Here is a 106,124-nt window from a genome sequence, read left to right as displayed (position 1 = left end):
ATGGTTTGGCGCGAGCCTCAGGCAACCACAAACTAACGTCCAAGCTTTCAAAGCTGTGCAGAGAAGTGGTAAAGGAAGACCTCAAAGAGAGAAGAGCAGCAGTGTTGGCCGATGTAGCAGAAGCCGGGAAAAGTATTCGCAATGCTCGCCTGTCCTTCACCAACTACAAGACCAAGATGACTGCCCTCTGACGTCCTGATGGATATATCACATCTTCCAGAAGGGCAATGGAGAGGATTATTCATGACTTCTACTCAGATCTCTTTGACATCTACCTGCCCACATACCAAATTCTGCAGGATGGATATGTCATTCCCAACATCCTCCCTCCCGAAATCCGACAAGCCATTTCGTCAGTAAAGATGCATACAGCACCCCATCCAGACAAGGTCAGACCCGAACACCTGAAGAATCTGCTGCCAGTACTCATCAATACACTGGCTCAGCTCTTCACACGCTACCTGTCTGAATGCAAGGTTCTGTCCCGGTGGAAAACCAGCAAGACCATCCTGTTGTACAAGAAGGGACACATCCACGACATCGGTAACTATCATTCAATCTGCCTGCTGTCTGTCGTCTACAAGTTGTTCACTCATGTCATCCTGAATAGAATAGGCAGAACACTAGACAAAGGACAACCATGCGAGCAAGCTGGGTTCCGAAAAGGATTCAGCACCATCAACCATATCAACAAAGTGACCAAAGTCATTGAAGTTTCGAGAGAGTTCAAGATGCCGCTCTGTCTAACGTTCATCGATTTAAAGAAGGCCTTTGATTCTGTTGATACTGAAGCGGTCATTGAAGCCCTAGCCAAATAGGGTGTTCAAACTCAGTACATCAAGATCTTCTGCAAGCTGTATTACGGATTCACCACCAGGATCTCACCATTCTACAAGGAAGAATTTACATTGATGTAAAGAGAGGGGTTCAGCAGGGTGATACCATTTCACCGAAACTCTTCAGTGCCACCCTCGAGAAAGTCATTCGACGACTGGAATGGGAAGGAATGGGAGTGAGGGTAGATGGTCGGCAACTACACCACCTCCGCTTCACTGATGACATCATTCTCATAACGCCAAACATTAGCCAAGCAGCACAAATGCTGGTCAATTTCGACCACGAGTGTGGAAACATCGGACTACAGCTGAACCTCAACAAGACGATGCTCATGAAAAATGAAATAGTCCCTGATGCTCCATTTGCTCTCGATGAAACAAACATCTCTGAATGCAGCAGCTATGTGTACCTGCATCAAGAACTCAACATAAGAAACGATTTGGCTACAGAACTGTGCAGGAGGAAGAGAGCAGCGCGGAACACCTTCAAGAGCATCGAAGAAGTGGTTAAGAGGACGAAGAACCTCCGATTCTGGGCACATCTTTTTGATTCCACTGTTCTTCCTGCACTAACGTATGCCTCAGAGACCTGGGCCCTACGCAAACAGGATGAAAACGCTATTTGAGTATCCCAAAGAGGAATCGAAAGAGCTATGGTAGGAGTATCACGTCTCACTCAAGTGAGAGAAGGAATCTGGAGTTCTGACCTCCATCGACGGTCAAGAATCAGGGACACTGTTTCATTTGCCAAGACATCAAAGATCAGATAGGCCGGACATGTAATGCGATTCAGAGACTACCGCTGGACTAGAGCTGTTACTGATTGGATTCCACAGGATGTCAAAAGACCGAGTGGCCGCCCACCAACGAGATGGTCAGACTTCTTCATCAAAATCCTGAAGGAACGGTTTGAGACTCTTCCTGTTCCTGGAGATATCATTGGGCTATACTAGCATGCGACAGGGACAAATGGAGATGTTACTGGCGCCTGCTCAAGCAAATCAAAGATCAACGGGAAAACAAGTGATATAAGTGACAAGTGATCCTTTAACTGTCTTAATGTAGGTCCACATATAACATTTAAAGCAAACTTATTTAAGTGGCTTATTAATTTTTTGTTTTGGAGAGACAGTGGTGTTCAGGGTTCATTCCCAGCAGTTTTGAGGAATCAAATGGTGGTTGTATTGAATCAGGGTCTCACATCTGCAAAAACTGTGCCCCAGCCCTCTTGAGCTATCTCCATAACCCTAAAATTACATTTTAAAATTTAACTTTTATTTAGACTGTGATTCACAAAGTCATTTATAATAGAGTTTAAGGCTCCATGTTCCCACCTCCTCACTGACCCATAACCCCATCCCTCCTTGTTTGTATTGGGGCCACAACTGAAGTTCCTCAGGGATTATTCCTGCTTCTGTGCTCAGGGATCCCTCCTGGAGGCACCATATGGGGTGCTAGGGATCTAACCTAGGTCAGCCACCTGCAAGGCAAATACCCTACTCGCTCTACTATCGCTCTGGCCTACATCTCTCCACTTATGACCCCAGGTTTCCTCCTACCCCCTCAACTGAATTATTCACAGAGGCATTGTTTTTGTTTTATTTTTATTTTGTTTTTGTTTGGGGGATATGTGTGTGTGTATATATATATATATATATATATATATATATATATCTGGCTAAACTCAGATATATTCCTGGTTCTGTGCTCAGGGGTCATTACTGGCTGTGCTTGGAAAACTACATGGGGTCCTGGCAAGCCTTATCTGCTGTACTATTTTTCTGGGTCCTAACAGATACATTTTTAAAAATTGAATCACTGTGCATTACAGAGTTACAAAGGTAAGTGCAGGAGTGATAGTACAGTACTTGTTAAGGTGTTGGCCTTGCACACGGCCAACCCAGGTCAATCCCTGACATCCCCTACTCAAGCACCATCAGGAGTCACTCCTGAGTGCAGAGCCAGGAGTAACTTCTGAGCAAAGCTGGGTGTGACCTCCCCCCGAAAATACTTATAAAATAAATAAGAAAAAAATATTTATGATTGAGTTTCAGGCCTACAATGCCTGAACACCCATTCCTTCACCAGTGTCCTCTTCCCTTCACCAATGAGGTCCCCAGTTTCCCTCGACCCCCTAGCCTGTCTCTGTGGCAGGCACATTTCCCTCCCCCCCTTTACCCACTGACGTTTGTAATACTGTTACTAAAAGGTTATCATGCAGATACATTAAAAAATAAATAAATTAGGAGCCTACCCAGTGGTGCCAGGGGCCTCTAGACCCCCTAGCTGGTGGTTGGTGGTGCCAGGGAAGCCACGTGGAACACAGGGATCAAGTCCAGGGCCCTGCGAATGCCAGACATGTGCCCCAGTCCCCAGCAGGGTAAGCTTTAACTTTTTAAAAAAGAATTAACTTTTGGATAAAACTGAGCAAGAAATACTGGTTAAATATTTCCCTGAGAGAAAACAGCAAGGGTTTATAAAGAATGGGCAATGATCCCTGTCAGAGTTCCCAGAATCCGACAGGTTTCTGCCGGTGCACTCACCTGACAGGCTGGCTAGGCGAGCTCTCACACAGAGCTGTGTCATACCCACATGGGCCGGGGCTAAGCTACAGTTCAGCCTCACTGGGCTGCCAAGCTGGGAGCACAAAGGAGAAGTTTTTTGTTGTTGTCATTTTGTTTTTTTTGCTCCTAGGTCACACTTGGAGATACTCAGGGGTTACTCTGGGCTCTGTGCTCAGGGATCACTCCTGGTGGGGTGCTTGGGGATTGAACCAGGGTCTACCAGGTGCAAGGCAAGCCCCCTCTCTGTTGTATTATTCCTCTGGCCTTGCTGCCTAAGTTTCCTTAGATTTCCTTAGAGGGCTTGGATTCTGCAGGAAGCAGCCTCTGCTGTGGATGCAAGTTTCCCTCGGCCCCTCAGAGAGGTCCTGTGAAGGTCAGAGCCTGCTTGTTGCCACCTGGTGGCCATTCCAAGCCTGGGCCAGCAGGAGCCTCCTTTCCTGTCTGCCATGAGTCTGGGGCAGGGCTCCTGGGAAAGTCCCCAAGGTCCAGGGAGCAGGAGGGGCTTCTGCCCCTTCTTCTCGTGAGTCCTGTTGAAGGACCCCTGACATACTGTTAGCTTTTATCTCCCAAGAGCTCAAATCCAGACTTGTCATGTGAAAAACAAAACTCCAAATCCCTGGGGCTTGGATGTGGGGGAACACAGACCTTGCCTGCCGGTGTGGAGCTCTGGTATCTGGCCCAGCACCGCAACAATAAGCACCAAGTTCCTACAGGCCGCAGGATCAACAGAGAGCCAAGGAGAGGGCTGAGTCTCTGCCATCCCGGCCTCGTCTGTCCCAGTCAGTGACTGTCCCCTTGTAGATGAATGTATGAATCTGTAGATCCCCGAATGTCCCCTGCAGTCTCATCATGTACCCCCAGAGCCAGGGAAAATGTAAGCACAACTTTGCTCACTCAGTTGCTTAATTTTCTTCGCAGCCAAATATCTGCTCCTCCATGTCCATGGAGCACTTTTTGTTTTGTTTTTAGGTCACCCCCAACGATGTTCAGAGGTTACTCCTGGCTATCCACTCAGGAGTCACTCCTGGCGGTGCTTGGGGGACCATATGGAATGGTCAAACCCGGGTTGGTCACGTGTAAGGCAGATGTCCTACTGGCTGTACTATATCCGATTATAGCACCAGCCCCTCTGGAGCACTTCTATCACACATCACAGGATCCGCACAATCACAGATGAAAACATCTCTATAATGGCTGTGAAGCCCCGGAGAGAAAGGAAAGTACATGCATACAAACACAGTAGATTACTACTCAACTTAAACAATGACTAGGCTCTCTACCCTTCACTCAATTAAGAAAAGCTTACCACGAATTTACTTTGTGCAAAGAGCAAACTCACACACGTGACCATCTAACTGCTTACTTATGGCAAGGACATTGAAGATGTCGAGAAGAGAATGCACTGGCCCCACCCCCACCCAGAGGGCTAGCCACAGACAAGGCCTAACAGGAAGAATCTCTTCAACCATCCTGAGTCTCCACTACAGAAAGGGGATCCCACTTGCTCTCTGAAATTTTCTTCTTTCCTTTTCTTCTTTTGACCATACCTGGTGATGCTCAGAGATCACTCTACTCCTGGTGAAGGCTCAGGGTACCATATAGGGTGCCAGGGTTGACTGTGTACAAGGCAAATATGTTACTCACTCTACTATGTTCTTAATTCAGAAATATAGTAGAGAGGGCTGGAGCAGTAGTACAGTGGGTAGGGCATTTGCCTTGCATGCGGCCGACCAGGGTTTGATTCCCAGCATCCCATATGGTTCCCTGAGCACTGCCAGGAGTAATTCCTGAGTGCATGAGCCAGGAGTAACCCCTGTGCATTGCCGGGTGTGACCCAAAAAAGCAAAAAAAAAGAAAGAAAAAAAGAAATATAGTAGAGAATATAATACTATATTCCTTTAGCATTTTTGAATTTTAGGCCACAACAAACTGTACTGGGGGGAGGGGAAGTAGCAGAGGACCTTAGGGTGCCAGGAATCAAACATGCAAGACAAATGCTTGACCACTAAGCCACACCCCTGTCTCCTTCATGTCTTTTTTTTTCTTTCTTTTTAGTTTTTGGGGCCACATCTGGTGGTGATCAGGACTTAGTCCTGGCTCTGTGTGCTCGGGACCACTCCTGGAGGGACTCAGGGGGCTATACGTGGTGCCGGGGATCAAACCCAGGTAGGTTGTGTTTAAGGCAATTGCTCTACCTGCTGTACTATTTCTCTGGCCACTCCTACATGATTTTGCTTGTAACCTAATCTTTATATAACAGTGGTTAAAGTGTGATAAAATGTTTATCTGGGCCAAAGATACAGTACAGGGGTCAAGGTACTTGCCTTACATCTGGTCAGCCTGGGTTCAATCCCCGGCATGGTATATAGTCCCTCTAGTCCTGTCAAGAGTGATCCCTGAGCACTGCCAGGTATGGCCAACACCCCTGACAACAAAAAATGATGCTTAATTTTCCTTTTTTTTTTTTTTTTTTTGGTTTTTGGGTCACACCCGACGATGCACAGGGGTTACTCCTGGCTCATGCACTCAGGAATTACTCCTGGCGGTTCTCGGGGGACCATATGGGATGCTGGGATTCGAACCCGGGTCGGCCAAGTGCAAGGCAAACGCCCTACCCACTGTGCTATTGCTCCAGCCCCGATGCTTAATTTTTCTAACCTGCATTTTTAGAACCTTTTCTTTTTTGTCTATTTGTTTTGTTTTGGGGTCATACCCGGACCTGCTGGTCAGGGTCTGCTGCTGACTACACCTAGGAATCACTCGTGGCAGGGCTCAGGGGACCAATATGGGGTACCAGGGATTGAACTGGGGTCAGCCATGTGCAAAACAAGCACCCTACCCTCTGTACTATCACTCTGGCTCCAGGACCTTCTGTTTTTCCACAGTAAAAGAGCAGGATAAGGAAACACAGGCGAGAAAGGAACAAAAATATTTCCCTTCATGGAAGAAAAATATATCCACCTCTAATCAAAAGTTGCCCAATATTATAAACCTCTGCCACATGTGTTCTGTGATGGCAGACAGAGTGTGGACAGAGGGTGACTAGGGAGGGCCAACTCCAGTTAGGCTAGGCGCGAGCCATTGAAACAGTCAAGGCAAGAACTTGATAATTTGGAACCAAATAAAGCATAGAACTCACACACCCAGACATTACAAACCCTCAGTGAGATCACGATCCATGATCATGCGGTGTGTGACCAATAGGCCAGGCCTGTTTGCTCTAGCTCCCTTCCTGCTTCCCCTCCTTGGCCACAGCTCCCTCACAGCGGGTGGGGGAGTGGCTTAGTTCAGCGGGTTTGATTTCTGCTGAGTGGCTTAGGCCTCCACTTCTCCCTGGGCCCAGGGCAACTCCTGGGCTGAATCACAGTTTTTCTGCTCTAATCATCTGGTCACTCCCACAAAAAGATGTTTAATTTTTCTAAAATGTATTTCTAGAGCCTCTTCCTTATTGTATCCTTGTTTTGTTTGGGGTCTACACCTGGTGGTGCTCAAGGCTTATGTCTGACTCTGCATCACTCCTGAGGGTGCTCAGGGGACCATATGGGGTGCTAGGAATCAAACCCAGGTCGGCCACATGCAAAGCAAGTACCCTACCTGCTATACTATCACTCCCCCAATTAAACTTTTTTAAATCAAATTTATTAAAAAGGTATTTTGGGGGAGGGCACATGGGAAGAGCTCAGGATTTTTTTTTCTGTCTCTGTGCTCAGGAAACCATTATTTTTTAAATTCATTATATTGGTCTGGGGGCCTCATCCAACAATGCTAAGGCTTACTTCTGGCTCTGTGCCCCGTGGTGGGGCTTGAACAAACCTATGTGGAGGTGTAGATCAAATTCCCCGGATGACCACAGGAAAGGAAGATGACTTAATTGCTGTACTCTCTCTGGCTCTAGAAAATGGTATGTGTAAAAGTAAAAAATAAATAAATAAATAAATAAAATAAAAAAGGGGCTGGAGTGATAGCACAGTGGGTAGGGCATTTGCCTTCCACATGACCGACCCGGGTTCGATTCCCAGCAACCCATATGGTCCCCTGAGCACCACCAGGGGTAATTCCTGAGTGCAGAGCCAGGAGTAACCCCTGTGTATCGCTGGGTATGACCCAAAAAACAAAATGCAAATGAACAAAAAAGAAAATGGTGTGTGTAAAAAAAAAAAAGGGTGTGTGTGTGCACTCGGGCATGCGTGCATGCGTGTGTGTGTGTGCGTGTGTGTGTGTGTGTGTGTGTGTGTGTGTGTTTAGTGGGGCACGGGAAGTCATACTCAACTATGCTCAGAGCTTACTCCTGGCTCTACACTCAGGGATCAGTCCTGGCAGGGTTTAGGGGACTGAGGTTCACTGCATGCAAGATAAGGCCTTAACCTCTGTACCCAATTTAAAATGTGACCCATGGCCCCAATTAAAAACTTTTTCTTGGGTTCGGACAATAGTACAGTGGATAGGGTGCTTGCCTTGCATGAGGTTGACTGGGCATTGATCCTTGACACCCCATAAGGTCCCTGGAATCCTAGCAAGAGTCATCCCTGAGTGCAGAGCCAGGAATAAATCCTGAGCACTGCCAGGTGTGGCCCAAAAAACAAGTCTGAAAACAGGAGCTGGTGAGGTAGTACAGAGGGTAGGGCGCTTTCCTTTCATGTAGCCTATTCAGGTTTGATCCCCAGAATCCCATATAGCCTCCTTAGCCATGCCAGGAGTGATTCCTGAGCACAGAGCCAGCAATAAACCCTGAACACTGCCAGGTTTGGCCTAAAAAAACAATATTATATAACACCACACACACACACATACACACACACACATAGGAGTTGGGGTATAGTAGAGCAGGTAGGGCATTTGTCTTGCATGCATCTGATTCAGTTTGTCCCTTAAAACCTGCCAGTAGCGATCCTGAACACTGCTCGATGTGCCCAAAATATAAAATATATATAAAATAAAGTATTGATTTTTTTTAAAGGAGGGGATGGAGTGGGAAAAATTAAGATTGGAGTGTCCACTTGCACAGGGGAGCCCTTGATTTGACCCCTGACACTGCAGTTTTCTGAGCAACCCTGGGAGTACCTCTAAGCACTGCTGGGTGTGGCCATCCTGCCCTCCCCCCCAAATTGTGAGAGGCTAGGGAAATTGTTCAAAGGGCTGGAGCGCAACTCTGGCATATGGAAGCCCTGAATTCAATCCCTTGCACTTTATTGTCCCTGAGCACTGTCAAGGGGGACAGCTTAGGATGCTGGTCTTGAGTGGTCTTGAGTTGGGTCCCACTAGTTATCCATGCACAGAGAGGAATCTGGAACTTGTCTATGATCTTGTGCACCATGAGCTATTTCTGGAAGCAACATAGCTAGGTATTTAAGCCAACACAAAAAGGAATCAAGTGCCAGTGGACACCACTAAAAGAGATGTGCCAAGGAGAAGGGAGGGGGGTGGAGAGAGAGAGAGAGAGAGAGAGGGAGGAAGGAGAGAGAGAGAGAGATGGGGCTGGAGCGATAGCATAGCGGGTAGGGCATTTGCCTTGCACGTGGCTGACCTGGGTTCGATTCCCAGCATCCCATATGGTCCCCTGAACACCACCAGGAGTAATTCCTAAATTCAGAGCCAGGAGGAACCTCTGAGCATCGCCAGATATGACCCAAGAAGCAAAAAAAAAAAAAAAAAAACTACCTTCTTCCTGTGATTGGGGTAGGCTTGGGTGATTGTGGAGAAAATTTGAAATATTGGCGGCAGGAAGATGTCATGGTGATGGGACTGGTGTTGAAATATTGTCATAAAGGATTGTGAAAAACTTTATAAAAATGAGAGAGAGAGAGAGAGAGAGAGAGGCCATTGGCCAGGAAGGTAACTTCCAGTGAGCAGCGTGTGGACCACAGTGCTATCCTCAACAAGTGGTGCGACAGGGAGTATGGAAAGACCCTACACTGGTGGGCTGAACTTAGCAAGCACCACAACTAACATGCAAGTAGTATGGCCAACTATGAGTGAGCTATTATCACAGCAACAACAAATGGGAAGAGAAGGGGGGAAGAAGTGCCATGTGCCAGTGTATTCTACCTCTGGGGTTACACGCCAGGCACCTAAAAAAAATTAATTTAGTCACCATAAAATTAGAGTCATTCATGATTTGGTTTCAGGCATACAATGTTTCAACACTGAACCCTTCAACTGTCAACTTCCTTCCACCAATCGGGGTTCCCCATTGGCTTCTCCCCCATCAGCCTATCTCTGTGAGATGCACTTTTTGAAATAAGTTTTTGCAATGCAGTTTACGGTACTGTTGCTGGGTTTCATGCATAACACTTTATCCCTTTCCGTACCCCCTCCTCCACCTGGTTGAACATCTCTCTCCTGGGTAGTTGTAGCCCCCTCCCTGCCCTCCCCCCACACCCTCCACCCCCACTCCTGACACTTTGTAATCTTAATATAAAAATTTCAGGAACTATACATGATTAGGACTATTTTTTTAATTGAACCACTGTAAGATACACAGTTACAAAGTTGCTCATGATTAGGTTTCAGTCATATACAGTGTTTCAACACCCAGTCCTCTGCTAGTGTACATTTCCCACCACCAATGTTCCCAGTTTCCCTCCCACTACCTCCCCACCCTCCCAGATTAGGGCTATTTTTACAGTGTTTTAATAGAACTGAAACAATCTGGTTTAAAAAGATTTTCTAAAGTTTTCCAGTTTATAATTAGGTTTTGGCCCCCTTTCTAGTGGTGCTGAGGACGTGTCCTACTTCCTTAAGACTCTGGTCCACACTATAAATGGTATAGGAGGAACTACTTAAAAATAAGAAGAGGGAAGCAGAACTTTAAATGTAGGTTCTGCAGTGGGTAATCCAACTTTTCCCCCATAAATAAGAGCACTTAAAGTAGTAGTTCTCATTTGATTACACTTGGGTGTGGGGTAGGCTTTGCTTTCCACTTACTCCTGGCTCTGTGCTGAGGGGTCACTCTTGGCAGTGCTGGGAGACCCTATTTGGTAGAGGGGACAAAATGAGGGTCACTATCAGGCAATCATCTTAACCCCTGTACTATTTTTTTTTTTTTGCTTTTTGGGTCACACCCTGCAATGCACAGGGGTTATTCCTGGCTCTGCACTCAGGAATTACCCCTGCGGTGCTCAGGGGATCATATGGGATGCTGGGACTCAAACCCGGGTCAGCCGAGTGCAAGGCAAATGCCCTACCCGCTGTGCTATCACTCCAGCCCCACCCCTGTACTATCTTCCTGGTCCCTTCATTACAATTTTTGTTTGTTTTGGTTTGGGGTCACAACCAGCAGTGGTCAGGCCTTACTCCTGGCTCTGTGCTCAGGAATCACTCCCAGCAGGCCTCAGAGGACTATGTGTAGTGCCAGGGATTGAATCCAGGCCACCTGCAAGCAAATCAAGCACCTGTACTCTCTCTCCAGTCCATTTTTTAAAACAATTTCAAAGAATTTTTGTAGAAGGGAAACCATAGAATTATCACTTGCTGGTAATTTTTCTGTAGAAGATTAATTACTATGTGGTTATTCAAAGCAATTTTCTTCCAAATTCACTTTGCCCTGCTATCTATCCACGGCCAAGAGGCCTCTGTTACCAGATGGTGTTAAATTGATGTCTGGGGGAGTATAATTAATTTCAATTAGCCAAAACCCAACCTAAAAAAAGAGTCAATCTGTTTAAATGACCTACCACACTTTCATCTGGCCTGCTCTCTTTCCTCCACCCAACAGTGAACATGGGTTCATCTGGTTTTTCCTTTACTCCCATGCAGCCACTCTCACTGGAACTTTCTTCACAGGCTTCTGGGCTGAACCACTACAGTGGCAGAGCACCCTTAGTCCTCGTCTCTGCTTCAAGCCTTCTTACACTATCTGCAGCCAGTTCAGGCAGGCATGTGGGCACACTGGCCTCCTTCCTTTTAATATTTTTCCTTCAGGTTTTTTTTTTTTTGTAATGTATGCCCGGCACTATCAGCCTAATCCTCACTTTTTTTCCCGTTTTTGGCCACTCTTTCAGGGCTATATCCTGACAGGCTCGAGGGACCATATGGGGTACCCGGTATCAAACCCAGATTGGCTGCATGCAAAGCAAATGCCCTCCCTACTGTACTATTGCACTGGGCCCCTCATTTTTTTTATTCTGTCCTTACTGTTCAGGGAATTCTCTATGACTCCTTTTGTAACACGCATCCTTATTTATATACTTTTTTCAGCACCGCTCTCAAGAGCTGGAGAGGTAGCTCAAGGGCTGAACCTTTGCATGAGGAGGCTTGGGCTCCAATTCCGGAAACATGTGGTCCCAGCGCTGAGCCTTGGAGTAGCTCCTGGGGCTGTGTGGCCCACCAAAGAGTCATCAAAAGCTGCTTGTCAATCTCTCCTGACAGCTCAGGTCTACTTCTTGCTTCACACCTTTTTTTTTTTTTTTTTGCTTTTTGGGTCACACCCGGCGATGCACAGGGGTTACTCCTGGTTCTACACTCAGGAATTACTCCTGGCAGTGCTCAGGGGACCATATGGGATGCTGGGATTCGAACCCGGGTTGGCCGAGTGCAAGGCAAACGCCCTACCCGCTGTGCTATCACTCCAGCCCCATTGCTTCACACCTCTAATGGCGCAGAGCACATTTCATTTGGTGCTGGGGTTATGTGTAGATCTCTCCTCTGTTGGATCGTAGAAGGGCAGGGGCTAGTCTCAGCGGGCTGACCTGCTAGACCAGTGAGCGGGGCTCAAGCGTTTTCCCTCGTATTGACTCTGGACTTACCTCTCCAGGAGGAGCCTGGCAGTACCTTTTGTGTGAGGGGTCGTGCGCAGAGGGAAAGTAAGTGTTCAAGACAATATCTCACTGCAGGAACAAGCTGAGCAGCAGGCAACTAATGTGAACACCCCAGCGGAGCCTCCTCCCCCGGTTGCTGTCGCCCCTGTCCGGCTGCTGGTGTCCCTGGCACCAGCGTGGAGGGTTTCTGGGACCGTGTGACAAGCGTCCACACAGGTGGACGCAAGTGACCCTGGGATCCTTCCACATCCCGCCGGGCCTAATGGGCAGGCACCTGGCTCTCCAGTCTGGAAGGCTTAAGGTCTCCCCTGAGGTCTCCAGCACTGGAAAATTCTAGTCCCAAGGCTTCTTGCATGTGGCCCAGCATTTGTTTCCCTCTCCAAGATACCCACAGGCCCGATGGGTGCGTGAGGGATCACTGAGCCTGCGAGTGCACGCCCAGAGGGGGCCGGGTTTGAGGAAGAAAGGGATGCAGGGGGGCGAGCGGGGGCTGCAACCGCAGGAACGGAAGCCCGGCGCCCGCCTCCTCTTCCGGCCCGCCGGCCCCTCCGCGCCCCCGCGGGCCAGGGGCGGTGCGCGGGGCGGGGCGCGCGCTCCGGCTCGGGCCGGCGCGCGCTCGCGCGTGTGCGCGTGTGCGTGTGTGCGTGCGTGGGCGCGGCCCGCAGCACGCTGTGCGTGAGGCGGATGTCCGGGCCGGCTGGGCCGGGGCCGCGGACGAGATGGCGGAAGGCGGAGGCTGCCGTGAGCGACCGGATGCGGAGACCCAGAAAACCGAGCTGGGGGCCCTGATGAGGACCACGCTCCAGCGAGGGGCGCAGTGGTGAGCGTCGGGCCGGGCTTTCGGCGGCCGCTGCTGACCCGGGGCTGGGGGCTCCGGGGCCCAGGCTGGGCCGCTCCTGACTGGCTTGGACACTGGCCGTGCGGAGGAGGCGATGTTGGTGACCCGCGGAGAGGGGCTTGCCCCTTGAGCGAGAAGCCTGGGAGGCGCTTCTCGGGACGTGCAGGTGTAGCCGAGGGTGGACCTTGCTCGTTCGCAGTCCCCGGGGGCAGGGCCGGCGGAGGACCAGTGCTGCGGGATGGATGGGGAGGAGGTTGCGCTCCCCGGGGACCTTCCCGGTGGGAAGAGCGCTTTACCTGCGAGCGCTCGCCGTGTGACCTTGGGCAAAGAAGCGCCCGCGACTCCCAGACCCGGTTAGTGACTGGTGGCATCGGCGCCTCCCCCGCCCCCTCTCGGTGGCTGGAGGCGAGATCCGAAGTAGATTCTTTGTAACTTGTAAGCTGCGGAACAGATGTCAAGGTCAGAAGCGAGAGAGAGCCTCCGGGTATTTGGCGGTAAATGTTGTAAATTATTGTGTCGGTAACATTGTTTCAGAGTCGAAGGGTAAGGAAGCCTGTAACCTAGCTGAAATGAAGATGGGTCTAGTATTCAGAGGACCGAGTCTGAGACGAGAGATTGTTTGTTGTTGTTTTTTTGCGATGCCAGGATATCGGGCCTCAGGGCCTCACACATGCGAGGCGAGTGCTTTACCATCGGGGCTACATCCCCGCCCCCTCAAAGACGAGAGGTTTCTTAGTGTGTGTGTGTGTGGGGGGGGGGTTGGGGGCTGGGTAAGAAGGGACAGTATTTATACTAGTGAAAAGATTCATGGGTAGAGTAGTGAGAGAGTTGAAAATTAGGGCTTGGCTTTGCTTTGAGTACGATTGAGTGACCCCTGCTTTTAGGAAGCCACGGTGGAGCCTGCAACAGCCTCGGCAGCAGCAGGCATAGATTATGGAGGCAGCTGGGATCCAATTTAGGTTCATGGAGCAGGGAAGGGAAACAGGGGGGTCAGGTGGAGATCAGGTACAGCTTTTCAGTGTTCCCAAGCTGTGAAAATGAGGGCAGTCAGATACCTGTGGAAGTTACCCTGTGAAGGTGTGATGGAAGAAAAATACTCTACAAGGGTATTTGAGAGCTGGATGGGTTGAGCCCCTGAGCACATGCTGAAGGCCCAGTTATGTTCTGAAGCCTCCTGGACCCCTGAGTACCTCTAGGAGTGGCCCCTGAGCTGCTCTTGGGGTTGCCCTAGAGATCAGAAAAAGTAGACTCAGCAAAAGCAGAGGAAAGTAGAGGGGAAAAAAAGCACTTTAGAGATTGAGATGTGTTTATTGATCGGGCAGTAGTTAACCAGGGCACGGGCTGCCCTATAAGGATCTTGCTTGCCATCAGTAGTAGCAGCTTTGGGTGCAGTTGGGGGAGGGGAGCACACTTAAGAGTTGTTTGACTTAAAAAGATTTTTCAGAGAGGTACTGATTAATTTCCTGAGTCGTAGGCCCAAAGGTTTGGGAACCTTGATACCAAGTATATTGGTTGGTGTGTTTTGGACCCCATCTAGCAGTGATTGGGGTTGCTTTGGGAACATTGCTGGAGGTCGCTCCAGGCAGTGCTTGGGGGACCATGCGGTACCCAGGATTGAACTTGGGTCTCCCACGTGCAAAGCTGAGGTATGCTAGTTATAATTTGTTTTGTATCCCCATAGAAGTTGTATCCTCACTCGAGTTCCTGAATAAGGATCTCTATAAAGATCATTATGAAATTATTCAGCTAGTCACTTGCAGTAACATTTTAGCCATAGAAATATTTAAGTATGCATTTAAATAAAATAATTTCCATTTATTGTCCTTTTTTTTTTTTTGAACAATCAGTGCACTTGGCAGATCGCTATCCTGGGCCAGGCTCTGTGCCCTGTTAAGCCTGGCTGGCCCTATTGCTCTTGAGGGTTTATTATTTGGTAATTGTTTGGTCCCCAATTGGAGAGGTCATTTAAACATTAAGGGGGCAGCTGCAGACACTCTCCTGGTATAGTTACTTTTTTTTTTGTCTGTCTCTAGGTATCTTATTGACAGTCGGTGGTTTAAGCAGTGGAAGAAATATGTGGGCTTCGACAGCTGGGATATGTACAATGTGGGTGAACACAACCTGTTTCCTGGCCCAATAGATAACTCTGGACTCTTTTCAGGTGCAGTATTCTGTCGGTTTTCTCTTCTCTTTTGGTGGGGGAGTGTGTGTGTGTGTTTGGGTCACACCCAACAGTACTAAGGACTTACTTCTGGCTCTGTTTCGGGGTCATTCCTAGCAATGCTAAGGGGACCAAGCATATGCGGGGCAAGTGTCTTTTTTGGGGTGTGGGGGTCATAGCCAGCAATGCTCAGGGATGGCTCCTGGCTCATAGGACACTGGGAATCCGGTCAGCCTGGCCAAAGGCAAGGCCCTACCTGCCCTACTGCCGCTCCAGCTCCAGGGCAAGTGTCTTAACCCCTTCACTATCCACTATCTCTCCAGCTCTTCTGTTCCTTTTCTTTCCTTCTATTTTTTAATTTTTTGAGTACCCATTGATACTCAGGGCTAACTCCTGGCTCTACACTGAGGAATCACTCCTGGGGGAGGGGTGGGAGGTGGAACTCAAGTTAGCCGCCCTACCTGTATCTCTCTAGCTTGTCCTGTTGCTTCTTCTCTCTCTCTCTCTCTCTCTCTCTCTCTCTCTCTCCCTCCCTCCTTCCCTTCCCTTCCTCCCTCCCCCTCCCTCATCCCTCCCTCTCATCTTTGCTTTTCTTTCCTTTTTTTTAGGGGTTACTGACAATCATGGGGGGACCAGATGATGTGCTGGGGATTGAACCCAGCTCACCTGTGTGCAAGGCAAATGACCTACCTACTGTAATATTGCTTCAGCCCTGCCTGTTCCTTTTCTTTCTTTTTTTTGCGGGGAGGCATGGCAGGGGTTCACACCCCGTGATGCTCAGGGCTTACTCTGGCTTTTTACTCAGGAATTACTCCTGGACATGCTTGGGAGACATGGGATGCCTGGGATCAAACTTGAGTTGGTTGTCCTGCTGACTGTACTATTGCTCTGACCCCTGATATTGCTTTATTTTTTTTTTCTTTTTGGGTCACACCCGGTGATGCACAGGGGTTATTACTCCTCGCTCTGCACTCAGGAATTACTCCTGGCAGTGCTTGGGGGACCATATGGGATGCTGGGGATTGAACCCAGGTCGTCTGCATGCAAGGCAAACGTCCTACCTGCTGTACTTTTTTTTTTTTTTTTTTTGCTTTTTGGGTCACACCCAGCGATGCTCAGGGGTTACTCCTGGCTCTGCACTCAGGAATTACTCCTGGCAGTGCTTGGGGGACCATATGGGATGCCGGGGATCGAACCCGGGTCGGCTGCGTGCAAGGCAAATGCCCTACCCGCTGTGCTATCGCTCCGGCCCCCTACCTGCTGTACTATTACTCCAGCCCCTGCCTGTTGCTTTTCTAATTGAAATAGTCACCTGGGCAGTGTCATTGTGTTTATTTGTAATATGAATATTGTGAACCTGACTTCTCCTGTGCAGAGAGATAATAGGCACGCTTGATTTGTATCTATAGCTGAAGTCTTTACACATTCTCATTTAAAAGATAGGTTGCTCTCCCCACCCTCCTTTTTTTTTTTTTTTTTGGGCCACACACAGCAGTGCTGTGGGCTTACTCCTGGCTCTGTGCTCACACCATTCTTGGCGGGACTCGGGGACCCTATCGAGTGTCAGGGATTGAATCCAGGTTGGCCTTGTGCAAGGCTCTACCCGCTGTACTATCTCCTCCCCAGCCACTGCTTTTTTTATTCTTAAATTAACTGCTTCTGACAAAAGAATGTCTGCCATTAAATTTTTGTTATTTTGTTTTGCTTTTGAGCTACTCCTGTCAGTGCTCACCATATAGTGCTGCTGATGGAACCCAGGCTTCCTGCATGCAAAGCATGTACTCAGCCCTTAAGTTCTATCTTGAGCTTAGTGGGGTTTGGGCCACACCCAGTGGTGTTCTATGGCTATTCTTGAGTCTGTGCTCAGGGGTCCCTCTCAGTGCTTAAGGTACCATATTCAGTCTGAGGTCAGCTCAGTGCAAGGCTAATGTCTTACCCCAGTTCCCTGTCTCTCGTACCCCCCTGAATTCTTTGTGTTACCTTGACAGTGGATTACAGACCCACTGACCATCGTCAGACATTCTTGTATAGTTGTAATGTGAGGAGAGGTGGGAGTAGACTTGTCACCATCTGCTGGAAGATCTGTTTGAAACATTGATGTGTGACACACTGGAGCTTGGCTTGCATCTGTGGATGCACAGACATGACAGTTGTTTTTTCTCAGATTTTGTTTTGCCCTTGCAAGCAGGAAAGAGGGCATCTATTGTCCTTAAAATTAGGGCAGCAAGAAGACATAGGCATGAGACTGGTCCCAGCTACCTAACCTAAGAGATTTTTTTAAAAGAGTAGACCTATAGTGGAGAGCTTGTTTTCAGGGAAGATCTAAATGACATAATAATGTCTTATACCTGTTTTCTGATGGCAGTCAGGTGGTAGTGTTACACCTCAAGTTGTTCCCAAGGATCACTCCGTTATGTTTTTACTATGTCTTCCCCATCCCCCCTTTTTGGGAAAAGAAATAATCTTGAGACTTTTAAATGTAATGATGATGAGAATCCTACTGCTGGAGGGTCCCTAAAAATAATTGCATGATTTTCAGCTAGAGGCAAGCATTTCTTCCATGGTTCCCCAATCCAGTAGCACCTGACTCTCTGGCTTGAAACATTTACTATACTCTTAGGAAGTGCGACTCACATTCCACTTAGACTCCTAGAATATTAGCAGTTTTGGAGTGATGTATCTTTGGTGAAAAAAAATTGTAAATTAGAAAAGTTTGCAATTTATTTTGGATCACACCTGCTGTTGCTCAAAGGGCTATTCCTGAGTCTGTGTTGAGTCACTCCCAAAGGTGTTCAGGGCACCCTTCATGTTGCCCAGGATCAAACCTTGGTCAGATTCGTGCAAGGCAAGCACCTTGCTCTACTTCTTCTCCAGCCCCTACCATTTCTTTTCTGGAGTATGGGAGAGAACCCAGGACCTCAGCTTTGGTGCGTTTGGGAACTATGTAGTGCTTAGGGATCACTCTTGGGGATGCTTGGGGACCATATAAGGTGCTAGGTATTGACTCAAGTTTTTTGCAAGCAAGACAGGTGCCTGCTTGCTATACTGGCTCTCTGGCCCTTGAATCCTTTTTGGTTTTTGGTTTGTTTTGGGGCCACACCTGTGGTATTTAGAGCTTACTCCTGGGTTTTGTGCAAGTCAATCGCCTTACCCCTATGCTACCTCTCTGGTTCCTAAATTCTTATTTTTGGAAAAAGACAGGACACTTGGGGTGGGGGAGGAGCAATATTACAGTGGGTAGGGTGTTTGCCTTGCATGCACCAGACCCAGCTTTGATCCCTGGCATCCCATATGGCCTCCTGAACAGTGCGAGGAGTAATTTCTGAGTCCAGAGCTAGGTGTAACAACCCCCCCTCCCCGTCCCCAGCATCACTGGACATGACCCAAAAACCAACAAAAACAAACAGAAAAAAAGGACATTGGTGCTGGTGGCAGCCTAAACTTTGTTAGCATAAACATTGACATTATTGTAGAGATATAAATGCGTATAAAAATAGAAAAAAGTAAAATAACATGTGAATTAATGGCTTTTTCTGGTTTCAGATCCAGAGAGTCAGACCCTGAAAGAACATTTAATTGATGAATTGGATTATGTATTGGTTCCAACTGAGGCCTGGAACAAGTTGTTAAACTGGTATGGTTGTGTTGAAGGGCAACAGCCCATTGTGAGAAAGGTGAGTACGTGAATTGTCACACTAGTTGGTTAGTGTCTGTGTGCTCCTTGGGGTGACACTGATGGTTTTGGTTTCCTGGGGTACTGAAATGTATGTAAAGTGTATCTAAGTGGTTGTTGAAGTTGAATGTTCCAGTGAGTGGCCTTCCAACATCAGATATGTTTCGTGGTACTCAGGGAACACACCTCGTGCTGTGGGGCTTCCTCCTGGCAGTGCTTAGGGGCCATGTGGTACTCAGAACCAAACCTAAGCCTCCTGTGTCCAAAGCATTGCCCAGCTGTTGGAATGTTCTCTCAGACCTCTAGAAGATGGAAAGTTTACCCTGGATTATATGGGGGTTATAGTAATATATTGCTTACCTGTAGCCTTTTTGTTTGTTTTGGGGGCAGTAACAATGATGCTTAGGGCTTACTCCTGGTTCTGAGCTCAGGAATTACTCCTGGCATTGCTCAGGGAATCATCCCAGGTGCCCAGGATTGAACCAGGGTTGGCTGCATGCAGGGCAAGTGCCTTATCTGCTGTACCATCTCTCTGCTTCTTAAGGGAAGGCACCACCTTTGAGATTGGAAGTCAGATTGTTCCATTTTGGGGGTGGGGTGGGGAGGGAGCTCCCAAATAGTTCTCAGAGAACCAGGGCCCCTTCCAGTATCACATCGTGACCCAGGCAGGATAGTTTGATGTGATGCTCGGGATCAGAGTGGGGTCCTGTATATTCTTTTTTTTTTTTTTTGCCACACACCTGGCGATGCACAGGGGTTATTCCTGGCAGTGCTCAGGGGACCATATGGGATGCTGGGAATTGAACTGGGTCAGCCGCGCGCAAGGCAAATGCTCTACCCGCTGCTTGTATATTCTTTAACCCCAGAACCGTGTCCCTAGCACAGAAACCCAGATTGTTAACCCCTCTGAGAGTCATGCGATCACCTCTGTGACCCCCACATTGTTGTCTTGTTCTATTGGAGGCAAACTCACGAGAGTTTAGGCATTGGGTGAATTTCTTACTTTTCTAGGTATCTAGGAAACGGTTGCAGTCCTAAAGCTTATGCTTCTAAGAGTTACCTCTTAGGGCCAGAACTATCTTTTTTTTCCCCCTTGGGTCAGGGTTCAGAGCTCCCCAGGTCTGCTTGCTGCTGTCAGGGCTATACTTTGTGTTCAAGAGTCCATGTGGTGCTGGCAACCATAATCAGGACCCTTGGACCTATCTCCTGGGTTCCCTGACCTACCATTTCCTTTTTTTCAGCTAGGAATCAGGTTAGTGGTCAGTGGTTAGTGTACTGCCAGCTTTCTATTAATATCTCATGCCCACAGTGCTGTCATGGTGTGAGCATTTTGCCACAGGTTAAACTCTGTCTTTGATTTGGCCAAACCCTGAAAGGAATGAAAAATTACACTTCATTATTGTTCAGTGTTACTAAGTCTGATTCCATCAAGATGCTCTTGATTGGGCCTGATGAGCTTAGTAAAAGTTATTTATTTATTTTTAATTAATTAATTTTTTGCTTTTTGGGTTATACCTGGCAATGCTCAGGGGTTACTCCCGGCTCTGCACTCAGGAATCACTCCTGGTGGTGCTTGGAGAACCATAGGGGATGCCGGGGCTCAAATCCAGGTCAGCCGTGTGCAAGGCAAATGCCTTACCCACTGTACTATTCCCTCCAGCCCCTCAGGAAAAGTTTTTAAACTTGCTGGTGGTGTTTTGAGGCTGCTCCTGGTTCTGTGCTCAGGAGACCATATGTGGACTTGAACCAGGGTTGGCCAAATGCCAGGCAGGCTCCTTAAACTCTGTACGAGCTTTCTGGTCCTGCTGTTTGTTTTGTTTTTATTATTATTACTTTGGTGTCACACATGACTGTGCTCAGGTTTCACTCCTGAGGCAACACTTGGGGGACTCGTATGTACTGTTGGGAATGAACCCAGATCAGCTTCTTGTACAAGCACCTTAACTCTGGTACTGTCTCTCAGCCCCTCCATTGTTTTGCCTGTTGGTGTTTTTAAGTATCTGTGCTCTAATCACTTTTAACTGGTCATCACGTGGATTCTGTCTTTTGCTACTGTTGAGACATACAGTTTTTAAGGTAATTCATTGTGGAATCATGCTTCTTTTGTTTGTATTTTTGAACTATGCCTGGCTCTGCATTTAGGAATTACCCCTGGAGGTGCTCAGGGGACCATATGGGATGTTCAGGGATTGAACCCAGGTCGGCTGCTTGCAAGGCAAATACTGTACTTGCTGTACTTTTGCTCCACTCCTGGAATCATGCTTCTTAATCCTTGCTGCTTATTTATAGGTTGTGGAGCATGGCCTGTTTGTCAAACACTGCAAAGTGGAAGTGTACTTGCTGGAACTGAAGCTCTGTGAGAATAGTGACCCCACCAATGTCTGAGTTGCCATTTCAGCAAGGCAGATACCATTGGTGAGTAGGTGGATCAGAGCTCCAGGTATTCAGTGCAAGGATACAGAGTACTTGGGAAGGAAGCTGAAATGCTGTCTCTCTTTTTTTGGGGGTGGGCTGGGCTGAGGTGGTGGGCAATATCCTGCAGTGTTCAGGGCTTACACCTACCTGGCTTTGTGCTCAGTTGTCCAGGCAACCATATGTTGTGTCAGGGATCAATCCTAGTTTGCCTTTGGCTATGTGCAGGTAAGTCCCATACTTAAAAGTCCTTCCTTCCTTCCTTCCTTCCTTCCTTCCTTCCTTCCTTCCTTCCTTCCTTCCTTCCTTCCTTCCTTCCTTCCTTCCTTCCTTCCTCCCTCCCTCCCTCCCTCCCTCCCTCCCTTCCCTTCCTTTCCTTCTTTCTTTTTCTTCCTCCCTTCCTTCCCTTCTTCCTTCCTTCCTTCCTTCCTTCCTTCCTTCCTTCCTTCCTTCCTTCCTTCCTTCCTTCCTCTTCTTCTTTCTTTTTCTTTCTTTCTTTCTTTCTTTCTTTCTTCTTCTTTCTTTCTTTCTTTCTCTTCTTTCTTTTCTTTCTTTCTTTCTTTCTTTTTCTTTTTTCTGTCTCCTTCTTCCTTCCTTCCTTCCTTCCTTCCTTCCTTCCTTCTTTCTTTCTTTCTTTCTTTCTTTCTTCTTTCTTTCTTCTTTCTTTCTTTCTTTCTTTCTTTCTTTCTTTCTTTCTTTCTTTCTTTCTTTCTTTCTGTCTTTCCTTTTTCTGTCTCCTTCTTCCTTCCTTCCTTTCTTCCTTCCTTCCTTTCTTTCTTTCTTTCTTTCTTTCTTTCTTTTTCTTTCTTTCTTTCTTTCTTTCTTTCTTTCTTTCTTTCTTTCTTTCTTCCTTCTTTCCTTCTTCTCTTCCTCTTTCTTTCTTTCTTTCTTTCTTTCTTTCTTTCTTTCTTTCTTTCTTTCTTTCTTTCTTTCTTTCTTTCCTTCTTTTTCTTCCTCTTTCTTTCTTTCTTTCTTTCTTTCTTTCTTTCTTTCTTTCTTTCTTTCTTTCTTTCTTTCTTTCTTCCTTTCCTTTCTTTTCTTCCTCCCTTCCTTCCCTCCCTCCTTTCTTTCCCTTCCTTCCTTCCTCCTTCCTTCTTCCTTCCTTCCTTCCTTCCTTCCTTCCTTCCTTCCTTCCCTTCTTTCTTTCCCTTCCTTCCTTCCTTCCTTCCTTCCTTCCTTCCTTCCTTCCTTCCTTCCTTCCTTCCTTCCTTCCTTCCTTCTTTCTTTCTTTCTTTCTTTCTTTCTTTCTTCTTTTCTTTCTTTCTTTCTTCTTTCTTTCTTTCTTTCTTTCTTGTTGCGGGGGACTCATCGTGCAGTGCTTGGGGGCTGCTCCAACCTCTCTGCTTGGGGGTTTCACTCTTGAGTGCGCAGGTGGGGATTGAACCTGAACTTTTTGCATACACAGCATGTGCTCAGCTGGTTGCGCTGTCTCTGGCATCCTCTTCAGAATTGTTATTCAGGTGATAATCTTGGAATCTGGTTACTAGTTTTTTGTTTTTTGTTTTGGGACCTCACCCAGCAGTACTGAAGGCTTCCTCTGGCTGTGTGCTCAGAGATAACTCCTGGCAGGAGTGGAGGTCCACATGGCGGGGAGGGGCTCCTGAGAGGAGAGGGTGCTGTTTTTTTGTGTTGGTCACACCCAGCTTATTCCTGGGGATCACTTAGGGAGTGCTGGGTTAGAACACAGTTCTGCCATGTGCAAGGCAAGCACCCTGCCCTCTGTGCTATTGTTTTGACCCCAATTTCCTTTTACTCTCTATTTTTTAATTGAATCATTATGCATAACAAAGTCACAAAGATATTTATGACTGAGTTTCAGGCAGTGTATTGTTTCAACACCAGTCCTTTTACTAGGGCTCACTACCCTCTACTAATGTTCCCAATTTTCCTCCCACACCCCAGACTCTCTGTGGCAAGCACTTTGTCCCCTCCCATGTCCTAGTGTTCCCATCTCTAACTTATCCTCACCCCTGTCCCAGTGTCGAGCTTCCTACTACTGAATGCCAGTTCCGCTGCTCTTCATTTCTGTTGCCATGGCCCCAGTTTTCTGTTTTGCTTTTGGGTCATGCCTGGCTGTCCTCAGGGCTTATACCTGACTTTGTGCTCAGGGGTCATTCCTGAGCAGTGGTCAGAGGACCATATGCAATGGCCAGGGATGGAATGTACAATGGCTAAATGCAAGGCAGCCGCTCACCCTCTATTCTTCACCCTTCACCCCCCAGCCCCCAATTCTTATGGAGAACTTAGCTTAGGAGTCAGGTTCTTCAGAACCCTGGGGAACAAATGGTCCCTTCCCATTTGATAACTTGGTATGAAAAAAGGCAAAAAAATTAAAGTAACTTTTTTTTTCTTCCATTGGATCATACCCAAGGATGCTCAGAGGTTACTACAGGTTCTGCTTGGGGGACCATATGGGATGCTGGATCAAATAGAGGTCGGCTGGGTGCAAGACAAACATGCCCTGCCCGCTGAACTGTTGCTCTGGCCCCAATTAAAGTAACTTATTAAAAATTCTCAGTGAGGAAGTATTTGGCAATGGATCCTTCTCAACTGCGAAGTTAAAATTTTGTTACTTTTTTTTGTGTGTGTCGGGGCACCACTCAGTGCTGCTCAGATCTGACTCCTGACTCTGCTCAGGGGTCACTTCCGGTGGAGCTCAGTGGATCTTATGTGGCACCTTGGATCAAATCTGGGCTGGCCATGTGCAGGGCAAACACCCTACTTTCTGTGTTGTTTCTATGTTATCTGTGGGAAATACATCCTCTTAGGAGAAACGGGGGAAATTTCTGGCTGTATGAATATAAGACACCTCCATATCCACGTGTTTGTGATTCCATAGGAATCACAGGAAGCTGAGGTCAATTGGAACTTGTTCTCAAAAGTACCCAGTGGACATTTGAAAGGGAAGGGGCATGAGTAGTAGTGCGTGTGTCTGTATTTAGCCTTACGTCTAGAAATAGTCCTGAGTTGGTGTGTTTTTTTCTGCCCCTCCCCAGCAACCATTGAGAAGGAGATGCGGAAACTGTTCAACATTCCTGCAGAACGTGAAACAAGACTGTGGAACAAATACATGAGCAATACCTATGAGCAGTTGAGCAAGCTCGATAACACTGTTCAGGATGCGGGGCTTTACCAGGGCCAGGTAGGACGCTGCAGCCTTGCTTCACAGGCAGTTCTCTTTAGGGAGTGTGGCAAAGCTTGGTGATGAGTTTGGCAGGAGTGTGGTGGTTCCAGGTTTGCTGCTTCTTCATTGATTGCCTCTTTCACTCAGGTGCTAGTAATTGAGCCTCAGAATGAAGATGGTACATGGCCGAGGCAGACCCTTCAGACAAAGTAAGTGGACTTCCAATGGCTGGTGGGTGGGCACACAGGAGTTAAGAGATTCTATCTAAAGTCAGTTACTTGTGTGAGAATTTTTTTTAGTTTGTTTTTGGGTTGCACTTAACCTTGGTTATTTAAGGGTCATTTCCAGAGGTGCTCAGGTGACCATGCAGTGCCAAGAATTGAACCAAGGGACACACAAATGATCTGCCACTTAGTCACATTCCTGGCCCAGAAAATTTTTCTGAGCAGGTAAAAAGGGAACATTTGGTGTCATATCCAGAGCCTATATCCTGGCTTTGTTATGTACTTAACCTGCTGGGAAAAGGATTTTTTTTTTGGGGGGGGAGGAGGGCCACACCTGGCAATGCTCAGGCATTAATCCTGGTGGTACTTGGGACAGTATGGGATGCTGGGGATCTAACACAGGTAGGCCGTGTGCAAGACAAGTGCCATACCTGCTGTACTATCACTTGGGCCCTTCATTTCTTTTTTTTCCCTATTTGTTTGAGGTTGTTTACATATGGCTTGGGCGCCATAGCCAGGGTTTACTACTGGTTCTGCACTCAGGGATCACTCTTGGTGGAACTTGACCATATGTGGTACCAGGGATTAGACTGGGGTCCAACTGTATGCAAACAAATGCCTTACCCACCTCTTTTTTGGGGGCAGTGGGGGCAAGGAGACACACCTGCCAGTGCTCAGGGATTACTCCTGGCTCTATTCAGGCATCACTCCTGGCAGGTTATTCAGCCTGCAGAACATCTCAGAGGCAAGAGGAGTGCAATGGAGTAGTGCTTATATTATGGGACTTTTAACAATGGATTCAGGACATGTACTGTTGAAATTGATGATCTGCCATGCCAAGGGCAAGAACTGTCTCACTAGAAAATTGGCAGAGACCAGTGGCTCACCGGAATGTCTCTAGTAGCAGAGTGAGTAGCTTTTGTTTTTAGAGTGTTGGTGGCATCAATTCAGTTATATTTAAGAGTGAGATCTTTACTCTCCTAGTTATTTGTTTCAGGATGTACGCTGAAACTTCCCCCCTCAAAAAAATATTGACAAGTCCCTGAACCCAAAATACCTGGCTTTTTTTTTTTTTTGGGTCACACCTGGTGATGCACAGGGGTCACTCCTGGCTCATGCACTCAGGAATCACCCCTGGCGGTGCTCAGGGGACCATATGGGATGCTGGGATTTGAACCTGGGTCGGCCATGTGCAAGGCAAACGCCTTACCCGCTGTGCTATCACTCCAGCCCCCGGCATTTTTTTTTTTAATTAATTTTTTTTTTTTTTTTTTTGCTTTTGGGGTCACACCCAGCGATGCACAGGGGTTACTCCTGGCTCATGCCTCAGGAGTTACTCCTGGCAGTGCTTGGGGGACCACATGAGATATGCTGGGAATCGAACCTGGGTCTGCTGCATGCAGAGCAAATGCCCTACCTGCTGTGCTATCACTCCAATTCCGAAACCCAACTTTTTGTATTTATTATTGGGTTTCTTTTTAGCCGAGTTTACTCTGAAAGCTAGTATAGCTTTTCCCTCCCGCCCGCCGTCCTTTTTGGGTCACACCTGGCGATGCGTAGGGGTTATTCCTGGCTCTGCACTCAAAAATTACTCCTGGCGGTGCTCGTGGGACAATATAGGATGCCTGGTACCAAACCCAAGTTGGCTGTGTGCAAGGTAAATGCCCTACCTGCTGTACATTGCTCCGGCTCTTATTCCTCTCTTTTTTTTTTTTTTGTGGAGGGAGGGTCAGCCAGAATATTTCTGTTTAAGGAGTTGGCAAATGTTGGATACATGGAATTGCTTGTGTAGGTGTTTGTATTTTTTTTGTGCTATGTCTCATAGTTTGTTTTGTTTTGTTTTTTGCTTTTTGGGTCACACCCAGTGATGCACAGGGGCTACTCCTGGCTCTGCACTCAGGAATTACTCCTGGCGGTGCTTGGGGGACCATATGGGATGCTGGGGATCGAACCCAGGTTGGCCGCATGCAAGGCAAACGCCCTACCCGCTGTGCTATTGTTTCAGCTGCATATGTCTCATAGTTTGAATTTCACTGTCTTACAATGCTTGTCTTGACTCTTGCAATACCTGAGTCCTTCTTTGCTTCTCATACCAGTCTTGGATTGCAGACTGTCCTCCCTCTGCAGGAGACTGGGGAGTGCCTGCATGGAGCTGATGGGCCTCAGATGTGGGCTAATATTATCAGTAGGGTGGGAGAGCAGGCTTTGATGGGCCGTACTATGAGGAGCTGCCGGCTGAATTTCTGCCCTCCCTTGAGGGTGATGCACTGAAGCAGCTGCTTTCCAGGGTCAGAGAAAGTACCTTTCCCAGGAGAAGATGAGAGACTATGGCATGCTTTTTGCCTCTCGCTCTGACCTCAAGGTTGTAGAGTCAGATCCAGTTGCCCACTCAGGCCCTTGGGTAGTTAGATGATTCCTGCCCACTGATGGCATGGGTACAGGGTCTTTCCTTCCCTTTGTTGCCATGTTTTGCTTTACCACAGGGATCCCTGGCTGAAGTCTTATTCTAGCTGGGCACTATGCTAGGACAGCACATCTTAATCATTTCTCTGTATTCTGAAAACAACTCACCTTTGTGTGTTTTGGGGCCACTTAGGCAATGCTTAATTACTCCTCTCTTTGCACTCTGGTGTTCTTGGTGGGCTCAGGACCATGTGAGATGCTGTGAATTGAACCCAGGTTGCCTGTGTGCAAGGCAAATGCCCTACCTGCTGTACTGTTTCTTTGACCCCAGATGTACATATTTGAAACAGTGTTGATTCATTTTTTCCCCATGTCTTTGTATAGGTTTAATTAGAAAATTACTGAGATTTGGGATGACTAGTTCTTGAATTAATTTGAAAGTAGGAGTAAGTCTAAAATAAATCTAAAATAAGATGCTGGGGCTGGAGTGATAGTATAGAGATGCTTGCCTTCCACGCAATTGACTTGGATTTAGTCCCTGCACCACATAAGGTTCAGCCTCCAGAAGTGATTCCCTGAGTGTAGAACTAGGAGTAAGACCTGTGCACTGTCGGGTGTGGCCACCCCTTACCCGCCCCCCCCCCATTTTTTTCTGTTGGTTTTTAACCCTTTTTACACCTAAAGCACCTGTCTGCACACTGATCCATGGACTGACTAGTGATTGAAAACCATTGCTATAAAAAAATATTAGAGCATGAGTTTGAGGGGGCCAGAGACGTGAGTGTAGGAGGTAAGGAGCCAGCCTGCATGCGGCAGCTCTGGTTCCATTTCCAGCATGTCTCCAGTCATTGAGCCCTGCTGACAGTTACTCCTGAGCACAGAGCCAGGAATAGCTCTGATAGCCCTGAGCATCACTGGCTGTGGCCCAGACAAGCCTCTGACCCCCCAAAATTAAAAAAAACAAACAAACAAACATGAGTTTGAAATTCAAAGGGTGCATTTGGCTAATTTGAGGAAATAAAGCAGCTCCTCTTAATGAGCCTAATGAAACTGATTGCCACTTTCCTCTTATAGTCTACTTGTAGCCATTTAATTTGGGTTCATTATTTTGGGGGAAATTCTTCTCTATAGTAGCTATCTTTTTTTTTTTTTTCTTTTTGGGTCATACCCGGCAATGCACAGGGGTTACTTCCTGGCTTTGCACTCAGTAGTTACTCCTGGCAGTGCTCAGGGGACCATATGGGATGCTGGGAATTGAACCCGGGTCGGCTGCGTGCAAGGCAAATGCCCTACCCACTGTGCTATTGCTCCAGCCCCTATCTTTGGTAGCTATTAAAAGTACATTTATGATTTGTAAATTAATGATTTATTTAAACCAGGATTTCCTGAAGAGCACCCTTAATGTCTTATTCTCCTGAGAGATTATGTATATGATCACGTAGATTAAGCAAACTCTGATTTAAGTAAAATATGTCTCTGACAGGACAGTAGGCCTTTTGTGGTTGAAGTAACATGATATGGAGAACATTAATTTTCTTGAGACTCAGCATTCTTAAGCAGGACTTGTTCTTTTCCAAAATATCAGTAGCATTGTTTTTGCTTCTCTCTCAGATCAAGCACTGCGCCTAGCAGAAATTTCACTACCTCTCCCAAATCGTCAGCGAGCCCCTACACCTCAGCGGCTGCCTCTCCCGTTGCAAATGGTGATAGCACTAACACTTCTGGGGTGCACAGTTCCAGTGTCAGCCGGGGGTAAGCGCAGGCTCTTCCACTCGGCTTCTCTTTCCTCAAAAATCCTGGCTGCTTCTGTACTAAACTTGTGGGATTTGCGTGCCCCCCTTCCCCGGAACGTGGTCCATGAGGGTTCTCACTGCATCTCATACCACAGCAAAGTGGGCCTCCTCATTGGAGCTTACCTCACGCTTCCCCTCCCGAGAGGAAGTGTTCTCCTTTCACAGCCTAAGTCACTGGTGACTGTAGTGAGTCACATTTGTCTGTGCAAGTCTGAGAGCAGAACAGCTATGGGGATTGTTCCCGGCCATGGGAGAGTCCTGCTTATTCCCTCCTGCGTGGCTTTAGTTCTTGCCCTAAGTGCTTGAGGAACACCTGGTGTGCATGTGCGTTAGACAGGTGGGAAGAGAGGGTGAGGAGAGAGAAAGTGCATGTGAGCATTTAGGTGTACACAAGACAGGGTGTGGACTGTGGTGGTGCTTAGCAGATTTAAGATCCTGGTTCTGGTAACCACCAAGTGCTTCCATGAAGTCTTCTAAAGGGATACAAAATAACCATTGCCCACTTCCAGAGATTGTGGAAATCATTTTTTCTTTCTCTTAAGTATATGTTTTCCACCTAATATCATGTCAGAATCAGAATAGAGGCAGTGCCAGGGGTGGGGACTGGCAGAGGGTACTGGAGAGGGAACTTATATTAGGGGGTTATTACCAGATAAAAATTCGAGATGCCCCAGAGAAGACTCAAAAAGTGTCCTGAGGACACATGTGCAAAACTCACTTTTATTGCTGATTTGGATTTTGTCTTTCAGTGGCTCTGGCTTCTCTGCTTCGTATAATTGTCAGGAGGCCTCGTCATCTCAAGTACAACCTGGGATCTGTGGACTCGGAAACCTGGGGAACACCTGCTTCATGAACTCGGCTTTGCAGGTAGAGGAGAGCGTTCGTCCAATTAACTTACGGTCTTCACAGTAGTAGAGACCTGCGTGGCAGCGACTGCTAAGATGCTGGGCTGGGTCAGCTTCCGGGTGTCTTCAGTGAGCAGCCAGCTGTCTGGTTGTTAGTAGTTCAGGGACTCTGCCAGGACACCTCCCCCTGCCTCTCAGCATACAAAGTGGCTTTATCATTGATTTGTGGTTCTCAGTTGTCTTTGTCAGTTCCAGATTTGGGTTTTGCAGTAAAAGTATTTATTTATTTATTTATTTATTTTTATTTGTTTTGTTTTTGGGCTACACACAGCTGTGCTAAGGGCTTACTTCTGGCTCTGCACTCAGGAATTGCTCTTGGCAGTGTTGGGACATATGGAATGTTGGAGATTGATCCTCTGTGGCTGTGTGCAAGACAAGAATCCTGCCCACTGGCCAAGGGACTATCTAAGTCCCCCACACACCCCCTCAGTTATTTTCTTAGAGCCTGAGAGAATACAGTGGGTAAGGTGCTTCTCTTGCTTGTGGCTGACCCAGGTTCAATCCCTGTCACCACACACTGGCCCCTGAGTACCACTAGTAGTGACCCCTGAGCACAGCTAGGATTAAGCCCTGAATATGAGGGCTTGACTCCCTAATACAGCCAGGTAGGACCCCAAAACCAAAAAATATTTAAAAAAAATTTTTTTTAGTTAGGAAGATAACTCAAAAGAACTTGAGCATGTGACTGGCATACAAAGAGATGCTTAGTTCTATTCCTGGCAATGTTTGAACCCCTGAGCATTGCTTGAGAAGTTACAGCCTCCCCTCTCCTCCTTTTTTTTCTTTATTGACCAGGAGACTATATACAGTGCGGGGATCAACTTGGGTTGGCTACATGTAAGGCAAGCCCCTTAACTGCCTCACCAACCCCAATCAACTCACCCCCCAAATTTTTTTCTCCCATTGACTAGAAAATTGCTACATGTCAGGCACTTGGGACATACAACTGTTGCTGTCAGCTAATTTGTTTCTGTGACAAGTCCCCTGGGCTCCTGAGGTATCATATTTCTGGAGATGCACTGTCCTTCAGGCTCTGGGGTGGCTGCGGCTTAGGCTTTCAGAGAATCTGCTGCCTGCTTCGTTTTTTGTTGGAATCCATCCATGTTGCTCCTTCAGAACTTGATTTGTCATGTATTCCTGCTTGCTCTCCAGAAGGGAGGTGACCCCCTTTGATGATGTTCTTTCAGTGCTTGAGCAACACCGCGCCACTGACGGACTACTTCCTTGACGATGAATATGAAGCGGAGATCAACAGAGACAACCCGCTGGGGATGAAAGGGGAAATCGCAGAGGCCTATGCAGAGCTCATTAAGCAGATGTGGTCTGGCAGGGATGCCCATGTGGCACCACGTATGTTCAAAGTAGGTTGATCAAGAGGCGTTTTTCTTTTTTGGGGGGAATGGGTTAGTGTTTTAATGAGACATTTATTTTCTCATATTTTGGAATTAAGACGGGACCTGAGAATTTAACCAACACAAAATCAGATTCTTTAGCACACGTCTATCTTAGATGTTCTCAGTCCCCGTTGCTGGGCTGGGGATGCTTCAAAAGCTTTTGTAAGCCCAGTTGTATTCTGCGGTAGTGTAGCCTTTCAGTGATTATCACCCTATGCCAGGCCATAAAACTTAAATATAGGAACTGGAGAGATAGGTGAGGTGCTTGCCTTATATGCAGTTGACCTAGTCTTGATTCCTGGGACCACATATGGTCACTTGAGCCCTGCCAAGAGTGATCCCTGAGTGCAGAGCCAGGAGTAAGCCCTGGGCACCATCAAGTGTGACCTTTCCAATATAATTTCCAGCGTCACTTGAAGGATTTTACCAGGTCCTCTGACTCTGGAATTCACAACCTGTGTGCTTTGAATTGAACCTTTTATTCTAATTTATTAAAAAAAAAATTAGTACTGAGTCATAGATACAGAGTTACAAAGTTATTCATGATTGGGTTTCGGTCATACGTTTCATCACCCTTCCCTTCACCAGTGTACATTTCCCACCACCAGTGTCCCCAGTATCCCTCACACCCCCCACCTCATTCTATGGCAGACACTTTACTTCTCTCTCCTTAACCCCCCTTTCCCCTCCCCTCTTGGGCATTATGGTGTGCAATACAGATACTAGGAAAGGTTATCATGTATATCCCTTTATCTATTTTCAACCTTCAGTTCTTGGAATTAGACCCTTTGTAATAAGTAAGACGTTTTTGAAAGATGATGTAAAGGACCCCAGGACAGTTGGGGGAAAGATGGGAAAAATGAATTATATGCACTTAGAGCAACCCGACTTTCTGTTGGTTTAAATAATTTCTTCTGCTGAGGGGGACATGTTTTTTGCTCTCATGGGTTGAAATCTGAGTAACTGAAGTTTGTGCCACTGGGATTCATGTAGCTTTCATGAAAGGCATTGTAGAAAGATTAACTCTTCTTAGGTTGAAGAGTCCAGTAGTTAAGGCATTTGCCTTGCAGGCGACTCCAGTTCTGTTCCTGGCACAGCATATGATCCTTCCTTGAAGCTCTATCCTTCCCTTCCCTCAAAAAGAGACAGAGGTCTTTTCTTTTCTTTTTTTTTCTTTTCTTTTCTTTTCTTTTCTTTTCTTTTCTCTTCTCTTCTCTCCTCTCCTCTCCTCTCCTCTCCTCTCCTCTCCTCTCCTCTCCTCTCCTCTCCTCTCCTCTCTTCTTTTCTTTTTCCTTTTCTTTCTTTCCCCTCCCTCCCTCCTTTCCTTTTGTGCCACCCAGGGTGATGCTTAGGGCTCATAGCTCATAGCTTTTTTTTTTTTGCTTTTTGGGTCACACCTGGCGATGCACAGGGGTTACTCCTGGCTCTGCACTCAGGAATTACCCCTGGCCGTGCTCAGGGGACCATATGGAATGCTGGGATTTGAACCCGGGTCGGCCGCGTGCAAGGCAAACGCCCTACCCGCTGTGCTATCTCTCCAGCCCATAGCTCATAGCTTTGCATTCATGGATCATTCCTGGCAGGGTTCGGGGGACCATATGGGGTACGGGGAATTGAACTGGGCCTATGAGGTGCAAGGTAAGAGCCTGACCTGCTGTACTACCACTCTGGGCAGATACGTTTTTCTGATTTGCAGAGAAAGAAACAGTTCCTTTCTTCAGCAAGGAGATGTAAATCTTAGACCATTGATTGAAATAGAAAATTACTTTCCTCTCCTTGTTCACATTAATCCCTGGGAAACATATGCAAACATTCACATACTAAGTCATAAACTAATAGTTGGTTACAATACTTTGTGCTCAAGCCAATACAAATAAAACTGTTCCAGGTAGTGTTTTGTGCTACGTAGTGCAGAATTTCAGCAGTGATGGGACATATTCTTTCTCTACGCTGTCCAGTATGGAGCTATCTGGAATGTGGTTGTGTGAACAAGGAGCTAAACTTTTATTTGTATTTAATTTTAATTAAGTGTTTTATTGTAGTTAGTGGCCAGTTTGAGAGAGCACAGATGTGGAACACTGGTGCTTCAGCCTTAGGCTGCATCAGACTCTTGGAGGGCTTGGTAGCAGAACACAGACAACTGTACCCATTTATAGAGTTCCTGAAGTTCTAGTTTTTCTGTTTTGTTTTTTCATTTGGCCACACCCAGCTCTTGGCTCAGGGATCATTCCTGGCAGTGTTTGGGGATCATATGTCGTGCTGGGAATCAAACCTGGGTTGGCTGTGTAGAAGGCAAGCACCCTACTTGCTATACTATCACTCCAACCCAGAGTTATGAAGTTCTGGGGTGGTAGCTGGGACTCTGCTTTTTTTTTTTTTTTTTTTCTTTTTGGGTCACTTATGGCAGTGCTCAGGGGACCATATGGGATGCTGGGGATCAAACCCGTGTTGACCCACGTTCAAGGCAAACACCCTACCTGCTGTACTATTACTCTAGCCTGGAATCTACATTTCTAGTAAATTCCTAGGTGATGTTGATTTCCCTAGTTAAGGATCACACACTGCTGTCACTGGTGTAGTTATTTACAGAGAGAGTTTCTCTGTACTAGCAGGATTCCTGCGATTGATAACATTTGTAAAATTCTTTTTTGGGGGGGAGGGGAGAGGGAGGTGTTTTGGGCCATACTTGGCTGTGTTCAGGGCTTACTCCTGGCTCTGTACTCAGGTCACTCCTGGTGGTGTTTGGGGGATCATATGTGGTTCCGGGAATCGAACCAGGGTCGACTGCATTCAAGGCAAGTGCCTTAACCCTTGTGCTATCTTTCCGGTACCTTATTTGTAAAGTTTTTTATTTAGATTCTGAATGAGGAAGGAGATTGGAAAGGGATTTATATCAGTACGTAGGAGGTGTGGCTATTTAGTGTGTCACTTTTCACTCCTCTTGTAGGATAGGAGTCCAGAGTCCAGACCTGTCATTTTTTTGAGGTTTCTTTTCTCACCTTTTTATGATGAGAACTGCCAGTCGCCTTTTTTATTTACTTTTTTTCTTTCGCCACACCTGGCAGTTCTCAGGGATCTCCTGGTGGGCTTGGGGGACCATATGTGATGTCAGGGGTCAAACCTGAGTTGGTCGCCTGCATGGCAAGCGCCCTACCTGCTGTCCTGTCGCTCCAGCCCCCCTGCCAGCCTCCTTTAGGCCTTTGAATTAATTAGGCTGTGCCTGCTGATTCTGCAGGGCTTTTTTTTTTTTTAATGACAGTGTCCTATCTCGTGTCATGTATCTATCTTATGTCATTGCTCTTAATTGTAGACACAAGTGGGACGTTTTGCCCCCCAGTTTTCTGGCTACCAGCAGCAAGACTCTCAGGAGCTGTTAGCCTTTCTTCTGGATGGATTGCATGAAGATCTGAACCGAGTGAAGAAGAAGCCCTACCTGGAGCTGAAGGACGCCAATGGGCGGCCAGATGCGGTACTACATGGGAGAGTTTGGAGCAGTAGTAGTCCAGGGAAGCTGTTCCCTGTTGCGAGTCTCTGGCACTGTTCTGGTTTTGGTGCTGTCTTGGTGCCAGGGCCTCGGTTGCCTTGTGCTGATGCAGACATAGGCTGTAGTAGAGAAGTAAATGCATTCTGGGCCCAAACAGGGGTAACTCAAGTTACTCCTAATGCTCGTGCTTGGTTAGCTTTTAACTTAGAGACCTTTTGTTTAGTTTAATTTTCATTGGGAAACTAGAGATGAGGCCATTCTGGAAATCATCGAGTGTGGGCCCTTGAAATTGTCACTGCTCTTATTAAACGGTGGTTATTGTTTAAATAGTTATTAATGTTATTAGGGAACTTCACACTTTGTGATATATTAAATGGGAATTTTTGTATTTAAGTTACCCTGTCATTGGGATATTCACAATGACTAAAGTAGCATTTAGGTATTAAAGGAAGCATGAGTCAACTGAACTCTGTAGAGTGAAAACTTCGAAGGGATGTGGGCATATTGAAAGCCCTATAGAAGGCACTCCTTGCCCTGCTCAGTTGTCTGTGCCCACATAACGTAAAGCATCTCCCTCATGGAGGATATACACATGGAGGTACCTTGCTCTCCCTGGTCCTGTGTCAGCACTGTTAGGTGTGGGAATGAGCATAGAGCTGTGAAACCAAGAGTCGTCAGGCTGTGCAGAATGCCTCACACTGTCCAGCTCTGATTGTGCTGCCGATGAATACAGCTAAAGAAGGGTGTTGACAGTGTGTTATTCATCTCATCTTCCAGGTGGTAGCAAAGGAAGCCTGGGAGAACCACAGGTTAAGGAATGATTCTGTGATTGTGGATACATTCCATGGCCTCTTCAAGTCTACTTTGGTTTGCCCTGAGTGTGCAAAGGTTTCAGTGACCTTTGACCCATTTTGCTATCTCACTCTCCCACTGCCCTTGAAGAAAGATCGAGTTATGGAGGTCTTCCTGGTTCCTGCTGACCCTCGCTGCAGACCTACTCAGGTGAGAGACGCCGCGCCCTTCTGGCACCCTTGCACACAGGCCCTCTGGTGGGAGGGATGGTTCCATTGGCGTCATTGGAGCCCTGCATTCAGCCCTGCACTCGGTGCTTGACTTGCCAGTCTTAACCCATCGCCTTCCAGATACCTTTGTGCAGTCTCAAATCACGCAAGACGTTGTGTGTGTCCTCATGCCCTGTTCATGGGACTAAAGTAACCTGCTTGGCTAAGGGTCTTGAGTTTGAGTGTTGGGGAACCAGAGTAGGGTGCTTTGATCAGGTTTTCTGCCAAAGCAGCGAGAACCTGGTACGAGCAGAAGGCCAGAGGAGAGCAGCGAGAGCTCTTTGTACCCAGTCCTGCCAGTGCTTGTAGCATGGCGGTACTGAGTAGCCTTCGCTCTTTAGTTTTTTTTTTTCCTGGAATATTTCCTGTGCTGGGCATCAACTCCAGGACTCTCATTTGTGTGAGACGGGCTCGCCTTAGTTTCCTTCTCTCTGAAGGAGGAGCACCTATGAGCTGTTGGCAGCTTGTATGATTTCAACATTTCATGAATGGAATCTGAAGGATCTCAAATATTTAAGCGTAAAATAAAGTGGTCTTTCAGAGGGCAGGAGATGGCCGAGGCAGAGCAGACAGGCATGTGCTCTTGTAGAAGACATGCTGGGGACTGGGGACTCGGCTGGACCCCGACCTCACCGGACCCTGTTTCTGGAAGGTCACCTCTGCCTCCCGTGCTTTCTCCAGCTGATCATCCTGTACCCTTTGCGGAACATGCTGCTCACCCTGCCAATTTTTCCTTTACAGTACCGCGTGATTGTGCCACTGATGGGGGCCGTGTCCGATCTCTGCGAGGCGCTCTCCAGGCTGTCTGGCATTGCTGCAGAAAATGTAAGCTAGTGGTCAGTGGCACTCAGCCTATGGGATAAGCTTCATAGTCCTTTGAAATTAATTTTCAAAGGTTTGCGGGATAGGGGGTTGGTGGGAGCGACAACTGTGCGGTGTTCAGCCATGCTTGATCTGTCTTGACTCTGTACTCAGGAGTGACTCCTGGTAGTACTTATAGGACCATGTGTGGTGCCAGAGGTTTGAACTGGAATTTGAACGATACAAGGCAAACTCCATCACCTCTATCTCTGACTCCTGGTGATGGTTCTTAATTAATTTAATTTTTATTTTTTTTAAACCAAGCCCGGCTGTGCTCAGGGCTTACTCCTGGCTCTGTGCTCAGGGATCACTCCTGCAGGACTCAGGGGACTTCATGTGTTTCTGGGATCAAACCCGGGTCAGCCACATGCATGACAAATGCCCTGCCCAGTATGCCTCCAGCCCCCTTTGGTGGCTCTTGAATTTGACCCTGGCTGGCTCTGCTGCAGGCCTCCTGATGCTCACTGAGCATATTGTGACTGAGACTGTTCCTCTCAGCCCCAGAAAATACTTTGTTTTCTCCACTGAGGTCTCATTAGCCTTGATCAGAGTGCCAGGAGTAAGTGTTCAGGGTCTGCTCTCAGCTCTGTTGCCGTCACCCACACCGCCTCTCGTGTTGCAATGGAGAAGCTGGGAGTTTCTTCCTGCCTAAAACCCAAGAGTCCATGGAGTGAGACTATGACAGAAATCTATTTTCGTGGCTGGAGCAATAGCACAGCGGGTAGGGCGTTTGCCTTGCACGCAGCCGACCCGGGTTCGATTCCCAGCATCCATATGGTCCCCCCAAGCATCACCGGGAGTGATTCCTAAGTGCAGAACCAGGAGTGACCCCTGTGCATTGCCGGGTGTGACCAAAAAATAGAAAAAAAAAAAAAAGAAATCTGTTTTCGAGGAATTGCCCATGCTGGGCTTCCTGCTAAGTCTGGATCTCTGTGGACATGAGGGCCTGTCTACACCGAGTCCGTTCCAACCTCTCCCCTGGTCAATGAGTGTCCTTGCTGGTCCCTGTTCTCCATTGAGCCCCAGCTAGTTTTAGGTGATCATGATTTTGGTCAGTTCTGTTACATGCGAAGGGTAATCTATGGGGCACCACAAAGGCTCTGGATGGCCACCATTCCTGGTCCTACCTCACTTCCTACCTTCTGTCACTGAAGGACAGACCCCATAAACTTCAGGCACACTACCAGCTTGTTCTTTTTTTTTTTTTTCTTTTTGGGTCACAGAGATGCACAGGGGTTACTCCTGGCTCATGCACTTAGGAATTACTCCTGGCGGTTCTCGGGGGACCATATGGGATGCTGGGAATCAAACCGGGGTTGACTGCGTGCAAGGCAAATGCTCTACCCTCTGTGCTATCGTTCCAGCCCCCACCAGCTTGTACTTGGCTGGTGGTGGCCATGCTGCTCCCCCTTGGTCCCTGAGCCCCGAGGGGTGGTCTCTTTAGAGGTGGCACTCCAGCAGTGCAGTCTCTCATTTGCTCCTGGGTTTTCAGTAGAAGACACTCTCATCTAGCCTAAAATCTCCATTATGGTTCATTCTTAGATGGTGGTCACTGATGTGTATAACCATCGATTCCACAAAATTTTCCAAATGGATGAAGGTTTAAACCACATCATGCCTCGGGATGACATCTTTGTGTGAGTATTTAGCAGCTTCTGTGCAGGGTCAAAGGAAACGTGATAAAGGCCCCACCCTACTAGGTGCTGGACAGGAGTTCTGGTAGTGTTTTGTTTGTTTGGGGGCCACACCTGGCCACAAGTAACTGCAGCTTCTTTCTCCTTGCTTGCTGAGGCCTGCTGCTGAGTGTGTTCTTTTGTGATCGATACAGGTATGAAGTCTGCAGCACCTCCACTGATGGTACAGAGTACATCACACTTCCAATCTACTTCAGGGAGAGGAAGTCCAGGCCTCCGAGTACATCCTCAGTAGCAGTGCTTTATGGACAGCCACTGCTGGTTTCCGTCCCCAAGCACAAACTAACCGTCGATTCTTTGTACCAGGCTGTCTGTGAGCGTATCAGGTCAGTCCCAGGAATGTGATTTGCTTATTACAAAAATCAAGACCAGGGACCAAAGATTTGACTCAAAGTGGTGACCCACTGTGCTTGAAGCCTGAGTTGATCCCTGGCACTGCTAGGGAATTGCCTTCCATTGCCCCCAGTCCCTCTGTATGTGACCCAGGTAGCCCTGAGCATGTGGCCCACACACCGAATCTTCATCAGGCCCAATACTTGTTGTGGGAGACCCTTCCACCCCCACAAGGGTTCTGGAGATTGAACTCAGGGCTTCAGATGTGCAAGGCCTCAAATGTGCTCAACCACTGAGATAATTCCTGCTTCTAATTTGACCTGGAATTTCTCCATGTTTTTTTGTTTCCCACCACTTTTATTTTGGTGGTTACCTGTTAATGCAAACTGGGGTCCTGTACAGCTGAGCCAAATAGTCTGATATCCCCTTTTGCAGCAAACAAACAAAAAACCAACCCCAAAACAAACAGACCCAAGAAGAGTAATGACTTCTCTTGCTGAGTGCCCTTGTTCATTCCTAGTCTGTAAACTAGGGATCTCTGTTAAATCCCTAGTTTCTCCTAGAAATGCAGTTGTTGTGGGCTAATTCAAAGGGACAGAATGTATACTTTACTTCTAAGAATTCCAGGTGTGCTTCCCTCCCAACCCTCCTCTCCAAAAAAAGAAAAACCAAGCAGTCATGTAATCATAAACACACTTCAGCCCCTGGGAGGACCATGACCAGTACTGTTAGGATGGGATAGTCTCATCTGGTAAGCACTATGACAATTTAACCCTTTCCTTCCATATCACATCTGTCACATCTGCTGATAAATAGTCTGCTTTAGATAGTCTAGTATTGGAGCTGGAGCAATAGTACAGTGGGTAGGGTGTTTGCCTTGCACACGGCTGTCCTGAGTTCGATTCCCAGCATCCCATATGGTCCTCTGAGCACCGGCAGGGGTGATTCCCGAGAATCTGAGTGCAGAGCCAGGAGTAACCCCTGTACATTGCCGAGTGTGACCCAAAAAGCAAAGAAAAAAAAAATAGTCTAGTACTTTGTGGCTTTGTTGATTGGTTCACACCCAGTGGTGCTTAGGGGCTACTCCTGGCTTACAGCTTTGGTTGTTCCTGGTGGCTCGCTAGTGACATTATATGGTGTTGGGGATTGAACCTGGGCCGCCTGCATGCAAAGTATGTGCTCAGATTCATTGAGCTACCTGGGGGATATGTTTTTCTAAATGATGGTGCCACATGCTAGACTTTTAAGAATCTTTAGTAGCTTTATAGATATCTTTTAGGTTCTGAACTTTCAGTTTCTTTTCTTTATTGGGGAGGTGTCTGGACCACATGCTCAATGGGCTTTTCAAGGTTTCCAAGTATGTGTTTACCTGAAACTGAGCTGGGATTTGCCACATGCCTTTTACCTCTTGTACTATCTCTTCAGCCTCTTTCACTTTCTAGAAATGTTGAGTCATCATATGAGTTTATAACACTTTGAGGTATAAAATTGCTTTGTGAGTCTGGTCATGTGATCTTATGGAATGTTTCTCCCTCTGAGTAGGGTCAATGTTACAACTAATGTTTTTTTCCCTCCTTGTTTTCAAGCCGCTATATAAAACAGCCTTTGCCTGATGAGTCTGGCAGCTCGCCCTTGGAGCCCGGGTCCTGCAATGGCTCCAGGGGCAGCTGTGAAGGTGAGCGCGCGCCACGCTGTGGGCTGTGAGTGACCAAATCCCTCCTGACCTCCCTCTTCTTCCAAAGGTGGTGTACAGGTGGGAGAGGGGGGCTCTGAGGCTGGGTGGGGGCTCTGCCCAGAGAGTTGACCTGGGAGCTCTGATGGCACCACTCCAGCAGTCCCCGTTGCCCAGCTTTCCCTCCCACCCTCCTTTGGTTTCTCTTAGAATATCCTTGGACGTGTAGGCTGAGTTCTACCTCAGATAGACAGACTTGAAGGATAGAACATGCCCAGGGTTGGGGGGAGAGTCACAACTTGATTCTGATCTGCTGGCATTGCACTGTGGCTGCTGATTCACTTCCTTCATGGTCTGGCTTCTGTTGGCTCAGCTGTTAGCTTGGCCCTTAACCTATCACAGGTGTCAGCCAGTCAGAGTGCAGAACTTTTCTCTGGGGACTTCATGTCTGTATACCCAGGAAATAGGTGATGTCTCCCTCTCTCCAGCTCCTGCTGTGGGAGAGAAGAGTCAGTCCAAAAAGTAGGAAGAAGGAGTTGGAGGGCTGGAGCGATAGCACAGCGGATAGGGCGTTTGCCTTGCATGCGGCTGACCCGGGTTCAATTCCCAGCATCCCATACGGTCTCCTGAGCACCGCCAGGAGTAATTCCTGAGTGCATGAGCCTAGAGTAACCCCTGTGCATCGCCGGGTGTGATCCAAAAAGCAAAAAAGAAGAAGGGGTAGGAGAGAGTACAGGGAGTAAGGTATGTGCCTTGTACGCAGCCTACCCGACTTGATCCTGGTTTCACATACCATAACTCAAGCACAGAGATCCAGGAAGAAGTTCTTGAGTGCTACTGGTTGTGGCCCTCAAACAAAAACAAAAGACTTCAGAGGGTTGGGGAGATGACTCAGAGAGGTAGTGGGCATGCTGGCATATGAGTGGCCTGTGTTAGATCCCAGCACTGCAAAGCCAGCGTCTGGGACAGCCCCCAAGCAGTGCTCCAGGAATTGTTCTTGAACCCCTCCTGATATGGTTCAAAAATCCAATTAAAAGAAAAAAGGGCAGGAAGGAGAGCTGGATCGATAGTACAGTAGAAAGGGAGCTTGCCTTGCAGATAGCTGACCTGGGTTCCATCTCCAGCACCCCACATGGTCTTCCCGAGCACCATCAGGAGTGATCTCTCCCCCTGACAAACACGGCAATGAGATAGGTTGTTGCAGGAAACCCAGAGCCCTTGTCTTTCTCGTTGATGAGGTTCACCCACCAGTCCCCTACCTGGTAGTTGTCTCTTAATTCTGTTATGTCTGTGACCCCTTTTTTGTTTGTATGTTTTGTGTTGGGGTGTGTTAATGCTTTACCCTCTGTCCTATCTATCCAGCCCCCTTCATGGATATTTTTGTAGCATCATTAGAAACCAGGTTTCTACAAACATTTGGGAACTTTGTCTTTTGACAGTGCCAGTATGGGGGGATGGGGACCCCAAATAGGGCCTCTCATGTGGTTCTTGGGGGACCTGATGGTTGCTCCTCAGGCTACTCTGCCGGCTGTGTTGGAGGGTCAGTGCCAGGGCTGGATATACATAGCGCTGCTGTATGGGGCTTCTAGGCCGCACCTGGTGGTGCTCCTAATGCCATGTGGTGCCCGGGATGAAACCTGGGTTGGGCACTTGCCCAGCCTAACCCTAATGTTATCTTTTTGGTCCCACCATGTTTCTAAACTGCCTCCCTGTGATCTCTGGGAGCTCAGCGATCTCAGATGGGAAGAAAGGAGGACACTGCTGTGTCCAGATGCAGCGTGGCGCATGCGCCTTTGGTGATGGCTTGCTAGAGGGACAAGCAGCCTGTTCTCATTCAGAAAGTTGACATTAATACATTATATTTAGAAACGAGTTTTGGGGTTGGATAGATAATACAGGGGTAAAGCACTGAAGTACATACGGCTGAACTTATGTACATGTGGAACTACCCATATGTAGTCCCTTGAGCCCCCAGGGGTGATCCCTGAGCACTGTTGGTTGTGGCCCCAAACTAAAAAACAAACAAAAAAAGACTTTCAAGAGTTTTTGTTTGTTTCTCTTATTGCGGGGGGGGGGGGGGGCATGTGTCGTGCACACCATTCTCTGCTCAGGGTTCACTCCTGGCAGTGCTCTGGGGACCGTATGGAATTGCTCAGAATTGAAGCTGGGTCGACAGGTGTCCTACCGCTGTAGTATCTCCAGTCCCTGAAGTACAGGTTTTAACATGGAGATCATGGCAAATCACATACATGTTATTCTTAACCTGTGTGCCAGGAGAAGATGAAGAAGAAATGGAGCATCAGGAAGAAGGTAAAGAGCAGCTGTCTGAGACGGAAGGCAGTGGCGAGGAGGAGCTGGGAAATGACCAGGGTGAGACTACCCAGAAGGTCCGAGACCAGCGCTGTCCCAGGAGGCTTTTTACCTTCAGCCTTGTGAACTCCTACGGAACAGCTGACATCAATTCACTGGCAACAGATGGAAAACTACTTAAACTCAACTGTAAGCACTTTCCCTGGCCCTTCCACCCCGGCTGTTAGGGATCTAATCCTCTTTTGCAATCCTTGCCCATAATAACCACTTCCTTAGATTTGGTCATCTCTGTGCTGCTCCAGAAACAAAGCGCATGTGATCCTTGGCTTCAGGTTCCTTAAGGATTCTGAGACCTGATCCCCCCAACTGCCATATACCCCACAGCCCTTGCATCCAGATTTTCTCTGCTGTCCTTGATGACGTCAGAGGAAAGCAAGCCCCCTATCCACTCCCTTCAGCATCCTTTGTTCAAAGTTAATGACAGTTCGGTGGCCCTGCTCATAAGGCGGCATTGCCCTAACTCATCTGGCTAATGGAAGTAAATGCATTTCTGTTGTGCGCAAACACACTCAGGTGGGGCTGGAGAGTGCCTTGAGTGCTGCTGACCTGGATTTGATCCCTAGCACCCCCTATATTCCCTTGAGCACAGCCAGGAATGGCCCAGAATAAATGCACAGCAAGAAATGTGCCTCTTAGTTGTGAATTTTGTTGGCTGCTTGTCTCATGGTTCCGTATACTGAGACTTTGCTGTGCAGGGTAGATGGGGGAGCCCCACAGGGTGCTGTGAATCAGGAGCAGGACTGAATAGTAACGGCAGTGGCACAGGCTGGAGAAATACCCCTAGTGTCTTTTTTTTTTGCTTTTTGGGTCACACCTGGCATTGCACAGGGGTTCCTCCTGGCTCTGCACTCAGGAATTACTCCTGGCGGTGCTCAGGGGACCCTATGGGATGCTGAGAATTGAACCCGGGTCAGCCGCATGCAAGGCAAACGCCCTCCCCGCTGTACTATCTCTCCAGCCCCACCCCTAGTGTCTTTTAGCTGAATCCATCCTTTATTGGAGAAGAATATCTCCTAAGGGGCCAGAGTGATAGCACAGCATAGCATTTGCCTTATACATGTTCAACCTGGGTTTGATCCCTGGTATTCCATATGGTCCCTTGAGCACCACCAGGAATAATTCCTGAGTGCAGAGCCAGGAGTAACCTTGGAGCATCACTGGGTGTGATCCAAAAAGCAAAAAAAGAAAAAGAAAAAAAAAGAATATCTGCTAAATTTCCTTGATCTACTTCACTTTCTTTCTTTCTTTCTTTTTTTTTTGGGAGGGGGGTCACACCCAGCAATGCACAGGGGTAATACTGCTGGCTCTGCACTCAGGAATGACTCCTAGTGGTGCTTGGGGACCATATGGGATGCTGAGAATCAAACCCACATCGGCTGCGTGCAAGGCAAACACCCTATTCATTGTGCTATTGTTCCAGCCCCTACTTCACTTTGTTTTGTTTTTACTTTTGACCCTTTCACAGAGATCACTCTTTTTTTTTTTTTTTTTTGCTTTTCGGGTCACACTGGTGTTGCACAGGGGTTACTCCTGGCTCATACACTCAGGAATTACTCCTGGCGGTGCTCAGGGGGACTATATGGGATGCTGGGAATTGAACCCAGGTTGGCCGTGTGCAAGGCAAACTCCCTACCCGTTGTGCTATAACCCAGCCCCAGAGATCACTCCTGACTGTGCTCAGGGAACCATATGGTAAACCGGGGTCAGCTGGGGCAGGAGAGATAGCACAGTATGTCAGGTACTTGCCTTGCATGAGACTGAGTTGAGTTCGATCCCTGGCATCCATATGCCCCCAACCCCAACCCCCTCCCACATATCCCACAACCCATCCCACCCCGAGTGTCACCGTGATTGATTCTTGAGTACATCACTGGGAGTGGCCTAAAAGCTAAAGTGTAAATAAACTGGGGTCAGTGCATGCAAGTCAAGGACCTTAACCTCTGTGCTATCTTTCTTTTTTTTTTTTTTGCTTTTTTGGGTCACACCCAGCAGTGCACAGGGGTCAATCCTGACTCTGCACTCAAGAATTACTCCTGGTGATGCTGGGGGACCATACGGGATGCTGGGAATCAAACCCGTGTCGGCCGCGTCCAAGGCAAACGCCCTACCCACTGTGGTATGGCTCTAGCCCCAACTTTATTGAGATTTAACAGTGTCCCCACCAGGTTCCCTGCAGCTCTGCCTGCAGTGCAGCTTTCTTCTCTAGTGCAGCGTCAGTGCTGAGCATTTGCGGGCATCTTCCCAGTACCTGCTCCACACCTGGGGCCTCCCTTCTCTCTCCGCCTGTCCCAGGCTGTGGCCTAGGAAATGCCTTCCAGGGCAACAGGGACAGTGGAGGCATCACTTTGTTTCATGTCAGTTGTCAGGTCGTCTTGCGTTTTAAGGCAGGAGCTAATTTTGTTCTTGACCTCTGCATGCAGTAGTTGTATGGTCAGTGTTGCCCTCCGGTGGAGAAAATCCTTGCCAGCAAGGCCTGGGGCTGGACATTGCTCTTGGCACTGCCTGTGCATGGGGACACAGGTGTTAGGGGCATCTGACTGTGCTCCTTTTCTTGTCACCTCTTTTGTTGCCATTAAGTGGTGAGTGATACTTGTCCTTCTCCACAGCTCGATCCACACTGGCCATTGATTGGGACAGTGAGACCCGAAGCATTTACTATGATGAGCAAGAGTCCGAGGTAGGTCACCTGAAAGTCTGTTTTTTGGGGGACCACACTTGGTGGTGCTCAGTGGTTACTCCTGGCTCTGCATTCAGGAATTATTCCTGGAAATCCTTAGGGAACCATATGGTCTGCTGGGGATTGAATCCAGGTCTGTCTCCATGCAAGGCCAGTGCCCTACCCACTGTACTATCACTCCAGCCCCACAATGGGATTCTTGGTCATTGGAGTGAGTGAGCGCACTTCTGCTCTGGCTGTTGTAAGGTCACGCTTGCTGTTGTAAGGAGAGTAGAGTGGGTAGGGCGCTTGCCTTGCACACAGGTGACCCATGTTCAATCCTTGGCATTCCATATGGTCCCCAGAGCCCGCCAGGAGTGCAACAGAGCCAGGAAGGAGTAAGCCCTGAGCACTGCTGGGGTGCGTCGTCCCTCCAATACCCTAAACAAAAGAATAAAAAATTGTTGAAGACGTTGTGGGTTTCTGTTGAGAGGCTCCAGTAAACCCAGTGTGTTCCAGGTGTGAGAGATGGTGAGGCTGTTCCTTGGCCTGGTGAGATCTTGCTTCCTCAGCAGAATTTTGTTCCTTTGTGCCTCACAGGCCTATGAGAAGCACGTGAGCATGTTGCAGCCGCAGAAGAAGAAGAAGATGGCCGTGGCGCTCAGAGATTGCATCGAGCTCTTCACCACGATGGAGACCCTTGGAGAACATGACCCCTGGTATACAACTCCCACTCGGCACAGTCTCCAGACCCAGACTCTTGGATCTGCCAGGGCCCTCTATGCACACTTGGATGGGGCACTTCCGTTATTTCCCAGCCCTACAGCACAGGTTTTTCTGTGTGAATTGTTTCTTCCAGCCTAGGACAGTCATTGCCCTGCTTTGGAAGGTGGCTCTACCCCAGCACTGTTGCCTCAACGGCCACAGCGGGGTTGTTTGCCTGTCCCAGGTTGTCCGGGCTCTTGCTTCCCCACTAAGTGAAACGTTCTCTTTGCAGGTACTGTCCCAACTGTAAGAAGCATCAGCAGGCCACAAAGAAGTTTGATCTGTGGTCCTTGCCCAAGATACTGGTGGTCCACCTCAAACGTTTCTCCTACAACAGATACTGGAGAGATAAACTTGACACTGTTGTGGAGTTCCCAGTCAGGTGCGCCCTTTTCAGTGTTATTCAGAAGATCAGAAAACAGGCTGCATATCTCGGCACTGACTGGCATGAGATTCACCCGCCAGGCTGTTCTATATTAGTATGTGTGTTGCTGGGCTCTGGAAGGCCCGGCCGTGGCTCACTTCACCTCCTCATCCTCTGCATCTGGAGGAAAGAGTCTCTAATAGGAGCACTTCCACCTCCGCTTCCCCTGTGCCATCTGCTGAACTGGGATTTCTGTTGTTAGCTTCTGGGAGCTGGAGCTAAGTGGAGCGGGACGGGAATAGAGCTGCCCCGCCCGCCTGGGGCAAGGCAGCCAGAGGCATCTTTGCGGTCCACGTGTACCTGGGTTTTATTCCTCAGATGGGACTGGAACTGGCTATTTTCACAGGTCCCAGTGTTCCAAGTGTCGCTCACACTCAGAAAGTCCACAGATTAGGGCTGCTCCACATAGTGTGGATTCTGAGCAGCTTCCGGGTGGAGGTTGGGTAGATGAAAAGATGCCTATCAGTGGAGGAGTTAGTGGGGGCATTTTGGGAAAATTCTTTTACTTTTCTGAAGCTTGAAAATTTTGAAACAGTGGGCTAAAGGGCAGAGGGGGCGCATGCCTGGCAGGTGGGAGGCCCTGAGTCTAATCACTGGCACCCGATGGCCCGCCCTTGCCTCTGAGAAATGCTGGGGTGGCCCTGGGGGCCACAAGCACTGAGGTGCCAGCTCAAGCTGGCTCTGCTAGTTGAGAACAGGTGGGAGGTCTCGTGCCCTAATTGTGGCCCCTGTTTCAAAGTTTTTTTGGCTTTTTGGGTCACACCCGGCGATTACTCCTGGTTCATGCATTCAGGAATTACTCCTGACGATGCTCGAGGGACCATATGGGAAGCTGGGAATTGAACCCGGATCGGCCTCATACAAGGCAAACACCCTACCTGATGTGCTATCGCTCCAGCCCCCGCTGTTGAAAAGTTTTATAAAAAGCAAGAAGCATTCTGGAACCTGTCCTGGTATTTAGCTTGTTTCCGTGGCAAGCTAAATTTGGTTTCTCTGTAGTTGATGCAGACCTCTTGTCTGTTCCCTGGGGCCTTTTTCACCATTTGATCTGCAGTTGGTGGCTTCTCTTTCCTCATCTCACCCCACCCGTCATGGTCCCTTCATTCCTTTTCCACGCTTTCATTCCTTCCCTGTTTAGCATGTCCATCAAGGGGTTGCTGACTTCTTTTCTGGCTTCTTTCTCTGAGTGTTAATGGATTTTTGTGTTTTGTGCTCAGAGGTCTGAACATGTCCGAGTTTGTCTGTGACCGATCAGCAAGACCATATGTGTATGACCTCATCGCCGTGTCCAATCATTATGGAGCCATGGGGGTTGGCCACTGTAAGTACTGGTGCCTGTGCCCCTCTTTTTGAGCAGGGAGGGGTCCTCCTAAGCTGCTGAGGAGTCCAGGGGGAGGGCCCCATCAGTATTTCCTGACCTGCCAGGCCAGCAATTCGCGCAAAGGTGAGAGAGTGTCTTGCCGCTGCCAGGCGCTGGGGATGGCTTCATGGGCCCTTTTCTCTGTTGCTGCTCCTCCATTCTTACTTAATTTTGATTTTCATATTCTTTCTCCAACAAGCCCACCTCTGGGAGTTAAAGCAAATTATATTAGGGTTAGGATATATCCCTTTGTTCATAACCCTGAGAAATTAGTCACAGCATTGATATCTCCTTGGTGGATGAGTACACAGCCATTACAGAAGAAAATGAATAGTATGTTCTTGATAGAGCCAGTGGAAACACTGCATGGCTGTCCTGTTACATGGGTGACATCATAACGGTGGCAACACATCCTTTGAATGCAAGAGATTCTGCTTCAGCCCCCAGCACTGCATGGTTCCCCTGGGTACAGAGCCAGAGTAACCCCCAAACAGACACAAAAAATGGAATAAATATTCATGGATCGGGAACTTGAAAAGAGATGTCAAAATATTATTTTACTTTTTAAAATGTTATTCTCTATTTCACTCACTTGTTAGGGGCAGCTTTATTTTTGTAATGAGAAGATCTAGTACCTTTTGGTAACCTGTTGATGGGAAAGTATTTGTGATAAGGTGAATGGCTTTCTGTTGTGTCTGCACTGTTACTGCACCCCATATTGGCAAGAGATGATGGTCTAATAGATACCTTCCACTTACAGGAGACTGCCCTTGGCCCCAGTCTTCTCTGTTTTGGTGAATTTTTTTCTGTGGGCCAGTAGCCCGCTCTCCCATCCTGTGTCCTGCCTCTGTGGAAGGCTGCTCGACCCTGCCTTCTCTGCAGTCAGTCATCACCAGAAGATGAAAATGGGATGAGCTTCCCTCTCAGTCAGACTGCTCACAGCCCCCCTCAATTTCTTATTGGTTGTAACTTTATCATGTGGTTACTTCTAATTGTAGAAAAAGTTGGGAAACAAAAATTGTGATAGAAAATTGAAGCTGTAGTGAAGTGGCAGTTTTATCACGTCATATCCTACAACACTTTTTGTAATCAAAAAGTTAATTTTGATACATGTTCATGAGTACTGGTCATGTGTATGTATTTTTACCCACTATTTAGCACCTAAACAGATCAACAAGTTCTTTAGCCTCTGATGCTTCAGTTTTCTCATCCATCATACCAGTCTGGTTTTGTAAGGGCCCGTCTTGGTTCCGTAGATGGAGCTTCAGGAGTGAAAGCCAAGATTGCTACTGCTGTTATGCCAAGTACAGAACGTAGGAACAGGCTCTGGATACCTCCAATATCTCTTCCTGTCTTCCACGCCACCACTTTATTCTAAAGGCACTGCGTTAGTGAGGAATGAATGGGAAACAATTGCCTAGTATCCCAGAACAGTTTGAGAGAAGAAGCCAATTGTCCCTTATAGTCTGGGTAGAGCAGAAAGTGAGCATGGCTAGCAATGCTGTTGTTGTAAGCAGTGTAAAGTCAAGACCAGAAATGCTGGCTGTGGGGAATGCTTGAACCATTGTAAGGAATTGTTCCTCAGCCACAAACTCAGAGTTGAGAAGAAGATAAATGTAAGACTTCTTATCTCTTAGCTCTGCATACTCAACTTTCCAAGAGTCCCTTGGTACCAAGATTACATGCATAGACTCCAGAAGCAGCAAAAGACAGGAGTAGCCATTCGCCTGGACCAAGTGGGAGAGTTTTACTTAGTGTGTTCCAGAGTGTTTTGCTTGAATCTTAAAATACCCTCTCCTTATGGAGCTACTCGCTCTGCGTTACTGCCCAAAGTTACCCTGAAGAGTGATTCTCTATTTCTTCTTTTTAGGATTAGTTTTCCAAAATTATAGGGTAATTTTTTGTTTTGATTTGGGGCCATACCTAGCAGTGCACAGAATTTAGTCCTGGCTCTGAGCTCCTGGCAGGCTCGGGGAACCATTCAGGGTGCAGAAAATTGAACCTGGATTGACTGCATGCAAGGCAAATGCCCTATCGACTGTAGACTTGTTCTGGCCTGAAATTGCAGTTTAAATTCATCGTAGCTTATAAATCTGTTCTTCCTCCCTGTCCCCTCCTCCTTAGAGCCTTTCTGAGAAGGAATAGAGGAGTTGTCTTTTGGTTCTTGGTGAAGTTTATAATTTTTAATTTCAGGGGCCAGAGAGATGGTACAGGCTGTAGGGTGCTTGCCTTGTACATGGCTAACCTGGGTTCAGTCCCTGCACCCCAGTCTCTGAGCACTGCTAGTAGTGATCCTGACTATAGAGCCAGGAGTTAGCCCTGAGCATTGCTGCTGGGTGTGACCCAAAAACTGTAACAACAGCAACAAAAATTTTAAGTTCAGAGCCTTTGCTTTATTCCATATTTGGGACTTTTCTTTTTTTTTTTTTTTTTTTGCTTTTTGGGTCACACCCAGCGATGCTCAGGGGTTACTCCTGGCTTTGCACTCAGGAATTACTCCTGGCAGAGCTTGGGGGACCATATGGGATGCCGGGGATTGAACCCGGGTCGGCCTCGTGCAAGGCAAACGCCCTACCCGCTGTGCTATCGCTCCGGCCCCTTTTTTTTTTTTTTTTTTTTTTTAATTTTTGGAGGGATTGTTGTCTAGCAAATTGGCCAAATCAGTTCTCTAGAGAGATTGCTAGTATATTTTTCTGTTGGTTTGGCAGACACTGCTTATGCGAAGAACAAACTGAATGGGAAATGGTATTATTTTGATGATAGCAACGTGTCCTTGGCCTCTGAGGATCAGATAGTGGTAAGTAGGCCCTGATACCTAATCCTTTCCCTTCCTTTTATGAATTAGAGCTGGGACACTTTCCCACCAGCCATCTTGATAGGGCAGTGGGAGTTGGGTGCTGTGTGGGGAGAGATAGCTTCTGTTCCTTACAGGCCGACCTCCTCCCTTCCCTGTGGCTGGATGTCACAGGCACCTGCCTTTCTCCTGTCTCTGGACAGGGCCAGCAGGAGCCAACCTAAGGAAAGGGTGACCCCTGTGCATGGTTCATGTATGGGGCGCAGTGGCAGATCCCTGCAAGTTGTGGATGTGAGATTTTAGAGAAACGCTGTCAAGGTTTTCAGGGTGGGGGCTGGGGGGTGATGGGAGGGAACCTGGGGACACTGGTGCTGGGAAATGTGCACTGGTGGATGGATGGGTGTTGGAATACTGTATGACTGAAATCCAATCATGAACACCGTTGTAAGGGTCTAGCTCACAGTGATTCAATAAAAAAGTTAAAAAAATAAAAAGGCACTCTAAAGCATAAAAAAAAAGTTTCCCAACCCGTGAATGGACATTTCTCCTTTTTATTTGTTTTAGACAAAAGCTGCTTATGTGCTGTTTTACCAGCGTCGAGATGATGAATTTTATAAGACTCCTTCACATACAAGTTTTCCTGGACCTTCTGACGGAGGGATGAGGCCCAGCGGCTCGCAGCAGGGCATGGGGGATGACGAGGCATGCAGCATGGACACCAACTGATATGGCCTCCGTTGCCCACGCACCAGGGGCGTCCCCAGGAGAACATCTTTGACACTGGAGACTGTAGTGCTCAGTCTAAAAACCAGATGAGAAAATTCCCTTTTACGAGTGGAAGAAAAAAATACCCTGTTTGCTCAGAAGGGTTAATTATTTTTCTTTTAAAATAGGTGGTGAAAAAGTTCTGTAAAACCTATGGAGCTGTGGAAGGGGGTTGGGAGTGGGGGGCATTGATATAGTATGTCTGATGGATTCCAAAGAACAGAGAAACACACTGTAATCAAGAATGGGACGGCAAGGAGACCCAGCTCTCTGCTGCTGCCTGCCTGGATTTCTCATTCTGGTACTGGCTGCTGGACACCCCAGTAGTCTGCCAGCATAAACCAAGCCTCGAGTAAACTACATGTTGTCCCCCTTTCCCTTGCTGTGCACTGAGCCAGGTTTCGACTCTCCAGCCTCTTTTTCTTTGGGTGCCATCCCCTGTAGTACCCCTGGGCTTAAGGGTGTTGCGGGGGGCGGGACCTGAGTCCTCAGTGCTGTGGCGGGAGCAGGCCGTCTCTGACCCCTCCCTTTCCTCGGATTCATAAATTTCTCCCCTCCAATGAAATGGGCCTACTTAAGAGGTGGGGTCTCCTCAGCCTAGACACTGTCACGTGCCCTTCCATCTTTGGACTGCGGCCGGGAACACGACACGGGACTTGCATTCCCACCCGGGCGCCCAGCCGCCGCGCCCGGCGCCCCCGCCTCTGGTTTCCGCGTTTCGCGTGGGAATGGGAATGTGTTCGGCTGGCGGAGAGCCCCAGTTACTGGGAGACCAGCGGCCCCTTCCCCTGCTGTCCCCGGCCACGCCGCCTTCCCATGCGGGGGCGGGGGGGGGAAGGAGGGGGGACGCGTGTGTGTGTGTGTGTGTGTGTGTGTGTGTGTGTGTGTGTGTGTGTGTGTGTGTGTGGCGGGGAGAGGGGGGGGCCTCGCTTTCTCCAGCCCCTGCCGGGTCAAGGGTGAAGCCTCCCGTGTCCTGACCTTTAACCTGAGCCGCGGGGGGCCGCGCAGCTGACCCACAAGCGCGGGCTGTGACCGCAGGGACAGCGACCGTTGGCGGTGGCGGGGTGAGGACCGAGCCAGAGACTTGTGGGCCGGGGGCTGCGGGCTAGGGGGTCCCCGGGCGGGGGGCGGGGGCGACCAGCCTAGGTCGCACTGTCCTCCCTCGTGCTCGTACTGGCGCGGATCGAACTCGCCGGGCGCCTCCGCCTCTCCCTCTCCTGCCCCGCGCCTTTCCGCCGCGTTACGTAACGGAGCCGCGGTCGCTTTCAGGGGCGATGTCTGAGAAGCTGCGAAGATGCAGGAAGGAGCTGACGGCGGCCATTGACCGGGCCTTCGAAGGGGTCAGTCAGCCCCTGGAGTGCGCGGGGCCCCGGCAGGGGCAGGGGCTGGAGCCTGACGCGGTTCCGCTCCCCTTCCCGCTGCCCGCGCAACGGCTGCTCTGCAGGAGGCACCCGCCGGGGCCCCCCTGCGCCTCAGAGAACGAGAGCCCCGCCTTTGCGTCCAGCCATGCCCCGCTGCACGCAAAGCCCCAAGCCCTGTGCCCCCCAAGGAAGCCGCTGAGCAGCAAGGAGAACGTGTTGGTGCACTCCTCTGTCCTGACGCCCGAGAGGCAGTTTTGGAGAGCCCCAGGCGATGGGGAGAACTGGAGGAAAGACAGCCTAAGGTGATTTAATGTGGGTAGCTTGAGGAACCCCTTTCTGAAGTGGGCAGAGTCCGTGACACTCCCAGCCTCCCCTTGGGAGCACTGAAGACTTGAAGAATTTGGTCCCTATCAAGAAACTAAGTACTCAGGTGACCTGGGTCGACTGCAGGCCACTGTATTGTCTAACCAGCCCTAGGAGCAAAAATCTCTATTTTCTTCGCTGGGGGTGGTGTGTCAAGAGAACACCTGGCAGTGTTCAGGGATCACTCCTGGCTAGACTCAGGGTCTCGGTGATAGGTGGTACCGGGGATCAAACCAGGTCAGCCACATGCAAGAAGCATGTCTTCCCCCTCTGTTATCGATGTTTGGCCCAGAAACAAAGATCTTTATCCTAGTGTCACTTGCCACATTGGGGAGAGGACCAGTGGAAGTCTGTGTCCACTTCTGGTGGCTTTGTTTCTGTGCCCCTCCTCTACCCATCACTCTTCAGATTATCCCTGGGTTATGGGCTCAGATCTTGTGCAGGCACCTTGCTTGGGACAGGGATGAGTATAGAATGAAGTTTAATATGATTGTAGTGTGGACACACTTGAGTGTGCTCTGAATCACCAATGGTGCTGCCTTTTCTCTGCTGCTCCCCTGGCAAGCACGTGAAGTCCATGTAATGAACACTACCAGTATTTTCATGCACAGTCTGTCAACATCACTAATCAAGCATTTCTGTTAGTTCCCTCATCACACCTTCATTGACAATTTAGTGACTAGTAGTTTTATAGTTAGATGATCTAAAACTGGGCAGGAGTGATAGTATAGTTGGGAACACACTTGCTTATACATAGCCAATCTAGGTTCAATCCTTGTCACCATCTATGGCCCCTTAATCCCTGCCAGGAGTGAGCCCTGAGGACCATCCAGGTATGGGCCCAAAACAAAAGAAAAGTATGATCTAAAACTGAATTTCCTTCCAATATTTGTTTGAAAGAAGATCTAATTTTCCACCTTTTTCTTTTTGTGTGTGTGTGGGGGGGGGGGGCTGCAGAAAAGACATGGATAAAGATTTGAAGGTTGACTCAAATATGCCCCTCAGCAGTTCTAGCCAAGAAGTCACGAAGGATCTGCTTGATATGATCGGTGAGTACAGAGCCACCTCTGGGAGGACAAGCCCTTCAGTCACTCCCTGTCACCAAGGGTCCTAGATGACAAAACCACTCTTCTTTCTCATCCATTTTCTGTAGATTGTTTTGCTGTTGACAGGGGCTGTGTGCTGGGAGAGCAGGGTGCACTGGCACATCTCCAGGCCATTTTATAAATGATTCATTATAAATCCCCGGTGGCAAACCCCAGGTGGTGCAGGACGTGGTGATTCATTTTGAAGAGAAGATGGACGTAGGCAAAAAGGAGAGTGGAGGGGAGGAAGGTGCAGAAAGATAGGGGGTAAAGAGTCTTGTTTTGGGCCACACCTGGTGAAGCTCGGGATGCTCCTGGCTCTGCACTCAGGGGTCATTCCTGGCAGTGTTTAGGGGACCATATAGGATGGCTGGGATCAAACCTGGGTCGGCTGTGTGCGAGGCAAGGACCCTGACCTCTGTGCCATCTCTTCGGCTCCTTATTTTTCTTTCAATCTTACTTTACCAGGAGCCAGGTAGAGAACTTGCTTTGCACATGACCCATCTGGGTTCAATGCCTGACACCCCATATGGTCCTCTGAACTCACGAGGAGTGATACCTGAGCTTAGAGCCAAGAGTCAGCCCTGAGCACCTCTGGGTGTGGCCCAAAAACCAAAAATTAAAATAAGATTTTGCCAGAAAGGGAGTGCAAGGATAAGGGACTTGCATACAGCTGACCCAGGTTATCCTCAGCACCACATACGGTCCTCTCGTACAGCCAGGAGTGATACCTGGATGCAGAGCCAGGAGTAAGCCCTGAGCACTGCCGGGTATGACTCTAAACAAACAAAACAAAAAAAATAAAATAATGTAAGGCCCAGACCTCCTCGATAACTCCACTGTCCAGAGCTAGCCACTGTTAACTCGATAGTTTATGTATGTGTATAAGCTTCACAGCCTCTAATTTCTTTCTCTTTTTGGGTATTTGGGCCACACCCAGCAGTTCTGGGGTGCTGTACCTAGCTCAGTGCTTGAGGGTTGTGCTTGGGGACCAGGCGAAGCCAGGGCATGGAGCCTGGCCTCCTGCATGGGGAGCATGTGCTCGTGCCAACTGAGTTCTCTCTCCTATCCACGGTCTCTTCTTTTTTTTGGTTTCATTTATTTATTTATTTATTTATTTATTTTGCTTTTTGGGTCACACCCGGCCATGCACAGGGGTTACTCCTGGCTCTGCACTCAGGAATTACTCATGGTGGTGCTTGGGGGACCAGAGAGATGCTGGGAATTGAACCTGGGTCGGCCGCGTGTAAGGCAAACGCCCTACCTGCTGTGCTATCGCTCTAGCCTCTGTTTCATTTTAAAATTTTGTTTTGGAGCCACACCCAGCAGTGCTCAGGGCTTACTCCTGGCTCTGTGCTCATTTTCAAATAACTCCTCTTCAGCAGACAGACAGCAATTAGTTAAGACCTTGAGCACTGCTTAGAGTTATTGGCTGTGAAAGGTCTCCAAATTTTGTGGGATGCAGAGGAGGCCTGGTAAAGGGATGGCCTTGGCTACAGAGCAGACTCCTGCCAGGTCCCAGTGCTGGCAGCATTTTATTAGCCTGAAGGCCCATTGTTTACATACTTTGTCTTGTCATCTTTGCAGGTCTCAGGGAGTTTCTTAAAATCCAGGGCAAGCAAGTGTGTGTCAATGCCCTTCCACTTCTACTTTCCTTAGAGATAGGGGCTTGATAAGTTCTGAGGTCTGAATGCAGGGCATCACACTTTGGTCACCTGGTGTGCCCAGTGGCAGGATTGCCCACTTTGTGCCATCCCAGAGAAAAGACTCCCTTTGTGCCATTTTTTGGGGGGGGATAAAATTGTATTTTGGCTTTGGGCCACACTTGACTGTGCTCAGGCCTTACTCCTGACTCTGCACTCAGGGATCATTCCTGGTGAGCTTAGGGGACCATATGGGGTAGAGGAATCAAACTCGGGTTGGCTGTGTGCGTGGGAGGTGCCCTACACACTGTGATATCTCTCTGGTCTCTGTGCCTTTTTTTTGGGGGGGGGGGGTCACACCTGGCAATGCACAGGAGTTACTCCTGGCTCTGCACTCAGGAACTACCCCTGGCGGTGCTCAGGGGACCATATGGGATGTTGGGAATCGAACCCGGGTCAGCTGCGTGCAAGGCAAACGCCCTACCCACTGTGCTATTGCTCCAGCCCCCCGTTTGTGCCTTTTTAACTTATACCAAAATGTCTTCTGAATCTCTCACTGGGGCTGTAAGGTGAATGTTCTTATTTTTAAGACCATACAAGTATCCGAACTATTGAAGAACTGGCTGGGAAACTTGAATTTGAAAACGAGTTAAACCGTGCGTGTGGCCGCTGCGAAGACTCTCCCTTCAAGGAGGAGGCATGGGCGCTGCTGGTGGACGAGAGTCCGCAGAAGATCTCAGAGCTGCAGCCGGGTGGCCTCAAGCGGGCCTTTGACGATCACAATATTGTGGAGACTGTGCTGGACTTGGAAGAGGACTACAATCTGATGGCCCCTTTTAAGTACCAAATTGAGTAAGGGCTGTGGGCTCAGCTGGGGTTCCTGGCCACAGTGTGGCTGGGCCTCTGTAAATAAATGGTTGGGGGGTTGTTGCAAAGGGTTGGCATGAGCTGAATTCTCCCCCTTTTCACTTCCAGTTGAGGCCCCTTTGTAACCAAGGGACCAGTTTGTTTATTCTGCCATTTTGAAATGTTTCTTAATGTTGATATATTTTTCATTTGATATCTTGAATGTGTTTTTTTTGGGGGGTTGTATTTTTTTTTTATGTTGATTATACCCAGGCCCAAGGCCGATGTGCATTGTGGGCTTCTACTGTCGTTGGTGTTCTTTTCCATGGGCCTCTGGAAAGTGCTAGGGCCACATCCAGGGTGGGCTTTGTGTACCACCCAGTGCCATGCCAGTGTAGCCCTGCCGCGCACTCTGCCCCATGCTTCCTCTACACATGTCTCCTTTTCCCTGGAGATCCTGGGCCCCAGGTGGTTCCCAGAGCAGTGACCCTGCTGCGGTAAGGTGGGGAGTCAGTGGGTCAGGCCCTGCCCGTCTGAGGTCAGCACAATGGCAGCAGAGGCCTAGGGGCCCTGGTGCCCCTGCGCTCCTTCAGGAAACCCTCTAGGACAGCAGGCAATGATTGACAGCTTCCTGGAATGGGCATGGGGGTGAGGACAGCGCTGCAAGGGCTGCTCGTAGAACCCGGGGCCATTTCCAGGCCCATGACCCCAGTGGAGTCAGTGAGACACTTCACCTGTGGTCTGGAGATTCTTGGCTCATTAGTCAGATGGAACTTCAACGTGTCTCACACTGGGACTCACTGCCCAGCCTTAGCTGGTGGGATCCTCCTCTTGGCTCACCAGAAAGTCCCCCAGACCACCTCATGTTCAGTCCTGACCGAGTCAGGCCCCTCCACCAGCACCCAGTTTCCCAGCCCTGAGCCGGACAGCTAGGAGCCTGGAGAAGCCGCCCTGGCTCCCAGCTCCCCCATGCTGGGAAGGTTGTTCAGATGGAGAATTGGCTATAAAAGAACAGAATAAGAGAATGCCAAGTGATGTCATTCGTGTGTGAACAGAGAAAAAAAAACTAAATAAAGGTGGACATTTGGACTCTTCAGCCAGTGGTCCGTACGAAAGGGAGAAAGCAGCCATGTGTGTAGGAAGGTAGAGCCAGACTCAGTGGGGAGCCTGATGTGGCTTCTAAGCACGATGATTTTCAGTAACGCACACCCCAGACCTCTCACTGCTATTCCAGTGTTGCTGCAGTCAAAAGTGCCCCTCAGGGTCTCCCAGCCCTCTAGCAGTGTGACCTGCAGTGAGTCAGGCTTAGTGGTGCATTTCCAAGGGCTGGAGTCATCCTCTGGGGATGCATAGACATGCTAAGCCTGTCATCTGCATGTGCATGTGCCCTGATGGGCTGCGGCAGGCTGGCACTTCCCACAGTAGCATTTGTCTCATTGAGAATATCCTCGACTTGGGGATATTCTACTTCCCTGACCAGTATTCATGATGTCAAAGAGGGTGCTGGTTTGATAGCTGTGAGTAACGGTTTCGGTTTCTGGTTCACCACATGGTCCCCCAAGCCAGGGGCACTGCCACGTGTGTCCCCCCACCCAAACAAAACTTTCAAGGTCAAGAACAGGAAAGTCTCAAAGTGGGGGCTGGGAGTGCTCACAGTGCAGTATGGAAGCCTCAGGTCCATATAAGAAGAGTAGGAGATCAATGGGAAAAGGCTGCAGTTTAGGAAACATTAGCTTATTTTTGTTTCTTTTTTTTGGGGGGTCACACCCAACAGTGCTCATGGCAAGAGCCCTACCCACTGTACTATTTCTCTGCCCCCTTTGTTTTTCAGTTTTAACAAAGATGCCACAATTATATGAGATTCTTAAAATTGTTGATTGAGGGGCCAGAGCAGCACTAGTTCAGCAGGTAGTGTGCTTGCCCTGCATGTGGCCAACCCCGTTTCGATCACTGGCATCCCATATGGTTCCCTGAACACTGTCAGGAGTGATTTCTGAGTTCAGAGCCAGGAATAATTCCAGGTTTGGCCCAAAAATCAAAACAAAAAAGGGTTGATTCTAAGTTTATGAAAATGTGTGTGTATCTATGCAAAAAGTTATTAGGAGGCAAGAGAGGTTTTAAGTTTTGGGTTTTTCTTTTTTTCCTAATTTATCTATAGAGCTAAGTATAACTTCTAGAGGAAGAATAATTTAGGCCCAGAGCAATGGCTGAGAGCACCCTATTACCAGCCTACTGTCACTAGGTCAAATCCCTGGTGTCCCCACACTCCTGGCAGTTCTGCTGTCTGTCATCCCAGCACTACAAGTGATTTTTGGCTTCAGTTTTTGTAACTCTAAAGGGTTATCGCCCCAGCAAGCCTTGTAGCTAAAAAACATGTCCAAGTGGCCATAGCCCGGAAGTGCAACACTTGGCTAGTACATGTGACCTCTGTGGTGAATATTACTGTACCAGGTGAGCCTCAGCTAAATAGTACAACTCTCAGCGAGTAAGTGCAAGTTCTGCAGCTAAGAGTGCAAACCTCAGAACACATGCGGCATCAGGAGGGGTTGGCCGCATGCCAGGCAAATAGCTAAATTCCTGTACCCTCTCTGGTTCAGAAATTAGTTTTTAATAGGAGCCACCATGGCACTGCATAGGAGGCGGGAGCATGCAGGACTGGTGATTAAACTCAGGGTCTTGCACATGCTAAGCAACCTAATCAGATGTTTTGAGGAGTGACACCCAGTGTGCTCCAAGATTACTCCTGGCTTTGCTCTTGCTCAGGAGACCATATGGGGTGCCAGGGATTAAACCCAGGGTAGCTGCTTAAAAGCCCCTAAAATTGTTTGATTTTTATTTTTTGGTTTGTGGCCACACCCAAGGCTTGCTCAGGGCTTGCTCTTGCTCTTGGGTCTGCCCTCGGGGATCATTCCTGGCGGGCTGGGGTTAGGTGGGGGGGGTCATATAGGGAACTGGGGATCAAATCCAGGACAACTGTGCTTCTGTACCAGCTGTACTGTCACTCCACCCAAGTTATATATATGTATTTTTTTGGGGGGTGGTGTTTGGGCCACATCCAGCCTTGCTCAGGGATTACTCCTGGCTGTGCACTCATGAATCATTCCTGTAAGTGCTCAGGGGATCATATGGGATGACGAGGATCAACCTGGTTGGCCGTGTGCAGGGCAAGAGCCCTAATCCACTGTACTCTGTCTCCAGCCCCTCAAGTTGTTTTTCAGAACACTCATCTCCAGGCCCAGGAATGACTCATTGCTAGTCTGCCTTGTAGACATGAGTTCCCAAGTTTGAATCCAGGCACCGCCCACCTGTCTGAGTATGATCCCAGTAGCACTGCCATTGGGGATCTCCAGCACAGCACATGTGTGAGCTCCGTTGCATTGCAACCAAGTGTGCGTGAGCAGCACAGCTGAAGCATGTGACCCTGATGAGCACATGTGTGCGATCCCTAGTCAGCACGACAAAGCAACAAAAACAAAAGGAGGAGAGAAATCCATGTTTATTGGGTATCCCTCACTTGCTAAGCAGACTTCAGCCACACTTGGGGCCAGGAAGAGAAGTCCACAGGTGCTGAGTCTTACTGAAGGATCATCTGGCACCAGCAGTTCCTGGTCTCTCAGATTCGGTTCATCTGAAGGTCTTTGCAAAGGGAACTGCAAGGAATTGGAAGCTTGCTCCCACCTTCCAAGATCGAAATCAGGAGGATTTGTTTTTCTCCCTAAGCTTGGGTTAGAGGTGGTGGGGAGGAGAGTTCAGGCACTCGCTGTCTAGAGGACAGGTTTAGGCCTGCATCAGCAGAACTGGTAAGTGAGAATTCAGATTTACCACAGGTAATTCATCCTGAAAGCTCTGGGGGAGGAAGAGTTTTCCTCATTATGAAGACATCGGTTTAATAAAGCAGGCAAGTTGTGAGCCTCTGGCATGCAAACCAATACTGAGAATTACCAGGAGGGCTAATTGTCATTTGTCTGTGACATCTGCTCCTGTCTCTTCTTCCCCTGACTTTTTGAGGCACCCTAGGGAGACCTCCCCTTCTCCTGCCTTGGCACAGCCAACTGATGAGTGCTCATTGGCCCAAGGCAGGGGCTTGGAGAGAGTCTCCAAGGGTTTTGCTGGAGGGCAAACACAGGCTCTGAACATTTATTTAATAAACCTTCCTTAGGTTTGCAGGGAGCTGGGAGCAGGGACTTCTTGGGGAGACGTGGATAGTCATAATTTAGAAATTAAAAATGTTTTACGTCATTTGGTTCTCTCCCCCGCAGTTCATCTTGGCAAGCCAAACAATCACTGAATTGTTTCCGTGGAAACACCAAACTGCAGTTTGGATTAGCAGAATCAAAATAGAAACAAGGCTGCTTCAAGAATAAATAGGAGCTTTGGAACCTGCGAGTGGCACCACAATTTCGAGCCACAGCACAAGGCATGTGAGAAGCTGGGCTCATCTAGCCCTGTAAGGAGAGGGTTGCAGGTCCCCAGATGCATCTTATCTGTGTTGATGCCTAAGCCGCTAGAAACCAGCTGTGTGCAGACTGAGACAGTAATACCACATAAGGCAGGAGCAAGTCTGCAAAACCCCTGGGAAAGGCTTAGGGGGCAGGAGGGAAAGACAGGAAGAGGGACAGGAAGAAGATGGGCCAATGGCTGAGTGGGGATCCTACCAAGAGCAGAGCCACCACTGAGGCTCCTAGAGCAAGGTGACAGTTCTCTTAAAAGACCAGTTTGAGGTTCAGTGATGACGAGGTGGAAGCATGACCCCACCCCATCTCTGTCCACCCAGGGATGTTCTCCACATTTTTGCACGTTGCTCTGTGGATCTAGGTCTAATCTGAGTTCTTTCCAAGTGAGTGCTGGGAGCACTTTTGGTTAGTTCCTCTGTACTCTTTGCTCCAGCTGGCACATTGGAGTATTGGGGCCTACCTCAACTTTCTGAGCCTCCTGTCCCCTCACTAGGGGAAGAGGAGAGCCACTGGCCCTGCTTCCTTGGTGTTCTCCTAGACCCTACATTTTTAGTCTCTGGGAAGACACCAAGATGTGCAGGAGCCTGGGAAGGAGAGACAACGTGGGCCCTGTGGCCCTCACCTTCACACCCAGGAATGTGGTGGTAGGACAGCAGCATTGATAGCCTCTAGCTACTGGAGGTGTGATCAAGGAGTTGCCAATGAGGCTTAATTCAGGCCAGTTTCCTCCCTCTGAGTGGTCAGGCCAGGGCTCACCTTGGGCGGAAGTGGTACCTTCTAGGAGGCACAGGACAGTTCCTCTGACAGTGAAGGCCAGTGCAGGCATGTGAGCAAAGGGAGGCCGTGTGCCTGAGTGCAGGTGACTATTGAAAAGGCCATCAAAAAAGAAAAGTGAAAAAAAAAAAAAAAGAAATGGCCATCATCCCGACAAGCTGAACTTCTGCAACTGGCTTTCTCCCCAGATTATGTGGGAGACATTAATATTTTAGGTTCCAACTAAATATTTATAGCGGAAACAAAGTTTTACTCAGGAAGTCTAACTTGACAATGGGTTCCAACCCTGGTGAGGAAGAACTCTCTGTCCTCGACCAGCTGGAAAATGTCTGATTTGATGAGTTTTGGCCTAAGGCCCAGCATGAAAGAAATTTTCAAAACTGCTCAAACTTTGGAAGAAGCAGCTCTTGTTTTAAGGGCAGAAAGGTGGCGTTTTCTGAGCATGTGAAGAAGGGTGGTGAGAGCTGGCTTGGAAGAGCAGAGTGAACATCCCATAGGAAGTCCCTCATCGGGGACCCTTTGGAGTTACTAGAGAAAAATATATAGAAAAGGGAAATTGCAAAGTGGGTGCTAGAGAGAGCTGATTTTCAGGACAGATCTGTAGAGTTGATTGAAGTAAGGCAATTCCTGTTGTCAACTGAAATTTTTTAAATTTAGGCACCATCATTTACAAAGCTTAAGTTTAGGGCATTTGATGTTCCAGTTCCATCAATAAGCTTTTATTAAGTGTCAGACACAACTCCTAGGTACTAAGGTGACAACAGGAACAAGGCTGAGCTGATGACCTTGCTTCCTGAGTTTAATATTTTGCTGGGCAAAGTATCTGAAAGTATTTACCATTAATGCAAAGTTTCAGAGGGAACTGTAGGAGAAAATAACCGCAGGGTGATGGGTGGCGTAGAGCATGCTCCTTCAGGACTGGAGTCAGAAAAGCCTCTGTAGGGGATGGATTACTCTAGTTTTGGGCCACTTCAGGCATGCTCATGGTTTACCTCTTGCTCTAAGCTCAGTAGTCACTCCTGACAGGGCTGGGTGCGAGGGCGGTGATGGTATATGGGTGCCAGGGATTGAACCCAGGTTAGCTGCATTCAAAGCAAGTGCTTTACCACTCTACTCTGTCTCTGTCTCTCTCTGTGGCCCCCGTAGGGGACAGTTTAAATTGAGACTCGAATGTCAGACAATTAGATGCTACAATTGGCTTCTTGTCCTTCCTCAGACTAGTGGGAGTCATGTCAGAGGGAGGTCCCCCAGGTGGCTCTCTGGGCCCTCAGCCCATAGATATCCCCTCCACCACCACCACATCCGCCCCTGTGGAGCCACATTCATATCTATCAGCATCTAAAGAGCCAAAAGCAGCGTGTGCTCCCGGGACGTGCCTGGGCTGTGTCACGCTCACCAAATCTGGCAGGAACACAGTAGTTTAAAAAAAAAGTCTTAGAAATAAAATAAGAAACAGAATATTCTTTTCCTGATATATGCCAGAGATAGTCAGTGTAATTTTAATTAACCTAGCTTTGTTAATGTACTGTTCATTCTCCAAAAACACCAACTCATGGGACACTGAGTCACTCTGACCTTTGACTTGTTACACAGAATGAAATAGTACAGGATTTCATAACTCGCAGCAGAATCAAAGAGTGGGGGGTCCTGCGCTGGCCTTTCAATGTTAGTGTCCTCAGAGAAGGCCACGGTCATAAATACTGATGGAATTTTCTCAAGGTCTAACTTTGAATTAAAATGGTCAAATATTAAACTTTTCAACTTGGAATAATAAAATAGTTTGAGTGCTTACTCTGGCAACACATAAACTAAAATTAGATAGCAGGGGCCAGAGAGATAATACAATGGACAGGGTTTCTACCTTGAGTGTAGCCTGCTAGGTTTAATCCCCAGCATCCATTTGGTTCCCAAGCCCTACCAGTAGTGATCCCTGAATGCAAAGCCAGGGACAAGACCTAAGAATTGCCAGGTATGTCCCCGACCCCCAAAAAAGGAATGATATAGAGTTTAATATGCCTAGCATGGCTTCTGTGTCAAGGAGGACACAGATCTATGAAGCAGTTTACATTTATACATACTATATAAATACATACATATATAAATATATACATATATAAATACATATATGTATATAATTTTTTTTGCTGCAGGAGATTGAACCTAGGACTTCACACAAAATAGGTGCTCCACATCCACAGCCCCAAAGCGTTCATATATTTATGTGATAAATTATATATTACTATAATATATAATAAGTTATGTAAGTATATACTATAAGTATATACTATAATTATATACATTATGTAATATATTAGTCATAAATAAAAGATAATGGAGAAAGACAACTACAGGATAATTTCATTTATATATGGAATATGTAGAAATATAAAAGCAAACCTTAGTAAACTCTTAGGTTCAGAGCACAGAACTGAGGTTTCCAGAGAGAGAGGATGTCTGTTGGATTGTGCTTGATGTTACTGGTAACTTTGGTGATGGGTGTGGTTTTGATAATATACATTTGAAGAGGTTAAATTTGTACTCCTGGGGCTGGAGCTATAGCACAGTGGGTAGGGCGTTTGCCTTGCACAAGGCTGACCTAGGTTTGATTCCCAGCATCCCATATGGTCCCCTGAGCACTACCAGGAGTAATTCCTGAGTGCAGAGCCAGAAATAACCCTGAGCATCGCTGGGTGTGACCCCCCCCCAAAAAAAAAGCAAAAAAAAAATTGTACTCCTAAAACTTAAACAATGTTGTCAATCTGTCAATCTACTTAAAAAAAAGAATTTCCAGATGTACACCCTTCATGTGAACTGCTCAGCAACCAAGTTCATCTTGGCTGTTGGTTTGGGCAGAGCTGAAGTGCTGCGTGCATGGCAGGACTTCTTCCTCTCCCACACCTTCCTTACACGCAGAGGAATACAGCAAGGAAAGTAAAGGAGGCTCACAGAGGGCAGGGTGGACAGACACCCAAGGGAGGAAAAGCCAGGGTGGGCTGCGATTTTCTGGGCTGGGATTGTTGCCATTGCCTGTGGCCCCAGCTACAGGCCTGAGGCAGCTTTGATCTGGCGGGGAATGAGAGCAGCAACGACTAGTGCCTGCCACCCCTGCCACATGCCACAGGCAAATTCAACAGCCAGTATTTGGTGGGATGAACACCCGAGCATAAAGACTAATAATAAATCAAGATCATTGCTTTCTAAGTAGCCCATTCAGAAAGCCCATGTTAAGTTTGAGAATGGGAAAATTTTGGAAACTGCCCTGCCCACAAAGAATTTTATTTTCATTCGGGTATAGGAAAGAGAAAGAGGCTTGGATAGGAGTTTGTCTTGCCTGCGCTCTACCTGGGTTCAATCCCTGGCATCTCATGTCCCCCAAGCACCTCCAGTAGTAATTCCTGAGTGCAGAGCCAGAAGTAATCCCTGAGCATCACTCAGGGATGTGACCCCAAAACAAAACAAAGAAGGAAAGAAAAACAGTTTAAGATGGGTGTTACCTATTCAAAATCCATATTTTGAGAAGCCTGGAGAATAAAAAGATATGCATCTTATTCATTTCCTAGCAAGAGAGTAAATAAACTTAGGGGGGAAATATGCTCTTAAAAGCTTGTCTTCATTTAAATTCAATTTTTATTATAAAATACATCTGAAAATATTCATAAACTTCAGCAAGAGAGAAATGGAAAGCAAAAGTGTCATTTATAAGCTCACGGTTCTCCAGATGATACAAGACTTACAGCTGTTTCATCAGTTTTGTTAGCTTTGTTGTCTCAGTAGTTTTTAAGTAATTGAAAAAACATCAATTCAACAAACAAAAAGAAAATGAGGTAATGTAGCCTGGAAACAGTTCTGCTTATTTGGTGCATGTCACCTCTTGTCCACGGGCAGTTTTCACTCTATTTCTGTGTTGATGGGAAGACTAATAGTGTGGCCCGGACTATGTCCACTGACCAAAACACACAAACACTCTCCGCCCCCCCAAACCGCCAGGCCCAGGTATCCCCAACACTGCAGGGTCCAAGCAGCAGCATAGCCTCAGGCCCTGGTGATAAACTGAAGACTTCTGGTTAGCCAAGAATCACTCACTGATGGGTGTCCCTGGGACTCCTAAGAACCATTTGGGAGCCTCCCTAGTGACTGTCCCATGCCAATTCTCCCCAAAAGACACCACAAACACTGGTGACAAAATGGGATGAAGATAAAAAATCCTGAGGCTTGGGAAGATACTGGTCATGTGTAAGGAATATTGTGAAACTAAACACTCTGCATTTTGATGGGGAGCAACAGCCTCAGTACAGCTGAGAGCCCGCCAGGAAGCTGCCCTGCTCTCAGGAAACTGTCTCCCCACCCCTTCTCCCCCACTTCCCAATCTGCCCCACAGCAGGCACTGCCCTAGCTCTCATCACCCAGTTTCCAATTTCAGACCAAATAAGGATGCACTTCCTCACGCCCTTGTACCCTTCCCCTACTCCACACTGACATCACCCATAGGGCTTCTGGCCTGAGGACTCCAAGTTGGGAGACTTTCTATTGTTGGCTAGCAGAGTGTTCAATAATTGTCTTCAGCTGACCAATAAAGTCACTGTGGGCTAATCAAAAACCATCATCACTGCTATCAAAATCCAGGTCATACAGCAGAATTTTCCCTGGTTCCCTGCATTTTGGGGAGTTGGAACTGCTAAGGTTGAGGTCACTGAACCAGTGTATGTGGTGGTCCCTTTGGGAACTGCTGTCTTGGCAAGAATGCCCACTGGCCTGCAGGAGGTCCCCTTCTTCTGTCTTACTGACACTTCCTCCTAGAGCAGGGTCCTCTAGTGTAGAGAGGTCAAAGACCTCCTGCTGCCTGTGGGGGGCCTTTTGAGGAACAGAATCTGTAGGTGGAGGATGTTTAGAACTAAAAGCACAGGTATTGCTTGGAATTTGCTCTTGCTTCCTGGCTCGTGGCCTGCCTCTGCAGGCTTTCCTAAGCTGCTGCTTCTTATCCTTCCTCACTCTCGCTCTGGTTCTGCCTTTCTGGGTTGTCACCAACCTCTGTTCAAAGGGGTCATATAAGAACATATCTCGGGCATGATGTTTCTGAGAGCTGTTCTTAGTGCTGGTTGCGAAGCGGTCTAAATGCAGGTGTGTAAGTGGTGAGGCTCCTTGGGAAAGCAGGTCTGAGTTCTCAGGAAGAGTGTGGTCAGTGCTGCCATTCTCAGAGCTGGCTTTAGTCCCAGGATGATTCTTGCTATTAGTCTGCACAGCCTGGTCCTTTACCTCCTGCTTCCCTTTACCTGCTCTAGAAGCCAGCAGTTCAGCCTCTTCTTGAAGGGTATCGTGCTGAGCTCCCTCAACCCAGACACTTAAGCTAGGAGGTAATGGGGAGCCCATACTGAGCTTCCTTACAGCAGGGCGGACCTGCGCCTGCTGTAGAGCGGAGTCCTCAGGGGCACAGACTTTCTGGTTGGTGAAACTGAGGCTCTGAGCCAGAAGAGGTGAGGTCTGGGAAGTGCTGTCTTTCACATGCGTGACTACTCCAGGGAATGAGACCAAACTCTTGATCTCTGCTAAGACACCAGGAATATTCAGCTGGCTCAGCTGCTCTCCCAGCTGCTGCAAATCCTTACTCTGCTGGATAACCAAGACTTCAAGATGCTCTAGGCTGGTTTTCATTTCCACAAATTCTGCTTGTTTCTGAAGAAAGGCAGAAAAGAAAGTTGAGAGGTATGGGCACAACTCAGAATGCCTGATAGAGGATGCGAGAACAAACTAAAGCAAAACCCAGGTTTGTCCCTCTCTAGACACATTACGTGAAAAGGCTCTGGAATTAGCATAGTGCACTGAAGGATCTTGGGAGCCAAGCTTGCCTCTATCAGGGCCTGTGCTAGCCACTACTCTTGGTTTAAAAATTGCAGCTTTAGGACTGGAGACAGTACAAGGGTAGGGCGTTTGCTTTACACTGCATACGGGGTCCCAGAGTACTGACTGCTGGGAGTGATTCCTGAACACAGAGCCAGGTATAAACCCTGAGTACAGCTGGCTGTGACCCAAACCCAATTCCCCCATACAATTTCAATTTCAACTTTAAAGGGGTCTCTCTGGGTTTTAGTGATTAAGCCAAAGCCACATTTGAGGGAAGAAGCTGAGTATTCACTTACAGCTTCAAATCTCTTTTGTATCTCAATGATGGCCTGCTCCAGGTTACCAGTGTCCTTCACTCTTTCCAGCAGCAGGTCTTTTTGGGATCTTGATGTCTCAAGCACTAAATACAGAACAGAGCAATGACAATTCACTTCATGAAACACCTTTGCTTAACTGTAACTGGGAAGAAGAAAAGCTAGAAACTGCGTAGGTCACTTGAGTTTATAACAAGAACCCAGGACTCTGCCCAAATCAGCCTTGTAGAGGATGAGAAGTCAGAACAAGCTGTTTCCTTTAGTCTCTTTTTTTCCCTCCCTGAGAAGATCCTGCCCAGGGCAGCCCAACCTCAGCACCCATTGGAAGCCCTGTGAAGCGTGCTGCCCACATGTCAGTACCAGCCTTTTTCCTTGGCCTTCGTTCCCAGGCCGGTCATCAGAATGACCTTCTGACAATACAGATATGTGCATTGCCCCTCTGAAGCCTTCATTGATGCATTCAAAGGTGTTCACTGACCACTGGATGGTGTCCCAAACACTATTATTTATTTTAACACATTCGATTTTAGGTAATGTGTTTACAACAGGTTGACATTTCTGGTGTTGGTATGCAGTTATCTCACCTCACCACCAACAAAGTGCCCAAGGCCCCCTACCCCCACTGAAACCAAAACTTCAAATTGGCTCTAGACCCCTGCTAACTTACCTTTATCCACTGTCTTCCTCTGTTTCTCTGGGCTGTGTTTCCTAAGCAATTTCTCTCTCGCCATGGGTCTCTGTGGGTATTGTTCCCTCAACATACTTCTGCTTCTATACCTGTCATCCTACCAATCCCCTCAACTCCTTAAGCTAAATAATTACTATTTTTTCTTCTGCTCTCAGTAATTATCTCCTTGAAAAATATCATTTCTGGTCTGGTTTGGGTGCTTCTGCTCTCTGCTGGTAGCACTGTGTGTGTGTGTGTGTGTGTGTGTGTGTGTGTGTGTGTGTGTATCATCACTTAGCACCCCACACCTACTTATTTACCCTCTAATTTGCTTAGAAACCTGAATACAAGTACTCAGAACTGATACTGATTTTCCTTATTTGCTTGGAGAGATTTTCATAAACACAGTGTTTTATTGCAACTTTATTAACATTGAGTTGCAATTATTGTATTCTCTTGCTAAACTGTAGGTCAAATAAGATGCTTTTACTTTTATTCAACAATAAGGAGCCTCTTCTATAGTCCAAGCAGTGAACTAGGTGCCCCATGAAGTACCTTGTAGTTTCTTCTAAGTTCTTTTAAAATGCTTGTTGCCTTCCTAAAAATGAGGCTACATGTTAAATTTCTTATAGTAACAAATTTTAGGTAAACAATTTAAAAATAATTTTAAAAAATGTTAGAGGCACAAGAAAGAAAAACAGGGGAAGTTATAATTTTGTATCAGAGAAGGTCTTTCTAAGAACCAAGTCAGAAAATCCAGAAGACATTTTAAAAATGGTAGTGTTTTGTGTCCTCATTGAGTATATGTCTAGGTATTTCTCTTGTTTTGGATTTATAAACACCATGGCTCCTCCTACCCCAGTGCATTATGCATTAATTTCTGTTACTAAATTATCTTATGATTTTGGGGCACTTTTTCAGCTGATTCTCAGAATTTAATTGTAGATCAGAACTACCTCAAGCTGATTTAAATAGAAACTTAACATTTCCCCCCCCACAAGCTGTATTTTTAGAGCCAGAGCACCTGTGCTGATTATAGGACCTTGTCCTCTGAGTAGCTCTAATCTCCAGGGAAACCAAATTCAGCCTCTGCAGAACCAAGACGCTAGAGAACTATGACCACAGTGATTCTGAAAAGAGAGGTCCCACGAGGAAGATTCTGCCTTACAAGCATAAACTGATTTAAAGTCTATCAATCAGCCTTATTCTAACTGCCCATTTCTCTAATTTTTGCCTTAATCCCTAACTTATAAAACAGCGCTTATGGACCATGCAATGCTGGTGATTGAACCCAGGCCTCCTGCCTGCAAAGCATGTAATCCAGCTGCATGAGCTCTCTCCAGCCTTTTGAAATGTTATTTTCATGAGGCTGCACATTGGCAGAGCATATGACTTGCACATGTGAGGCCTTGGATTTCATCCTTGGCTCTATATGAAAAACAAACAAGTAAATATGCACCAAATAAATTCAAATTGTGATAAATTCTCTGATAGTCATTATACTAAAAACGAGAGAATGGGGAACCAGAGATGTAGCTCAGCACATGCTTCATATACATAGGATCTGGGTTTGATTCTGACACACACAAAAGAAAAGAAAAAGAAAAGAAAAGGAAAAAAGGGATGGGAGCATCTATGGATAGGATCATCAGAGACGAAACACCTAAGCTGAGACCAGTAGCTGAGAGCCAGAGCAATATTACGGTGGGTAGGGTATTTGCTTTGCATGTGGCTGACCCTCCACAACACAGCCACCGCCACAGTCCAGGCTGCTTTCCGGACACTCGGGCAGAGCTTCTCATGAGGGAAGCCCCACAGAAACAGATAAAGCAGAACTCTGTGACCTTGAACTTCAGGCTCAACGAGATCTGGAAACAAGATCCTCTGTCTGCCTCCTCCAATCTCCGGCACCCCAGGGATCAAACCCAGACGCCTCATCCTACCCACGCCAGATAAATACCTCATTGGCCAACCTCCACTACCTCCACTACCCAGCTACCGCCACGCACCAGGCTGCTTTTTGGACTGCACGGCCGCAAGGCGGCCACACAACACAATAGGACACCTAACACCCATTTTCCATAATTTCCGCACCATATTTGATGGGGTTGGAATTGGTGTGAACCATGGGAACACCTGTAAGGGCTATTGGAGGCCTCCCTAAAAGCCTCCATCCCTCTCGGAGAGCCCAGCAAGCTCCTGAGAGTACCCTGCCCGCACGGCAGAGCCTGGCAAGCTACCATGATGTATTCGATATGCCAAAGACAGTAACAGCAATGGGCCTCATTCGCCTGACACCAAAAGAGCCCCCAATATGATGCCATCATCATTAAGAAGGATGAGCAAGGAGAGGCTGATAAAATCGCAGGGACAAACTAGACTGCCAAAATGAAGGACTAAAATTAATGTCTGTACTTTCAACGCATGTATTCTGGCATCAGAAGTATCCATCAAGGACCTGATGGCACAAATGCAGAAGATCAAGTACGACATCATTGGTCTGACCAAAACGAGAAGGTAACGATCATATTATGACATTTTCGACACTGGAGAAGAACTGTTCCTCAGAACATGTGACAACAGAGACGTCGGTAGCGTCAGTGTCTTTGTCAACATGAACTTGGCCACGAGCATTGATTCATTCGAATGCCTAACAACCCGAATTGGATGATTACACTTGAATAGATGTGGCTCACTGCTGGCAGTTTCTATCTTTGTCGTCTACGCACCAACATCCAACTACGATGAAGAAGAAATTGAGAAGTTCTACATGGAGCTGGAGAGGTACTATAAAGAAGACCACACCTTCTATAAGGTCATTGTTGGTGATTTTAATGCCAACATAGAACTGAGAAGGTCGCCCGAAGAACTCCACATTGGAACCATGGCCTAGAATGGAAAGAACCGGGTGAGAGACTGAGTTCATCATGTCAACCAAGACCATCCACGGTGATTCACAGTTCCAGAAGGTCAAATCTAAATGCTGGACATGGGAGTCTTCTGGTGGACAGTTCCACAATGAAACTGACCACATCATATTCGGTCAAAGGTTTTGCCTGACCGATATCCTTGTTGTCCCAAAATTTCAAACGGGATTGGACCATTGTCTCCTTCGTGCAAAATTCTACTTTACAGAGCAGGGAGAAAGGACTTCAGAGTTTAAGATTAAGAAGAGAACTCCCAGAATGACCACCAACTGGGAGCTCTTTGGCACTACTGCGGCAACATGGGAAGATGCCGTCATTGACAACATCAATGAGGAACACGATCAACTGGTTCAGCACCTCCATGACTATATGAGGAACGCCGAGAGTGTAAAAGCCACAAAAAGACGCCTGTCTTCGGAAACTCTCGAGCTCATTAGCCAACATGGTTTGGTATGAGCCTCAGGCAATCACAAGCTAACGTCCGAGGTCGAAAAGCTGTGTAGAGAAGCGATAAAGGAAGACCTCAAAGAGAGAAGAGCAGCAGTGTTGGTTGATGAGGTAGAAGCCAGGAAAAGTATTCACAACGCTCGCCTGTCCTTCGCCAACTACAAGACCAAGATGACTGCCCTCTGATGTCCTGATGGATCTATCACATCTTCCAGAAGGGCAATGGAGAGGATTATTCATGACTTCTACTTGGATCTCTTGACAGCCACGTCCACCTGCCCACATACCAAATTCTGCAAGATGGATGTTGTTCCCATCTTCCTCCCTTCCAAAATCTGACAGATCATTTTGTCGGTAAAGATGCATAAAGCACCCCATCCAGACAAGGTCAGACCCGAACACCTGAAGAATCTGCTGCCAGTACTCATCAATACACTGGCTCGGCTCTTCACATGCTACTTGTACGTATGCAAGGTTCCATGCTAATGGAAAATCAGCAGAACCATTCTGTTGTAAAGAAGGGAGACATCCACGACATCAGCAACTATCGCCCAATCTGCCTGTTGTCTGTCGTCTACAAGTTGTTCACTTGAGTCAACCTGAGTAGAATAGGCAGAACACTAGATGAAGGACAACCATGCGAACAAGCAGGGTTCCGAAAAGGATTCAGCATGATCAACCATATCCACACAGTGACCAAGCTCAATGAAGTTTCTTGAGAGTTCAAGATGCCACTCTGTCTAACGTTCATCGATTTAAAGAAGGCCTTTGATTCTGTTGAGACTGAAGTGGTCACCAAAACCCTAGTCAAACAGGGTGTTCAAATTCAGTACATCAAGATCCTCCACCAGCTGTATTACGGATTCACCACCAGGATCTCACCATTCTACAAGAAGTGATCATTGATGTAAAGAGAGGGGTTTGGCAGGGTGATACCATTTCACCGAGACACTTCAGTGCCACTCTCGAGAACATCATTCGATGACTGGAATGGGAAGAAATGGGAGTGAAGAGAGATGGTCGGCAACTACACCACCTCTGTTTTGCTGATGACATTGTTCTATTAACACCAAACATTAGTCAAGTGGCACAAATGCTGGCCGATTTCGACCACGAGTGTGGAAAGGCTGAACTGCAGCTGAATCTCACCAAAATAATGTTTATGAAAAACGAACTAGTCCCTGATGTTCCATTTGCTCTCATCTCTGAGAACAAACATCTCTGAATGCAGCAGCTATGTGTACCTGGGTTGAGAACTCAACATGAGGAACGATTTGGCGCCAGAACTGCGCAGGAGGAAGAGAGCAAGGTGGAACGCCTTCAAGAGTTTTGAAAAAGTGGTTAAGAGGATGAAGAACCTTAGGCTCTGGGCACATCTTTTTAACTCCACCATTCTTCCTGCACTAACATACGCCTCAGAGACCTGGGCCCTATGAAAACAGGATGAGTGCTATTCAGGTATCCCAAAGAGGAATTGAAAGGGCTGTGCTTGGAGTACCACGTTTCATTCAAGTGAGAGAAGGACTTCAGAGTTCCGACCTCCATCGACAATCAAGAATCAGGAACGGGCCGCTGGAGCAATAGCACAGCGGGGAGGGCATTTGCCTTGCACGCGGCCGACCCAGGTTCGAATCCCAGCATCCCATATGGTCCCCTGAGCACCACCAGGGGTGATTCCTGAGTGCATGAGCCAGGAGTGACGCCTGCATCGCCAGGTGTGACCCAAAAAGCAAAAAAAAAAAAAAAAAAAAAGAAAAGAAAAAAAGAATCAGGAACGGTGTCTCATTTGCCAAGGTGTCGAAAATCACGTAATGTGATTTTTTTTTGGTTTTTTATCACTCCAGCCCCACGTAATGTGATTTAGAAACAACTGCTAGACTAGAGCTGTTACCGACTGGATTCCACGGGACGTTAAAAGACGGCTTGGCCACCCACCTATGAGATAGTCAGACTTCTTTGTCAAAACCCTGAATGAATGGTTTGAGGCTCTCCATGTTCCTGGAGCGAGCAGATATCATTGGGCTACACCAGCACTCAACAGGAACAAATGGGGACGGTACTGGCGCTTGCTCGAGCAAATCAAAGATCAATGGGATGACAAGTGATACAAATGACACAAGTGGCTGACCCAAGTTAGACCTTCAGCATCTCATATGGTCCCCAGAGAACTACCAGAAATAATTCCTGATCACATATCCAGGAGTAACCCCTGGGCATCACTGGGTGTAGACCAAAACCAAAACCAAAACCAAAACCAAAACCAAAACAAATATATAAATTGACCTTCTGATTCTTCTTCAAGCCCATATTCTCCCTTAAACATGTATCTTGCATGCTTGTCTCTGTGTTTCTTTGCTACCTATTCTCTCTTGAACATGTTTCCCATTTTTCTCTCCTCTCACACTTTTCTCAATAAATTCCAATTTTAAAAACGCTACCAGGTTTGACCAAAAAAAAAAAAAAAAGGTAGTTGAAGTGACAGGAGAGTAGGTAAAGAGCTTGTGCGCTGGAGTGGTAGTACAGCAGGTGGGGCATTTGCCTTGCGTAGGGCTGACCTCGGTTCCATCCCCGGCATCCCATATAGTCCCCTGACAAACACCAAGAGAAATTCCTGAGTGCAGAGTCAGGAGTAAGCCCTGAGCATCGCTGGATGTAATCAAAAGAGAAAAAAAATAGAGGTAAGGAACTTCCCTTACCTTGGGCATGACATCATGGTACCACCTGAGTACCACGAGGAATGATTCCTTGAGTAAGGAATAAACAGCCAGGAGTAAGATCTGAGCACTTCCAGGTGTACCCTCATTCCCTGCCCCCCAATCTCTTCCCCCAAAGAAGGTAGCCTTGCAAAGATTAGAGGAAAGTTCAGGTAAAGACAATAGTAAGCAAAAAGTTCTAAAGTGAGAAGGTCCAGGAGATGATTCAGTGGCTAAAGCTCCTGCCTTATAAGCACGAGACTGCAAGTTTGATCCTGGTGGCACATTGCATGCAAAATGCCAAACTGGTAGCTCTGCTGTCTGTGATCCCAGTGCCATATGCATTTCTAGCCAAACTGCAGCCAGGTATGTGTGAGCATCACTGAAAAACACAACCAGAATGCACACGTGTACTGCAACTGAAGAGTGCTACCCACCAGGGGAGCACTATGAAAGCACCCCAATTCAGGGAGGACCCCAGGCTGTTCCCAGGCAAACAGCCAAAACATGTAAGCACAATTAAATATGTGTGAGACCCCCAGTCATGACACCATCATCAATAGATTGAAGGAGAAAACTCTAAGAAAGAGGCTGTTATGACTAGAGTAAATCAATGGGCCTTGCCCACTTCCCTAAAGAGGTAAATTTTTATTTTCTGTATATTTAGTCATAATTTAAAAAAAGAGGATTTTTCAGAAAGCAAATGGTGCTTGCCTTGTACGTGAATGACCCATGTTCGAACGCTGGCACTATATATAGTCCCTGAGCACCATCAGGAGTGATTTGTGAACAAAGAGCCAGGACTAAGCCCTGGGCACCACTGGGTGTGGCAGAAAGGAAGAAAAAAATAGAAGGAAGGAATGAAAGAAGGACAAAAGAGAAAGAGAGAGGAGGAGAAAGAAAGAAGAGCGAGGGGGAGGGAGGGAAAGATGGAGGAAGGAAAAAAAGGAGAGAGAGAGAGAAAGGGAGGGAGGGAGGGAAGGACAGACAGATGTTCACCTACTTTTCAATATAAGTTAAATTTTACATGTTAATCAGTTAGAAAAATGTTTTTGCTTATGTTTCAAGTACTGGATTTCTGTTCCTAAATTCAATTAGTCAAATATTTTTCCAGAAATCCATATGTAGATATTTGTAGTAGAAAGCAAACCTAATTATCCTACTCTAGATGAGGGCCTAAATAGCAATGTTTCTTAGCAACAGTGAACATTACCAAGCACAAAAGCACAGAATGAGAAAGGCAAGCAAACTGTCCAATTTGAGATCTGGTGGTGCTCAGGAAGAATCTACCAGTGGCCCCACTTATTTTTTCCTTGTCCCTGAGAGACAGATGTGCAAATAGCAATGTTTATTTCCTATTAAAAAAAAAGCCTTACAGGAGCTTTTTTTGTTTGTTGTTTTTGGACCACACCATGGAGGTGTTTGGGGGACCATATGTGGTGTTGGAAATTGAACTGAGATCCCTTGCATGCAAGGCAAGCACTTGAGTCCCTGCACTATTGATCTGGCCTCCTGAAACATCCCTCAGGTTGTTTCCATAGGTTGGCAATTATAAGTAATGTTGCAGTCAATATAGGGGTGTGTATAGCACTGCACCGTCATAGCACTGTCCCGTTGTTCATCTATTTGCTTGAGCAGGCACCAGTAACGTCTACATTGTAAGATTTGTTACTGTTTTTGGCATATCAAATACACCATGGGGAGTGTGTCAGGCTCTGCTGTATGGACAGGATACTCTCAGTAGCTTGCCAGGTTCTCTGAGAGGGACGGAGGAATGGAACCCCGGTCAACATGCAAGGAAAACGCCCTACCCACTGTGCTATAGCTCCAGTCCATGTAGATATCTTTTTGAATTATTGTTTTCTAATTCTTTGAATAAATACCAGTAACAAAATAGCTGGGTCATATTATATTTCTATTCTTAATTTTCTAACTAATGTTTGGACTATTGTGACAGTAGTTCCACCAGGTTATATTCCCAGTAATAGCATATGAGGCGTCCCTTTCTTTCACATTCTCACCAACACTTGCTTCTTGTCTTTCCAATAACAGCCGTTCTCTAATGTATGAGGTCATATCTCACTGTAGTTTTGATTTGCATTTCCCTAAATTTAAGTGATTATTATATCTATTCATGTACTTCTTTTTTTTTTTCTTTTTGGGTCACACCTGGCGATGCACAGGGGTTACTCCTGGCTCTGCACTCAGGAATTACTCCTGGCAGTGCTCAGGGGACCATATGGGATGCTGGGGATTGAACCCGGGCTGGCTGCGTGCAAGGCAAACGCCCTACCCACTGTGCTATCGCTCCAGCCCCTATTCATGTACTTCTTGTTCATCTGTAGATCTCTGGAGAAATGTCTATGGAGCTCATCTACCCATTTTTTAAATCAGGTCGCTACAGACTTTATTCTTAACAATTATAGGAGCCAGAACAATACAGCGGGTAGGGCTTGCCTTGCACACAGCCAACCCAGGTTTGATCCCAGATGGTGGCCCCCAAGCACCACCAAAACAGATCTCTGAGTGCAAAGCCAGACTAAGTCCTTTGCACGTAGAGTGTGACCCAAAACCAAACAAATAAAAAGTTTATGTTCCTTACTTAGAACATAACTTAGAACTCAGAGCATTTCTTAGAGTATTTCTCCCTATAAAATTATAAAAATGTTGCCCATGTTTTCTTATAGTTTTTAAATTTATTCACCACCCATAGTATATTGATTTTATCTATAATTAATTTTGGTATATAGCATTATCTCCTTTCCAAAGAGATATTTTCTGATCTTGTTGAGGGGGAACTGGTGTTATTCCTGGTAGTGCTTAGGGCTACTACTGGCTCTGTGCTCAGGGATTACTCCCTATGCTTAGGTACTATGTGGTTCCAGGATCAAACCCAGGCCTCCTGCATGAAAAACATGCACTTTTCCCTTTAAGCTATTTCTACAGTACACATTTTCTGATCTTAATAGCAGCGTTTCCTTCTAATTTTACTAATGATCATAATTTTTCAATATAAAAGATTCCTACTTATGAAAGTATTATTCTGACTCAGCTAATTGAGCTAAACCAAAATTAAGTAGCATATGGAAGTAGCTTTGATAATTCCTTTATATTACTCTGGTCCTTAGTGTTCTCAGCTATGGAACAAGAGGAGTTAGATGAAATAACTTGGAATGATCTTTCTGGTTATTCAGACAGAGTGTAGGGAAGATTATCTCATGGTGTGACGCCACCAACTGCATAATAACATAAGATCACACTTTCAGGGCCAGAACAATAGCATGGAAGGTAGGATGCTTGTCTTGCACGTGGCTGACTAGTTTGATCTCCAGCACCACATACAGTTCTGAGTTCTCCCAGGAGTGGCCCATGAGCACAGAGATAGGAGTAAGCCCTGGGCATTTCGAGGTGTGGCCCATCAAACAGACCAAAAAAAACAAACAAACAAAAGATAGCACTGCACACAACCTCTTTCCTTTAAAAGCAAAGCGAATGCAAACTGGAAGCCCACAAAGTGCACCAACTGGCAAATTTAATGCATCAGTAAGCTAGCCTGAGCCTGAATATATGACAGATGATTTGCTTGGTTCCTTTTTTTTTCCCATTAAACTTTGTTTTTAATAGGTCTCAAAATTCTGCGACAGATTTTTGGTCAAGTTGTTTCCATTAAAAAGTACTGATTTTAGGGGCTGGAGTGATAGCACAGCGGGTAGGGCATTTGCCTTACACACAGCTGACCCGGGTTTGAATCCCAGCATCCCATATGGTCCCCTGAGCACTGCCAGGGGTGGTTCCTGAGTGCACAGCCAGGAGTAATCCCTGTGCATCGCCAGGTGTGACCCAAAAAGCAAAAAAAAAAAAAAAAAGTACTGATTTTAGGGGCTGGAGCCATAGCACAGTGGGTAGGGCATTTGCCTTGCACACGGCCGACCCGGGTTCGATTCCCAGCATCCCATATGGTCCCCTGAGCATCGCCAGGAGTAATTCCTGAGTGCAGAGCCAGGAGTAACCCCTGTGCATTGCCAGGTGTGACCCAAAAAGCAAAATAAATAAATAAAAATAAAAAGTACTGATTTAAAAAACTAATAACTTAAACTGCCACACACACAAAAAAAATACAAATTGTCCACAAAACATTTTCCTTTCCTTCGGAAGGTTTTAGGGTGCATTGCTATCATTAACCAGTCTTTTACTATTAAAACTTAAATGGCCAATTGAGACAAACAGTTCTGAGACCGTCCTTCCACCACTGATTAAGACTGGGGTGGGGGGCTAGAGCAATAGCACAGCGGGTAGGGCATTTGCCTTGCACGCGGCCAACCCGGGTTCGAATCCCAGCATCCCATATGGTCCCCTGAGCACCGCCAGGAGTAACTCCTGAGTGCACAGCCAGGAGTAACCCTTGTGCATTGCCGGGTGTGATCCCTAAAAAAAAAGCTAAAAAAAAAAATCCTCATCCTCTCCCAAGCAAAGGCAACCCAGTTTGTCAGGGAGGGACTTAAAAAAAAAAAAGACTGGGGTGGCAGGTACTGGGGATCATATTCATTTAGCCTTCTGAGCCTTCTGGGCAGACTTGGTAACGTTGCCAGCTCCAGCTGCCTTCTTGTCCATTGCTTTGATGACACCCACAGCACTAGTCTGCCTCATATCACGAACAGCAAAACGACCCAGAGGAGGGTAGTCAGGGAAGCTCTCAACACACATGGGCTTGCCAGGGACCATATCAAAGATGACAGCATCACAGATTTCAAGAACTTGGGGCCATCTTCCAGCTTTTTCCCAGAACGACAGTCAATCTTCTCTTTCAGCTCAGCAAATTTGCAAGCAATGTGGGCTGTGTGGCAATCCAGCACAGGTGCATAAGCAGCACTGATCTGACCGGGATAGTTCAGGATAATCACCTGAGCTGTGAAGCCTGCAGTTTCCACTGGAGGATCATTTTGCTGTCACCAGCCACACTGCCATGACGAACATCTTTAATAGACACGTTCTTTTTTTTTTTTTTTTTTTTTGTTGTTGTTTTCTTTTTGGGTCACACCTGGCGATGCACAGGGGTTACTCCTGGCTCTGCACTCAGGAATTACCCTTGGTGGTGCTCAGGGGACCATATGGGATGCTGGGATTAGAACCCGGGTTTGGCCGAGTACAAGGCAAATGCCCTACCCGCTGTGCTATCGCTCCAACCCCTAACAGACACGTTCTTGACGTTGAAGTCCATGTTGTCCCCAGGAAGAGCTTCGATAAGAGTTTCATGGTGCATTTCAACAGACTTAACTTCAGTTGCCATCTTTACAGGTGACTTTCCAACCCTTGAACCAGGGCATATTAGCACTTGTCTTCAGCATGTTGTCACAGTTCCAATCAGAAATTGGCACAAATGCTACCGTGTCAGGGTTGTAGCCAATTTTCTTAATGTAGGTGCTGACTTCCTTAACAATTTCCTCATATCTGTTCTGGCTGTAGGGTGGTTTAGTGGAATCCATTTTGTTAACGCCAACAATGAGCTGTTTCACACCCAGTGTGTAAAACAGAAGGGCATGCTCGCAGATCTGCCCATTCTTGGAGATACCAGCCTCAAATTCACCCACACTAGCAGCAACAATCAGGACAGTACAATCAACCTGAGAAGTGCCTGTAATCATGTTCTTGATAAAGTCTCTGTGTCCCGGAGCATCAAAATGATGGTTACGTAGTACTTGCTGGTCTCGAACTTCCACAGGGAGATATCAATGGTGATACCAACTCATGTTCCGCTTTCAGTTTATCCAATATCCAGGCATACTTGAACGAGCCCTTTCCCATCTCGGCGGCCTCCTTCTCGAATTTCTCAATCGTTCGCTTGTCGATGCCGCCACATTTGTAGATCAGGTGGCCAGTGGTGGTGGACTTGCCTGAGTCTACGTGTCCGATGACAATGAGGTTGATGTGAGTCTTTTCCTTTCCCATTTTGACTTGCGTTTAGCTGTGATTTTCACCACACTTGTGTTCTGGCGGCAAACCCGTTGCAGAAAAGTACTTGGTTCCTTTCTGCTTTTTATCACTGTCTTCCAAGAAAGTACATAATTCTGGAGAGGCTACTAGTGCCATTTTCAATAATGAATTGGATTTTGGGGTCACAGCAATAATATAGCGGGAAGGGCATTTGCCTCACAGGTGTCCAATCCGGGTTTGATCCCTGACACCTCATATGGTCCTCCCACTTAGGAATAATTCCTGAGTACAGAGCCAGGAGTAACCCAGCATTGCTGTGTGTGACCCAAAAATAAAAATTAAAAAAAAAACAAAACCCTGAACTTTGAACTAGTATACTGCATTACTTGCTACTGTTTTCCATATGATAGTGGCTCCCTCTCCTAAATCATACCCTCTGAAAATAAGGAAACCAACAGGGGTTAAGGATAAGGATGCATACTCCTAATTTTTTTTTTTTTTTGGTTTTTAAGCCATACCCAGTGGCAGGGGGTTGGAGAGGGCTATTCTCTGCTTGTTACTCAGAGGTTGCTCCTTAAAATACTGTCAGTGGGGTGCCAGGGACTGAACCCAAGGCCCCAGCATGCAAAGCATGTGCACTGGCCTTTTAAGCTATTTCCCCTCATATGCCTACTATTTTTTTTTCTTTTATTGTTGGGCCAAACCTGGCTATGTTCAGGACTTAGTTATGACTTTGTGATCAGTGATTACTCCTAGAGGTGCTCAGAGGATCATATTTGGTGCAGAGATCGAACCCAGGTAAGCCGTGTGCAAGACAAGTGCCCTACCTATTGTACGATTGCTCTACCCCTATTATGTCTACTTTTATTAGTAGTATTCTTTAGGACCACACCTAGCAGAGCCAGAGGCTGCTCCTAGATATTTGTTCAGGCGTCACTCTGGGCAATATTCAAACTTGGGTCAGTCACATACAAGGCAAGTGCCTTAGTCCATGTACAATCTCTCCAGTCCCTCATAGGCCTACTTTAAATCTGATTAGTTGTAGCACTTTCTCTGTGTTATTTTGTTGGGGACCATGAGCACTCCCATTTTCTATTCTGAGCCTTAAACATCATAATCTTCTTCTTATTTTCATCCAGTTTAAAATATAGAACCCCCCCACCCATGCCAAGCTGTTTTCACTGGGGCACCTCAGAAGGGGGCTGGTTGAGTTTCTCTCCCTGCCCCAAGCAGAACCCCAGCAGCCAAAAAACTTCAGAGCTAAACTGCCACCATGCTCAAGGCCACTCCCCACATGGTCGGACAAGCCTCACCCAAAAGGAGATGAGCCTCACCCAGAGGGGACGAGCGTCACCCAAGATGGAATGAACCTCACTCAAGAGGGGACCGGCAGAAAAACCCAGTTATGCAGGAACCTGTGTGACTGAGATCTCCATGCCTGCTCGGATTGGGACTGGGCCTCCTCCTCCCAGCTCCCCAGTTTTCCAGTAGCTTGGCATTCATACCCACAAAATGCCCCCGGCGCCATGTAATCTCATCAACAGCCAAGATCCAGAGACTATAAACTAAAACTCCTGGAAGAGAACAATGCAGAATTTCCTGGAGCGTGTGGCCACTTTGCAGCTGTGAGACCTCTTACAGTCTATCTCACTTACTTACCAAAAGTAGCAAACATTTTTTGGTTTTAACATACTTTCTTGTATTCTCTTATATTTGTGCTTCAATGGCTCCAGAATGAAATACAACAACCTTCACACACTTCCCTCTTATTGTGGTGGGAAGGTGCTCAATGGTGGGATTGGTGTTTGAATATTATCTATAATGAACTATTGTGAACAACTTTTATGAAAATAAAAAATATATATAAAAGTATATACATTGTTTCATATAAAACAAAATAAAATAAAATATAGAAAACTGGGTTGGAGCAATAGTACAGTGGGTAGGGCGTTTGTCTTGCACGTGGCCGACCCAGGTTCAATTCCCAGCATCCCATATGGTCCCCTGAGCACCGCCAGGAGTAATTCCTGAGTGCAAAGCCAGGAGTAACCACTGTGCATCGCTGGGTGTGACCCAAAAAGCAAAAAAATGAAAAATAAATTAATTAAGTAAACTATAGAAAACCAAAAGACACTTTTTTTTTTTGCGGGGGCAGGGAGCGTGGGACACAACCAGTGGTACTCAAGGCTTACTCCTGGCTCTGGGCTTAGGGATCACTCCTGGCAGTGTCTGGGATCCTAGAGATCAAACCTGGGTTAGCCTTCTGCAAGGCAAGCACCCTATTTATTGTACTATCTCACCAGCCCCCAAAATGACACTTTCCTTGGAAACTTAATAAAAGAGTTATTCTCTTTTGGGGGATTGAGAAATTTGGGCCTCACCTGTTTGTGCTCAGGGTTTACTCCTAGTGCTATGTGCAGGGGTCACCCCTGGAGATGCTCAGGGCACCATTCAGGGTGCCAGGGATTGAACCTGGTTGGCCGCATAAAATGCAGATATCTTACTGGCTGTACTCTTTCTCTCTGGTCCCTGCCTTGCTATATCTCATAAGGGTAACAGTCCTAGGCTTCCACACTGATTTCCAAACAGATGCACAGTTGCCCTGTGTGTGGGAAAACCAGCCTGAAAGCCAGCAGATAGTACAGTGCTTTTTTTGTAGACAGATGGGGATTAATTTCAATGACACACAAAACGATTAATTTCTGTAAACCATGAGCAATCTGCCCAATGGCATTTGAATGTTTTAAATTTGTTTAAAATAAAAAATAAACAAACAGACAAATGTAAACAAATACAGATGCAATCATCATATTGTTTAGCTGGAAAACTATTGGTTTTAGAGAGGTGTCCGAATAATGAAAACTGTGTTCTCGCTTTCTTCTGTTAAGGGTCAGCACCTGGCTTTCTTCTGCTAAGAGCCAGCACCTTGGTCTTTGTTTTATATTTATTTTGGTGGGGGGGGCACACCTAGCAATGCTAAGAGGTTACTCCTGGCTCTGCCCTCAGGAATTACGCCTTGCAATGCTCAGGGAACCATATGGGATGCTGGAGATAAAACTTAGGTTGGCTGAGTGGAAGGCAAACACCCTACCCATTGTACTATATAGATCTGGCCCTAAAGGTTTTCTAATTAATTCATGTGTAAATCATTAACTGGTGGAGTAGGGGACTTTACAAACCACAAACTGTAACCGAAATTGAGAAAGATGTTGTGATTCACCACAAAACAGTTCTTACTGAAATGAAAGCAGCAAGAAGAGCAGTAGGCAAGTGGAGAATTTCTAACTCCTAAGAGAGCAGTGTCTCTATTTCTAAATCCTTTGAGAGTGCGTCTTTACAGAAGCACAGTGAGCAATTCATTTGGGACTCATGGATGCTGCTGATTCACTGCTGGCAGTAAAATGAGCAATAGTAATTTCACCTATCCAAGGCAGCGAGGTTACTGGGTAGAGGATATGTCTCACTGAGGGCATCTAGGGACTAGAGCATTCCCACAGCAGTGAGTCCCACCATCCAGATTAGTGTGCTCTACATCTCTTCAGGACTAACTTGATGTATTCTCTCATCTGAAATACTTGATGGAACCTTACCATTGGCAGAAACCTGGCTAGGGTCAGAAAGTTCATGTTCACTGCTCACCAGTGCCCTCTGCTGATAACCTCAAATAGGAAGTACTCACATGTCTTGACCACAGTCTCCAAAGAATCCACAATAAATTGACTTCTTAAACTGAGACATTCCTCAGACTTTTCCACAGTGGTCTGCAACTAAAGAACCACAAATAAAGGGGAAAAAATCACTCTTTTGTTATTTTGCTAAATTAGAGAATTTACATTGATAACAAAAGATGTAATTCAGCTGGAGATATACCAGACAGGGTCAGGTGCTTGTTTTACATGAAGCTGGTTCCCTCCCCAGCACTGCACATGACCCCCAAAGTACCTCCAGGAGTGGCCCCTGAGTACAGAGCCAAGAGAAGCTCCCCCTGGGAGTCCCTGAGTAAGACCTAACGCCCCCAAAAACCAAATTAAAAAATTGAAAAGCAGTATACTTAAGCACTGTCTTTTTACAATGAACCAAAGTTAATACAATGCACTATAGCACTGTCATCCCATTGTTCATCGATTTGCTCAAGCAGGCACCAGTAACATCTCCATTATGAGACTTGTTGTTACTGTTTTTGGCATATCGAATACGCCATGGGTAGCTTGCCAGGGTCTGTCGTGCAGTTGGGATACTCTCGGTAGCTTGCCGGGCTCTCTGAGAGGGACGGAGGAATCGAACGTGGGTTGGCTGCGTGCAAGGCAAATGCCCTACCCGCTGTGCTATAGCTCCAGTCTGAAAGTCAATACAATGTAATTATGAAATACATTTTAAAATGTAAAATGTTCAGAGTCGGGAGATAGAACAGTGATTAGGGTCATGCCTATCATATGCCTGACCTAAGTTTGATTCCCAACACCACATGGTTTCCCTCCCAAGTCTCACTGGGTATAAACTTTTAGACACGCCCCGCCCGCCTCCAAGCACTGCTGGACATAGTTCTGCAGGTCCCCAACACCACTGCAGTGGTCCAGGGATCCCCCAACACTGCAGGGCCTAAGCAGAGTATCATATATATCTTCGGGCCCTTGTGCTGAACTGAGGTTGACTAAGAACTGCCCGTGGAGCTCCAAACCTCCTGAGTACAGCTTGGGAAACCCTTTCCCAGAAATGCCAAGATTTTTTAACTCCTTAAAATGCAACTCTACTTACCCTATCAATGCTTTCTCTGACATGGGAAATAAAGTTGTACAGAGTCTCACTAGGAGAAAAAAGAGAAAAAAAGTCCTTGTGAAATACTGAAACAATATGGAACAGAGTGATTTCCTGAACATGACTGGCTTCCACCTAGTATTGCACCACACAGTGCTTGATCAGAGTTAGAGACCAGACCCTGAGGAACCTGAATGTCCGCAAGGAAAACAAGAGAATACAGACTTTTCATGACCATATTCAAACAGAACCAGATTTTCCTTTTTTAAATTTACTCTGTATTTTAGCCAGGGCAAAAATTTAACTCAGTGGTTACTATGTAAAACAGAACGAATTTTTGTTTTTTCCTTTTGGCCACAGCCAGGTGTTCTCAGGGCTTACTTCAGGCTCTGTGCTCAGGAATCATTCCTGGCAGGACTTAAGGAATCATACCTGGTGCTGGGGATCAAACATGGGTTGGCTGCTTACATGCAAGGCAAGCACTTTACGGCACTGTCTCTTTGACCCTAACTTTCATTTTCATGAAGATAGTCTTTCTGATAGCTCACAGTTCCTAAACACACTTTAGAGTAATGATGATTACTCTGATTATGGAGACAGTATTTAGATAATTCCATGAACAATTTTTACCTCATTTCCCATTCCTTCATTGCTTATGTTTTTTGGGAGTGGCCCAGAGGAATAGAACATTTATACACACTTGGCGAGGCATGGCCAGAAATCATTCATTAGTATAACTAGAGATTATACTAATGAATGACTAGTATAGGGATTAGAGAGTGCAGAACTAATAGGCTCAAACAAAAAACTATGGGGTCCTACTCATTATATGTGGTGACAGCAGGGATTTGAACTTGTGACTATATATATATTTTTTTCTTTTTTGGGTCACACCCAGCGATGCACAGGAGTTACCCCTGGCTCTACACTCAAGAATTACTCCTGGTGGTGCTCTGGGGACCATATGGGATGCTAGGAATCAAACCCAGGTCAGCCTCGTGCAAGGCAAATGCCCAACCTGCTGTGCTATCACTCCAGCCCCGATGACTATATAATTTTAAGTCACTGGGGTAGGGCTGGAGTGATAGCATAGCGGGTAGGGCATTTGCCTTGCACTCGGCCGACCCGGGTTCAAATCCCAGCATCCCATATGGTCCCCCAAGCACTGCTAGGAGTAATTCCTGAGTGTAAAGCCAGGAGTAACCCCTGAGCATCTCTGGGTGTGACCCAAAAAGGAAAAAAAATGTGAAAAATAAAAGATTATCTCCTTAAGTCACTGGGGTGACTGAATAGCAGTCACTGTGCTACTCCTCTAAACCAAACAGAAATTTTTATTCTTGTTTGTAGTGTTATAAATGGAATCCAGGACTTCATACATATAAGGCTTGTTCCCTGCCACTAAGTCACATTCCTGTATTCCCTCAATATATCAAATTTTAAACCTAACTGGGTAATTTGTTTTTTGGGGAAGCCGCACTGGCTGTGCTCAGGACTTACTTCTGGCTCTGTGCTCAAAGCACTAGTTTTTTTTTTTTTTTTTTGCTTTTTGGGTCACACCTGGCAATGCACAGGGGTTACTCCTGGCTCTGCACTCAGGAATTACCCCTGGCGGTGCTCAGGGGACCATATGGGATGCTGGGAATCGAACCTGGGTCGGCCGCATGCAAGGCAAACGCCCTACCCACTGTGCTGTGCTATTGCTTCAGCCCCTCAAAGCACTCTTGACAAAATTCAGGACCATATGTGATGCCAAGATTGAACCTAGATTGTACACATTTTATTTTACTTGGCTTGTGGGCCACACCTGGTGGTGTTTGTGGATCATTCCTGGCAGTGCTCAAGGAACCATATATGGTGCTGGGAATCAAAGCGAAGTCAGTCCTATGCAAGGCAAGTCTTACACACTTGTCTGTGTGTTTAATCTCTGTGATTAAAACAGGGTTGGGTATATGCAAGACTTAAGCCTTAATCTCTATATTATCTCTTCCGTGTCCTGCCCCCTCCCTCCCCAGTTGTATTTTTAAAAAACGTAGTAAGGCCAGAGATATAATACAGGAGGTAAGGCATTCGGCTTGCATCTTGGTTCAATCCCTGGCACCACATATGGTACCTAGAGCCGTGCAGGAGTGATCTTTAAGAACAGAGCCAGAGGGGCCGGAGCGATAGCACAGAGGGTAGGGCGTTTGCCTTGCACGCGGCCGACCCGGGTTCGATCCCTGGCATCCTATATGGTCCCCCAAGCACTGCCAGGGGTAGTTCCTGAGTGCAAAGCCAGGAGTAACCCCTGAGCATTGCTGGGTGTGACCCAAAAAAGCAAAAAAAAAAAAAGAAAGAAAGAACAGAGCCAGAAGTAAACCCTGAGAATAGCTGACTATGCCCCAAAACCCAAAAAATAAAAATAAAATGAAAAAGAAATTCTATTTGTTGTAATTTTATTGTACTACCCGTGGTATATTCGATATGCTCAAAACAGTAACAAGTCTCACAATGGAGACGTTACTGATGCCTGCTCGAGCAAATCGATGAGCAACAGGATGAGAGTGACAGTGAATAATTTTATTGAAAAATGCATACAATTAAAGACAATTTTTTTTATTTATTTATTTATTTATTTATTTATTTATTTATTTATTTATTTGCTTTTTGGGTCACGCCCAGTGTTACTCAGGGGTTACTCCTGGCTGTACACTCAGGAATTACTCCTGGACGTGCTGGGGGACCATATGGGATGTCGGAAATTGAACCCAAGTTGGCCACGTGCAAGGCAAACGCCCTACCTACTGTACTGTACTATCGCTCCAGTCCCTAAAGACAATTTTATTTTATTCTATTTTATTTTATTTTTTGCTTTTTGGGTCACACCCGGCAATGCACAGGGGTCACTCCTGGCTCATGCACTCAAGAATTACTCCCGGCGGTGCTTGGGGGACCATATGGGATGCTGGGAATCAAACCTGGGTCGGCCGCGTGCAAGGCAAATGCCCTACCCACTGTGCTATCTCTCCAGCCCCGCCAAAGACTATTTTAAAGGTGTCTCAAAGTCTCATAATTCTACCAAAGCACTACATATGAAAATCTCTACTATATAATACCACCAGTTAGCATGTCTGTTATTCTAGTGACCTCACTCTCTGATTAGCACATTTGGAAACAAATATTCATAACACTGAACTTTATTACACAAACTAAATAGCTTTTGTATATAATTTTAAGTATTTTATATAAATGATAGCTCCTTATTATAGCTATTTCTTTTAATATTGGCTTATAACTTTATTATTATTTTTATCATTTGGGTTTTAAGCCATACCTGGTGGTACTCAGGGCATTATTCCTGGATCTGCACTTAGAAATCACATCTGGTGGTGCACGGTGAGCCATATGGGATGCCAGGGACTAAACCCAGTTGACTATATGCAAGGCAAGTGCCTTATCCACTGTACTATGGCTCCAGCTTCTGTCTTATAACTACATATAAAGTTATAATGTATACCTTATAAATCAACATTTGTGGGGCTGGAGAGATAGTACATTATAGATAAGGGGCTTGCTTTGCACACTACTGACCCTGGTTGGATCCTTGGTGTTGTATATGGTCACTGAGAACCACCAGGAGTGATCCTTGAGCAGAGTCAGGAGTAAACCTAGGTTTCATACCCAGCATTTTATGAACTCCTGAGCACTGAAGGGTATTCCCCTAGTGGCCCCTGGGAAGGCCCAAAACAAAAGAAAATGTCTTAAAAAATTCAAGTCACTTAGGGATCAGAGAGTACAAGGCTTAAAGCACATGCCTTGCATTCAGCAGACCCTTGTTCAAATCCCTGCCACCACATGGTCCCCTGGTCACCACACAGTAATCCAGATAATCCCCAGCACCACAAACCCAACAGCACCACATCGTCAGGCCCTCACATTGAACCACAAACTTGGCTGGCTGGGAATCGCTGTGAGGAATGCCCATAGGCCTCCTGAGTACCACAGTGGGGGTGTCCCCATTTTGCCAAAATAAGAACTCAAGTCACTTAACAAACATCTGCCATTTTAGCAAAAGTTACAGTATAGTAACTATAGGATTTATTCATCTTAAATAACTGAAATTTTGTACCCTTTGACTAACTTCTCCAACCCCACTAACCCAGCAGCTATCATTGTAACCTGCATCTATTGAGTTTGACTACTTTACATTCCTCAAGTTAACGGTGTCATGCTGTATCTGTTTTTCTGTCTGGTTTATTTCACTTAGTAGAATATTCTTTAGGTTCTTTCATGCTATCACAAACATCAGTATTTCCATCTTTTACAACCAAAGAATATTCCACTATATGTATATATCACATTTTAAAAAACAAGTCCTCATAAACTACAGTATTTTAAATATTAATTTTTTTCTTTGCAGTGCCAGGGAATGAACCCAAGGCCTCATACATGCATGGCAAGTGCTCTACCATTGTGCTACATTCCAAACCTACAATATTTTATTTTTCATTGTTTTCTTCTTCCCTTCCCATTGTTGCTATTCTGTTGTAATGAACAGGGGTTGCACATGCTGTGATGTTCACAAGCTTGCTGGAAGTTGCATATTTTGGGGGGTATCTTTGACCATACCAGCTTTACTCAGGTCCTATTCCTGGTTCTATGCTCTGGAGTGACCCCTGGAAGCACAGGGGGAATCATATGTAGTGTGGGGGATTAACCCTCGGTTAACTGCATGCAAGGCAAGTGCTGTACCCCTGTACTATCTCTCCAGACTAAGTAGCACATTTCAGTTGTAGTGCTTACACTTTAATGTGGTACCCATGCACATTCTGGTTATATCCTCACTAGAGGCTGCTGTGGTGCTCACACACATTTATCAGAGATTTTATTCCTGGCCACAGTGCTTGCACATCTTTACTTGCACATGCCTGGCTGTGCATCAGAGATACAACACACTATTGTGGCACCAGGGCTCCCAGATAGCAAAGGTTATGGGACAGAGTCTACAGGCATCATAAGAGATTGAACTTATGACATTATAATTGCAAGGCAGGTACTTTTAGCTACTGAGCCATTTCTGACCCCTTCTCAGTTTCTTTATCCATTCATCCATATTTTCGTTACTTTCATATCTTTGTTATGTTTAATGCTTCAATAAATAAGGGGATGCAAATATTTCCTCAATTTCCTGTATTTTCAATTCCTCTGAATGTATACCCTGAAAAGGAACTAATGGATAATATTTTAGTTCCATTATGAAATTTTTTTGTAAACTCCATACTGTTGTCCACAGTGTCTCTACCAGTTCACTTTCCCACTAAGTATAAGAATTCCTTTTTCTTCACACTATTTCCAACACTTGTTATTCTTTACTTATCTAAATAACAGTCATCCTTACAGGTGTGGAATGTGTTTCTAATTTATCTGTCTCTGGTGCTTAGAGGTACTGAATAACTTTTCATATATCTGTTGGCCATTTGTATCTCTTCTTTGAAGAAATGTCAGTTCGGTTCTTTTGTTCATCTTTTTTCTCCATGGAAGTCATCTCCAGCAGAGAAAGGGCCATTGTTGGTGAGACTTGGTCTAGTGGTACAATGATATCTAGTTCCAGTCAACAGGGCTATAGACAGAAGAGCTGGGGAGAGAGGGGAGGTCACATGCAGTGCCAAGGATTGAACCCAGGGGCCTTGTACATATCAAGCACATGTTCTGCCACTTGAGCTATTTTTCCAGGTCTTTTTTTGCCCATTTTTTAACTACACTCTTTTGAAGGGTATTTTTTAGGACTTCACTCTCTCTCTCTCACTCTATATATATATATATATATATATATATATATAAATATATATATATACGTACACCTATATATGTATATATATAATCCTTTATCAACTACATGACTTGCAAATATTTTTAATTCCGTAGGAATATTTCCATTTTGTTGTTTCCTTTGCTGTACAGAAATATTTTAGTTTGATGTAATCCCACTTGTCTATTTTTGCTTTTGTTGCCTGTGTTTTTGGTGTTATATCCAAGAAATCATTGCCAACGGCAATGTCAAGAAGCTTTTCCCCTGTTTTATTCTAGGATTTTTCAAGTCTTGTGCTTGTTTTATTCTATTTAGAGATTTTTTAGGGGGTATCATGTCTTTGTTAAAAACATCCTTTCCCCATTGTATATTTTTGAAATTCTTTCATGTTGTATTAAATATTTAAAATGTGACCTGTGAAAGACATATAGACTATAACGCAACCATTACAACTATTTTGTCAATGAAATTAAAATAGAATAAATAATTAAATGTATAGGTTTCCTTTTTTGTTTGGTTTGGGCCACACCCAGTGATGCTCAGGGGTTACTTCTGGCTCTGCACACAGGAATTACTCTTTATGGTGCTAGAGGACCATATGGGATGCCAGCAATCGAACCCAAATTGGCACATGCAAGGCAAATGCCCTACCCACTGTACTATTGCTCCCGATCCATAGGTTTCTTTTGGGAGAGGGGTTTTGGGCCACACTCATTGGTGCTCAGGGGCTACTCCAGGTCCAGTGCTCTCAGCTGTGATCAGGAGAACATGCAGTGCCCTGGATTGAACTTGGGTTTACTGCATGTGTTGAGCCCTTTGCGCTATATACCCTTGGCCTCCAATTATTAAGTGAAAAATATGATTACAAAAAAAGCCCATAGGAAACAATCCTATTTTTATTTTAAAATACACCAAAACAGAGTTATATAAAACAGTGTTACTGGAGGTTCACAGAGTAAGCTGATTCAGAGGCAGACTTGAGAATCTGACAGACCCAAACTCTGCCTAAAACTCCTACTCAGTTTAGATGTACTCCCTGGGATAGAATCTTTCTGACACCTCCAGTCAGAGTGAGGAGCCTGTCCTTGGGACTCCCAAAGCACTTGGATACAACCTCTACTACAGCACTTACAACTTTATAGTTAGAGTGGAAATCTAGAATCTTAAGCTGTTACACATCTGAATCTAATTTTTGCTTGAGATCTTCAGGTTAGGGGTTTGCGGGGAAGTTAAACCACTTTCCTCCTCTGTCAGTCTTTTCCAAAGTGGGTGATACCTGCCTTCTCAGGAGTAACTTTTAAAAAGAGGGTAGTAAAAAAAATAAGTTTGGGGGGCTGGAGTAATAGTACAGTGGGTAGGGCGTTTGCCTTGCACGCGGCTGACCCGGGTTCGATTCCCAGCATCCCATATGGTCCTCTGAGCAACGCCAGGGGTGATTCCTGAGTGCAGAGCCAGGCGTGACCCATAAAGCAAAAAAAAAAAATAAGAAGAAGAAAATTAAGTATGGGAACACTGATCTGGACACTTGACTTGATTACGTTTCTCAGGAATCCTGTTCTCTCGTCTCACAGATGCTTTGCTGGGGGAAAAAAAATGAATTCTCTCTCTGGTGTCTCTAGCTACAATAACAGAAAGGTAAGTGTTCTAGAAAACTGATAGAAGCTCCAGGACTATGTAATGGCAATATGCAGGGAGGGTCTAGGGTACCATGGGTAGGAAGTAGTGGCAGCAGAACTTCACTAAATTAATTTTAAACCTTGTTTTGGGGGAGTTTCCCATGACGGTAGCCCTTGAGAATTAATTGTATGACAGTGGCAAGAACTTAAAAATCTTGTTTTATTAAATGGAAGTCAGAATCCTGATTTTTACGTGTTTATTTTGTCTTCAGGCCACACCAGTCAGTGTTCAGGGATCATTCTTGGCAGTGCTCAGAGGACCATATGTGGTGCTGGGGATTGAACCCAGGGTAGATGCAAGCAAGGCAGGTGCCCTATCCACTGGACTACCTCTCTGGCATTGAAACCTCACCTTCACCCTAGAATCTACTATCACCTAGATGAGTCAGAATAGCTCAGATAGGTCTAGACATTGCCAGACTCCTTGAAAGCTAGATATAGCCATATGAGTAAATTTTAGCCTATGTGACATGCGCAATGACAGTGTTATGTGCAACTTCCCTTTCTAAAGGGAAGGGAAGGTGCATGTGCTACCTGCATCTCCTCTCTTGATATTTGTACTTGCATACTTTAGGGCACATTTCTCCATTCTACCATTTTACCATTGTAGAAATAGTAAAGTATGTTTGATTTTATAAGAAGCTGTGAGACTTTTAGGACCCAGTGATGCAGATCAGTGGTAGAACACTGCCTTGCATGCATGAGGCTATTGGATCTCTGGGGTAATCCTATAGTGCTGAACATGACCCACAGTGCCACTAGAAGTTATGATCCCTGATGCACAACAACAGTGTGACTACCACAACTTAAGTTAGCAAGCCTCACAACAATGACAACTACAAAGGGAAAGGAGGGGGAGAAGTTTTTCTATTAAAAATAAGTGCTAGGCTTTTCCAGACTATATCATTTTTGGGGTTGGAGAGATAGTACAGTGGGTAAGGCACTTGTATTTAACATAGCTGCTGGGTTTGATCCCCGGAACCCCATATAGTCCGCTGAGCACTGCTAGGAGTGATTCCTGAGTACAGAGCCAGGAGTAAACCCTGAACATTATTCTGTATAGACGCCACCCCTCCCTCTCAAAAGGAAAAAAACTGAAAAAAAAAAAGAAGAAAAAAAACCCCTAGAATGTATCATTTTGCATTCCACCAATAAGAATTCCAACTGCTGGGGCTGGAGCGATAGCACAGCAGGTAGGGTGTTTGCCTTGCACACGGCCGACCCGGGTTCAATTACCAGCATCCCATATGGTCCCCTGAGCACTGCCAGGAGTAATTCCTGAGTGAAGAGCCAGGAGTAACCCCTGTGCATCGCCAGGTGTGACCCAAAAAGAAAAAAAAAAGAATTTCAACTGCTCCATATGGTTGTCTAGAACTTGATATTGTTGCTTTTGCTTTTTATTTTTTTTAATTTTAGCTATGATAATAGATGAATAGTAATATCTCACTGAGATTTAAATTTGCATTTCCACTCCAGGATTTCTCGGAATGGGGATAGGCTACCTCTCCCCACCACCCTGTACTTCTGGAAGCCTCAGCAGTCACATCACACCCCAAAGCTGCCACCCAATTAAAAAGCTACTCCAGCCTTATCATCCTGATAAAAATACTGAATGCCCTGAACAAACACAATGACCTCTTACTACCTGTATTGCACTCAGAGAATTACCGCTGGCGGTGCTCAGGGGACCATATGGGATGCTGCGTGCAAGGCAAATGCCCTACCCGCTGTGCTATTGCTCCAGCCGCCGATTCTTTATATATATATATTTTTTTGCTTTTTGGGTCACACCCAGCAATGCTCAGGGGTTATTCCTGGCTTTGCACTCAGGAATTACTCCTGGCAGTGCTTGGGGGACCATATGGGATGCCGGGGATCGAACCCGGGTCGGCCGTGTGCAAAGCAAATGCCCTACCCGCTGTGCTATCGCTCCGGCCCCTCTTTATATATATATATATATTTTTTTTTTTTTCTTTTTGGGTCACACCTGGCGATGCACAGGAGTTACTCCTGGCTCTGCACTCAGGAATTAGCCCTGGCTGTGCTCAGGGGACCATATGGGATGCTGGGATTTGAACCCGGGTCGGCCGCGTGCAAGGCAAATGCCCTACCGGCTGTGCTATCTCTCCAGCCCCCCCTCTTTATATATTCTTGATACAAGTCCTTTGTTCTCTTACAGTGCCTGTTGCACAGCAAATATTTTGTGGGGGTGAGGGACAGAGCAAGGGAGCATTCCAGTGGTGCTCACGGGACTATGCAATATCAAGGATCAAACTCAGGTCTCCAACATACAAAGGGTGTGTTTCAATGCACTGAGTCATCTCCCTGGTCCTTACTACAGTGTTTCTTGAATGAATGAATAAATTTCACTAAGGTCATCAACAATTCTTGAATTAAAAGTTATTTTAATGCTATATTTCTGGTACTTATTAATTCATTAGAAGCCTAATCTGTTTTATAATATATTATAGATAATGATAATTTGGGTAATGACCATCCACTGTTTGATGTCCCCTTTTAATCCAATGGGGGTATTACTTTCTCCATGCAAGAAAAACAATTCTTGAGACCAATGGTCTAAGTTGTTAGCTTTCCACGCTGGAGGCCTGGGTTTGATCATTGCCACCACATGACAGAAGTAGCCCCTGACTGATTCTGGTTAGAACTTACAGTCACAACCCTTTTATTCATACCCAGGACCTAAGTAAGTTTATCAGAAGTTTTCATTAGAACTTTTCAAAATTGGATAAAAAGGAAGCATGTCCTTTAGTGGGAAGCTGTTTTCTTTCTCTTTAAAAAATAAATTATTGGGGGCTGGAGCAATAGCACAGCGGGTGGGCGTTTGCCTTGCAAGCGGCTGACCTGGGTTCAGTTCCCAGCACTGAACCCAGTATCGAACCCAGGTCGGCCACATGCAAAGCAAACACCCTAAAGAAGATTATTTTTCTTATTCCAGATTGTTTAACAGAGAAGATCTAAGGGAGAGCAAGGTAACATAAAGGAGTGAAGCACATGCCAGGTGGCCCTGGGTTTGAGGTCCTTCATGTAAGGTCCTAGGCCCAATCTCACAGACCACAAAGTCCCCCAAGCATCTCTGGATGTTACCCTACAATAATAGTAACAACTAATCAAAGAGTTAAATTATAACAAATGTAATCTAAAAGATAAAGCCTTCTTCAGAGAATTTTAAATTTCATATATCCTATTATTTTGGGAAAATGTACTTTCAAAATATATCAATTTGTATATTATTGGTTTGTAACATTTCTGTATCACACCTATTCTCTTTTCTCCAAGTTTATAGTGATATGCTTCTCATTAAAACATTTTTCACACGGGGCTGGAGCGATAGCACAGCGGGTAGGGCGTTTGCCTTGCACACGACTAACCCGGGTTCGATTCCCAGCATCCCATATGGTCCCTCTGAGAACCGCCAGGAGTAATTCCTGAGTGCACGATCCAGGAGTAACCCCTGTGCATTGCTGAGTGTGAGCCAAAAAGAAAAAAAAAACCAAAACATTTTTCACTCATCTTACCATATTTATTGACAAGAACTTATTAATAGAAAAAAGGAATTAAAGATCTTGGGATTTTGGGAGCAGTAGTGCAGTGGGTAAGGCACTTGCCTTGCATATGGCTGACCCGAGTTTGATCTCCAGCACCCCATTTGATTCCTCAAGACAGGAGTAAGCCCTGAGCACCAGTATTAAATTATTAATTTAATAATTTAAATTATTACCGTCACACCAGTGTATGTGACGACCCCAAACAAAAACAAAAAAAAAAATCTTGGGATTTGTTTTCACCAGAATTTACCAAAATATATTTTTCTGCTTGCTGTAAAAGTCATTTCAAGCTTTACATTCTCTAAAGATATTCTTTACACTTCTCATAATTTATTTCTTAAATAAATTCTACATGTATAGTTTTTCTACGTGTATATATTTGCCATCTTGTAAATGATTAGCTGAAACTCATTTCACTATTAAAAAAGAAAGGAAATCAGAGGAAGGAAGGGAATAAAAAGGAAGAAAAAATATTTTACTGTCACAATAATAAAGTGCAACTCTGCTTGGTTGTTAAGATTTTTCTATTTTGGTTGTTAAGATTTTTGTAATACCTATGTTATTTTCCTGGTAAAAACTAATTACCAAGAAATTAAAAAGTTTATTTCCGGGGCTGGAGAGATAGCACAGCAGGTAGGGCATTTGCCTTGCACACGGCTGACCTGGGTTTGATTCCCAGCGTCCCACATAGTCCCCTGAGCAGTGCCAGGGCTAATTCCTGAGTTCAGAGCCAGGAGTAACCTCTGTGCATCGCTGGGTGTGACCCAAAAAGAAAAAAAAAAGAGGGTTTATTTTCCTCTGTAACTTCAAATTTAATATTTGAAAATTAAATATTTTAGTTGCTCAAATATTTACTTAAAATAATTATAAAACAATAAACATTTAAAATTTAGCATGGGAACAACCTTTACATAGAAAAGCCCCTGAGCACAAAATAAAGAAATTAAAGGGCAGAAATTTATGAAAAATTAAGACATCACTTGAATATTGCATTCCATAATAAGTTCTTTATCTTTTATTTTTCAGAGAGAACAAAAATGTAAGTTATAAATCTGTCATAAGTCACAGGAAAGCAGATAAAAAGAATAGGGTAATTATTATATGATCTATAAAGACAAGAGAACTATCACACTGGCATTGAGTTATTTCACTATTGACTTTCCATTTTCTTCTTTCCCTCAGAAAAGATGACTCTTCTCTTTCATTCAAAAGGTTTGCTTACCTGGGGCTGGAGCAATAGCACAGCGGGTAGGGCATTTGCCTTGCACACGGCCGGCCCGGGTTCGATTCCCAGCATCCCATATGGTCCCCTGAGCACCGCCAGGGGTAATTCCTGAGTGCAGAGCCAGGAGTAACCCCTGTGCATTGCCAGGTGTGACCCAAAAAGGGGAAAAAAAAAAAAAGACTTGCTTACCTGTCATATTTGTCTTCTGCTCTTTTTTTTTTCTCCTCAAACTGCTTCAGCAAGTCTTTTGATTTTCTAACTGACACAGGAAGAGGAAATAAAGTTCCATCTTTTGAATCTCCTCCTCCTCCAAATAAGTGGGGTTTGGTCTGGTACTTTGCGAAAACACTAGGTTCACTCTGTTAATGAAAAAATCATTCTAACACATAAAAAATATTTATAGCAGTCACTATTTTCTGTAAGATTTAAGTGAAAATCACAATTCTAAAAACCAACATAGCATATGGTAGTTCCTTTTTATAGCAGAAAATTATAATAAAGCAATTTTTTGTTAGTGTAGTTTCTGCTTTACCAAATCACATATATATATATAAAGTGTCAGTTAATATAGCTTAAATGAATTATGTACACTTAAGGACAATTACAGTAGGAGTCTGCTTTACCAAATCACATATATATATAAAGTGTCAGTTCATATAGCTTAAATGAATTATGTATACTTAAGGACAATTACAGTAGGAGTCACTGCTTTCACCCCATTGAGATTGATTAGATCCCCCAAGAAACTCTTGTTCTCGTGCCCCACCCACATCCTACCTGCCCTTCAGTACCCTGGACTGAATTATGGGCTCTCAGCATGAACATTTTTTTTGGATCAAATGTAATTTTCTTCTCCTTTTTCTTATACAAAATCACATACCAAGAGGAGTACTCGTATAGTCTGAAAACCTGGGCTGTAAGCTCAGAGTTCTGCCAGGTGTGGCCACAAAACAAAATCAAACAACAGAACTGAACCTTGAGAATATACTGGTGGATTTTACATGTCTGCTGTTGGCAGATAACTTCCTCTTTGCTTTGTGTGTGGTTGGGAGTGGAGATGGGGGTCTGCCAAACCAGCAATGCTCAGGGATCACTACTTGGGAATTCAGGTTGTGAAGCTGAGTCAGTGACATGCATGGCAAGTGCCCTTCCCACTGGACTCTCTGGCCCCTATCGGGAACTCAAACCTTTGAATTTTTGAGAATATAATTTTGAATTTTGAGAATATAAGCACACTGGAAGCATATAGTTGCTGGCATCCCTGCCATAGCTTCTACCAGATAAGCCTCATCCCTGTCCCCTCTCATGCCAATCTGTGTCCTTCTCACAAGGTTCACAGGATTTATACAGAATTTAAATTTCTGGGGTCAGAAATAGTCCAGGAGTACAGGTCTGGCCTTGTAAGCAATCTGCCAGGGTACAATCTTTGAAACAATGCAGTATCCTCAAGCACCACCAGGAATAGACCCAAAGTTCTGCCACTTGTGGCTTCAAAACCCAAACCTGTGTCCGATAAAACTGAGTAGCAGGAGTTGTCACATAAACAATACATTTTTTTTCTGTTGGATTTTGGGTCATACCTTGTAGTTGTTGCCTACGATGCCCAGTGGGGTGGCAAGGACAGAACCCAGGTCAGCTGTTGTAAGTACCCTAGCAGACTATAGGTCCAGCCTCTAAATTTAATAATTTATTTTTGGTAGGGGGCTGGAGTGATAGCACAGTGGGTAGGATCTTTGCCTTGCACGCAGCCGACCCAGGTTCAATTCCTCCATCCCTCTTGGAAAGCCCGGCAAGCTACCAAGAGTATCTCGCCCTTACAGCAGAGCCTGGCAAGCTATCCGTGGCGTGTATTTGATATGCCAAAAACAATAACAACAAGTCTCACAATAGACGTTACTAGTGCATACTTGAGCAAATCGATGAGCAATGGGATGATAGTGATACAGTGAAGGGCAATAACAGAATTATTAATAGTGTCTCTGAGAAGATTAAAACTTTATATGAGTGGGTTTTTTTCTGTTTTTGATTTGAGGGCAATAACTGATCATACCTAGGGCTACTTCTGGTTCTGTGCTTGGGGATTGAACTGGTGTCAGTCACATGAAAGGCAAGTCCCTTAAACCTCTACCATCTCTCCAGACCCTACATAAGTAAGCTAAACTCAGATTGCAATTGCTCAGCTGCTGATGAACTAGACCTACTATAAGTTTTATATGAACTAAATAGTTATATAACCATGGTAAACCATTCACTGAATTCATAGGTAAAACTCTCTAAAATACTCAGTACATCTATTCCTTCCTATCACTAGTTACCAATTTTTGTATTATAAAAGAGTACACCCTTATAAATAAAGTAAATAAATCTTATTCATTGTCTCTATTTGGTTCAGGCAAGTCTATATATAAAGTTAAATCTAGTAGTTGAGCGAAATAAATTTATATATAGAAATATTTCTTACAAAAGAAGACAGGCTGGTTTCAAAAAATCAAGGACTCACTGAAGAAAATCTACTCCTTATTTCGGCCCATTTTTTATTAACTTAAACCACAGAATTTTCATCTCCTTCAAGGAGAGAATGTAGTATAGTAGACTAAAATCTACAAACTACTTGTGTATCAGGAAAAACATTTCTTAGGGGCCAGAGTGATAGTACATATTTGTGGTAAGACATATTTGTCTTGTAGGCAGCCAACCCAGGTTCGATCCCCGGCATCCCATCTGATCCCCTGAACACCAACAGGAGTATTTCCTGAGTGCAGGCCAGGAATAATTCCTGAGTATTGCCAGATGTGACCCAAAAAGAAAAAAAAAAGTATAAGTAAAATAAAATAAAGAACTCGCCTTAAAAAAATGAAAAACATTTCTTAAGAAAAATGTTTATCTAAAATAAAAATTTATGGGTCAGAGCAATATATATATATATATATCGATGTATATATATCAATATATATATATATATTGTTTTACTCCTCACGGTGCTCGGGGGACCATATGGGATGCTGGGAATCAAACCCAGGTTGGCCGAGTGCAAGGCAAACATCCTATCCTGCTGTGCTATCAATCCCCAGGGTCAGAACAATATTACAATGAGTAGAGCACTTGCCTTGCATGGGGTCAACCTGAGTTTGCACCCCAGCATCCCATATGGTCCCCTGAGCACCACCAGGAGTAATTTCTGCGTTCAGAGACAGAAGTAACCTATAAGCATCGCTGTGTGTGGCCCCAAAATTTAAAAAAATCACATATATGTATATGTACATATATATATTATTTAGGAAATTCTTAAATAGGTACAATTCTAAAATATAATCCAACAGAATAAATATTATTTATTTCATATAATGACTGTAAATGTGTGCAGAGAAATTCTGAAAATGAGACTCACATCCAAAGAATTCTGTTGTGACTGTTTTGGGTTCTTCAACTGGACATCAAAGTCCAAGGGTGCTGACTGGGTATCTGAACTTTCTGGACAGAACTGGGAACCAAAAAGGAATTGGGAATCACTGAGACTGGAGTAATCATTCTGATTACTATTCCAGTTAGATGATTTAGCAGTCCTGAAATTAAGGAGAAATAAAGATTATATTAAACAAACAAATGTCAAAAACATGAAATCATAGTACCCAATTAATAATTTCGGAATATTCAAGCTTGTACTGTCTTCCTAGTTCTACACACATTGTCAATACTACTTTCAAAGAAACATTTGAATACCAGATAATTTGATTACAACTTGGGAACAATAAGATAAAAATGCTAAGGATTAATACTATTATTTCTTCTTCAACAGCACTATGAACAATTTGAAGATGAAAGTTCACAAAATTTTGGAGATGAAGGTAATAATAGCTTTTCAAAACTTGAATAACTCATCCCTAAGGGAACAAATAAAGAACAACCTATGGAAGGAATGGAGGAAAACATAGGAGTTAAGGCACTTTCTTAGCATGTGACCTATCTTAGTTTGATTCCCATGCATGGTTGTTGCCCAAGCACTGCCAGTAGTGATAACCTGAACACAGAGGAGTGGGTCTAAGCCCCAAGAACTACCAGTTGTGGCCCCCAAATCAAAAAAGAAAAAAAGCCCTTCCAACTTGTTTTTCATGTATATGTAGGCCAATGTATATTTTGTAACAATTTTTGTTTTTGTATTTTTGAAACTTTTTTAAAAAATTTTAATTACCATGAATTACAAGCTTATTCATGATTGAATTTCACTATAAAATGTTCCAACATCAGCTCCTTCACCAGTGTCCACTTCCCCCCACCAATGTCAGAGGCAGCTTCCCTCTATGGCAGGTCACTGTCACTGTCACTGTCATCCCGTTGTTCATCGATTTGTTTGAGTGGGCACCAGTAACGTCTCTCATTGTGAGACTTATTGTTACTGTTTTTGGCATATCGGATACGCCACAGGTAGCTTGCCAGGCTCTGCCGTGTGAGCGAGATACTCTTGGTAGCTTCCCGGGCTCTCCGAGAGGGGCAGAGTAATCACGGGTGGCTGCATGAAAGGCGAATGCCTTACTGCTGTGCTACCGCTCCAGCCCATGTCAGGTACTTTTTTAAAAATTTTTTCTTTTTCTCTATGCCAATTTTTCCCTCTGGTTTTTTGGGCCACATTCGGTGATGTTCAGGACTGCAACCAATTCAGTGTCCAGGGGTGTTCCTAGAGGTGCATGGGCTACTGTATGGTGTTGTACTTCTTCTCCTACATGCAAAGCACTCATACTAGCCTGTTGAGCTAACTTCCCAGACCTGTAGGCCAGGTTTTTTTTTTTTAGGCCAGGTTTTTTGGTAGGTTTTATTTGGACCACATCCTGTGGTACACAGGCACTGTACAGCTCAGTACTTGGCAGTACCCCTCAGCAGTGCTCTGTGATCATGTGGTGCCAGGGATCAAATCTGGGTTTCCAGGGCTGGAGCAATAGGGCATTTGCTTTGGACATGGCTGATTCGAGTTCATCTCTGGCATACCAGTTTAATCCCCCAAGTTCACCAGCTGTCATCCTTGAGCACAGAGTAAAGAGTAAGCCCTGAGCTCCACTAAGTGAGCCCCCCCTAAAATAAAAAACAAACCTGGGTATCTCCTGCATGTAAATCATACACTCCAGTCCACTGAACTATCTCTCTGGCTCCTGGAACAGTTTTTAAACCATTCAAATGAAAAGAATAGCAATACTGGTAACAATTAAGCCATTCTTTTTTTTCTTTTTGGGTCACACCCGGCGATGCACAGGGGTCACTCCTGGCTCTGCACTCAGGAATCACCCCTGGCGGTGCTCAGGGGGCCATATGAGATGCTGGGAATCAAACCCGGGTCGGCCGCGTGCAAGACAAATGCCCTACCTGCTGTGCTATCACTCCAGGCCCTCCCAATTAAGCCATTCTTAAGTACAGTGTACTAAGCCATATAAGTATGCAGATAAGTTAAAGCACAATCTTCAGGCTTTTATTTGTAAGATATTTCAATAATAATTCGTAAATTAATGCTGTGTAACCTGAAGAAACATGCTTTTCACTACAACACATACAATGTTAAATTTAATCAAATAGCATATTCTCAGTCAAAGGAGTCTTTACATTATTTAATTTTTGGTTTTTAGGCCACATCTGACAGTGTTCTGGGACTGTTTCTGCTTCTGGGCTTAAAAGTTATTCCTGGGGTCCTTGAGGAGAACACTGCAGAGGGGAAGTGAATCCAGGTCTCCTGCATGCAAAGCATGCACTTAGCCCATCAAGCTATCTCTCAGTACCAATTAGTCTTCATATTAATAAAACACCAACAAAAATGTCTCTAATAGCTATGCACAGAGAGGAACAATTAGTTTGATTTGTAGAAATATTTTCTAAGATTAGCTAAGGTAATGGGCTACACACGTATAATACAAGTTGCATAATCATTGCTCAAAATAGCTAAATAGCTCTCTGTAACTCTACTCTTAGGTCAAAAAGAATAATTTGCTGGGCTGGGGAAAAACAATTATTTGATCCTGCAAAAATCATGTACAATTTATGTCTTAAAACTATGGCTGGAGAAGTTGGGGATATAGCTCAGTAATTCAAAGCACATACTTATGTTTAAAAGTATAGGTTCAATTCTGAAACCAAAAACAAAATAAACAAAAATGAAACACTATGATCTGAAATTTAACAAGGATGTATTTTCCTGGTCTGGAGAAATGGTACAGTGGGTAGGGTGCTTGCCTTGCATGCATCCAACCCAGATTTAATCCTGGCATCTCATATATCCCCCAAGCACCGCCAGGAGTGATTACTGAGTACAGAGCCATGAGTAACCCCAGAGCACCACGAGGTATGGCACAAAAAGCATTTTTAAAAAAAGAAAGATAAATTTGGGGCTGGATCGATAGCATAGCGGGTAGGGCATTTGCCTTGCATGCGGCCGATCCGGGTTCGATTCCCAGCATCTCAGATGGTCCCCTGAGCACCGCCAGGAGTAATTCCTGAGTGCAAAGCCAGGAGTAATCCCTGTGCATTTCCAGGTATGGCCCAGAAAGCAAAAAAAAAAAAAGATAATTTTCCCTACTTCAATTATTTTCCCCACTATTATTAGGGGGAGCACACTTAATCATACTGCAGTGGGGAGGAGGCCAGATAGTGCTAGGATCAAATCATTTGAGTCACCTCCTTAGCCCAGGTTTTTTTTTTTTTTTTTTTTGGTTACAATAGCAATGCTCATGGGTTACTCCTGGCTCTGCACTCAGAAATTACTTCAGGTGGTACTTGGAAGGTCATATGGGATGCTGAGGATCAAACCCAGCCTGGCCCAGTGCAAGACGAGCACCCTATCAGCTGTACTATTTCTCCAGCCCTGTTTTTATATACTGAGTGTGATTTTTTTTTTTTTTGAGGAAGGTATTGGGTCACACTTAAAGGTGCTTAGGAGATAATATGTTGTGCTGAGGATTGAACCAAAGTCACAGAGCTGCAGTCACATGCAAGACAAATGTTTTATCTCCAGCCCAAGGGAGTGATTCTTTTTATTTTATTTTATTTTTTTGGCTACCCTCCCAGTCAGCCGCCCAGACCAGGACTGATTCTTAACCAAACAGTATCTCCAAATTGTACCACACAATTGAACACATATTTGAACAATGTCCTGAACATTGTCCTTGTTTCAATAGTAGTGGTGCCAAATGAAATGAGAATTTCTAGGTACTGGATTATATCTAACTCTTTTTGTTTGCTTGATTTTGGGGCCACATCTGGCGATGCTCGGGGTTACTCCTGACTGCACTTGAAATTACTCCTGGCAGTGCTCAGAGGACCATGTGAGATGCTGGTAAGCAATCTTGGTCAACAGCGTGCAAGGCAAACACCCTACCCACTGTACTAGTTCTTCAGCCCCTATATCTAACTCTCATAAGATTTTCAGTATCCAGTGCTGGACAAAGAGTCACTTTTCAATTAATACTCAAAGCTAAATTTATAATGTTTCGGTAAGCACCGCCAAAAGTATTTCCTGAGTGCAGAGCCAGGAGTAACCCCTGAGCATTGCTGGGTGTGATTTCCTCCCCCTCCCAAAAAAAAGCAATAATGATAATAATAATAATAATAATGTTTTAGTAATCAAATTGTAGGAAGAAGAAAAGTATGAGGGAATGCAGTGGTGACAGGAGAAGGGAAGAGAGAGGGAAAAACACTGTATGGGGTGATTCTATTTCTGTACTTAATGAGAACTTCTATCTATGTAATGAAGGCAGCTACAAGACACTCTTTAGTATAAGAGACTGGAAAACTTACCCCGCGCCTGAGGGAATACTGAACATATCTTTGATATTCCAGATATTAAAATTCATTTCCTCTTATTGATCCTATTATAAAGAGAAAAATTTTAAAAATCAATATAGATAGACATTTCAGCAATTATATTGGAAGATATCCAATTGTTCATAATTTTTATTGTGTCAAAAACTATTTTTCACCCTACTATTAAATCGCATATTAATTTTCCTACTTTTTGATGGGGTTAAAGAGACTTCTAGTAGTGCTGAGAACCACCTGGGCCACATCTAGAAGTGCTCAGTATTCAGGAGGCCATTTGCTGCAGGAATCAGAGCTGGGGCTCAGTCTATACTATGCAAGTTATCCTTGCCTCTGCCTTCCTTTTTAGTATCAGGGATATCCCAGTGCTGTGAAACAGTAAATTTTCCTACCTTACTATGCTCTTTTGTCTTTTTTTACCTTAGCAAATCACAAGAACAAATAAATCCCATATTTTGTTGCTTAATACAATGAATGATTTAATATATCCCAGACCATTTTGAGATACTGGAATGCCACGAGAACTGTAGGATATGTAAAGAAGGAGATAAGGGGGGCTGGAGCGATAGCACAGCGGATAAGGCGTTTGCCTTGCATGCGGTGACCCGAGTTTGATTCCCAGCAACCCATATGGTCCCCCAAGCACTGCCAGGAGTAATTC

The 106,124-nt window shown here is 45.9% G+C and overlaps 3 protein-coding genes and 1 pseudogene across 4 annotated transcripts; 2 read left to right on the top strand and 2 right to left on the bottom strand.

The window, feature by feature from the left end:
- The first annotated feature begins 12,789 nt into the window (after positions 1–12,789).
- USP4 (ubiquitin specific peptidase 4) lies at positions 12,790–51,699 on the top strand. The gene is given in 23 exon segments (XM_004615253.2): positions 12,790–12,976; positions 15,028–15,155; positions 18,699–18,829; positions 21,118–21,208; positions 21,211–21,243; positions 24,237–24,382; positions 24,512–24,573; positions 28,603–28,743; positions 29,534–29,651; positions 30,877–31,050; positions 34,394–34,552; positions 35,345–35,569; positions 36,370–36,453; positions 38,032–38,126; positions 38,318–38,509; positions 40,103–40,191; positions 42,463–42,687; positions 45,165–45,235; positions 45,815–45,933; positions 46,212–46,361; positions 47,621–47,724; positions 50,472–50,560; positions 51,122–51,699. Coding segments are annotated over 23 exon segments (2,889 nt in total). The 5' UTR covers positions 12,790–12,875; the 3' UTR covers positions 51,284–51,699.
- Positions 51,700–52,273: 574 nt separating this feature from the next.
- C4H3orf62 (chromosome 4 C3orf62 homolog) lies at positions 52,274–58,283 on the top strand. Of its 2 annotated transcripts, XM_055136231.1 has the most exons (4): positions 52,274–52,386; positions 52,592–52,985; positions 54,004–54,095; positions 56,365–58,283. In XM_055136231.1, the coding sequence occupies exons 2-4, from the start codon at positions 52,597–52,599 to the stop codon at positions 56,628–56,630; spliced, it is 747 nt and encodes a 248-aa protein (XP_054992206.1). In that variant the 5' UTR covers positions 52,274–52,386; positions 52,592–52,596; the 3' UTR covers positions 56,631–58,283. The 2 variants fall into 2 exon arrangements, with proteins under 2 accessions (XP_054992206.1, XP_012789682.2); XM_012934228.2 differs by lacking the exon at positions 52,274–52,386 and having other exon boundaries at positions 52,412–52,985.
- Positions 58,284–66,438: 8,155 nt separating this feature from the next.
- IHO1 (interactor of HORMAD1 1) lies at positions 66,439–105,498 on the bottom strand. The gene is made up of 7 exons (XM_012934201.2): positions 105,443–105,498; positions 101,061–101,235; positions 97,862–98,031; positions 85,421–85,469; positions 84,345–84,432; positions 67,983–68,086; positions 66,439–67,518 (listed from the first exon to the last, which is right to left on the bottom strand). Exons 1-7 carry the CDS (start codon positions 105,496–105,498, stop codon positions 66,439–66,441), a joined length of 1,722 nt encoding a protein of 573 aa, XP_012789655.2.
- Positions 79,277–80,680, bottom strand: LOC101559162 (elongation factor 1-alpha 1-like; annotated as a pseudogene).
- Positions 105,499–106,124: the final 626 nt, after the last annotated feature.

The sequence above is a fragment of the Sorex araneus genome, chromosome 4 (genome assembly GCF_027595985.1).
Source record: "Sorex araneus isolate mSorAra2 chromosome 4, mSorAra2.pri, whole genome shotgun sequence".
Taxonomy (NCBI): Eukaryota; Metazoa; Chordata; class Mammalia; order Eulipotyphla; family Soricidae; genus Sorex; species Sorex araneus.
Note: the sequence above shows the minus strand (reverse complement) of the source record. Positions and strands in the feature narration are given on the sequence as shown.

What these genes read in the sequence shown, in the direction of transcription:
- IHO1 (XM_012934201.2), bottom strand. Translation starts at nt 105,498, where the DNA reads ATGAATTTTAATATCTGGAATATCAAAGATATGTTCAGTATTCCCTCA. An exon ending in GGAGACTGTGGTCAAGACAT is followed by an intron (nt 68,087 to 84,344) that starts GTGAGTACTTCC and finishes TTCTGTATTTAG; the next exon opens with TGCTTGAGACATCAAGATCC. An exon ending in TACAAAAGAGATTTGAAGCT is followed by an intron (nt 67,519 to 67,982) that starts GTAAGTGAATAC and finishes GCCTTTCTTCAG; the next exon opens with AAACAAGCAGAATTTGTGGA.
- C4H3orf62 (XM_055136231.1), top strand. Translation starts at nt 52,597, where the DNA reads ATGTCTGAGAAGCTGCGAAGATGCAGGAAGGAGCTGACGGCGGCCATT. An exon ending in TGGAGGAAAGACAGCCTAAG is followed by an intron (nt 52,986 to 54,003) that starts GTGATTTAATGT and finishes GGGGGGCTGCAG; the next exon opens with AAAAGACATGGATAAAGATT. An exon ending in GGATCTGCTTGATATGATCG is followed by an intron (nt 54,096 to 56,364) that starts GTGAGTACAGAG and finishes CTTATTTTTAAG; the next exon opens with ACCATACAAGTATCCGAACT.